The 117880-nt window shown below is 39.3% G+C and overlaps 9 protein-coding genes across 16 annotated transcripts; 5 read left to right on the top strand and 4 right to left on the bottom strand.

Annotated features, from left to right (window-relative positions):
* Positions 1-2149: 2149 nt before the first annotated feature.
* Positions 2150-16191, bottom strand: ranbp3b (RAN binding protein 3b). Of its 6 annotated transcripts, XM_069157826.1 has the most exons (17): positions 16098-16190; positions 13827-13882; positions 13476-13512; positions 13306-13383; positions 13126-13197; positions 9475-9540; positions 9200-9292; positions 8888-8997; positions 7800-7919; positions 7392-7492; positions 7219-7294; positions 7019-7115; positions 6192-6316; positions 5973-6093; positions 5055-5197; positions 4166-4361; positions 2150-3371 (listed from the first exon to the last, which is right to left on the bottom strand). In XM_069157826.1, the coding sequence occupies exons 1-17, from the start codon at positions 16117-16119 to the stop codon at positions 3328-3330; spliced, it is 1557 nt and encodes a 518-aa protein (XP_069013927.1). In that variant the 5' UTR covers positions 16120-16190; the 3' UTR covers positions 2150-3327. The 6 variants fall into 6 exon arrangements, with proteins under 6 accessions (XP_069013927.1, XP_069013929.1, XP_069013926.1 ...); XM_069157828.1 differs by lacking the exon at positions 13126-13197 and having other exon boundaries at positions 16098-16191; XM_069157825.1 differs by lacking the exon at positions 16098-16190 and having other exon boundaries at positions 13827-15246.
* Positions 16192-25022: 8831 nt separating this feature from the next.
* On the top strand, positions 25023-27079 carry ccl25a (chemokine (C-C motif) ligand 25a). The gene is made up of 5 exons (XM_069158058.1): positions 25023-25051; positions 25726-25806; positions 26078-26195; positions 26328-26448; positions 26537-27079. The coding sequence occupies exons 2-5, from the start codon at positions 25743-25745 to the stop codon at positions 26564-26566; spliced, it is 333 nt and encodes a 110-aa protein (XP_069014159.1). The 5' UTR covers positions 25023-25051; positions 25726-25742; the 3' UTR covers positions 26567-27079.
* A 4095-nt stretch (positions 27080-31174) lies between these two features.
* LOC138203254 (serine/threonine-protein kinase NIM1) lies at positions 31175-33951 on the bottom strand. Its single transcript, XM_069158007.1, has 4 exons — positions 33882-33951; positions 33507-33782; positions 32247-32515; positions 31175-31930 (listed from the first exon to the last, which is right to left on the bottom strand). The coding sequence occupies exons 1-4, from the start codon at positions 33949-33951 to the stop codon at positions 31175-31177; spliced, it is 1371 nt and encodes a 456-aa protein (XP_069014108.1).
* A 2892-nt stretch (positions 33952-36843) lies between these two features.
* On the top strand, positions 36844-41784 carry pnhd (pinhead). Its single transcript, XM_069158006.1, has 7 exons — positions 36844-36895; positions 37335-37436; positions 37686-37825; positions 38124-38400; positions 38936-39117; positions 40054-40112; positions 41634-41784. Exons 1-7 carry the CDS (start codon positions 36844-36846, stop codon positions 41782-41784), a joined length of 963 nt encoding a protein of 320 aa, XP_069014107.1.
* A 1844-nt stretch (positions 41785-43628) lies between these two features.
* On the top strand, positions 43629-45333 carry admp (anti-dorsalizing morphogenic protein). Its single transcript, XM_069158004.1, has 5 exons — positions 43629-43917; positions 44006-44142; positions 44263-44385; positions 44476-44670; positions 44920-45333. The coding sequence occupies exons 1-5, from the start codon at positions 43629-43631 to the stop codon at positions 45331-45333; spliced, it is 1158 nt and encodes a 385-aa protein (XP_069014105.1).
* Positions 45334-47361: 2028 nt separating this feature from the next.
* Positions 47362-51252, top strand: cib3 (calcium and integrin binding family member 3). The gene is made up of 6 exons (XM_069158057.1): positions 47362-47578; positions 48260-48294; positions 48780-48891; positions 49347-49494; positions 50722-50917; positions 51044-51252. Exons 1-6 carry the CDS (start codon positions 47510-47512, stop codon positions 51063-51065), a joined length of 582 nt encoding a protein of 193 aa, XP_069014158.1. The 5' UTR covers positions 47362-47509; the 3' UTR covers positions 51066-51252.
* A 401-nt stretch (positions 51253-51653) lies between these two features.
* Positions 51654-56819, bottom strand: LOC138203158 (ras-related protein Rab-8A). Its single transcript, XM_069157824.1, has 8 exons — positions 56675-56819; positions 56217-56277; positions 55637-55697; positions 55448-55525; positions 55247-55336; positions 55030-55095; positions 54724-54774; positions 51654-54569 (listed from the first exon to the last, which is right to left on the bottom strand). Exons 1-8 carry the CDS (start codon positions 56796-56798, stop codon positions 54480-54482), a joined length of 621 nt encoding a protein of 206 aa, XP_069013925.1. The 5' UTR covers positions 56799-56819; the 3' UTR covers positions 51654-54479.
* A 1386-nt stretch (positions 56820-58205) lies between these two features.
* Positions 58206-67723, bottom strand: LOC138203157 (tropomyosin alpha-1 chain). 3 transcript variants are annotated; one of them, XM_069157820.1, is made up of 9 exons: positions 67482-67723; positions 64345-64470; positions 60982-61115; positions 60184-60301; positions 60006-60076; positions 59827-59902; positions 59371-59433; positions 59216-59285; positions 58206-58558 (listed from the first exon to the last, which is right to left on the bottom strand). In XM_069157820.1, the coding sequence occupies exons 1-9, from the start codon at positions 67593-67595 to the stop codon at positions 58476-58478; spliced, it is 855 nt and encodes a 284-aa protein (XP_069013921.1). In that variant the 5' UTR covers positions 67596-67723; the 3' UTR covers positions 58206-58475. The 3 variants fall into 3 exon arrangements, with proteins under 3 accessions (XP_069013921.1, XP_069013922.1, XP_069013923.1); XM_069157822.1 differs by lacking the exon at positions 58206-58558 and adding an exon at positions 58811-59033; XM_069157821.1 differs by lacking the exons at positions 64345-64470; positions 67482-67723 and adding an exon at positions 62246-62563.
* Positions 67724-72910: 5187 nt separating this feature from the next.
* On the top strand, positions 72911-87187 carry ap1m1 (adaptor related protein complex 1 subunit mu 1). Its single transcript, XM_069157819.1, has 12 exons — positions 72911-73109; positions 73929-74085; positions 74213-74280; positions 74406-74536; positions 75629-75776; positions 75980-76106; positions 76377-76519; positions 79159-79230; positions 79532-79690; positions 79971-80096; positions 85874-85949; positions 86347-87187. Exons 1-12 carry the CDS (start codon positions 73068-73070, stop codon positions 86367-86369), a joined length of 1272 nt encoding a protein of 423 aa, XP_069013920.1. The 5' UTR covers positions 72911-73067; the 3' UTR covers positions 86370-87187.
* The last annotated feature ends 30693 nt before the right edge of the window (positions 87188-117880 follow it).

Genomic DNA, 117880 nt, shown 5'->3' with positions numbered 1-117880 from the left:
TATAGATATTAAGGGTTTATTCTAAGGTAACCAAAACATAATAATTCTTAGTATCAGGTAATTGCAAACTGATGAAAACATAATTATGAGTGTTAAATTCAACCTCTGTCAATAGATACCCCTAAATCCTACACACTAAACCTTTAATTAAGCTGATGACAAGTTGTGGACGTGCACCCTGAGTGCAAAAAAAACGGGAAAAAAAAAAAAAAAAAACGAGTTTTTAATTGAGTTTTTAATCAAGGTGTCGCAAGCTTACAGTATATCAACTCATCCACTTGACTTGTAAACATCAACAGAGTAACAGAGAAAATGAAGCTTGATGGAACATAACCCTAGTTGGTACATGTGGAGGAACAGAGTTTTCCATGAGGAACAGATGCTGGGCCAAAACAAGGTATTACGAGGTGTGCTTTTCAGGAAATATTCTATTTCTGCAATAACAGAAAACAGGAAATCAGATTTTCACGTTTTATTTATGTACTCGTGTTCCATGTATTGACTGGAGAAAATGTTCTAACCTTGTGTCATGATTTATCAATGCCAGTAAAAAAAACAAAAAACAAATCTGTTCTCCCTGCTTTACGTAGTCTCATCAGTTCCTCCATTTGTCATTCTGTCCCTGTGTTTGTGAAGATGGGCGAATCTTACCTTCCCCTAAATATGACTGATGGTCTGTCAGTCAGTTTTAACCTTGCCATAGACGGCAATGTTAAATGCACCCTGGGAAAAATTTCAGGTCTTGTTAACACTGACAGGGCATGTCAGTAGACGCAATAAAAACATTTGGGGATTATAATCTTGATTTTAAGCACCATGTGAAATCACATGCTCAGTTATGCTTTTTGGACGTAGAAGCGTTGTCAAATCTGAGCCTTTCTTCAGATTTAACGAGTCATTTCTGCTTTTTTTGGATCACAACTCAACTATCCCTAAAGCCTTGTTCATTTGTCTCGACACCGGGTCCAGACCAGTGAGGCGTTAAGGAAAAATTAATCACATGTTGCACCTGTTTTTGCTTCTCTGTTCTTGACATACAGTACTATGCATCACACAGTGAGGTGTCTGTACATGGCTCCGACAGGAGCAACAACATCCGTTTCAAAATCAAGGATGAAAACTAATTGAAAAGAACGCATTTGCCCGTGACTGTCTCTTGATTTAACACCTGGCGTTCTTTTACTTCGTTTGCTTTTTATATTTTCTCTTATCCTTTTCTTCTTCCTGTAAAGTACATTGTATCTTGAGAAAACGTACAAATGAAGCTTGCCCGCCCATTGGTTATTTTTTTTTTCTATCTCGATCAGAACTTCAAATTGAAGGTGTGTTTGTGACACCAGTTAGGTGAGGATCTTTGCTTGATGATACTGGCTGTATTTGACAGTAACAACCGTTTACAAAACTGTCGTGCTTGCAAATGTACCGTTTTGTACAATGTAAGCATATACTTTGTTGTACTGAGGTGACCCTGTCATTATAGGAAGATGTGCCTCATCAATTTTGAATCAGTATTTCATCAAAGTTAAAAGAAAGACATAATGAGGAGTCCCAGTTTGGGAGAATGAAGGAGAATTTGTTCTCCGGCAGATCTACAGTCGGTTATGCAGATGGACTTGCATTTTTTTTTTTTTTACTGTCCGAACATTTTAAGGTCAGAACGAGTTTGGTTTTGACTTTCACTACACAGCCACAATCATTTACAGGAAGCGCTGTAGAAAAAATGCTTCCTTGCCCAGTCACCGCAGAAAGGCAGATAAGGCGAAGAGTTTGCGAGCGGTGGCAGTTATGCTTCTAGTTTCGATGCGTATGACGGCGTCGGGCAGTTATGATAGGTACATGCATCAAATATTCATGACCTCGCGCCTGATAAATGCCGTTTATAAACAAGATTTAGTCCGATTCCTGCTCAGTGCAGTCAGAGCACAGCATACATCAACCTGTGGGCCAGATGCAACGCATGAATACAAAACAGATGAACCACTTTCATTCCATGTGCTCTGGTATGTCTAAGGTTGAAACCTCTCTTCAGATATGCTCATTATTATAGTGTTACCATACAGCCACTACATAACACCACTAAAGAAAATGTTAACCACTCTGCTGACGATTGTCTCATGCAGAAAATCAAGTTTCAGAAGGAAAATTTGCAGTCAGTCCAAAATGGTTTATTTTGTAAAGGGGGCAGTTGGAGGAGATGAAAAAAAACATGGTGCGCTACTAAATGATGATATATTCAAATGTACATGACATTCAAAGGGCTTTACAGTTATCACTCAATTTTTCCACACATGAAGTTAACTCTTCATTCCAACATGTTTTCCAAACGCAAATGGATAAAAAGTTTGTATATTTTCAACATAAAAATATGTATCAACACAATAAACCCTTGGGATGCTGAAAAGAAAAACAAAAAAAAAGTAAGTTACATGCAGAATGTAAACTGATGAGTTAATTTTTTTTTTTTGATTTGGATAAAATAAAATAAAATAAAAAAAAAACAAGGTGAATGACTAACACATCTTATTAATTTAGAGAAGAAAATTGGATGTGAATCCTTCTGCCCTTTGTCCTCACATCATAACTCACATTAGCAGAAGCTGCATTGTTTCAGACTTTTATTCACTATAATATAGGTCAATAGGAAATATAAGAAACTGCTATTAATGATGACAACTTGAGTGGTCTTGGCTAGCCATTACAAACAGCACATATGTGTTGAGATGCCTCATGAAAATGATGGCCCAAAATAAATTACATTTGCCAAAACCTAATGCACAAACTGGTCGGGATGGAGGGGGGGGGAGGGGGTAGGAAGGTTGGACTTGATGTAGGAACAACCGACTGGAGGACTAGTCAAATACACTGTGAGTGAAGCTCCTCTGGATGTGTGGCGTCCAGAGGTACGGCTGTAGAGTGAGTATAAAGGTCCCAAAGTAGAAACTGCAGTCTTAACATGTGCCATACTTTAAAATGTAGAGGAAAACACCCTTACACTCATCAATATGATGAGCAGAAAAGTCCCAAACCAAAGCTTTGAAGTCTTTATTTTTGCTATCGGGGAGAGGAAAAAAATACTCGAAAACAAAAATAAAACACAAAACAGGAGAGGGAGGGAAGAAACAACTCCAGATATTACGCTGAATGCAGAGAAGATGAACTGCACGAGTTGGGTGAGACACTCCGGCACAGGGGGTTATTTCCTGGAGCTAGACTTCTAATATCCAAAAGTACTGGTCTGGAGGACCCATGTTGGTCAACGGGTGTCCATGAGATGCCTACAGCAAATGCCGCAACAGCGGCATCTTTGCAGGCTGTCCAAGAATGACGCTATGTGCTTCCTGCTGCCTGGCTCTCTCCTCCCTCTGAATTACCTGCAGGAACAGAGTGGCAGCAGGTTGACAAAGGCACCGTAGGCAAGTGGTCCCAACATATCGCCGTACGAGGTGCCGATCAAAAAGTTCAGAGACTGCATCTGTCACAACCAAAAATCCTGCCCGACCTAAAGCTGGCCGAGATCTCCTAAATGGTCTTCGCACAGCGACACGGTGCTCCTGCCATGCTTGGAGCGCTTCCCTTTAGCTTGAACTTCATTTTGGGGAACGGAAAGAAGTCGCAGGGAGCCAAATCCGGCGAATTGTGGAGGAACTATTGTGTTGTTACGCACGACAAACTCACACTTTTCAATGCACTGTGAAGCGGGGGCGCTTTGTCATGTTGGAGAACCCAAAAACCACCCCATGCTCACGGACTCCTGACCTGGCGTGACTTCTTCGGTCTTGGACAGTCGCGTTCTGCCCCTTGACGGTCTTCAAATATCAATGGCACTCAAAACACGTCACCCGGCTCGTTGCTCGTTTCAGGTCCACGGTGACATCAAAAATGTGCAAGTACCACCGGTCATGAAAATGTGTGTAACTCGGGCTGACGTTGATCAAACGATGCAACTTGAAATTCTTACTTCGGAAAGTTATTTCTTCATTTGTATGCAACAGAACCAGTCTCGGAATGTTTTGATTGCACCTCGTACAAGCCAGAACTAGTAAAAAAGCAGCGAGAGCAGCGATACAACTTCAACCCCCAAATTGTGACGTTTGTTTGGTTTACAAGAAAGTCAGCCATGGAAGATGGAAACGTACATTGAAACCAAGTAATACAAATCACTGACTTGTAGCTGGAGTGGAGGCTGAAGCGGAGGCCGAGGCATTATCTTCCTCGTCGCTGTCGTCCTCGTTTGACTGTGGTACCTCGGCTTCGGGGATGGTTGTTTCTGGGGCCTCGGGCTCCTGCTCCGCCCTGCTCTTCAGGGCTAAGATACGATGATGTAACGCTGCAGCCAGCTGACCTATGTCTTTAGAGCTACCCTGAAGAAGTGAAAGAGAAAATGCAGACACAGTTCAGCCACACTGCCATCTGCAGACGTTTCATATTAAATGTCTGCCTGGAAAGAAAGAGCTTCTGCCCTTTAAACCACTGGAAGGCTTTTAAGGTGAAACATCTGGACAGAAAGTTATGACCTTTGTTAGCAGTAGCTTATCACTTACTGAAAGTAAAATGGAGATGAAAACGGTGCTTGTGTTAAAACTGTGATCACCAAAGGGTTGAATGTGTTTGGACTATATTGTTGTACTGCTTAAAAGTGGTGGGGTGGAAATGTATTGATCCTGAACTGCACCAAAAGGAAATAGATACATTAAAATAGGAGCATATCGGGAATCTGGGATGTCTCTTACTAAAATATTATAAAAAAAAATACAAACAGGAAAATCACTAACCAGCCAGTTGTCTGCAGCTGGAGGTACCCACGGTGGAAGCAAGTGAATTAAAGTAAAACCTTTCAGTTTCTCCCATTTGTCCAGAAACTGAGATATTTGAAGTGTATGTGTGCTCTACTTATTAAAACATCTGGAGGGGACATTATGTAGCTACTAAGAGTAACCCAAATTTGTATGCAAGGACTTGGTTTAGACTTTCATCAGGAAAAGAATAATAAAAAAAAAAAGAAATCTTGAATATAAATACTGCGCAGCCTCGGTATAATGTTTGGTAATACGTACTGATATTAGGAAGACTTTGACCCCCTGGTCCTCTGTGTCCATGGCAGTGATTCTTACACTCTTCTCGCTGGCCTTGTCCACCTGCATCTGGGGCCAAAGTTTAGTGTTGAGGATCAACCGGAGGCTGCCCTGGGTCCTCATCACTGGAAGGGTTAAACCACAAACGCACACGACAGCATTGAACAACGAGTCGAAGAAGTCACTCGTCATACTGTTTCTTTAGTTCATGGTATTCTACCCGACTCGGTGCTGTGATATTGTGTCATAAAAGATAAAACAAGTACAATAAATATTAGTAGTAACTGCGGAACTATACTCCTTAAAAACTGCCCTTTCCTGAGGATGTGATGAGTACCAAGATTTCATAATGCAAGTCATATGTTCATTAGCAGATATACAAGGAAAGTACGTTATTTACCATAAACCTAAAGTCAAAAATGAAGTGCAACATAAAGCATGTGCATGTATGAAATAGACATACTTCTTTTTTTGAAACTGATAAAAAGAAACATCAATCAAATTTCTTTGTTTTTTTGATAAAATCAACTTTTTATATCTTATTCCACCATCATGCATATAAACAGTGCTGTGGTGTCTAGTGGTAAGAATCATATAGTAGAGGAATGGGCTCCCCCTTGTGTTCAGTGTCAGGTATTGTAATGATAATAATAATGGTGACGAAAACAAAGACGGCAAATGTATGTTTTAGTTTTTTTTTCTTTTACCAAGATAAATGTTGTCTATTTTCATCCAATATCTATCTGGCACAACATTCAGCTCGTAACTACAACTATTGAATTTTTCCGATCACTGAACCATAAAAATTGAAGTCATGCACGTTCCTAACTGTAAGTTGTTCATTTCCTTTTTACATTTTTTTTTTTTTTTTATAAAAGAAGTGTCTGCAGGTGTGTTTACCTAGACGGGACTGTAGCGTGCCGTCGTCTGTCGATGCCATGTCGTTGAGCCTCAGCAAACCTCGACCTCTCTCTATCCACGACTGAGCGGTCTTCTCAAAAACATACAACTTGCACTGCATCTGAAGTAAAAGACCGCAAACAAACAAAGCCCGTATTACTTTCTGCCACGTCGATTCACGGCACGTCTTGAATCCAGCGAGGCTGCCTTGTCTTTTACCTGTAAAACATTGCTTTCTGATTCCTCTCCGGTTTTCACATCGACTTTCTCTAAGATGCACTTCTTGGCTGTGGCTTTGGTGTACGCTGCTGCAGACTCCTCCAAAGACTCCGACACGCTGTTCGCTGCCGAGATAAAAACACAATGGTGAGAAATCTGCTCAGAGACTCCGCTCTCGCTCCCATGACTGATCTTGTAATGGCACAAAAACAACGTTCCCTGCTAAATTTTTGGAGTAGCCAGTGCTGGAGGGTGATCAACCAAAGACCCCGGCTGACACTCCATCGCTTCACACAAATGCTGAACAGGCTGCTGCGGATCATTTGCAGGGTCACCCGAGCTCTCCGCCCACATTAGTGAATGCAGGAGCTATAAAAACGCTCAATTTCTTTTCAATGTCGTCGGACAAAGTACTCACTGAAACATGTCCACCTCCCACTCCCCTAACTGTATGGGCAGTATTCACTCGTAAAGCTTTTTTTCTGTGCTAAACAATAAAAAGGTATAACTGACCTCTATATACTGTGTTAACACAAAAACTTTGATGACAAAGTCGGAGTTTGTGATTGGCTTAAATAAGAAAACAAATAAAGTCTCTCGAAAACAATCTAACTAAAAGCAGTACAGTCATAGCCTCACGTGTCTATCGTCATCCATCATTAATCAAACATTAGTCTCACAGATACATTACAGTGCTTCTTTAACCACCACACGCTATTGTTGTTGCGTTTGTCACCAGAGTCCAGCCGAGTGTCTCGCTTACAGCTGTCGGTAGCAAAGACAAAAAGCAATCATATTTTCAATAATCAGTGGGATTGTATTCTTACCCTTCTCTGGGGTGGTTTCCTGTGATGAAGGCTCTGAAGGAGGGGCAGCTGGAACCTCTTTATTCTCCTCACTTGACAATTCGCCCTTCGGGGGACTCTGGAAACACGACAAGGCTGATCATTGGAACTTGTTCAATTCGCAAATCATTGTGAGCTTTCAGCGACGGTGATTATCTATTCAGTTAACCGCAGCAACTCACCAGAACTCTTTCAGACATATTCTGCCCAAAAACAAATTTTGCTCCACTGTCGGCACTGTTTGTGGCATTTTTTGAACTGAAAAGGGAGGAAAGAAAACATGCAGTGAGTTCCAGTTAATATCGACTTAAAATGAGCTGCTAAAAATAAATAAATCAGGACACAATTTCATTACCTTGGGGTAGAGATGTATTGTAAGAAATAATTAGTGCCCTCTGTTTGAGAGTCCAGTGGCACACCATCCTTTGAGTTGTCTTCTGTATTGTTCTCCTCCAACTAGAGGGAAAAAAAACAACAAAAAAACAGGAAAGCATCTAATTACAGGATCTGGAGTCACAAACGACAACAAACAGTTCCTTAACAATAACCAGCCCGACATTCTTAATGTAATGCAAGCAAAGAAACGCATCAAAGTGTCATAAAATGTGGGCTATATTAAGCCGACTCACTATTCTGAGTGAAATCTCAAAGCAAGTGTTCAAGTCTCTATGAATGTCACTTCTAACCGTTTATATCTCATTTTGTTTGTCACACCTTCTCTGTAATTCACAGACAGGTGTGAGACCGACAGAAAACAACCCACCTTTGCTCTGTCTTTGATATTCTGACCAAACACAAAAGATATTGCTACATCTGTCTCCTTCTTCTCTCTTCTGTCTCCATCTTTGTTACCACTTGCTCCATCTTCCTCATTTTCATGTTTCTGAAATAGGAAACAAAAAAACACCACCAGGGTAAACTCTGACTCATTTGTCTTTTACCATCTAACGCCATTCCTACAACATCACTGTTTACGCCGCTTTTCCTCAAATCAAAAAAAAAAAAGGAACCTTTACGAACAATTTCCCTGTGTAATACAGTCATTTTTAATATCTCGGTTTCACCTACATGTGGCAAACCGTAACCATCGCAGGTTACGCTGGATGTGTGGACCTCAACACACACAAACAAATACATGAACGCCCCCTGCCCAACATACGTGGTTCTCGAGTGCATCCAGCAGCCAGCCAATTCACTCAAGAAGTGGCGTACAGCGAAGGTGAACAATCAATGAACGTTTCTGAAGTTGAAATAATTGTTACAAGCCAAGCAAAACTGTTCCTATTTAGTCGTGTTCGGCTACACATTAATGCTGTTTTTCAGCCAATTCCGTGCACTTCCGTTATACCTGGACATCTCGCACGATTTACTCCACAGATTAACTGGTGAAACTTTGTCCTGTACAACCGACTTGTTCATTAAATAATATTTGCCATTTTTTAGACGGGTCTGAAAAATGGGCAAATTAAAAAATGGAGGGTGAGCTGAGGTCTCTGAAGCAAAACAGGTCCACAGTGTTAGTAGTTGTTGAATGTTTTCTATGTTGAAGAATTTCATTCTACGACATTTATTAACGTTTTTTTCTTTTTGTTTTTTTTACTATCTCTGTCCCTAAAGCTCCACTTTTGCCACTTTGAAGCTTACAATGAAATAACATGCACGACAAGGTGAACACAGATACCCGCATCCATGACAATTCTAACATCGGCTAAAGCTTTTTCTCCACTCACACTTAAACACGGGTTTAAGAGTTGTACATACGTAGACGTGCAAGCAAAAGCGCTGCTGGAAAAAACAAAACATTTGAGGCCTTGATTATTTAACAGGCTGAGATTCAGATTCATTACTCACCGATGATTTGGCCAGCGTGGCTGAGTGCTCTGTGTTGTTCAGGAAGAGGGACTGTGCCACAGAATCCCCATCTGATGACTTTTTCACACCATTTGTTCCACAACTGGAATCTAAGTGTACAAACACAAAAGGCACAAATAAAATGTACTGTTTCCGTTTCCTCTCCTTTTGGAAATGTAACCTGCAAAAAAAAAAAAAAAGCAAGAAGAAAACACAGAATGCACTGGAAAGGACTCCTAAGATTTTAGTGACGTTTGAAAATGTTCTACAGTTAATAACTAATGAGTTCAGGTGACGCTACGCTGTACTCACTGGACTCTATATGTGATTTAGAGGGCGGTGCCTGGAGAACTGCAGGGCGGAGGACACTGCGTTGCTGCTCCTTGGGTTTCTGACTTGGGACACCTGCAAGAGAGTTAACTTGTCTCATTCTTCTTTAAACTCTTCTTTAAAAAAATATCCTGCATCCAATTGTTCAAGTCTAGATGGGTCTAGGGGCTTCATGTGGGTGCAAGTTCAAATCTTTTTTTTTCTCATACGTAAACTCGGTGTGAGACAATACAACGCGAGTAATGCAAACCACTTACCTGAACTTGGTGCCTGTCCATGTATGAGAGTTGGTGGCTTTAAACGGAACCCTACAGGCTTCTCCTCTGGTGAAACAAGAGGAAGTACAGATTTTTTAGAAAATATTTTGAGACTTATGCAGCAACCTGAAATGGCTTTGTTCCTTCTGTCTTTGCACTTCTCTAACCACCGGGCCAGTTACCGCAGCAACCCTCAAGAGTTGTGTTGCAATCCAACTCTTGTGCAGTAACATGGCGGGCTCTAGGGCTTCCAATCTATTTCTACCGCTGTCTCTCCATCTCAGTAGCTTTATTAGCCTGCCATGACCTGGCCCTAATCAGTGCTACAGCAGAAAGCCAAAAGCACTTGAAAAAAAACCGCATCGTCTTTGTCATCAGCATTTAAGAGATCAATCCAGACTTTAATATTTAAACCTGGGTTCAGTCATTCAATACCAAGCGTATGTGAAGCCTGCATTGCACAAACATTGAGAATGGTCTTCCAGTGAAGTGAGAGGCATTTTGTATCCCGGTGTTAAAATTTTGGAATGAAAAAAAAATAACTGTATATTCATAGATTCTGGCTTATTCAGTAAGAGCAGAGGAGTAAATGTCGTTTCAAGAGTTTTTAAACAGGTAAAGTAATTTTTGACACTAATTATATAGTTGTTGTTTTTTTAACAAATCTTTAAACATGCCAGGAAAAGATCTTTAAACATTTTTTTTTTATTTTTTTTTAAACCTGCGTTGGGCCTCATTTTCATTTTACTACCCAGCAACTCTCTACATAAAAAGGCAGACCAGACAGTTATGTGACAGAAACAAGCACACAAGCAACAAAATGATTTAAACCACGACCGCTATGACCATCTTTCAACAGTTACTGTATCCAGTTCTGCATCAAAGTCACTTTACATCCAATCAGTGGTTTATTTCTGGTGTGTTCATCACTGATTATACTTTCAAATAAGTGCATTATGTAATATGCTTCAAGTGGTTATTAACAAAATCCTGTTTTCTTGTTAAAGTGGAAGTCCTGTCTGTGAAGCTGTTAACATCAGCCTTCACCTCATCTCAACTGAGCTTGTGATTAAAATTCAACGCATTAAATCGAAAGTGTATTGAAACACTTCAATTTTTGATGAGACATCAGATGAATAAAAATGTAATTTAAAACATGTATCAATGTTTAAATCCCACTGCAGTAATAATTTTAACAAGAATTAGACTTTATTCTGTATAATTTAATGATGATTTTAACATTTTTGCTCTACTTGGAAATTTTAAAAATGATTCAACGATTGTCAAGTTACATATTATTGACCGAATGCCTAAAATGCAAATAACTGATCAGTTTTGCATGCCCCCTCCAACAAAATACATTTAGTGAACCATAATGGGTCTAAAAATATTATCAAAATACTTTTCATATTGATCGATATCGATAATCATCACAATATTCATATAAACAAAGAAGTTGTTTGTTTACAAGAAAACTCAACAGGATGCCTTCAAATTGTAATTTCAAAGTGTAACATTATATTCAGTGTAAAACTGACTCCTAAATAAATCAAATAATGTTTATTAATGTTAGTTTCTCAAATAACTTGATACTTTCCGCATGCAACATTTCAAAACATGTCCGCCTTACCAAGGCAACCACAACAATGCCCTTACATAAACATCACAGAGAGAAAAATCAATATGCTATGGTACATGTATTGGCTGCTGCCCATTGGTTATCTTTAAGCCATATATAACAGTAACAACGAAAAATATCTATATTAGATTAGTTAGTTTTCACTTCCCCCCCCCCCACACACACACATTCTCTGAGTCTATCAAGGATGTGATACAAGCAGACACAAGCGCCTGCTGCTGAGGTTTGAAGCAAAGGTACTTGGGTGTTCTTGCTAGCAACTGGGGACTATAGACTTTCGGCAAATGCCACATTTTGACACGGTGGAAAATGTTTGTTGTGGGCGCAGGTCTTATAACAGATATCAGTCACAGCTTTAGAAATCTGGCCCACTTCCAAATCACAGATGCTATGTTACTTCGCTTCACCACAATTTCCTCATGTTGCGGGGACGATCGACTCTCCTCGAGGTTTCTAATTTTTTACTTTTCCAACATACATACATGCATGTTTTTTTTTTTTTATTTATTGCTTTAAAATCAGATAACTGACCCAAGTACAGAACAGACACATTTATTGTAAACTAGTCATCAAATCATCGATATTGAGGGAATTTTTCTTCTAATATTTATTGAGATTCTCATATTACCCAGACCTAAACAACATCATAAATCCTGTCGTACATGGGGAGCACTTTGCTGAAAAATGCGTTCAATTCTGAGTTTGATCCAAGCAGGATCTCAAAGAGCAGCATAGAGCCTGCACAAGCAAGGACATGAGACCCGGATGTATTCTGTTTATGCATGTCTAAGACCTCATTTAACTTAACCTACCAACGTGTGCTGCAGATGATTTGAGAGGCAAATTATTTCATGACTGTTTAGCGAGAAAGAAAAGCTTTTTCCACAAATGTAATACAACTAATCTGGGAACAGTCATTAGATATAGGCATAATCGCCCACCAGTACTAAACAAAGCAGCTTATAATAGAGAATAAACTACTCCTCTGAAATGGTCAGTGGCACAACACAAACTGCAGCCAACTACCAGCACATGACACAAAGACATCTAATAATAATAATAGACCCTCTGCGCCTTTACCAATGTCACACTTAACTCTGCTTTTCTCAAATACAGGCATCATAGATTTGTTTCCTGGCATTTCAAACAGTCTTAATCCAGAACAGAAACAGAAATTGGCAAGATCACAGGCCACTGGGGGTCATAATGTTCCCACAATGAAAGTGTTCTTGGAATTACTGGGACTTAAGATCCTCTTTAGCAAGTTGTTTCATTTAATACAAATAACTAACCTGGAAGGCAAATGCAACCAGAAGGCTTCACTTCCGATAGATCTATTACGTGATATCTTTGTATCAGATGACACGCACCATTGGAGCAGTGATGAAGAGAATGATAAGAAACCAAATTCTTTCAAAATGAGAAAGCCACAATACAAACATGTCCAACTCTACGTGCACTGATCTGGCACAGTGAATCTCTTCTGACTTTATAATGTTTAGTACTGTAAAGATTATTTATTTGAACACTTGCGTGTGTCTTTAGTGCCTATTCACTTACTTTTAAAATCATTCCTAAGAAAAAAAAATCCAATTGTGCCTGTGGAAATGGGGCTTTATGCTCTGAGACTGCACATATTCCTCTACCCATGAATAATGCCAGACCTCCACAGCAGATAGTTGAGGGGTAAGCTCAGAAATAAAATTACCACGAGAGTTGACTAGACCTGGTCAGAGTGGGGGATGGTATCATTTGCAGGCAGGGAACATGCAAAACATCACTGGTTTCATTGTCAATCATGACTTTAGACAAATAAACATTCTCAAAAAATTACTTCTGACATTTAATCCTCAGTCTAGCAAAAGTTATTGTTTACCAATCTCAGTCAACTTAGTTTGTTTGTTACTTTAAACTGTTGAAAAATGACATGTTCAATCCAAGAAACGAAGATTTTCACTGCAGGGGGCCTTTTAAGCGGTGAAATAAAACTAATGGTGATCTAGATGCCTCACCTGGCTCAGAGTCAGAGTTCCCAGTCGGAGACTGGCAGAAACTTGAGGGCATGAATACATTGTTCTTGGGAACTGCAAAGTAGCAGACAGGCATTGCACTCAGCATACAAATCAATCTGTACACCACAAGCAAGAACCAAGAAAGAAGAAATGCTCTGCTTAGTCACCACGTGCCCTTACCAGAATGTGGGGGTGGGAATGATGAGGTCCTTTCCCGTTTCACAGGGGGGCAATAGCTTCCCTCGTCTTTATCTGAATCTGAAAGTGGTAACGAAACATTAATAAAATTCCAGTTCAAGACAAGAGACAATATGGATAAAGAAGGTGGACAGTTTGGACATTTTATTTACCGTCTCCATCCTCTGCACTCGAGCCATCTGCAGATCGCTGCAAGAGAGCGGAACAAGTCTTACTACAGAGCGACAATGGACATCAAAATCATTCAAAATTTAGGACACATTAAAAATAACAAAACTAGTTTGCTTAACCTCAGTGGTATCCAGACTTTACCTGCTATAATGAATAAAAGTGACAATTTGTATCAAATCAAGCAAGATGTGGTTTGACTGTGATAACTTTTCTGGAATGAATACTTTTAAGAAATTCGGTTCCGACTGAACAGAGGTGTAAATAAAGTCTGAAGGATCTGAGAATATGGCTCTGGCATTGACAAACAAATAAAATAACATGCAGGAACTTACCTTCTGTGCTTTATCTTTTTGGAAAACAAACACAGGAGGCGCTATGGCAGGCTTGTCTGTTAAGAGAAGATGTAGGCTGGTCATCCACGCACTAACTTCAGGTGTACAGAAAATCTGTTTGATTCTTCTTCATCATCATCATCATCATTACAATTGAAATCAAAATAGTTGAGGCTATGGCCTTGTCATTGTATGGACCGAAAGTTCCCTTTAAAAGCAGTAGCAGCGTGACTCATGATGAGGCTTAGACAGCTTTGTAAATTAAACTTATCAGCACCCTGATCGAGCACTTAAACACCAAACTTACAATGATGCCAAAAGTCATCCAAAATATAGGGTATAATGAAAGATATCTTCTAGATATCCTTTTCCATACAGAGTGTAGGGAAGGTAAAACATTTTTATTCTCAAACTAACAGTCTGTTTTTGAAACTTTCTTCAGGTGAATCTTCCAGTGAGTCAAACAGCAGTTTACAGTCGATTTAAATGTCATATTAATTAAAAGACGAGCGTGTTAAAACAAGCCGACAAAGGTGACATAAGAAAATACATTTCTATGACGATGTCTAATTACACTCAACCAGTCGAGAGAAATTAAATTCCAAACAGACCATACCAAACCTAATTATGCAATCCTATTAAGAGTCCCTGAAAAAAAAAAAATGTGGATCCCATTATGTTGACCCTAAACTGAACAATCAAAATATACTAAAACAATACGGCCTAATGCAGGAAACATTCATGCAAATGCACATGCATCAGACATCAAACTCTCAAATTTACATGAACAAACAGCAACCACAGCCACGTCTGTAACGAAAAAGGGGATTTTTTTTTTTTTTAATTATTTTTTTTTTTTTTATACAAAGCTCACCTCCAAGATGTTGTTGCTTCTCTCAGCTATTACCATAACCAACAAGAATAGCAATCGACATGCAAAGTGATCATTTGGACGTCACCTCAGGCCACTTTAGCACCTCCACCTCCACACTGTAACCTCTTGGTTAAGATGTGTAATCCTATAACGTTAGCCAGACAAAGGTTTTCCTCCTGTCTGGGCTGGGCCTTATTACACCGAGCAGGTGTAGCATCGCTGTCGTTGCATCCAATGCATCCGATAACAGCCCAAATAGCCGGCAGCACGCAAAGCCGGGACTGTTTACAGGACCGATATGCGCACCGTCCTGACACCAAAGCCCTCGTGGCTAAATACCGGTCGTTTGTGCATGAAGCCCCGTTTATTGCCAAAGAAACCACCGTGACCTATATTTAACATCCACCTTTTTTTTTTTCTTCTTCTTCTTCTTTTTTTTTTTTCGGTATCTACACCGCGACTTGCGATCAGCTGAGCTTTGCCAAATCAATGTTAAGAATCCCGACGTGAAACTGATGTTCACTTCAGAAATGTGAGAAACCCACCACCACCACCACCCTCCTCCTCCACCCTCCTCCTCCTACCAAGATGTTCCCGGCTTATGTTAACCAGCTAGCACGTCAACTATCTGACCCTTTCCAGCAAATAGTCGGCGCCGCCGGTTGTTCCTCTAAAGCCGAACGTAGTTGGGTTTTGGTTTTTTTTTTTAGCTCCCTTGCTAACGCGCTCCATCCCGCATGAGTCATCTCGACAGACCCCGAGATTTCGTATTGTAGTCTTGTTGTAAGTAAATCGACGATGTGGGATATATAAAAAAAATAAAATAAAAAAAAATAAAAAAGGAAAACAGTGAAATAAACCAAAGCATCGTCTCTTAGCTGACGGGTTTTTTTTTTTTTTTTTTTCCAACTCTACGCGCCTAAATGAACGACGAGCGACCCCGCAGCCGAACCAAACAACACGGACCCACGTCGCCTCCCCCCCTCCCGCTCTCCCCTTTTCCAGTTTGAGCGGACTATCCAGCTTACGTTTCCTCGCCTCCGAACGGCGAGGGAACCCACCCCGCCGGTCCCCGACTATAAATAAGCCGGGTGCTGGCGTGAGGAGGCGAAGCCCGGAGACGGCGGCGGGGGCAAGGCGAAGCGTTTTACGAGGGCGTTGCGAAGCGCTCCGGGTATTAGCCGCGGCCCGGCCGTTAGCATTGCTAGCCTGTTTGCTAACGTTGTAGTTCTCCGTAAAACGCCGCGGAGCTCGCGATTCGCCGCGGCCAGCTCGCGGCCGGACAACGCCGCCGACTCGCTTTCGCTTCGCGTGTTCAAATGTGCGGACGGCGTCGCGGGTGCGGCTCACGCCGCCGCGGTCGCTGTATTGTTTTTCTTATGCTGCCACTTACTCACCTTCGTTTGCCAAGTCCGCCATTTTACTTCGACGCTCAACACACCCACAACCCACCGCGCAGATAACACAAGTCGAGGCAGAAATGTTGTCGGTGCCACAGAGCACGTTGCCGCCGTTTACTGATGCGGCCAAAGGGGGGGGGGGGGGAGAGGGGAGGGGAGGAAGGGAGGGGGACCCTCCTGCCATCCCCGGTGCCCTTCAATAGGCCACCAAAAAAAAATAAAAAATAAAGTGTCGGTCCATTGCTGTCATTGTGTTTGTGTTGTTTTAATTAAATACATTTATCCAGCCCCGAAGGACAGCTTAAAGTTTTGATTGGATAGCCTCACCTACCACTACTACTACTACTACTACTACTAACAGTAGCTGCGGGCCTCTTATGTGACAACACAGGTTTTAAGGGTATTATCTGCAGTGATGAATTACACACACACAAAAAAAACACTCTAAATGAGAACGTCGGTGAGGCAGGTGTCTTCTTGACCTTGGGGGGGGGGAAAAAAAAGAGTATTTTGTCCAAAATATATTCTCTGGGGATTGAAACCACACTTCGACCCTCTTTGGCCTATATTTGTTGCACGCTGTAATCGCAACAATTATTGGCCAAATGGACGATATTTTCATCTTACACGTGCATTTAATGAATGATATCTTTCTTGACCCACTGGTATAATTGTTTATTTACCTCTCGGGTTTCAGCTGCAGTTCTGCATCCTTCTTCAGAAGTGTTCCTACAGGTGCTGGCATTTAATATGACAACCAATAATGTGGTAAACAATCAAGGCATCTGTTTACATATTATACATTGACATTTTTGTGTATCCTTATGTGCAAAGAGATGGGCCTTTCTTATATATATATATATATATACATATATATATATATACAATGTTCACTGATTCATTGCCAGATAAGTTTTATACAGTATGTAATGACTTTGTCAAGGTGTCATTATGCATAAAAAGAAAAATACAACTAACACATCAGACAAGTGGTATGTGAATAACATTTCCTGGTAAGGAATAAGTACATAATATGTACGAGTGCAAATATGTAAGATAGTCTATGTGTCGTGTGTGTGTGTGTGTGTGTGTGTGTGTGTGTGTGTGTGTGTGTGTGTGTGTGTGACATCATACTTTAATAGGTACATTTAATGAATATTTATCTATTGATGTGTGTGTGACATCATACTTTAATAGGTACATTTAATGAATATTTATCTACCCTATGTAAATTATTTAATGGAAGTAAAATCAAAACAAAACCTCGTGCTTTTTTGCAAATGTTTTGCTCAAGAAAAGAAAGTCTTAAGAAGTCTAACATGTTGAATGCATTTGCTGGCTCATAAAACATTTGCAAAGCATTTTTGAATGTTTTAAAACTAGGGTTGTTTACACCCACTTGTAGTCTCCTCCTCTGCTTTTATTGGTGCACTGGTAGCTTTTTTTTTATGGAGGTCACATGCTGTGAGGCAAACACAAAACCATCATGGACTTTTCCTGCAGTGCTGTTTGGTTCCCAGAACTGTGAACAAAGCCCCTCTTCTCCGATCCAATCCAGGAGTGCCCCATATTTTGGGATTTGGGGACCCAAGATGGTATTATTCTGAATTTTGACCGTTTTCAGTCTGTCTTTTTGAACATTAAAACTGTTTAATTCACAGCTTTGTATCGTGCACAGAATCTGAGTCAATTGTGTCCTTTTCCAATGGTAAAGTCAATGCAATTCACAGAGCAGCCACCAGAGGGCAAACTGTCATAATAACTGAATGATGCTGAAGACGCAGACAGATATCACCTATTCTGTCCCGGCTCATTCAGACGGTCAGGAATCATCCAAAACAAAGATGCAGTGTTTTTTTTATAGTTGGATTATTTCATAAAATCTAAAATATTTTAAATGTGCTGTTACAGGGTGCCTTGGCGGTGCAGTGGTTTGTCACCTCACAGCAAGAGGGTTCTGGGTTGCAGTCTGCTAGTCGGCTGGCGACTTTCTCTGTTAAAAGTTTGTAAGATCTCCCTGGCCCTGTTTGTGTTTTCTCTGGGGGCTCCAGCTTTATGCTGGGTTGATTGATTATTCTAAATTTGCCATAGGTGTGAATGGTTGTCTGTCTGTCTGTGTTGTCCCTGTGATGGACTGCTGACATGTCCAAGGTGGACACTACCTTCACCCAAAGTCAGCTGAGACAGACTCCAACCCCCCTGTGACCCTGTTTGAAATAAAGCAAGTACAGATATTGCATGGTTGGATGTGCTGTTATATATAAATACATACAGTATTCCACAACATTTAATCCAGTATATTGTTTAAACTTGTTTTGAAACTTTATCCAGGTCTTTCCAAAATAGTTTTCATTAAATAGAGGGCAATGGTTTCATAATTAAATCAGTGATCAGATGCCTTGTAAATTAACACATTCATATTTGCTTCGTATCTAAAATCTTAAAACTGCTGTATTTCACATACCTCTTGTAAAACTCCCCAGAACACCGTTAATCATAGAGAACAACATTGTTCCCTCAGCTAATGAGACAATTATCCTGTTATCATTGAAATGTCATTGTCATCTGGATTTAGTGAGATAATTGTTTCATTATCTTCAGATAATGGGATTAAACAATAATTACAACTGTAGCTGCTCTCTGCTCAGAAATGAAACATGCTTTTATCATACTCTCTCTCCCCACTGCCTCGTCGCTTGCTCTCGCTCTCACATTTTTTGCATAAAATCTCTCTTCTTTGTAGAAAAAGGGTCAAATAAACACCTCCTATTCAAACATGTAATTAATAAGTGACCAAGTGCCAGATAAAACCAGATAAAGAAATAAGAGTTTGCCAGAAAACACTGGACAAATGCAGCATAGACATATACATATACCAGTTGTTTGCCTTCTTAGTTCAAAGTATGGTTGAAGAACGCTGAATAAAGCACATTTCATAAGAGTTCGTACAGAACAATGTTGACCAAATGTTTTCAGAAAGAATCACGCTTCAGATTTCCCTTCAGGCTCAACTCAAACAAGCCCCTGCATGTGTTTATGCTGTTTGCCACAGAGGGCTCTCATTTGTCAGACGAGCTTGGCTTGTGCTTTGGGCCATAACAGTTTCACTTCTTTTCTTATCCATCAGTGTAACCGTGTCCATTGTACATCACAGTCAACATATATTTATTGTGAGCAGGTCAGGGAACTCAAGTCTCACTAAACTCTTATTATACTACAGCTAAATGTTTGCACATTGTTGTCGGGCCTTGTCGATGGCAGGCTCCTTTACATTGTTAAACTGGTAAAAATAACTACTTAACTTCAAAAGCCATTAGAGATTTCAATAGTTGTCCTCCTGCCCTCCTGATGTGTGTTACGTCGCTGTTATAATATGTACTTCTCTGAAGAATTCCTAGACTTCAGACACACTGTTATACATAACAGGCTTCTTGATTTTCCGATTGTTGTAACTACCACCTAAAAATAAAACCCAGGGGGATTTCACTTGAATAAAAAGAAATGGGTAATTAATGATTATGTAACTTTCTCCCACAAATTTCAAAACCTTCTTAATATAACATATTTGATCTCATCTTCTGAGAGGTGTCATTTGAGAAGCACGGCTTTTGGAATGTATGAAATACAGCTGACTAAAATAAAAATGCTCGCTTGAAAACTGCATGCACCAAGGTCCAGTAAAACAGATCTAAAAACAGTCAATTTAAAAACATTTGGTGCAGAAGTTTAAAAATGTATATACCGCTAGGAATTTCATGTGAAAAAAAACATGTTAAACCATGGCAGTTTAGCAGAGGCCTTGTATTTAGTTTACTTAGACACTTGTATAGCACTTTACAGTTAAATGCAAATTAACAGTGATGCTCGACAGACAATAATTTTGTGTGAAATGAAGATATTAAGCAGTTATATTTGTTAACTTTAAGTGCATTAGATGTTTGAAGTTAGGGAAAAATCTAAGTTCAGAAAAGCTAATCAACTGCAGCACAATGGTGCAGTGATTAGCACACCTTCCTGTGTGGAGTCTGCTTGTTGTCCTTGAGCCTTTGTGAGTTTTCTCAAGACCTCCACAGTCCACTGACATGTGACAGGTGACTTTAGTTGCTTGAATGTGAATGTGAATGTTCATCTTCCTCTAAGCTTCAGGCCTGCAATTGACTGACAGTCTGTTCAGGCTGTAGCCTGCCTCACGATCAGTGTCAACTCGGAGATGCTTCGGACTCTCAACAACAAGTGGATAAACATGAAAAGAATATGGATGAATATAATTGATTGCAGCTCTATGACCATGGAGGAACTCTTGTCTGCCATGCAAAGGCCTGATGTACTGTAATATACACCTATGAAGCAGTCTTTACTTTCCACTTTACATAATATGCATCCATCATTTTGCCCTGGCTCTGAACATAAAAAGATTTGTTTAGTATCAACTTCATTTTTAGGAAGCATGCTGATATCAGGTATTTTGTCCCACAAACATATTTGTAAACAATCATACATTTGTTCCAAATGTCTCAAATCAAACTGTCTTTAACAACATCATGACTCCAGACACTTATTAACTCTTAAGATTGATCACTCAGGTGCTAAACTCGGAACTTTAACATCCCGTGACAAAAGAAAATATATCTCATTGCAGAACTAATGATACCATTTCATGGTACACATATCAAATAGATGTATCTACTGATACATTTGACTTTAACATAGATTTGTTTTGCTTTGCACATTTCTCAAAAAAAATATGAAAAAAAGAGAAAATCTTATAATCTTAACCTTTGTGCTTCTGTCATCATCACACTCCAAAATCATCTTCTTCTGATGCTTTAAAAGAAAAAAGAAAAATAAATATGACAATCGGTAGAGACAAAATTCTTTTTGATTATTTTACAGGAAATTTGCTTTCATTTTCACTTTTTCAGGTATACTTTGCACTTTATGAATGGATGGTTTCAACAGAAGTACATGTCAAATCAGTATCATTATTCAGCCAGCAGCATGTGAAGCAGTTCTGTCCTCATCTCGACTACAGCTTTTTTGTACTGTGTGCCAAAATAAATATTCTCATGCTGATAAATGGCTTCTCAGAGATGTGTTCTTTCAAATATATTCTAAATGACAGCACCAATGATGGGATAAAACGACATATCATATTGTCTAGAAGAAATGCTGACAACACAGCGTATCATTGTACAGACTGCGTCCAAGTACCCATGGCAGTGGACCATCATCCTCTGAAAAATATTCAATGTCATTAATCCATCAGAATTTTTCAAACATGCAATCACAACCAGGAATTGCAATCATCGCAGCCAACAAGCTTCTTTTTTTTTTTGCTCGTAAAGTTACAGCGAGCTTTGCCAACAAACGTTCTCTTCATTTATACTGAGATCAAACCCACACAACTAGCAGGAAACATTCACAGCAAGACCAGATTTGCACAAAAAAATTACTGAGGCAACTTGCAATAAATCACAGCTAATCAAATGTATATTAAATGCTTTTGAGCCTGGGTGGCATCTGGGAAGAAGTAGATAATACTCAAATTCTCTCTGTGTGACATTATGCACATTTGTAAACACCTAAAGTGAGCATCAGCATCCTGCAGGCAAAGGAAATGAAAAGAGCAGGCGAGTGAAACACCTCACTGGAGTTTAGCATGGTTGATGTACGCACTGATAAGAGCATAAACAGTGAGCAGTGCTATCAGATGTCCACTCGGGCATTCAAGGCTCATTAATATCTGTCACAAAACATTCAACAAAAATCCCTCTGAATAAAACACGGCTGTCTTTTTTAAGAGACTAACAGGAAAAGCTTTGGGTGGATACGCGATATGCCGACGAGTGTTTTTAATGCAAAGTTCCTCCACCGTCACAACTCAACATGACTGACAGGAGGAGATGTCTTGTCTGATTCTGTACAACTGATGTTTCACACAGCAGAGTCAAGCTTCTCTGAGAATACTGATAGAAAAAGTAAACGAGCTTTTACTTTTGAACAGGTGTATTTACACACAACAATACTGTTGACTGTGTTTTTTGGTTGTTTGTATATAATATATATAGATATATACTGTACTGTATACACTGTATATACTGTGCATTTTATATTTTATATTTATATTTTATAATTTTACTGCTGTTTTATTGCTTTCTATTTTTCTATTATGATCTTGTTGCTTCTGTATGCTGCTGTAGCGAAAAAATGTCCCCTCGGGGATTAATAAAGTAACTACCTAACCCAACCTAACCTAACAAACCTTTTGGGTGTGAGTAGACTACAGAAACATACAGCTACTCAAAGAGCCTGGAATGGCACAAAATAGTGACATTAAACTATTACACATGCTGCAGCAGAATAATTTAATTCAATGAATCAAATCCTAAAAGGAATCAGTCATCATTTCACTTTACATAACTATGCCATTAACATTATACATTTCTGACTTAAATAAACAATGACATATTTAATGTGGTATTTGCTCTTTTTCATCAGCTCCAAGGGTCAAAATGTATTTCTTATATTTTTTAGTTGTCGGGCAATGTGAATTGATCCTTAGATATAGCCTTTATGACCGGATAAACCTTTGCATATCACCTGTCGGGAACTTCCACACAATTAAAAGTAAATGAGCAACAGAAATACTTTGCCCCTGATATGCAGCGTTTATGCTTTAAACTTAAAAGGCCAACCAATGGAACGTAATTCATCTTGGCATAACAATAATGTACAGTAGCCTGTAGAATAAAATATTGTTGATTTAAGTTTGTGAAAGAAACAAACTCAAAGAATGTCTACTCACTGTGTTCCAGTAAAACAGAGGTGGGATGCCATGTGCTTGGTGGTCATGCTGCAGATTACCGAGTGAAGCGCAAAATGATTTCACAGCAGGTTTACAGACAGAAAGTGCGATGAAGTCAGATCTCTCTGCAGAAGACAAAAAAGACAAATGAGTATGTTGTTTGTATGTATAGGCTGCATTATTGCATAAAGGTTTCTCAAAGTGCAGCTTTACATCAGTTTTCTAACAGTTTTTCAAACTTAAGAGGGAGCAATAGCTAAACTTTTAGTATTTAAATAGAATTTGAACTTTGCAATTTTAAAATTCTATGATATAAAATAAATTATCATTTGACTGATTTTTTTTGGTAGATAGATAGTTACTTTATAAATCCCGCAAGGTGAATTTTTTGTTTTTTTTTGCTACAGCAGCATTTATAGATACAGGCAAAGCAATAAAAATAACAGTAAAAAATATTAAATATAACAATGCACAATATATACAATAAAATAGAATAATATTAAATTAACTAACTAAACAGTAGTGCTAAGATTTAACCAAACAAACAAACAACAGTGTAACGGTGTTATAGTTGTGAGATTGATTTGGCCAGAGGTGATTTATTGTGTAGTCTTATTGCAGTGGGCAGGAATAATCTCCTCTATCTGTCCTTAATGCAACCATTAAGGAAATATCATTCTCACTTTTCAAGCAAACCTCATAATATCAAATGGTTGCTGAAAAGTATTTGAAAATGTAAATGGGATGCATGTACATGCTTTACAATTTGTGTCTCATTCATTCACACTCTCCCACCCCAGTGGCAGTGACCGAACCAGCCATCAGCCCAGAGGAAAGGAGGACTGAAATGTGCAGTGATTTCAGATTGTGACAATAGAGACACATAGAAATGTGTTTTTAGAAATCCAAACTAATAATATCAAGTGAGTATCATATCAAATGTAATACATTTATAAAAGTAATACCTGTGGTACAAACAGTTCATTAATAATTGCCCTAATAACTATTACAGAGGCTTATGTGTGCGTGTTGATTCTGTAATTTATACATGTATGTACATTGCCTGTAATATAGATGTATAGTATGTATTATTAGATGTATTATAAGGGGAAGGAGGGTCTACTAGGAGATATTGATTATGCATTTAGATAACATCAATACTCATATACCAATAAATAGTCAATATGTTGTATTGTTATAATTGCTATATTGACATATGTAGCATAATATTTACTTTAATATCTACCCCATTTAGTAGAAACAATAAAAACATTTAAATTGAATCCTTTAAAATGACAGACTGGTACAATGTGAGCTTGCATTCAAAACGAAATACATCTTTGACACTCACAGAATGAAATACTCTGAACTCATTATGTCCATGAAACAGTTAAGCCGACTTTAGCGTTAAATGACATCTGTTCATGGATGATAGAAGTAGAATCCAGCATATCATTCATCTGAGTTTAATTGTCTTAGTCTGCTATCCCTTCCATTCAGTTAAATCCTATTCTTAAGTGCAAAGATTTTCTCAGCCAATCTTTTTGGGTAAGATTTGAAAACAAGTTACGCAAGAGTGAGCGTACTTAATACCTTCATCCAACAGCCATTGTAGAAGACAGACTATTTCTCAATATGTATCTGTCAGTGTGAAGGGGCAGTTATTATCTAATACCAGATTCCAATTTCAACAACCTCAGGCTACAAGGGCAGTAAATTCTATGGTGAAATACTGTATGTATATTTCCGATTGCTTAATTGAAATGTAGACGAATAAAGACATGTGCGATCGCCTTCGCCTACACACATGCATGCTGTTTGTATGCAACTGCCAATGCAAGTTTTTGACAACATCCAACACTCTCTCTACCTGCACATAAAGAAGGGGGGCAGATGCTGAGACTAATTTTGAACTCAGTAAAACACAATTCTTCCTAGGTTGATCAAAAACTTCATGTGGCAAGCTTAAAAACACATTAACGTTGACTGAAAATGAAATGGAAACATGAGCTGAGGTGCAAAGGTGAACTGCGTTTATGGAAATATGATCTTGGCAAAATGCCAATGAGTGCTTTATAAGAGTGCCTCGCCTTTGCAGACTGACAGACACAAGAAAAGAGAGCTACAATCATCTGCAGTCTTGGAGGTGAGTAACCTGTGATTTTAACAGAAACTGTCCACTTTGTTTTTACAAAATAAATGTGTCTACACTAATTTGTACTGATCATTAGTATTCTATCGGATTAGTTTCAATCAGTTTTATACAAATTCTTGCACTTTTTTTTTCACCAGACTTTACTTAATCAATGAAAGCACACAATAATAGACATCACTGTGATTTAATTGCGCCAGATTTAGCCAGGTTTATGTTAATAATTTGAATTTATGCCCTAAAGCAAGCACATTTTGGTGTAAAAGTAAGTCTTCAGAGTGGATGATTATCTACCCTAAAGCAATACAATTGTATTTTGCACTGACAAAAGCATAAAAACAACAAAAGTAAAATTCATTTATGGACCTTACATGTACATTTCTTAATGTTTTAAAGTCATGACTGCCTTAATCAACAAGGGCCAAAATGTCCTGTATTGTAAAAGATTAGGTTTGTTTAGTAGCCAGAGCTGTTGAGTTAAAAAAGATTAAAGTTGTGAGTTACATGTCGGCGCTCAAAGACAGCTGTATACCCTGTGTAATATATTTGTTCAAAGTTCAGGTTTTCAGATGTGAATGGTGAAGGCATGGGAGGAGCTGAGGTTATGGCAGACTGATAAGGCTAATTGCAGGTACAAAATTACAGTGATTCTTACTGGTGTTTTTCAGAGCTGAAAGACTTCGCCATGCGGTTCAACACACTGTTCTTCCTGCTGACCCTTTCTTGTCTCTGTCTGGCATTGGCACAAGGTAAGAAAAGAACAGCTGGTATTTGGAAATAGTGTCACAGACACAGCGCACAATAAAGAGCTGTGATCACAAGATAAAATGAGATTCAATGACATTGGTTTATTACCTAACAACCTGCGTGGGATGATGTGTTCTCATCATGCACTTATTGTACGATTGTAGCAGTTGTCATGATTGATTTACTTTGTGTGTGTTACACATGATTCACAAATTATATTGTGTTGTTTAGAATATAGTGGCACTGAATTGTACTGGATTTGTGATCTTCCAGTGTCCTATGATGACTGCTGTTTGAAATATGTGAGAGAACTGAACCACAAAACTCAGAGACATGCAGTGAAGTACAGACTCCAGAAGGCAGATGGAGGCTGCAACATCCCTGCTGTCATGTAAGTACACAAATACAGACAATAACAACATCCACTTTAAGAATGAACTGAATAATACACTTTAAATCTTTCTTATTTGGACAGAAGTTTTCTATTGTTGTTTCCAATGTTAATGCTTCGTTTGTCCTTTAGATTTACCATGAAGAGGGGGCGGAGGTTTTGCACAGACCCCAGGGAGCAATGGGTCGAAGAACTGATGATGAAGATTGACAGAAAGGCACCCAAAATTGACCACAGGAAGGACACCAAGAAGGTAATTATTGAAGACAGTTTTTGACATAAGGATTTGAATTTTCAAAAGTGTGAACTGAAGTTTAAATGGATTTCTTTGTTCTTCGTAGACTCATCCACAACACTGGAGAAGAGAGTGAGGGCGACTGTCTGCTACATTGGCACCCGTTCATCTTTCTGCTATCTTATTATTAAGCAACACGCAGTTCTATGGTGGTTTTATGGCATATTCTTGGAAGGGAAGCAAGAAGGCTGCCCTAAAAAGTCTTAGCATTACTTTTTGGTTTCACTCTGCACTAAGTTAAAGTTCAACAGCTGCAGCAAGATTTAGTTCTTGAGAGTTGGACTTGTGAATGCAAATAAATGCCTTTAAATACATGGCTGCTTAATGAAAACCAGTAACTTTTTTCTCACCTTTTCTGTCATCAGGTGTGCAATAAGCTGATTAATTATATAAATGGTGATGGAGTGTAAATGCTGCATGCAATATTTAGAATGTTCTCGGTTATTTGACAGTCATATGGAAATTAATTTTTGAAATGAGTGTTATAAAAGAGCCAAAGCTGTCTTAATTTCTTCTAAACTTCTTGTATGTCTTTCTTTTCATATATTTTGTGTACAGAGGTTTTATTAAAGAATATGTGTTTCAATAAAAGCATTATTATAATAAACTTTGTCATCACGTCCTTTCAGTGTTGTTTAAAAGTTTATAGTTATATTTACATAAATGTTTTGATTTTTTTTTTTAATGGCAGACTCATAGTTTTTGACTGTGTGAAAAAGGGAACACATTCTTTACCTTTCTTGTACAAATTCATGACTTTCGAGATGATAAAGAATATCATTCATTTGACGTGCACAGATTGTTTTGATAGAAAGCTATAACACTAGTAACAATCTAAATATTTACCATCCTGAAGTGTCTGCATTTGTTTTTTTGACAGGTTTCCTGAGGCTGCTTTAATGCTTCTTCATCACCTAATTCTAATTAAACATAGTTAAGTCTAGTTGCACTATCCTTGGTTTAATTGCATTAAGATAAAACATAATTCTGTGTATCAGTAGATATGTAACTAGTGTCACCTTAAAAGACCTTTGAAATATTATATATATATTATATATATATTACTACAGATCACTGCAATAAAACAATACCAACCCAGTCCTTTATAGTAAAGTGTGTTAAAGTGATACAATGTGCTTTAAAAGCTGTAATGTTTTTAATTGTTGAGACCAGAGAGTGTGCTCTATCACACTACTCAGCCTCCCGGGCAAAACTTATGCCAGAGTGCTGGAAAGGAGGCTCCGACTGTTTGTTGAACCTTGGATTCAAGAGGAGCAGTGCGGATTCAGTCCTCGTCGTGGAACAGTGGACCAGCTCTTTACCCTCGCAAGACTACTGGAGGGGGCCTGGGAGTTTGCCCATCCAATCTACATGTGCTTTGTGGACTTGGAGAAGGCTTTCGACCAGGTCCCCCAGGTGTTTTTGTGGGGGGTGCTGCGGGAGTATGGGGTGCTGGACCCGTTGCAACGGGCCATCCGGACTCTGTACAACCGCAGTAGGAGCTGTGTTCGTATTCTCTGCAATAAGTCAGACTCGTTTCCAGTGGGTGTTGGCCTCCGCCAGGGCTGTCCTTTGTCACCGATCCTGTTCATGACCTTCATGGACAGGATATCTAGGCGCAGCCGGGGGGAGGAGCACGTCGGGGTTCGGGGGTCTCCGGATCGCATCTCTGCTGTTTGCAGACGATGTGGTCCTGTTGGCTTCTTCGGACCGCGACCTCCAGCACTCACCGGGGCGGTTTGCAGCCGAGTGTGAAGCGGCGGGATGAGGGTTAGCACCTCCAAATCTGAGGCCATGGTTCTCTGCCGGAAACCGATGGATTGCTCCCTCCAGGTGGGGATGGAGTGCCTGCCTCGAGCGAAGGAGTTTAAGTATCTCAGGGTCTTGTTCACGAGTGAGGGGAGGATGGAGTGGGAGATCGACCGCCGGATCGGTGCGGCTGCAGCAGTACAACAGGCGCTGCGCCGGACCGTGTTGGTGAAAAGGGAGCTGAGCCGGACGACGAAGTTCTCAGTTTACCGGGCGATCTACGTTCCGACCCTCACCTATGGTCACGAACTCTGGGTCGTGACTGAAAGAACGAGGTCGCGGCTACAAGTGGCCGAAATGAGTTTCCTCCGTAGGGTGGCCGGGCTCAGCCTTAGGGATAGGGTAAGGAGCTCGGACATCAGGAGGGAGCTTAGAGTTGAGGCGCTACTCCTTCGCGTCGAAGGAGTTGTAATTATTGCTGTTCTTGATTTTTATGTTCTAGTCTTGCAATGCAACTTTAAATTTGACCAGCTATTTGGGCTTTGACAGCTCATTGATTGTGTAGTTTTGAACAGGAGATTTAAATATTGTAGTGGCATGCACAAAACTCTGCCAGAAGGAGAGCAGGCACAGGTAAAACTTCAATGAGTCCATTTGTAACAGTTAAGATTTACAGCAGTATCTGATCTGATAGTGTTAAATTTAGTCATTGATATATGCGTGTTACTCTCCCATCTCCATGGGCACTCACACGAACTGCTGGGGCTTGCAAACTGATAAAATCTCACTGTGACTAATGCAGCATGTTTGACTTTGCTGTCTGTGGAGATTGATGACTTACATACATTGGTGTCTTGCAGACTTTGTCCTGCAAACACCAAGACAAGATAAAACGAAATGTTTGTTAAAAATAAGCCTCAATAGAATCATGATTCACCCTCACAGGCCTGTGCACTATACTGTATATTTGTTCAGGGTGTGAACACCTCTCAGCTTCTGTCAGCTCTTCTCAGCTATACACATAAGACAGAGGTGAGAGTTTTGTTGTTAAAAAACACTTTAAAGTAGGGAAATCAAAGATTTAAAAGCAGACAATCCTCAGTGCATGCAGTTGAAGTATTTGTTTGAATAGGTTGCCAACTTAGCTCGAAGGCAAAGATGATGGATAGCCTGGCAAATACATAATAATTACCAAGACATTAATGCACATAGAGCATTGATGGGCATCTAAAATTGCCTTGAGTATAGGTATACCAACTTCAGAGGTCAAAGAATTGGGTTGCAGCTTGAAAAGGCTTTTTGCTGTTGAGATTTTGTTTCTTCTTGTTTATATCACAACAACACTGACAAATGCGCTGCGCTCTTTGTTTTTGCATGCTGGGGCAGAAAGAATCGGTGGTTAGAAAAAAACGGGCAGTAATTCCAGACTTTTTTTTTATCAAAGGGAAAAACCGTGAATGGAGAGTATGAAAACAATATGTGAAAAAAAATCTCTTTACACTGAAACAAAAGTGATAAATTACAGGAAATAAGATGTTCGGACACATAGAAGTTGAGCAGAGAAAATTAAGTAATACAATATTACAGGGGGCTTGAAAAATAGAAATAATGAAGTCACAGCAAAGACTTGGTTCTTGTTGCATCTTTCCCACCCTTAGAGCCTAATTTTCTGAATGTGCTGGTTTGAAGCCAAAGATTGACATGTAGTTTATGATGAAATTATAAATCACATATGAAAGTGGAAAAAAAAAAGGGAGATGACTAAAAAGAAAGTTGAAAGCAGCTGTAAAACACTGCATGCCACAGTTATTTGGAAATGACATTATATTTATTGCCATAATACTCTGTACCAACTTCAAAACCTGTCATAACAGCTACTTTTTCTCACCTTGAGCAGTGAATCAAACATGTTAAGCTAAAGTGTGACATAAATATATTCAGCAGGACTGTGATGAGTACCGTCAATCTTAAGTTAATTTACTTTACTGTGAGAATGTTTCAGAAATGTTCTTCATGTTAGAATTATCTGAAAGTACAAATACACATATTTCTGCTATTTTAACTCATTCGGGGCTCTACGAACCGCAAGTTGATACAAGAGTATAAAACACAGCTTTTTGCCAAAATAATGAGATAATCTGATAAATTTCAGATATAAATGCCTACAATAATTATCATGACTTTTTCTTTGTAATAAATAAGACAAACATGAAATTTCTTTTGCTGCTTCAATTTATGTTTATTGATAGATTGTTGTTACTAATAAGTAAAACAATTTCTCATGTTTGTTTTCTAACAGTGATTGCTGCTCAGCATTTACGAAAATTTATCTGAGAGTTAATGATAAAAAAAAAAAGATGAATGAAAAACCCTATCAGCCATATAAAATCTGACATTTTCTGATTGCAAATTTTTCGATAAAAAAATACTTTTTTGTGGTTTTGATATTTCCAAATTCCTGTTAACTGACTGAAGGAGGAAACTATTGTTCTTGTCAGCCCTCATCCTTCATGCACAGTTGGTTTGAATGCAGCTTATGTTTTTAAAAGCTTTGGCTGTTATCTTAGTGGACATGAGAGTGTCAAGTTTAGACACAAATTGCGCCACTGTGTACTCTTGCATCCACAGAGGTTTGCATGAGAACATCGTTTTACAGCCGGATTAAAAAATGTTTTAGTAACCTCATTTGAACACAGGACAGCTGTTAGAATTTGTTTTTGATATTACTGCTGTGTATGGATTAAATAAACAGGTTACATGTTAATTACTGAGCCTTAGAGGTGCTGGTGGATGTATAACTGTGCTGAGGGCGAGACTTGAAGTTCTTCCATACTTTAATTGCTATAGGCAAGGCTAACTGCTTCCTGTTGATCTTCTCATCTAACTCCCATAAAGAAGGTAAACAAAAACAAAACTATCTCTTTGGGAAACTTAACTACATGATGACGCAGACCACAGACTGGCGTTTGTTTAGCATGCCATCTGAGCCCGCTCTCCTTCTGAGTCTGTTCTGGGACTCTCTGGTACACTTCTGAATGTAAGTCACAGCCTCCACCGTCCTCCTCTTTTGGATTCGATGGAGCAAAATCCGATATGCCCCAGTAACAGGACTTCTCAAGTTTAGGCCGTTGTTGAGAAGGTGGACCTTGGTAATGCCAAGGTCCTCCAGCATTGCCTTCACATTCAGTTCGTCTGAGGTGAGGATGTAGTTGGGCTCAGCAAGATAGGAGGGTGTAGGTCTAGAAGCTGGGTAGGCCTGGGTGTATTCGATGCCTGTCATCCAGTTGCTGGCCATGATCTGCGGCACAATGGGGCGATCCACAGGAACTGGCATCAGGAGGCCCTTAATGATTTCCTGGCAGGACTGCGGTACGTAGGGGGGGATGGCATATGAGCCCTGCAGGATGCAACACTTAAGTCTGCCTGTGTTAGTCGCTTTGAATGGCAACGTGGCGGTCACCATAAAGTAAAGCAGAATACCCAACGCCCAAATATCTGCATATTGACCATTGTAGCCTTTCTCTTTGAAGAGCTCCGGGGCTGCGTAGGGTGGAGAGCCACAGAACGTGAGGAGTACGTCACTGGGGGAGCAATAAGTACTAAAACCAAAGTCACCCACTTTAATGCAGAAGGTGCTGGTGTAAAAGACATTCTCTGCCTTCAGGTCCCTGTGGACAATATTATTATCATGCTGGAAAAAGAGAGAGAACAAATATGTTTTAAAGTGTTATGCATTTGGTTTTATTAGAGAGGAATATAACACGTAATTAGCTTTTACCTAATTTGCTTTTTTAAGCAAACTGCAAATGCTAAATCACGTGAAAAGCTATCATTTGTTGTACCAGCTCCAAAATAAGGAGTGTTAAATAATGTTAAGTACTTTTACAAAAGTGTTTTTACTTTAAAATACATTCAGTGTAGATTGTGTGCTCTTGGTCTGTCTTCTTTCATTCTGCAACAAAGTTACATTTTCCACTATGTTCACTTGAAAGCCACTTTTGACTCACCATGTGTCTGACTGCAGACAGGATCTGTGAAAACACAAGCTTGCTCTCCAGGTCCGACAGGCGCCCTCTGGTGCTAATACGGGAGAACAGCTCGCCTCCACTGGCGTACTCCATCATCAGGTAGAGCCGCTTGAACGTCTCCACCACCTCGTACAGGCGCACTATGTTGGGGTGGGACAGCTTCTCCATGCAAGAGATCTCAGAGGCGAACAGAGCCTGCCAGTGCTTGTCCAGACGCGCCTTATCCAGGACTTTTACTGCCATTCTTTCTATCAGGTGAAGACAGATATGAGAAAAGGCGGTGAGGCAACAAAGACACACTTTAAAACATTTTTTAATCTTTCTCAAATTATGAAGCGCTGCTCGTCTTTCCTTCCTTTATGTTTTGATCTTGCCTTTTCAGCATGATGCCGACAAGCTGATGAAAACAATTTGGACCAATTCGGATCTGGCAGATGGGATTAGTCTGGGATGTCTTCAGACATCGGGAATGACTGGATTTACATGGTTTAAAATGCTTAGCTAAACTGACTGAAGTGTCTTTCCTGAGCTCAATCTGACTAATTTTAAAACAGAGTAAAATCAGTGAATCAGAGCCTCCATATCTTCTCTAGTCAGAACTACAGGGAGAACAAATAAAAAGCCTTTCTGCATAAAACAAGAACAGAATTTAGTTTCCATGTTGTAAAAAATATTTTTGATCTTAAAATATTCAAATGCAAATAAAGAGGAGCATCTAACATTACGAATCTACAATCCTGTATTCACTCTCCTCACATCCTTTTATGACTCTATTTATTTGCTTGATTAAAATGTTTTTCACATTTATTATATATTTATATAACATTATTCATTTTCATTATGTTTAAAGGCAAAATGTGATTTAATACAAATAAGTATTAGTGCTGCTTCACATGTTTTACCTGGAGGGCATATGGGAGATGTGGCCTTTTCTGACCCTTATTACGTTGACAGATTTATTTCATCAAATAAGGCTCACATGCACATTCATGTTATACTGCCTCTTTAACCAACTAAACTGATACATTACATTTATGTAAATAAATGAGGAAAACAATTTTTTTTTTTTTTTAGTTTAACTAAGAATTATTTGCCAAATTATTTTTGGCCTCAATGGAAAGCACAATAACATAACCTGGATGATTTCTGAAGTAAATAAGTTGTCCCCATGTGTCCTATCTGATCACTGAGGCTGTGTAAATGGGGGTGTAAAGAAAAGCAAAGAATCAAAAATCTCACCTTTGGTCAAGTCATGTATTCCCAATCTAACTTGGGAGAAATTGCCAGAGCCGATCTCCCCTCTCAGTTCGTAAAGCCCCACCCTTCGTCCAAATGCCAGGTCATTCATCACCTTCTCTGAGTGGGTCAGATCATACAAGGCCTTCCCAAACGCTGTGCGCTGCATCGCCTCGTCATCCTCCGTCATGCTCCTGTTTATCGCCACCTTTTTTCCCAGCTTTGGGGAAGTCAGAGGGAAGATTTGTTCCTGATGTCGACTTTTCCTTAAGTGAGCCCCTGAGATGGAGAAAAGAATCAAGTTGGTGTCATACTTTGGGATGAAACAGCAATTATTTTTAGAATAAATTAAATTAATATTAGTGTGTCTATACTCACATGTTTTCCCTTTCATGTTCTTCTTACTCGTCTCTGTGTTGATGGCGTTGTTTCTGCTGTTCAAATACATGATTCCTATCCTAGACACCAGAAGCTACTCCGTCTTTCTTTGTTTTCCGTCCTCTTGGAGATTTTAAAATATAAAACGATGGTGCATTACCGAGAAAAGGAATTCCCACAAAACAAAAACTGAAGGAAAAATGTGGTCTGAACAAATGTGAGCAGCATGGCATGAATTTAAAACCATTTGCATGTTTCCTTGATAATCAACTGTCTGTCCAGATGCCGCTGCTGTGCAACTGCTCCTGCTCTCTCTGTATGTTGCATCGTTGTCTCCTGCAGTATAATCCAGAACTACTACATAAATCCCAGTAATCCCTAAGTGCTGGACTCCTCCCATGCCAACAGAGAATAGACAGGCTTTAGAGGCATCTTTAGACATGAACATACCACCTTGAACGAGACATTAAAGAGATTACCTTATGTACATTATTGTTTGGGGTCAACGGGTGGCTGGGGCAAGGTTATGACTGCATCTAGTGGCTCAGATGAACGGCGTTTCCTGCGGTTGCGGCCTTTAATTAAGACAAATATTGATTACATTTTTACATTATAAATTAAATATTATTAACTAATTAATTTGAATAAACTGCCATAGGTACTTTGTAGTTGCACTGATTACAAATGCCAGTTAAAATTATTGTTTCTTAAAGAATAAAAAGAAAAACATTCCATTTACTTTCAGCCAAAACTTAATGGAAGTGAATGTAGAAGGTGAGTAAGTGGAGCCGCCTGGCCTCACAGCAACACACTGACCCAGACACTGACCATGACACCAGACAGACAACATACTGTTACTCTGCCAGTCTTGTCTTCCTCTGCTGCTCAGATTGGACACACGGATTGTCTAGTAATCATCATGCATAAGCTGCTTGTTCATGTCACAAGTGACTCATTATAATCCAATCACATTTCATTTCAGTAGTGCAGCATTGAAAGAAAAGTCCTCTATTAAGAAAAGGTTTACAGGAGAGGGCGGCGAGACTATGTTCAAACAGGAAGGAATATAAATGTGAAATTATTGCCAGGGGCAATGGACTCTGAGAGAGTAATGGTCGATTAGTGGCCCAAGTACAAAATACAAGCGCACTCTCACAGAGAAAAAACATTGTGGATTTATATTTCCCCTTCAATTAATATACGAATGCACAATTACAAATATAATTCCAAAAATGTCCTCCAAGTATTTTTTAATAAACCTTTATAAATTCGTAAGATTTCCAAAAAGTGTGTGAAATACACAACAGTCTGAACTATTCTTGACCTTGGAAACAGCAGCTGGCAAAACAGTCTCACCACGAGATTCATGGCAGCTGTTCTGGCACTTTCTCCCATATCAAATTGTCTTCCTCGTGGGCTCTCTTTTAGCCAACTGCTGTTTCTAAAATCAAGAATAGACTTTCAATCCCAATTTTAAAGTCTTAAACAAAATGGAAACTTCAACATCCCAGGGCGACAAATACAGCCACTTTGTCACAGCCTGCCGGTGTCTCGGACGTACGCCCAAGTTCCTTAGGTTTAACCACAAACGACCCCGTAGTTAGGGTTAAAAAAAGATCATGGACTGGGTTAAAATAAGTAATAAGTAAGGGACTATCAAGTTTCTTAAAATAAATCCATGTCAACTCCAATTTAAATGTCCTGTTTTTCTATGAGATTATATGTAATTAACATGTCATTTATTGATAAACTGTGGCACCTGAGGATAAAATGTTGGATTAATAATAATAGTTCTGTGAAGCCACTCCCCTTCCCCTTTAAGGCCCAAAATGTGTGTATAAAACAAACTGTGGTTTACCTTGATAACTTTTTATGTTTTTTTGGAGACAACATATCTTATGATCTACATAATTAAATCAGGTAATCCCTATGACTGAATGTGGGTTTTATAAGGATTACGGCAGAATTTAGTTGAGATTTGTTGTATTTTAATGAAAGGAATCAACAATTGAAACTGCAGCACGGGCATCACCTTTAATGGGGTCTGGGTGCCGAAGGCCTTCTGAACGATGATGATCTGTTGATCCGGGTGAAAATGAGGGGATCACATCAACACATCAAAGAAGGACTAACACCTTGTTAAGATATGAATGGAAAAACGGTCAAATGCCAGGATTACAATTTAGCTAAAATACTTTCCTGTGATTTAAAAAAAACATAGGTGATGTCTGAAAAGAGAACACAACTAAGGTTAACTTGTCATATAATAATATAAAACATGCCAATAAACTGTTTTCTTTGTATATATACATATATATATATATATACATATATATATATATATAACGTGAGAAAATATATACTAGCATATCTGAAAAGCTGTTTAATATCCAGTATTTTATTGTAGTTCTTAATGTTAATGTTTCTAGTGTCTCAGAAGAGAAAGTTTGAAGGGCTGCTCTGAGGAGTTTAGCCATTTGGTGTCATGTTGAATAAACACAAAGGTGCTGGAGTTTTTCTGAAGGGGAGGCTCAAAAGCCCCATGCTGATCCTTTTTATGTGTTTAGGCCAGGTTTTGTTTTAAGTCAGAGGTGCTAAACACCTTCCCCCTGAGATAAAAGATGATTAATGCCTTTGACTGAGCGACACTTTAATGACCCAAGGCCACTTAAGCCCTTCATTAGGGTGAGCTCAGGCTCAACACACTGAGCCACTGGGTCCCTTTGCAGCAGAAACAGAAAGAGTTTTCCTTTGAAGTGGCCCCTGAATGTAAGAGCTCTATCCCACAAGGCATTCAGCATGGAAATTTGATTTAGCTCTCACTTTTTTCTGAGTCTACACCACCTTGTTTTTTGGGTGACATTTGGAGCTAAAAGCTTAATCCCGTATAAATATCCGAGGCAGCAGTGAACAGAGGGACACTCAGGACCTGGCAACTGAGGAGCAGATTTGGACTGAAGCCATGGATGTACCCCGACCTTTCCTTCTCTTCCTGTGTGTCCTCCATCTGACCTGTAAGTACTGTTTGTTTATTCTGTTCTACTGATGCTGTGTCACTGCAGCAAGAGCTAATTGCTGCTGGACTGACACTACTTTGCTTAAACATATCCATTGTATAATTGGTAAACATAGTAGTATAAGACGGTGTGATGCTGAGGGATGCATCCATACTCTTTTAACCGGACAGTATGGTGGGATCAATTAACTTTCTATTTAAACAATAATTGAAATTTTACTAGCAAAAATGAATATTTCCAGATGAACATGATCATCCATTATAGAAAAAAATATAATCTGGTTAATGCTTTTTTGCACAAATGATGTAGAAAAAACGGATTCCTGCACAACTAATCCTGAACTCATTGTGGATGATTTTTGATTAAAGATTAGACCAGGATAATACAATTTTAAGTCAGTGATGGCACCGACATGTGTTTGTCTTGTGTTTTCTAGTAACGGAAGTGTTGGGAAAACCCATTGATACTGATCACAGAAACCTGTTCACACAACGAGTGTGCTGCAAGAGACAGAGCCACTTTGTGTATATTGGACAAGGTAAGGCAACACGTTTCTTTACCTGTTCAAGAATTCTGCCCTCAGTGAACGTAGGTGGTCTTATTCGCACCAACATGTTTGTCTCCAGAAAGTAAAGCAAGATGTCTGCTCCTATGTTGTTACTTGATTCTTTGATAAATTAAGAAAATGAAAAGCAAAAGAAATGAGTATAGATTTTTAAAATGATTAATCAGCGCCTGCCTTGCTCTTTGAAATCAAACGTATGCTTCTGTCTCTCTCTCCTCTCAGACATTTCTGGGAGTTCTGTCAGCATAGATGTGGGCATGTGCAGGACACACTGTGGGGGGACATCAAGACCATCACAAGAAGCAGGGCAGCAGGAATATTCAAAACATTCCTCAATGCTGGAATTTCTCAGGAGCAAAAAAGTAAGCGAAAGTCTATGACAGTTCCCTACACTGCCACAAGGGCGCGCTGTAACTTAGTGATTGTTTATCAAGGCTGCTCCTACTTAAAAGTTGTCACTGAAGTTTGAGATAAACACACATTGTTTCATTTTACTGTTTGTAGATTGATAATTTATGAGAAAAATAAAGAAAAACGTTATTTAGTAAGATTAGTTACATTTGATGGATCACTTTGCATAACTTGTGCACTAATAAACGCACATAAACATGTTCTGACTTGTCTGACCAAAAAAATATGTAATGTCTTGTCTTATAAAAGATGAAGACCCACGGACCTGCTGCACCAGAGACCTTTGAGGCGCTCAACCAGCTACGTTCATGCGGGATGAACCAGGTGTGTGAGCCCACCGCGATGCGTGTGTACCAGGTGCTTCTGTTCGAAGGACCCCGAGAGGTGGAGGTCATCGAGGAGTGCCACTGTGAGATCAAGCTAAACCAGTGCATCCGGGTCCCCGCGCTGAAGACGTACTACTCCGAGACACCATACGAGACAGTCATCGACGTGGGGGGATGCTCCAGGTCCAAAGGCTTCCCAGGTGTGTGTGCGGGAGATCTACCTGCCCAAAACAACCATTATAAAAACGAGGAGGGGGGTTAACTGAGCATGAAGCCAATCATATGCAAAATTATTTATTTGGAAATGTGAAGTTAGGTTACATTTGGCCTGGACCAATGACTATGACCCAAGAACATGCAAGTTTTATTGAAAAGTTGTGGTCTGGTTTAAAGTTCAAAACTGGAAGTACCTACTTCCATTGTATTTGTATGTATGTGAATTGTCTTTGCGTTATGTTCATTACCATTTATAAATTTAAGATAAATCTAAACATAATTAAAGGGGTTGACTAAATTATGAAGCTTTTGGGTGTTTTGTGTTGTGTCCAAATAAACAAACCTAATCAGATCAATAGGAAAGTTAGTGTTTGGGGGTGATTGAATTAATTTTTTTTTTTTGATTTTATACACTTTATTAGTCCCCGAGGGGAAATTTCTTAACCCCTCTTTTAAACATTGCTTGTTGGTCTTTTCACAGATTATAATTGAGCTGCTGTTCCTATTAATGATTCACAGAGGGATTCTCCTGTGTCCCCACTAAGTTTGACTCGGCCTTGGTGGAAACCCCCAACAAAGTGGCTCTCATCCAGACTGTGGCGACCTGTGAGCTGAAGGAAAGCTGCTACAGGGTCCCATACATGGAGTATTATTACGAAACAGTCCAACATGAAGATGGAGTCAAAGAGGAGAGGCTCAAAGTAAGTATAAAACTAGTACTAAAACAGCCTTCTACTTATTTCACCTCTTCAATTTTATTTTGAAATCCAGCCCTTCACAATAAGCATCACTTCTCCTGCGATTAGCATAGCATGAATGACTCACTTGTGATGCAAGTTTCACACTCTTTTTGATAATCAAATTGGGAGGAAATGGGGGCTCGAGCTGGGTGTCAGACAACAATGAAGAATCTTCATTTATCAGACACATGTGGAAGACAGCACTTAATCATGCTTATTCGGTGCCGCACATCCTGTGTGAAGGTACTCTGGCTATGTTGCACGCATATTAATCCACAAGCAGGGTTTATTTTGATAGATGCAGAGTAAGGATTTTTGCCTCAACTTCCTTTACTTTCAAGTTGCATAAAGAAGGGAAAAAGTCTACAGAGGTCAAAAGTCCTGCAACACAAAACATCTTAACTGTGAGAACCATGTGTTTCTTTTGATTCAAAGGTTCTGTTCATTTTACAAATATTTGATTCCGCAGTTGCACTTTTTTTGCAGGAAAATTAAAATTGTACTTAAATTGGTTTGTGGGCCATATCTGAAGCAAATAGAGATTTAAACACGTTTTTCTTTCCTCAGCATTTTAGACCACTCAACAATCTCCCACTTGAAAGGAACATCCTTCAGACTGCAAAACCAAGTTTCTCAAACCACAAAAGCATTATTTATGACTTTTACATAAAACTTCATCTTAAAAATCAATGGGTTGATGGAGAAAATTTAAGTTGAATTGAATGGCACAGTCGTGTTTTTCTGCTGTGTTTCAGCATGAAAGGTGCGAGTTGAGCGCAAACACAAATGGCCCCTGCAGGTGTTGAATCAGAGCAGTAAACATGCTGGCCCCTGACTCAATATTTGTGACCAGCTGTGCGCTGATCTCCCTCTCTCTGTGTTGCTAATTTTCCACAGGAAATAGATGCGGGCAGATGTTTGGGAGGCTGCACTGCAGGAAACCGATGCTTTCTCAGGTAAGTAAGAACACAGCTGCTACACACACCTCCTATGGCCGTCTCATAACAATTGTCTGCGAACTCTGACACCATCTGCACTCAGCATGTTGGCCTTCTCGGTTACACCAAATGTCCCTCTGCTTTATTTTGAGATTGTTGAGACACACCATGTTATTTTCTGTTTATTCTAAGCATATTAAAAGAATGAAAGGTCCACACACCAAAATTGACCTTATAGTTTCTCCATTATATCATCAGACTTAAAAAGGAAGGAAAAATGCTGCACATAAAAATACAGAATAGTATTTTTTTGATTAATTTCATTAGTGCATGTCTCATTGGGATTTATTTGAATTGTCTTACTTGTTCATCAGTCATAACTTCTTCATACAAAGTTTACACAGGAGTTATTTAGGTTGAAATTGACATTAGGCCTAAAACTAAACATAATGTCACCAGACTAACTTAACATGGTTCAAGGACCAAAATACCTCAAGCACATAATTCAGTACAGTCAAATTGACAATCATGATAAGTTATATAACTGTAGTTCAACTGCTTATCTAATATTTTACAACGAAAAGTAATGTTTTGGGAGATGCACGGCACATAAAAAGGTTGCCTGTTGTTGTAACAAAGCTGTGGTTGACAAAGTATTTAGATTCTGTACTTAAGCAAATGTGCCGATTCAGGAAAATAAAACTACTCCATTACAAGTAAAAGTAAGGCATGACAAATTTGACTTAAGTAAAAGCATTGACAGAAATATATAGACAAAGCATTAAATCAAAAGTACTGTTTTTTATCCTTTGACAGATATATTATTATATATGAGATCATTAGATGATTAATCCTGAAGCATCAGTGTGCAAGCAGCATGTTACTGTTATAGCTGCAGCAGGGAGCTGGTTTGAGCTACTTTATATTAATTTGTATTATTTATGTACAGGGACAACAGATCAATTTGAAGGGTCTTGATCAGTTTACAGAGAGAGGAAAGAAGAAAAAGGAAGTTCTGATACACAGATCTGTTTTCAGTTTTTTGACTTTTTCTCTCATCTTTGATTTTTGCTGAGATATTGAATCATTTGAAGATTTATGGAAATTAAACCATGAGAAGTTTAGAGGGAAGAATCACTATTTGGTGTAGCTGTTAACAGGTCCATCTGAAATGGGCCTCTGAATACACGCTGATATTTGTAAGATGTCAGAAGACAAAAAGTTTGGAAACCACTAGTTTAATCTTCAACAATGGGTTGTATGCTAAAAGCTTGTTTTATTACCCATTGTTTCAAATCTTTATCTAAAAAGGAACTAATGCTGTCAAATACTATGTAGAATAAATGTCCAGATAACACACTATTTTCCTCTGAAATATAGTGGAGAGGAAGAATAAAGCTGCATCAAATGGAAATACTCAAAGTAAAAGTACCTCAAAACTGTGCTTAAGTACAGTATTTGTGTAAATGTACTTTTACTTTCCACCACTGTGACAAAGGGATTTTACTTTTGTATAATTACATTTTTTTGTTGTTGCAGGAGTTCAACAGATCCAAAAATATGCCACTTGTGGTCTGAAAGACCCTCCAGCTCCTGTGTTCCTCAGAACCATGAGAGTCACAGCTTCCTCAACCAGCACGGTCAGATTCACACAGTCCTGGCCATCACTTCCTGCCTCTGCCAAACCTAAACACAGCGCCCTCCACTGGACTCCAAGGGTCACCAAAAGTGTGGCCAACTGACTGCAGCTGACGACCACCAAATACACATTTTAAAGAATTTGCTACCCGAAAGTATTATTGTATTATATGTAATATATGTAAAAAGGATAATTTTGTAAATAAATGCAATACATCAACCGGGCTAAGTTTGCCCGGTCTGCGAATGAGTTTGGAAAACAATTTAAAGTACAAACAATGTAGCCTATTGGAAGATTGTGTTTTAAGCTTTAAGACAATATGAGAATCATTGAAATATCATTCAATATCAGGGTCATCATAAAACACATGACATGAATACGTTTTACCCACTTCAGACGTTTCCCCTTCTCCATGAACCATTCAGTAACTAAAAAAAAAATAAAAAAATGCTAAAAATCCCTCATGAAGTTTCAAAGGACCAGAATAAAGCTTTGAATAGCACTATAAAGGACCAAAGCCAAACAACTTAAATTACCGCTTTGAAAAAAACACACGTGGAAGTAGTTTATAGCTCCTTATTTTGATATTGACGTGTGAAAAAACACTTTTCTGTTTCTTCTAAAGTGAAAAAGGTTTATGACTTACGTGCAAGGTGTCATGTAGAAAAAAACTTTGATCCCCTAAATGTTTATGACAGTGAGGGAAACCAACTTTTTTCAGTGTCAGTGTATCTTTTGCTTGTGCGTAATTGTGCATAAAGATTAAAGGCAGCAAATGGCACAGTGCGCCATTTCTGAATTTCAAGAAATAAGGTGGCTTTGAAAAATAGATACAAAAAAAAAAAAAGCGAGTTTAAAGCTGGATTTACTCTTCTAAATTCAGGGTTCGTATTAGAGGGATACAATCATTAATATTTCTGTTTGTAGCCTAGATAGATGGTGGAGGGTAAACTTCATCTAAATTCACCAGTACCAGATAAGTACTGTTCCTCAATCTAAATTAGGAAGTTTACTGTATTCCAATAACTAAACTGTGTAGAGATCCTGATATGCATATATATTTTAAGTAGCCTACATCAATGCCATTCTAAAATAAAACTGCAAATTTGGTGATTATCTAACGGTTATGTGTAGCCAATGACACACACTTCTTTATCCAAGTACCCGATAAGTACTGTTCCTCAATGACTATCCTCTGTAGAGATCCTGATATGCATATATATTTTAAGTAGCCTACATCAATGCCATGGAAGCGGTAAGCCAGATGGTCTTTGGGACTTTTTTTTCTAAAATAAAACTGCAAATTTGGTGATTATCCAACGGTTATGTAAATCTCAGGAAGTGTAGCCGGTGACACCCATCTCTTTATCCAAGTAATTGTTTTCCACCTGAGACACTGTGCCCATTATTCTAAATTAATGGATTCATTTAGGCGCAGTTATTTCCCACTGGGAATACGCTTCCTCAGGAGATTAGCTCCTCACTCTGTCCGCAGCTTTCCTTCATTTTTGTCGCTTATAAATTATATTGTAAAGACAGAAATATTCCACAACAACATATTCGTTAATAAGAAGCCAGGTTTTCAGCGGCTCAAGGCAGTTTATTCGAGCCCTCAGGGCCAGACGTGAAGACAATGGGCTTGAATAAAATCAGCAGTCGGGTTCACACCTTGTTAACAGCGACATTAGTCTCCCTTTACATTCGCTGATTGGTGATTTACATTTGCGACCAAATAGCATCTTTATTGCTGTTTAACAAGTGTTAGGGGGCTCCGAAGACGAAACACTAGCGTTTCGTATAAAAAGTCGAGCTTCCAGAATTCCTCAGTCACTCCAACTCCAAATTGCTGTGGTTCGAGGACACTGACGCACGAGTAATCTACCCACACTGACGAGATGTTGACGTTTGTGATCAGCTTTGCCACGTTAGTGTGCACCGCCGCTGCACGGCCGTCGCTCAACAACCTGGCTCTCCCCGTCGAGAACAAGCCAGAGGAAGTCCGTTCAGCTGCTATCAAGAGACTTTTGGGAGTTTTCGGGATGGAGGACACCCCTGCCGTCCATGGACACAAGGAGCCACCTCAGTACATGCTCGATCTGTACAACACAGTGGCTGATGTGAACGGACTCACCAGGGACCCGGATCTTCTGGAAGGGAATACTGTGCGCAGTTTCTTTGACAAATGTAAGATCTAATTTACTGCGTGCATGCGTTTGAAACGGGCTGCTGTAGACGTCTGCTGTGGTCTCTAATGATGTAATTTACATTGCAGTGCGCAGCGAACAGGTGGAGTTCAGGTTCAATTTGTCCACGGTCGCAAGAACGGAGAAGATTCTCACTGCAGAGCTCCATCTCTTCAAGCTGTGGCCTCAAGCCACTATGGCATTCAACAGACTTCACTTCTGCCAGGTATATAAATCAAGGAGATCAATCATCTTGAGGGTTGAATGTTAAAATGAAATGCACTCAAATGCATCTCACTGTTGGAAGTTTCTGTCGTATTGATTACATTTATTCTGTTTCATTCAGGTCAGTGTTTATCAGGTGCTTAGCAGTAGCAAACACAACCATACACAAGAGAAGAAGCTGCTGTCTTCTCGACTCACGCCAATCCACTCTACTGGTTGGGAAGTGTTCACCATCACACACGCAGTAAGTATCATTCTCTCTTTCAAGCCTGCATGAACTGCTGTAAGCAAACAGAGGACAGCGTAGAAGAACTGACCGATGATCTTCTTGAAGGTCCGTTCCTGGATGGTAAATGAAAGCAGTAACCTGGGGCTCCATGTGGTGGTTCGGTCACTCGGCGGGAGTCGGGTTAATATGAAGGTCATCCACTTTGCTTCAGGACGAAACCACCATCTGAGCAAACAGCCCATGTTGGTCCTCTTCACCGACGACGGCCGCCAATCGACTTCTCTTCAGGATTCAGGTGAGATTTAAGTCAACTTTGATATCATTTGATTAATCAGGTTATGGCCAATGGTAGTGAAAGTTTTTTGTGGCCTTACTGCAGGGGTGTAGATAAGAATTTTAGAGACTAGAGGAAACACAGGGTGTTAAACTCTTTAAAGGATCCCTACTCCATCCCCTTGTATTTAGAGAACATACTGCATCTCTTAGAACATATTAACCATTGTGTTTCCTAATGAAAAGTTTTACTTTCTTTCACCAGATTCAAATGACACCACTGTGACTTCTAGCCATCCTGAGGCCCCCCTGTCAGATCCACCTTCCCGCAGGACTCGGTCTCTGGACCACAGCGAGGAGGACCGTGCGTCCATGACCTGCCAGCACCTGCCCCTCTATGTGGACTTCGAGGAGATCGGGTGGTCGGGCTGGATTGTCTCTCCCAGGGGTTACAATGCTTACCACTGCAAAGGCTCCTGCCCGTTCCCTCTGGGTCAGAACATGAAACCAACCAACCACGCCACCGTCCAGTCCATCATCAACGCACTGAGGCTGATCAAAAGCATCGAGACCCCGTGCTGCGTGCCCGACAAACTCTTCTCCATCAACCTGCTCTACTTTGACGACGATGAGAACGTGGTGTTGAAACAGTATAATGACATGGTGGCTGGAAGCTGTGGCTGCCACTGACCTCAAGCTACTCACCGCTGTCGGGCTGCACAGATACTTGTTCAAAATTAATGTAAATAGGGTTTTGATAAATTGACGACAAACTGCCCTTTGGCTGTTATTTGCAACTCATAAGTAATGTGCCGAGTCCAAAATGTGATCTTGTAATATTTGTAAATATTTATAAATTATAATATATGACAGTGATGGAAGTAATTTCCCATAAAATATGTTCATTTGTATATTTTTTGTATGTGTTTGTTTTTTGTGAATGTTTATTTTTTTCAGAATAAATATTGTAATCAAAAGATGTCACTGAATTTATTTGAAAAGAAATTGCACAGCCGTAATTTCTGCCAATTTTGCTAAAAATCAACATAGAAAACTAAACATGTAAAAATTAGTGACTGAATACAGTTAACCATTATCACAACAGGCCTGTTCATACAGATCCTTCAGTCCAACGTTGTTTGCAACATTTATTTACACAAAGCTTAAAATTTTACGGAAATTGAGAGGATATCAATTTGATTTAAGGAATGCCGATTTAAGGTGGGAAAGCATTGCAAGGTTTTATGTCCACACACATACAATAGTCAGTAATGGTTCATAAATGTGCTTAAATAAAAAACTCCTGCTGTTGTGGGAAGAACATAAAGGGGATGTTTTACCTTGGTCAGATAGGCCCTGTCTTCTTCATACAAGCAGGCTTCGGCAGGACTTTGCAGCTTCCATTTGGAGAGATTTTGCACTTCCCCCACGCCAGAGCAGTGACCCAGTATGTTGGTGGTGGTTCCCAAACAATCCCTGTCAATAGAAAGATAGAATGTTTTGAGGTTAAGGACACATGAGCATTGATTTACTATAATCACACTTTCTACACAGACAAGTTTAGAAGGTTTAATGTGTTTCAGAATACCTCTAACTTTATGTAACAATATATAGTCTACTAGAAAACAATATGTAAATATATCTGTAATATGTTGCACAGTATTGACTGATGCATCTTCACATGCTGCCACTAATGTACACAGAGTAGATTTATACTCTCTGAAATACAACTGATCAGATACAGAAAAGCAGCCACTGCCGACTCAGTCTCCACCGTGCCACCAGAGGACCCTGTTGTGCTCCTGGGTGAAGAACAGCTACTGAGTGGAGGAAACAGAGCCGTGAGGGGGTTCATTGTGTGATAGCAAAAAGACTTGAGGACCATTTACTTGGGAGCCTTCCTCCCCGCAGATGACATGCCTGAAATAATAAAACATCGTCATGTTTAAATGTACCTAGAAATTCTAACGCGCTCGTGAGTATACTGGTAAAAAATATAAATGCTGATTTACAAACCTTGTGAAGCTTATGTTTATTTTTTTTTTAGCTGTTGTTGTTTCTGTTTTAGACTGCATCCTATTGAGGATTGTGTCCAATGGTTTTGATTGTCCCAACAAGTCTTACAAGTAATATTCCGCTTCCAAAGTGAGACAGGATTTTAAATGTAAATTTGTAATTTTGTAAACACGTTGTACCAAATGTACGTCTACAATAAAAGAAAAAAAAAAAAAACCTCATTATGACCTACAGGAAGATGTAAAAACAAAGAAGCAAGTCTACAGAAATTTGTTTTAAATGGTAACATTTAAACATCAAAACCACTGAGCAAATATTCATTCTCGTGGTGCGAAAGTTCTTTTCTGCAACAGAGTAAAGTAAAGGCACTTCTTTTGCAATGTAAAAACATTCGCTACTTCAGTTTTAGGTCAGGTATGTAAACCCTGACCTAATCCTGAACATGAAAATGTACTTGAACATTATATAGATTTACAATAATCAAGCTCTCAGCTGAAACAAAACTTGTCTCCCATCATAAACTCTATTTGCCCACGACAAAGCCCTCTCTCTAAAGAGTGTAACCCGAGCAGCGAACGAGGCGTTGGCCATACAGTGGCACTAAAGGGGGTTGATACCACTTGGCATGATGCTGGACAACAGCCCTTATTCATTGTCAAAGGGGCTGCTATTCACAATGGAGAAAACGATGAAATGCTGCCATTATAGTGGGGACCAAAGGGCCCGGTGGCAGCCCGACACCTGATCTCCTCTTTGGCTCTGGCTTTCCTTTGTCCCAGTATTTCATATCTGACATACCCACCCTAAAAAAAAGCACTTGATATTGGAGCAACGATGGACCTGAGACTTGATGTTTGGGTGCTCAGACATGGGGAATAAACAAACCATCTTTTCAGCACAGCAGCTAGACGCCTATCAGGTTGGTGTTTCTTTGCAAATGAGCCGCACCCGGGTTAAATGGGACTTTTCCTGAGTACCAGGCATCTGTAAACAAAACAAATCAGACTCCTTTACATTTGCTTAGGAACAGCCTGAGTCATATGGCACAACCCTTAATAGGAAGTAGTGTACTCGGTTGATGCTTTCTTGATAGCGTTTGCAGATTTTATTTCAAAATGACTGTTTATAAAAGTCGTACAGTGAAGTAATTCTCAATCAGGCTATTTGAGGTCCAAAGTTAGAGAGAATATTTTAACATGAAGTGTTTTTAAATCAACTTCTTAAGATTTTGAATTATGCTATATAAAACCTGATATATGTAATTAATTTAATTTACTCTGATGATTGATATTAGTTACTTGATGCTTCTTTTACTAGGAAATATTGTGTCTGTCAGATTAATATTTTAGACAAAAACACAGGTATGTCATAGAAAATGTTAGTTTACATGGGCAGAAACTTCCTTCGAGTATATAAAATAATTAAACACATCTGTGCACAGTGTTTATATAATGTTGCATTGCTATCATTACTTGAGAACATTTTCTGGGTTGTTTTTCCATCGCTGTATCACATAATTAGGCACTATGCTCCATGAAAACAACAGATTCTTTATGTGTAATAACTACACTTTACTGGCATAATCTGACTATATTTGCAGGACTGTACATATTTTACAAGAAAAGAAATTCTCAGGTGAGCAACGTTTATTTTATTTGTCTCCTCCTTTCGTAGATCTACCCACCAGTGAAGAAAATAAAAACAAAAATATGTATTTTGTTTGTGCTTGTATTGAAGTGGCACCAAACCTTGTTACTTCTGAGTCATTGCTAATGTAACACAGCGGATTCAGCTTAATTTTATTCTGTTCTGCACAATACTGTACCGTAACTCTAAACTACACTATCCGGAGACCTGTCCTTCCGTGGGGCAGGCTACCACCGAGATCACACGGGGGATAAAATCATGCTTTTCAGAACGTTACTGTACTGAAAAAAAAAAATCATAAAATTCTTTACAAGTTTTCAGTATTTCAGTGAAAATAGTGGCTGTAGCTGAACAGTTTTTTTTTAACTTAACTTTTCTTTCCTACCAGCTGCCCCTTCAAAATGCAAAACTAAATAACATAAAAGATATCTTGTCATTCGATACTGAAAGTAAATTTTTTAAACCTCCCATAGACTGTTCTACCGTTATCGGGATTTGGCACCGCAGCTCGTTCCTCTTGACTACACCAACCACCCAGATGTGAAGTTACCATATGAGCTGATTGGCAGCATGCCAGAGCTGAAGGTAGACCCGCTGGTCCACACACACCCTCCAGACCCGCTCTCTCCCTGTGTTCCCAATCCATAATTAATGGCCAACTAATCGACAGAATTCTTTGAAAGGTTATACGTTACCCGACTCCTTTAAACTTGAAGAATGCTGGTGGGTCCCAGAGGGCACACTTGTTGGAAATGGGTCAATTATATGCCTCTTTAAGCAATGACAGTGAGGTAAACAGATGTTCACACGCTGCTCACAGACATGCCCTGAGAAAGGGAGAGTGAGCCGGTCAAATTAATGCTTTCCTTTGAAGTCATTCATTATTCTAAATAAAGTCCACACAAAATACACATCTTGTAATAGCCCGATTCTACGTTTTCTACGTGATTCTACAAGCACAAGCTTGTAATTATGAGTGTTTACATTGTAATATATTCATTTAGACTGTTCTAAAGAGTTCTGGTGTCCCCTCCGTTCAGGACAACCCGTTTCGTCAGAGGATCGCTGAGGTTTTCTCTGAGGACGGAGAAGGAAACATGACCCTGGATGACTTCTTGGACATGTTTTCAGTCCTCAGTGAGATGGCTCCGCGGGACCTCAAGGCCTACTACGCTTTCAAAATTTATGGTAAAATATTGAAGGAAGAGGTAGTTTTGTTTTAAATCATATGAGGAAAGGAGTTCCAGTTTTAAGTGTGTTTTGTGAAGAGTGACTTCAATGTTTTTGCTGTAGGTGTAAAAATAATTATTGAAATAAGTTTAATTTCTTTAAATACTTCTGGGGCAGCACAGTGGTGCAGTGGTTAGCATTGTCACCTCACAGTGAAAAGGATCTGGGTTCAAATACAGGCCTGGGCCTTTCTGTGTGGAATTTGCATGTTCCCTCTGTGCCTCTCTGGTTCTACAAATTGCTCTTAGGTGTGAATGAGAGCGTGAATGGTCTTTGTTTCCATCTGTCACTATGTGGCCCTGTGATGGACTGGTGACCTCTCCAGGGTGGACCCTGCCTTCGCCCAATGTGAGCTCCCCCCCCCATGACCCTGTTCAGGTTAAAGCGGGTATAGATAATGGATGGATAAATACTTCTGAAATTATGCTAAACTGAGTTTGAACATTTAAGGTAAGAAAATGGAGAAATGAACATAAAACATTGATATTAAGCAAAATAAGGAAATATGTCATGTTTTATAAGTAAAATGTGCTACGCATGAACAAATATAACTTATTCCATTTGTTTGCCAAAAAAACATCAACAGAAAAAAGAAGTACAGTCAAAACCAGTCAGCAGTGCAGTGTGTGAATTTGACCAGGTTTTTAAAGACGAGGTTTCTGGGACTTTAAACATTACTAATGCGTAATTATTCCAGGCAACAAGCTTGTCAAAGCCCACTTTGTGCTTTCCACCAGTGTCCCTGACGAACGAAGAGCTTACATACACATGACTGTGGGGGGGGTCAAAGAAACTTTTCATTCAATATTCAGACCGATAAAGAAGAAAAAGAAAGGCAGGTGACACAGAGATATAGCATCGAGGCTCTATCACGAATAGGACGGGCTCTGACAAAGCACTGGGTGTTTTGTGTGAATGTTTTTTTTTCTTTTCACCGAGTCAATATAACATACACAAAACTTACAATAAGCTGCAAAAATGATACAGAAAAATATTTTATCCAAGTTATTGTTATAAAGCAAAGTTGAAATATGTAAACTGCTTCTTCTGTTCGATCAATTAAGTGACAAACAGAAATATATTTAGGTCACCATCATAGAAGACAAAGAAAACTAGCAGTCCTATTTGAGAGAATTGAAAAATGTCTTAAATCATTGACTAATTCACTGATATTTTTTTTTCCAGATTTTAACAATGATGACTTTATCTGCAAGTCGGACCTGGAAAAGACACTGAACAAGCTGACTCGTAACGAGCTGACGGAGGACGAGGTGAGGATGGTGAGTGAGAAGGTGATCGATGAGGCTGACCTGGACAACGATGGCCGACTGTCGCTTGAGGACTTCCAGCACATGATTGTCAGAGCTCCAGACTTCCTCAGGTAAGCCGGTGGTAGGGTTATCTACCATGAAAAATAATACATAAAACATGTTAATTTATCATCTGTCAATGATTACAACATGGTGTGCATTTACTGACCTTATTTGCCGCATTTAATCATTCACAGCACCTTCCACATAAGGATATAGAAAGGTAATGAAGCGATGACGAAGCCCCAAAGGATGGACTGATATTGCAGAATGTCTACAAAGTTAACAAATTATTACATGTGCACCAAAAAAAAACAACACACACTATTGCATCTTGTGAATATGCGAGAATTGTGACCACTGTTGATCGTTTAATTTTTTTCTAAACTGTAAATAAAGTCCTAATTTTCAGAGATTATAGTCTTTATTACTGTAGAGTTTTGATTTGTTTTTAGTCCGAGTCTAAATACATGTATTTTGTTGGTAATTGCAGCTACAGAAATAACAGCTGTCATCGGTACGACTGCAGCTCTATCATCAGGTGGAGGCATCAGCCAGTCCATCACGATAAGGCTCATTAATTATGACCATCAACAGTAGATTTGTGTTTTGTATCTGAAAGGGGTTCAGTTACAGCCGACTATAAAAGAAACACATGCCAGAAAATTTCCAGTGGGTCATAGCTGTCCAACAAAGGAAGAGCCATTTGTTATGAAGGTAGTCGAGCTCCATTGTTGCTGAATGGGGTCAACTGACAGAATTTTCCTCCAATATTGAGCCAATAAAAACAAAAGCAAAAATTTAAAAAAAAACCAAACACAGAAGCTGAATTTTATAATCTTATTTTATTAAATCAAAAGTACACATATCTACAAACTGTAGATATATTTTATATGGGTTTAGAAAGTACAGTACAATTTAAGTAGATCTCTTTTTTTTTTTTTTCAATGTGATATTTACAATGGTTTTTTTCTACTTTTTTCCAAAATGTATTTTTCTCCCCGTGTACTTCACAATCGATGGAATGAAAATATGGCTGTAAAAAGGGATGTTCAGTATATTGTAACATGTGGTAGGAATCTTAAGAAAAAGATATGTTTTAAAAACAAAAATCAAGGAGGAAATACCATTTCAGCGAAAAATGATACAGATCGACTCCCACTAAAGTCTGCTCCCTAAACATTTCTGTTCATGACTTAAAGCTACGGTAATCACTCCAACGAGACAACAGCACTATCTCCGCATCCCGACTCCTTCCTGCTCAACAACCCTCCATCGTGCTAAATTTTCTATAAACGCAGCATGTGCTCGTTTTGGCTCAGTGAATGACAAAAAACAAAAGTAACAAAAAGCCCATACATTCAACTGTACAGGTCTACGAGTATGTCTGAAAACACAGGTCCAAGATTCACAATGCATAGCTCACCTATGACAGAACTAACGGTTAAGACAAATGGTCATGGTCGTCATGAGGTCCCAAATTAAAAAGGTGCATGCATGCAAAAAACAGATTCCCCCTCGATAATTGTGCATATAGGAACTTGATTTTCAGACTGGCAACAAATGTAAGAAGGGACCACGAGGTACAGTAGAGACATTGAGATTCAACATCAGAGTTAAATACGAGCAGAGGGTACATATTTGCATCACACGTTTCAAATTAGATGTGGCTTGTGTTCGTACTAAAAAAAAAAAAATACTGATAATAGTTTTAAGTTTTGGTGGCCATCTGAGATGCATATCGTGCCTCTGCCGCCACCTAGCTGTCAAACTAAAGGACCACAATTAACCACCAACACGAGAAAATGTAGAACACTACAAATTAAACCACCTTTAAGCTTCGGCGAAGCCAGCTTTCATGTAAGCCAAGAAAACATCACTGTTAAACTACAATTTTGGCAGGGCAGTAGCATAGAAACAGAGGCTTATTTCTATTTTATACATACATACTGTTAAAATAAATTACACTGGAATTAGGGAAATGTTTTTAAGTGAACTAATATCAGGACAGTGGATCGCTAGCAGTGAAATAGAAGAGGAGATCAAGGTTTTTGTAAGTAGGTGTTGTAAAATTTTTGAATTATATGCCCATTATTTTACCGAGACTCAAACGGTTTTCTTTTAAATAAGCAATCGTATTGTTTCATCGCAAAACTATCACTTGGCACAGACTACACACACGACACGATTTACTGGTAAAGTGCAAGGAGAGCTGTATGGACAGCAGGGGGAGAGGGAGGAGGGGCCTTTCAGTGTGAGACCTCAAGTGATTTTTAATTGCTCAGCAAATAACCAGAGACATCATTTAGCTCGACTGTGAATCAGAGCTGACACAATAACTTCCCAAATCAAATTAACAGCTTAAACTTTTCAAAAATCAATCTTACTTGGAGCCGAAACGATCCCTTGAGTAAGAGAATATAAACTACTATTTTAGTAGACTATTTTAAATAAATTTTCAAGCAGTAAAAACACGTGCTAGTTTAAGCTTCTCCAATGCGAGACTTTGCTGCTTTTCTTTGTCTGAAGTGTGACAGTAAAGTGAAAGTTTTGGACTTGAGGACAATTATTTCGGTTTGAGGGAATTTTTTTGAAGTTTAAATGAATCTTTTACAGTGTACTTAATTGAAAGGTAGAATTTACATTACACAGCCAGTTAAGAGCAGACAAGTAATTATATGGGAAGTACTTCCAGATATTCTCCTAAATAGTGTACGTGCAAAAGGCTAACAACGAACGCAGTGCAAGCACATTGTCACTTTTACAGTGTACTAAAAAGTTTTGCATATCCAATACTTGCTAAACGGTTACCAAATCAGAGATGGCATTTACAGAAGCATGCCACCCTGTTGGAAAATGTTCAGCTGATCTTTTGACACATTACCAAACTACTTTCCAGCACTTAAAGGCAAGAGCTGAGGCTGAAAAGACTCGCAGGCAGTGATCGGGGCATCATGAAACACAATTTTTTTAGTCACGTTAAACGATTGTCGAGGACTGCATGAAAACCAAAGAGCAGAACTCAAGTGAAAAACCTTCCAATCCAATTTTTCTCTGATCCCTGACTGTTGTTGATAAGATTCTCAGCAGCTGAAATGAAAAAGAAAGCATGTGCAACTCTGTTTCAGTGGAGTTCAAGCCTATCAGCCTCTGGTTGACATTTGTCACATCTAAAAGGGAAAGAGCACTATTAAAAATAGATCTAAATATCACATTTGTATTCCAATCCCAAAACTATCACATTAATCAAATGATTTCTCACCCTTGGTTGTGCTACTGGCTGTGTGAAATATGAGTGCGTGGAACAAAGACACAGAAGTAAGAGCCTGTCTTTTGTGTGAAATGGAACATCTGGATAATGCTCCTGGCCCGAGTCCTTCTACCAACCAAGTACTCTGACCCATGAAGACAACAGATCTCCTTAAAAAAAGGAAGAGACGCACCCCTGGAAGCTTTCAGAAGAGGAAGAGAGGAGGGGAAGTCCTCCGCTTACTGACAATATAATGGTTTATGTAGAGCGGGAGGACAGGCCGTGGCCGGGGGGGAAAGAGGAAAAGAGGGAGGAAGTGCTCAGAGCGAGCACAGTCCATTTATGTCCAGCCAGCGGGCCGCCAGTGTGGAAGGTCTCGGTCCTCAGAGAAGGCTGCAGCGGAAGAAGCTGGTCTTTTTCTGAGGCTCTGAGATCTTGACTCCGTGACTGCTTCCCTGCGGCGTGTTGCCCTCCTGCAGTAAGACAAAAAAAAAAAATAAAACAGTTACTGATTAATCATTTGCGAAGTGGCTACTTCCACATGGTTCAGCAACTTTCTGTACATAAACCCCCATGTGCTTTTCCACAAGTTGGGAACATTTTAAAATTCTTCAGAGTTTTTCTTACCAATTTTGTGTCCATTTTTGACTTGATGTCTCTGGCGAGTGTCAAAAATGCCTGTGAAACAAAACGAATACAAATGTCAGGGTCTGACACAACCACTGGCCCAATGGCTCAGGGTCGGTAAAAGTTTAGGCAGAGCGAGTTGGTAGGTTGTTACTGGCCTGTTGGCACCAAAAGGCCAGTAAGAGCCAATCAAAGTTTGCAACGCGAGTGCGTTTTAGATAATGTTATCCTTTGCAAGATATGCAACTCATAAAATGCATCATGATGTTCATGATATTGCTCCCTGAAGGAAGAGTGGCTGCTTACATTTTCCACATTGATGTTGGCCTTTGCACTGGTCTCCATGAACTTGATTCCAAATTCTAGCGCAAGCTGAAAGAAAATGGGAGGAAAATACAGTTAAGACTTTGACAACATGTTTTTTTTTTTCATGTTATACCAGTATGATGCAACAACTACATTATTTATTACAAAATGTAGCCCTATGACTATGCGGTATTTTAACTTCAGTCAAACTTCTCACCTTCTCCCCCCTGTCTTTGGACACCTGCCGCTTGTCATTGATGTCGCATTTGTTGCCGAGGACCATCTTCTCCACATCAAATGATGCATGCTGGATTAGTTGAAGAGGAATTTAATTCTAAATAATGCCCCACAGTGCCATTGAGACTTTTAAAGAAGGTAACAAGCACGTAAATGAGATTATATTTTGACGAGTATGTACCTCTTCTATGTTCCTGATCCAGTTTTTGATATTATCAAAAGACTTCTCGTTGGTGATGTCGTAGACAAGCATGATGCCCTGTAAAAAAAAAAAAAAAAAACAGTAAATCACGCGTGTTGCGATAAATACAGATGAAGAGCTGTGGGGATTTTAAACACATTTGCCTGTCAGTGTTTTGAAGACACCCACCATTGCCCCTCTGTAGTAGGCTGTTGTGATTGTTCGGAAGCGCTCCTGACCAGCTGTATCCCTGAAAGAGGGAGAAATGTCAGAGTTTGAGAACAAATAACAAAACACAGCGTATGCGCAAATTACTGGAAAAGTTTCCATCAATTTGCCACCGGAGTTAAGTCTGACACGGACACATTGAAAGGTTGAGGTTGGTTAATCTTCAATAGACTTGTCTGAATAGGCCGATATGGCAGGGAGGTACGAGATTCTTCTAAACAGAAGAAAAGTGGAAGTAAGTTGAGGAATTTTATTGGCTGCGATTTTTGCCACTAAAGACAGAAAGCAGAGCCAAAAACTGAAACCGATTGTTAAAACTACAAATTAGGAACTTTTCCCTAAATTTTATTCTGAACAATTAAATGACGTATAGCCGATAATTCCTTTTATAAAACACGAGTAGGAACTGCAGACACCCCCAAAAAACCTGCAGGGAGCCGTATCCTGTTTCAAGTGTGTGCCACCCATATTTTATTAGACAAATATTGACCAACCGCTGTCATCATGTCAAATGTGCCACATTAAAAGGATGTAAACTTACCATATCTGTAACTTTATCTTCTTGCCGTCGAGCTCTATCGTCCTAATCTTGAAATCGATGCCTGCAGGGATAAAAGAGGGATTATATATCGGGTCTTTCCGGTGTGTTGCGTGAATGTAGTCGGAGAGGTGGTGGTGGTGGTGGTGGGGGGGGGGGGTCTAATGGCTAACGTTAGCTGACAGGAGAGCCACCCGGCATGAGTCTACAAGACAACGCAAACATTTCTAGAGAGGAGTGGAAACGCTACCAAAACCTTACCAACGGTTTGATTTCACTGGTGCCATTTGAATTAATTGCGCACTTTGTTCAAACAAACGACAAAAAGGAAACTTATTTACCTCCAATTTTCCTGGCCAGCATCCCAGCAAATAGACGGGACCGCTGGCGTAGTGTAAACACACAGCGGCACCGTTTCCATCGCAAAAAAAAATAAAATAATCAAATAAAATAAAACTCACCAATTGTGGAGATAAACGTTGAGTTGAAGGCGTCCTCTGAAAACCTGAACAGGACGCAGGTCTTCCCGACACCAGAGTCGCCGATTAGGAGTAATTTAAACAAATAGTCGTATGTTTTCGCCATACTTGATATTATTGCGGAAATCCCGCCCGGCGAAGCAGCGATGTGACTGCGCGGAGATGACGCCCCCTGCTGGCCCGGAATTCAACAGCAGTTTATCTCTGACTTGGACCAGTGGGCGTTTCCTGGTCAGCAAGGGTGGAAAGTAGGAAGTCCTCAAATGCCTTAGTCTGCAATTTTCTTTCATGCAATGCAGGTTAAGATTTTACTTATAAATTCAATGCACAAAATATGAGGGATTAGTATAGATTCACTATTTGTCACTGAAAGTGCTACAACAACCGTAAAGTGGTGTGTACATATGTGTATGTGTAAATGTAGGTTTGTTTACATATAAGGGCATTAGGCATTGTTTTCCTTGACTTTGTGGAAGACTTAGGTGCCTGTATTTGGTAGGGGTCCTCCCCAAAGAAGATTGTACATCAGTTTTTACCATCATTTATTACAACATATGTATAAGAGTTATAGCAAGTAATAAATAAACAACAACCAAACAGCTTAAAGATAAAAGTTTAATTAGTTATTTATGAAAATGTTATACTAATTTGGTATATTTTGTACTGTACATGAACCTGTATGCGTGTGCAGGTTGCATGTAGCAATATGTCCATATATGGTGAAATCATAATCTTGTAACCAGGGGAGGGAATAGCATTGTATGTTGTCTGTGTATTCAGTGTATTTATGTCTTGCAGACATTGATGTTGTCGATGCATATATTAACACCATTCCTATTACTTCTTTAGTGAGTCCATTGGCTTTTGATGCTTTGAATATTTTTTGCGAATGATATTTATTTTTCTTTAACTGAAGTAAAAAATGTATGGCAAGACTAATACATGTTATGGTTTAACCGTGGTTTTCGAGTTTGCTAATTTTTGACAAGAAAAGAAAAATCTCAACCAAATTGTAGTTTTCAAAACTTTTTGTCATATCACACGGCCTTTGTTGGTGCATGGGGTTTCTTATCAATCATCGGTGGTTTAGTAGAAATCACTGTTTTCAGTGTGAAACTTAATTGATAAATGTGGTCATCATACTAATTTATTTCTTGGATAACTAATACCAATATATGGCAGGAAGTTTGCAAGGTTGGCTGAGTTCAATACTGAAATTGAAATGTCCATAACATGCCGTATAGCTCATGAAAATAAAACCAGTGTTCAGTGACGTTACTGTTGTTGGAGGAAAGAGATTACAGCAAGTTCACGGTCTTAGTGGAACACAAAAAACCCTGTGCATGTTAACACACGCAAGCTGAGGGATAAGCTCTAACTCCCCTTTACTGTTTATGACTGTGTTGAAATCACCTCGACAACACACACAAACACATATGCGGAACTGCTCATACTTAAAGAGAACACACAATCAATAAAACAGATAAAACTCACTTCCTCATCAGCATCAGTGTCACCATTATCATCGTCATCAGTTTTATTTGTGCTCAGAGTTTGTTCTACAATGCAATTTCCAGTACTGAAACTGAAATAATATGGACCCAAAATATTTTTTTTTAAAAGGGAAATGAAACAAAAGAAACATAAATATCAAAAAAGGGGGATGACATTGAGTTTAACAACCACGAAGAAGAGTGAAATTACAGAGAATGGATGGCATGTAGAAAATATCTTTTATAAAACAAAGCTTTCTTTTTTATTGCTTGATTTTTGTCTTGGCGTTTTACAAGCTATTGAGCTCTTGCAGTGTTTGGTCCAGGACTTGGTGCATTCCTACGTTTTCCTCTTTTGCGTGTGATAGGCTCTCTGCAATAAAAAAAAAATAGCAGCAGATATAAAATACAATGGCTTAATCACAAAAGTGCAATAACATATGCAAATAAAATATGGTTAATTTTAGAGCAGATCAAGTTTTAAGAAACATAATTGTGTGCAACATATAGACCTTAAAATCTGTCCTTCTCATAGAGGGCAGAATACAGAAACTGTTACAGCGGCAGAGTGGTGAAAAGCAGATTTAAGTGAATGACAGAAGACAAAAGGGTAAAAGAGAAAAATATCTTTATTGAGCTTCAGTTCAATGCAAAAGGAGAAAGGAGCGGTGAAAGCAAAGGGGGAGAAAAGAAGACACAAAGTGCTTCCCATAAGGCAGAGAGATACAAAGGGAAAGTGAAAACATCATCAGCTAAATGCAATGTCTACAAGGTGTTCATATCAGTGAGGGCATTATCCAGCTCCTCGCTGATAGCCTTGTACTTCAGCTTCTGAGTGTACAGTTCGTCTGCAGGTCGAAGGGCAGAGAGAGAGAGCAGGTGGAGGAGGTTCAGAGGAAAATGCAGATTTATGAGGGCCGTGGAGGGAAATCAGGAAAAGAAAGAGAGAAATCACAGAGGTCAGATTAAAGATGAAGAATAAAAAAAGATTCAATAAAGGCGTGAAAAGGAGGAATGAAATAAAGCGTACCTTCTAAGTCATCTATGGTCTTTTCCAGCTTAGCAACCGTCCTTTCTGCAAACTCTGCACGGGTTTCCGCCTTTGAAAAAACAAAGAAACATATTCATCATCTGGACACAGATTACCGTAGAGAGCGCAGGTAGCTGAAGCAGACATGAATTTACCTCCTTAAGTCTGTCGTTCAGGACTTTAATCTCCTCCTCGTATTTGTCTTCTTTCTCAGAGTACTACACACAGAGAAAAATGGGTCATCAATTTACTGCCAAAACACTACATTTTACAATGTGTTTGTTTGTGAAACGTTGTTCTTCCACCTTTTCATGCCCAAAACCATGGTTGTAAATTATATCAATATTTAATACTACATGACATTTATCCATTTTCAAGAATGTTCTATGACATTTTTACAGTCTTAAACTCATTCACGACATGTACAGGCGGGTGAATTAAATAGGCAAAACTTCAAAACACAGCAAATAAAACATGAAATTGCCCTTTAGCAAGGCACTGTGCACTCTGTGACTCCAGGGGAACAGCTGAGTGGTATTACGGGGCTACAACTATGAGTATGAACTTGTGGAGTTAATTTGAGGTCAAGCAGCGAGCTGTCAGAAACTGACCTTATCAGACTGAGCCTCGAGAGACTTGAGGTTGTTGGTGACGTTCTTCAGCTCTTCTTCCAGGTCACCACACTTACTGAAGGAAAAGGGAAGTATGTTTTATTTAATATTGTTGGTATCAATTGAATCATGCCTCCAAGTCTTAATGGAACTTTTTTTTTCTCCATATTTGTGCTTACAGTTCTGCAATTTCTGCCCTCTCTTCTGCCCTCTCCAGTTCACCCTCGAGGATCACCAGTTTACGGGCAACCTGTCATTAAAAAGACGTGAAATCACAGTTGAGCCAAAGGAAAGATGACATCAGATTTGTTATTGGAAACGGAAAATCATCTGGAACGCGATCCCTTGTGTCCGTACCTCCTCGTACTTGCGGTCGGCCTCCTCTGCAATGTGTTTGGCTTCTTTGAGTTGCATCTCCTGGATCTCCATCTTCTCCTCGTCTTTCATGGCTCTGTTCTCAATCACCTTCATGCCTCTAAAGACGAGAAAGACGCACAACCTTAGTTAAAACTCTGACTGTATCTCAAATTTAGGGGGTAAATTGCCCTGCGTAAGCCCTAATATTTTCAAAATACTTGGGAAACTGCCAATGAGCAATTTTAAAAGCCTAAATGACATCTGCAATCTTGAATATAACCGCTTAACAAAAAAAAAAAAAAAATTGGAAGCTATTACATAATCATGCGGTATTGTTCAAGCTGCAGGTAATTTGTGGGCTGTTTGTGGTTGCTTTTCAGCATAAGCTTTACATGTCTACATTTCTATGGAAAAGTAAATGTTTCCACAACCAGCAGCTTTGCAGACTTCACCACTGCACACAGCAAAAATATGTCTCGCCAGTTTATCAGTGGCACAGGGTTAGGAAGAAGTACTCCTGAAATGAAAGTTATTTTCCTAAAAAAAAAAAAAGAAAAAGTACTCTGAGGGATGATCAACACATTCCATTAGGCTTTCCTCACAGTTTTCAACCAATGGAAATGAGGGTTATTTTTGCCAGTTCAATTATGTGTGTTTGCGCTGGTTCTGATGCCATTTGAACATTCAGGCTGCCTACAGGGTAACAGCAAATTCCTCTGATAAGTGGAGCCGAATGGCCTCACAGCACTATGGCCACAATAAATAAATCAGGGTCTACACATCTGTGCTGATTGTGACCTTTCGCTCTCGTCCGCAGCCTTCTCGGCCTCCTCCAGTTTCTGCAGAGCTGTGGCCAGTCTCTCCTGAGCACGGTCCAGCTCCTCCTCCACCAGCTGGATCCTGCGGTTCAAAGATGCCACATCGCCCTCAGCCTTAAGCAACACACAGAGAGAGGGGTCAGAGGTCAGCTAGGATACATGCTGCTGCCACAACAGAAAGGATATTATTTAGGCTAAATGTTAAAAAAAACCAAAAAACAGCTATATATATATAGAAAGTCGCTCATTTAAAAGATATTATTTTTTTAAGGTTGTTAATAGATTGTGCAGGTCTCATGTAAACTGAAGCTAAGGTAGGACTAGTTACAGTTACAAATGGTCTGAATATGATGACCTTTTTAATGAAAGCTATTTATGAATTTGTCTGGAAATGCAGCTCTTCCTGTTTTCTTTTTCTCAAGCAGTCAGTTTCACTCTTAGCAACCATGATCAGCTTGACTTTACAGTTTGACCCCATACCTTGAAAAAGATGCTGACACAGAGTCACAGTTTAAACCCTGACTTATCTGATGCGACACAGCTGGCTGAACTCCTTTTTCTTTCTTTAAAAAAAAAAAAAAAAAGAAGTAAACCCATGCATGTTTGGAGGAACAACAGATTACTTCTTCTCAGCCTGTTTCCTGCAGGACTGATATCACAGAGAACCATGTCTTCTTTTTCCTGTGTAGAGGAAGAAGAGGAGGAGGAGGAGGAGGAAGGAGTGTGGGCTCCTGGTTTTCAATCAAAAAGCTCACAGGGCGAGAGGAATGAAGACGTTTGGATGTTTGACAAACCATATATGCGTCTTAAACTTTTTAAAACGTTAGAAACCCACAATCACTTAACATGTAAACACCCAAGCTGACAGTTTATAAGAAACCGAGGAGGCTCGTTGCATTTCTAGGTGTTTCAGCAGATATGGGGCGGGTTAACGTTAGATAATAGCAGCCGAACAAAAAGTCTGCGGAATGCGAATGCGGCTATGATGCCTCAACTTGTCCATGAAACGATTAGGCTGAATCTAATAAGATAAGAAAATCACAAATCTTCAATTTGGATACGCGGGAACATTTTAAAAGTTCTTAGACAAGCGCTATGTGCGTATTTTGATCCCTGAATGTCGTCCAACGCTGACAGCGTTGTAAAGTCTTTAGTTCTCGGCAAAGATGCTCGACAGGTATGTGGGCATTACATATAAACAAATAAATGTGTCTAAAGTTGGTTTTAATGATAAATTATCTCACTTTTTCGCGTAGTTCCCGTTCAGTGTCCAACTCCCTTTGTACTGCCAGTGCACGATCTTCTGCCTCATCAACTTGTTGCTGGAGGGTTTGGATTTTCTTCTTCACCACCTCCATTATTTCGATTACTTGGTTTTTATAAAAAGCGAACAAAAAAAGGGGGAGCCCAAAATGTAAGTTATCTGGATCCTGCAAGTTATTGATTTGCGTCAAAGTTGCGGGCTCCGTGGAGAACTTTTTTTCTCGAGCAGGAAATCAGGGACGTGCAGGGCAGGGATGGGGAAAAAAGGGCTGGGAGTTTTCAGGAAATTTATGGCGAGATCCTCCAATCCTGTGAAGAAGCCTGTCTCGGATGACATCACAGGATTTAGGAGGGGAAGGGACTGCTCTTTTCCTCCACAAAAGAGGTGCGTAATGTCACTTTTTGTGTGAGTGCAAGTCTGGATCTTCTATTGTGGACTTATATGGCAAACGCAAGGTGTTGCTCGGACTGCCTTTTCCTGCCCTGATTAAAGGGAGAGGAGATCGAGGGAGAAAGGGTACTGTATGAGTCAATAGTCTGTTTCAGATCTAGTATGACTCAAAGTGAATCATATATGATTGGATGTGGCTGTGTCTAAGAGAAAAAGGAGAAACATGTCTGAATGAAAGCGAGAGAGGAAAGTTGTAAACTGTATAGAAACCGAAGGTCCAAATATCTACTTCTAGAAGGAGAGGAGGGAGGGTCAAGGGCGGGGTGGTTATGATCCTCTTCAATAGGGGTTGTTGACCTGCAGTTGTTTGGAATGTAAATTGTTTTGGTTGCAGACATGACCCACAGCCATCGGGTGGCACATTTCTTCAGCCCCCCTTTCTGCCGCTGCCTCCTCCTCCTCCTCCTCCTCCTCCTCCTCTTTCCTCCCCACTTTTCAGAGCAAAGCCTGGATTTATTTTCTCTTTCTGTCCCTGTATCACATTTACATGGATCAGCATCCCCCATCAGCAGTGTGAAACACATTAGAAGAAGTGGTGCAAAATACAGATCCGGAGGCAACTGATCTGAGGTCATCTGAGACAGAAATCTTCTGTTGTCACCTTTAACCTCTGTGGCCTTATCTCACCTGCTTCACTTAGAGCTGCAGTGTGGAGTCCTATTATTTGATGCTATATATTAGATTTCATTCTATCGTTATTATCAAAGTTGAAACCATCAGTCATTTATCAAATCTAGGTAGGCTACCTACAAAAGACTAAAAATAAAAGGATAAGAGATGAGAATTCACATGTGCCATTACCTGAGATTTTACTGGTAAAGATATGTTTGAGCAGTGAATACATGACATAAATGTAGATGGTTTTTATCTACTTATTCCACTGTTGATGGACTTGGTATATGTACTGTAAGGCTAGCCAGAGCAGAGTATAATATCTCCACCCTAAAAAAAGGCCAGAGCATTGATTTCATTAGACACTGCAGTATGGGGTTCTCTGTTTGCTTAAGCTGCATTCCTGGGATTCCTGGTCAGCTATGGGCTGGCCAAGTTTCATTTGTGCTTGAGAAATAGCTCAGTTACAGACCCCAGTAAGCCACCAATAACTTGGTGATTCTCAACACTATGTGGGTGAGAAGATACAAGTTAGTCATTACAGGATTTATTTTAGGGTTGTCAGTGTTTGGTGCTGAGTCGCAGTGGGAAAGTTGGGAGTTTTCAGCCTGTTTTCAGTCTCAATTTGATGGCAGTTCTTTGGCATAAAGGTCCTCTTGACTTCATTCCTATTTCATTATATCATGTATATATTTTCTGAATGTCAGTGTTTAATCACATAACTGTTATGTTTTGTCATGTTAGAAACAAAACTATTTAGACGAGTTCAGACATTCGCCTTTTGGGGTTGCGTAAGAAGCAACACTCAAACTGAGTGCTCTTCATTCAGTGACTTTGTTTAAACTAATTTAGACAGATAGGAGCTTGTGTCTCTGGAATTTTTTTTTCAGTCATGGAGGGATATTTTGTTCAGTCCATCCAAATGAATGGATATTGATACTATACAGGGCAGAAGATGCAGTGTTCCACTGTGATGTGAATAATGTGTTTCAGATGGCGTCTTTGTGGTAAACTCACATCCGTGGCCTTTTTCTCCGACAATTCCAGTTTCTCCTGAGCGTCCTTCAGGGCCTCCGAGTACTTGTCCAGCTCATCCTCCGTTCCCTTCAGCTTCTTCTGCAGAGCGAGCAGCTCATCCTCCAGCTGAAAGAGGGCAGATGTCACAGAAAGTCAGAGACCAAAACAAGTTTTTGCTCAGTATAAGTAAGTATGAATTAAACTTTCTATGACCAAATCTAGCGTTTTTTTGACTGGATGATATGTGTTCTGTTTTACAGAACACTTGAATGTTGATGTGTGGAACCTTTTTTAATTATATTTCAGACAGGTGAACAGCAATCAGGGTGCTGATTAGTTAACATTTTTATGTGATAACAAGTTAATATGAAAAAACAACACAGTTTCTGACCACAGTTTTGTTTTTGTTTACCTGATTGAATAGAATTTGGTCTATAATGCTCACAATTGGAAAAAGACATTTAAACAAGATCTTTGGAACTGTTTTTAGGCACAATACTGCTTTAAGGAAAATACATGGAACACAGTTGTCTGTAGGTTTCATCCTCTGGGTACCATGAATCAACCTGGTATCAGGTTAAAGTGTGTAATACACCCATCAGTCCATGAGAGGCTACCGTGTCAGTGTCATGTTTTTACTCACAGTGGGCATGAAAGGTAAAGGGCCTTAGGTTTTGGTACCAAAAAACAAATAGGTTGAGGAAAAGATCATAATTTGGGTCAAAATAAGTAATTTTACGGGTTACATACGCTACTTCATGTAAATTACTTAACATATTAAATATGTTACGTTATGTAACATTCTTAAGTTACTTAAAATAAATCCACATTGACTTTTCCTTTCTCACAGACTTAAACACTAGTCTTGGGTGAAAGTCCTGTGATTGTTCCATCTAATTGACCCTCACCTGCTCTCTCTGCAAACTTGATCACTTTTTATTACTTTTGTTTACCTGACCTCCGTCACATCACCTCCTTCTTTGACTCTGGTCACACATGCGTGTACTTTCCACGATTAGGGGAGGCAAAATGTGACACATAGTATCCTCTAATGGACTGACATGCTGAATATAGACACCCAAGATACTGGGCTGGGTTGTCTGTAGAAAAATGTTGTGCTGATCCATTTAGAACATGTTTAGACTCTTTAATCTGTTGGTGAAGCAAGATAAACATCTGGACATCAGTCATTCTGGGAATCATGAATGTCTGTCCACAATTTCATGCAATCTATCTAATAGTTGTTGAGATTTCAGACTGGACAAAACTGAGGCACCCACATTGGCATCCTGCCAGCCACACTGCCAGAAAATTTCAAAGAAATACCACTACTGCTGATAATTAATCATAGCTTCAATGTAAACCATTCACCATGAGGTCTGCGGATTATCAAGACTAAGACACACAGCAGCTGAATTTTTAAGATTCTTTGTAATTTGGGTGACCCAATCCTTTAATTTCTGCTGGAGCCTGCGCCTGATGTTCTGTGTAATAGATGTTGATGTTGTCCATTAGTTTTGTGTATTTTCAGTGCCCTCCGTCAGCCTAACTGCACTCAGATGTTTGCCTCATCTTGCTAACAATAGCAAAGAAAGCATCTCTTAGCACTGCCTGTACCCCTGCTCTCCTAACAAACTAAAGAGCTCTGTATAATCTTCTAGGATTTCATGCTAACTGTTCTTTCATGCCGAAGACATGCTGTGAGTCCATATGTGCAGTGCCAGTGACAACTGTCACTTCTTCTGGTCTCTGAGGGTACGATTAGGGCATTATCCACCAGAGAGGATTCTTTCCACTTGCTTTAATGGAGATCGTGGCTTTGCCCAAGCCCCCGCCCCCCGCCCCCCTGACTCCCTGCTCCATAGCATTCCTTTCGTACCACCATAATGACGACACCACCTCCCACTGTGCAATAATTTCCTCTATTTAGAAACCTCAAATATCCCATTACATCTCCAGATACTACTTTGCTTGTATCAAGTTGTGCAAACACTCTATCATTAAGTTAGCCTGAAAATATCAAGCTGTCTGAGGGTGGAGAACTGCAGCACCAAATATGGATGTTTGGAATTTGTGAGGTTTTCTTTTATATTGTACAGGCCTTGGTTTTTGATAAGGATGCAGGACAAACCAGCCTACAAGAGTCAAAGCAACAGCTGCTGTACATGGTGTGTTTTAACTCCTGCAGAAATATCCCTGAGGGCTTCACTAATCCTTTTGATTCACAGTAGATAAGATGTCAAGCAGTCGTCACTCTGCAATTCGGTTTGTGCTTCTCTGTGGACATCTTCCACCTTCTCCTGCCCAGTACAGAGCACTGAGCTCATTATCAGCTGCTCTCTGCAATTCAGCATTTGGTGTTGCAGGGAAATACTTCACAGTTTATGTCGAGGTCCTCAGCAGTCTTGCTTTGATGAGGGATGATTAGATTGTTTTAGACCAGATGATAATTGAAATATGTTTTATCAACAATAATATGATAATAGCCCTTACTCATATTGGGCTGTTTTCATTAAACAATACATTTTGATTAAAAAAAAAAAAAAAAAAGCAAAAAATATAAATAACCAAACTATCCACGGATTATAAAGACTCCAAAATAAAATAAAATAATACCAAAATACACAACAATGATGCTGCAGTGTTGCAATATGGTCGGCATTAATATCAATACGAATACTTTTTCATATATGCCATGATATTTAAAATGTACTCCACAAACATATGAAATAATTCAGTAGATGTAAAATTGTCATGCATTATTTCACACAAAATTTTCGACAACTAAGCCTGCTCATATCAACAACATTTTGTGAAATTATAAAACAATTATTGCAGTAGCTTTGAATTGTAACTTGTAATACGTTATTTTTTTGTGTCAACAGCATTTACTTCATTTTATTTTTGTATTTCAGTTCTTGATTTTGTAAATAGTAAATGCTCATAAAGTTTAAAGTAATCTAGAGTTATTTAATTTTTTTTTTTTTTTTTTTTTTTTTTTTTTTTTTTTTTTTAACAATGTGTCTGATCTTGTTCTTAAGCTGTGGCACTTGAATATGTCCATGTTGGATCAGTAAAGATCAATAAAATTCATCTATCCTGTGGTTTCCTATTGAAACCAATCAGCCACGTCTCACCTGCTTGCATTTATCTTCCGCTGCCTTCTGGTCGGACTCAGCCTGCTCTGCCCTGTCGATGGCATTCTCCTTGTCCAACTTCAGCATCTGCATCTTCTTCTTGATGGCCTCCATGGTGACTGCTGTGTCTCAGTGTCTCAAAGGCTTCAGAAAAAAAACTTTTTTTATTTCTTTTGGGTGAAAAGCTTTTGCAGATGTTCAGAGGAAGACGCCTCACAGGAGGAGAAAGGTTGACGGGGAGAGCGTCTGGCAGATGGAGAGAAGAGGAGGAGAGAGACAGAGGGCAGCTCAGAGCGAACGAGCACAGGAGAGGAGAGGAGGATGCAAACTGAAAGTCGGTGGAGCTCTGTGTGATTTAAACTTGACTGGAGGTTTGGAGACAGCCCCAATCCCCAGTGACAGCCCTTTCCCACCAGTTACCCCTTCCGCCACTCCCCACTTTGGCTACTCTACAACTTACTGTGCCCCCCTCCCTGATCTAAACTTCACCTCTCAAAGGCTCTTCGGAGGAACAACACGGTGAAGATGTTTTGGTTATGGCCAGCCTATGTCCTTGTTCGGATTTCTTGTTTTGGACTGAACAGGAGAAGGAATAGCAGATAAAGAAGCAGGATAATGATCCAGAACTCAGACATCAAAAAGGACATTGTTCACATTCGTTGTAGGAGTTACTTTTTCCCCCTTTGGCTTATCTATTTGCCTGTGTTCTTACTTAGGAATGTTCAAATTGATGTTAATACCAGAGTTGGTTACAAAGGACATAGTTTTCATTTTACCGCTGAATGGAAAAGGGCTGTATGGAAAATGATCCAGCCGAAGAAAATTAGGGGGAAAGAGCTGTCTGCATGATCCACACCAGGCAGTCACAGTGTTACAATCAAGCTGCACAGACATAAATCACAGGTCCACTGCAATTAAGATCCTCTTAATTACTATTGGATTGACAAACCCTTCTTTAGATCTGTTTTTTTGGTCATTTGTATGCCACACAATATGAAAAGTAGTGCTACAACTTGCTGGGGCGATTTCTAGGAATATGGTTTGATGCATCTATTATATATTTGGAAAATGGATCCTGTATTTTATGGTCTTTGTTTGCAGATTATTAGATCAGAAAGTTAGATCAGAAATCAAATGACGGGAAAAGCAAACTTTAAAAATGAAACCAGAATAAATACTTAAATATATGTTGTTTTTTTTATAAGATTCATCTTTATAGGATTAATCTTGATGCAAAGAGTAGTACATTTGAAATTGGTTTAGTGAGGGGGAGGTGCATATTTCTTTGTGTGTGCTGATGACATCTGCTTGTTTTTAGCTCTTCAGTGCCAGCTGCCCCAGCTAAAAATAAAGATTACAAGGAACCTCAAAGAACACCATTCATCTGAAGATGAACTTGGATAAATCCATTTCCTTTTTTTCATGTTGCATTGCCACTGGCAGTATTTATCCACTTGATTGATTTTAATTATTATTATTATTATTATTAGGATACTATCCTGGCCATGCTTTGGCACAGGACACTGAAGAGCAAACTAAGACCAAACCTATAAATCTGTGTTTTCTTCTTGAGTTTGAGGAGCATGTTGTTGTTTTCCAGTAAAAAACATGTACCACAAAATCTGGAGATTTTAAAAGAGATTTTGTATAGTTACTGCTAAACGAAAGGAGTAAGTGTTCATTTCTGAGTTCTTAATGAACCATTAAAAAATATTTTGATTATCTGGTAGTACATTGTCACAAAGCCAAAAATATGGCAATTATTCTGAGTTTATTGTTAGTTCAGGAAAGACAAATTGGCTGAGATCCTTTGTTGTGAGGTTCGGGACAGTTTGACCTCAAATCACATCAACAAAAGTAAAGAAGTTCATGATACACAGTCACATAAATATAGACAACTCCTGGCGTTCAGACTTTTCAGAAGTTCAGAAGGAGTTTAATATCAAGGAATAAATTGATCTACAAATTTCTTCTTCCCTTTAAAAGTAAGAGACCGACATTACTGTAGGTGAAATATGAGAGTTCTATCCAACAGGAGAAGGACACTGTAGCCTTTTTTGGCAGAAGTTTATGAAAGTAGTGGCAGTTTGATAGCTTTAAATTCACAGGGTCAACACAAGCCTACATCATGACACTCAGTGATAGGAGAGGTGACCTTATTTGGTCTGTCAGGATGCTGGCTGTACACACTGGTATGCTTACAAATTGCATGTACTGTCGCAAATATTGATTTTTGAAAGCGTTTTTTCACTCGGTGAATCTCTTTGACTTGTTCAGGTTTTATGAGAAATGGGGATTGGAGCAGAACCAGGAGAGGAGAGCAGAGGGAGAGTGAAGGAGGAGGTGAGGGAGAGAGAAATAGAGACAGTGAATCAGAAGACGAGTGAGAGAAATCAGAACCCTCCCACAGGAAACCAGGCTAAACTCCTCTTCTCCTTGTATGGTAAAAACTCCCCCAAAAGCCACAGTATCGTCTTGGGAGTAGAGTCAAAGTCCTGCTAAGTATAAATCACAAAGCTATGGGCATGGTGGAACAGATTAGAGTTTACATGAGCGCTACCATGAAGAATACAAAGTGGTACAGTTTTAGTAGTTCTAAGTGCTTAATGTCAGGGAAGCATAAATGCGTACTCTGAGTTGGCTCTGAAATGTTTTCAAACTAGAGCAATAACATGGATTTTAGTCGCACAAATGCTCCATCTCACGAGACAATAATGATAATCTAATAATCTAAGGGTATGCTGTGGTAATAGCTTCATGTCTGACAAATCAAATACAACACCTGTGTGATGCTCTGACTCATACTGCACTGAGACAAGACTATTCGTCAACTAAAGTGTAAACATGTCCAACCTGTTCAGCTCTGAGACTTCTGTAAACATGTCTATGAACTGCACAAAGACACAAACACTGTGTGTAGAGTGTGGAAGTGGTCAAGGGAAAGGAGCGATCTGTTATATTTGGTTCTGTAACTCAGTCCGGTAGGATCTATGACTTCTGACAATCTCTAGACTCCATTATACCAGCCAAGGGATCAGAGATCTGCCACTTTGAGAGGGTATAGTTGTCTTGTGCAAACCCAGTGCTGAAAGGCTTTTAATGCCTAAAGGAGTTGGTGCACTTTAAGAACACATAAACTGATATCGTGGTCATTTTTCCCTCATAAAACTATTTTTTTTATTTTTTTTTATTGCCCTTACTTCAGTTATATATCTACATGTAATTTTATTCAATGGAAATGCAGATTTTGTCCCATGTGTTTGTAGCAATACACAGAGGTGAAAGGTACCAGCTGCTTGGGCCTTTAAAGTTATCTTAATGCTAAGCCAATAATTACCCCAGTAGCTTTGTGTATTATAATACACTGACATATTAATAATAATTATATTTTTAGATACATGAAGCAGCACTACTCTTCTACTTATGTTCCAGGAGTCTTTTTGCCAATGATGAAGTCGGTATTTGTTGCCTGGCTGCTATTTAAGCTTTTCACATCAGCGGTTATAGTCAGCATGATGAGCCACTGCTTTAGGTTTCAGTCTCGATTGACTGGAGTTAAGGCTGGGTCACGTCAACATTTTAAATCAGTTTAATGAAAAATTCAATTTCAGTGAACCAACTGTCGACCAACACAGTGGGAATACATATGAAAATTGCTGTTTTTTTGTTAAATTCACCACCCAAGGCAGATGAGAAAGGCTATCAAAGAGAGCCTATGACCAAAACGAAAATTGTGGTTTGAGCACTTTTAGCTTAGGACTGTTTTTGGTAACAATTGAGGGGAACTTTTTAACACAAAACCATACAGTCATTTTTCATTAATATTTTAAACAGTTTGGGGAAGGCTTGTTACTTTATCAACATGACAATATACCTGTGTACAAGGTCGGGTTCATAAACAAATGTTTTTCACAGTTTGGTGTAGAAGAGCTCCATTGGCCTGCACCCACAGCCCTGATCTCAACACCATCAAACCTTTGGGATGAACTGGATCACCAACTGCAAGTCCAGTGTTATCACTTAACATCAGTGCCTGAAATTACAAAGTTTAGATGAAAATGTTAGGAGATCACAAGAAACTCTCATCGATGAAAGATAATGATGATGTCATTTTACAACTTATGTATATTTTATGATTGAATGTCTGTATAAACAGACATGTTTATTTATTGCATGATTTCATTAGGACCCACTATTTTAGTTTGAGCTCGAAAAATCCAAACAGTTGAAAATGGTGCTATCTTGTGGTGATCATCGTTTGGTAAGAGCAGTGATACTTAAAAAAACAAATGTCTAGTGCAGAGCATCCTTGTCTCCAGTAGGGGAAGCTACAAGACAAAAATAAATCTCAAAAACCATGAGAGGAGACAGATTATTTACACTTTTAAGTGTGTGCATTGACTGTAAAATCAATATTTCTAAACTTATCCTTGTCAATTTATGCCTAGTTTAGAATTACCATTAATTTTAACCATACTCAACAATTTTGTAGTTTTTTTTTTCCGCTATGTGAAACTGAGTATAGATATTTCGATTAGTCTATCAACAATGTCATTCCATGCCAGCAGAAATTAAATGAATATTGGCATGACAATAATAACAACAGGTGATGTGTTCAGTCATTGGCATGCACTCGGCCAGAAAGCCCTGTTGAAAGCTCTGTGAGGCTGCCATGTGCAGTGCTTCAGAGTCTTTACAGACAATGTAAGCAGAAAAACTATGACAAAAAAATGCACTATACTTATATACACCAATGAGCCATAACCAATTTTACTGCCATTTTACTGCTATTTTATTGCTTTCTATTATTCTATTATTATCTATTGCTTCCTGTATGCTGCTGTAGCGAAAACATTTCCCCTCGGGGATTAATAAAGTAACTACCTGACCCTAACCTAACCACTTAAACCACTGAGAGGTGAAGCATTAAGTATAATACGACAGCCCAGCAATAAATCCTCTCTTAACATGATAATGTTCGTTTGTCTTTTGTTCTGACTGCGAAATGTGTTGGTTATGGTCATTTTGGAAACTACACTGACAGGTTTTCCTCGTATTTTGTCAACGTATTAATTTAAATGGGAGGGAGCATTTAGATAAACCAACACCTCTCTCAATCAGACTGAATAACAACCAAACATTATAATCCTTGCGAACGCAGTATTTATTGTAGGACTGTTGTATTATACTAAATGCTTCATCTTTCAGTGGTTTTAATGTTATGGCTGATCAGTGTAGCTATGTAGTTATTAATTGTTTTTTTTTTTTTTTTTTTATCAAGTTCTGGTCTTACCGACCTGACACTTAAACGCGAAAAATGTCACCAACTTGCCACCAGTATTTCCAGAGAAATAAATATTCATCCAAATACATCTGCCGGTCACGTGCAGTACTTCCTCCGAAGCCACAGGGGGCGCCCGTTAGGCGCGCGGACGGTGTCACCAAAAGGGAAGGGTCGTTTCTCTTCTTTTCAGTATTATGAATGAAAGTCTGTGCTTTGATTTTAGCCCTGAACTTGTGATCATCAAAGATTATCAACCCGTTGCCGATAACGAGCTGAACTAAGCTCGTCCTGATTAGTTCAAGATGTCTGCGAGCGCTGTGTACGTGTTGGATTTGAAAGGAAAGGTAAGATAACAGGGCGACGTTGCTAAGCTAACGTTAGCCCAGCGAGCAGCGTAGCTGACACATTCCTCGTTGACAGATTATGATGTGGCTCAATCTGCAGCGAGTATCCGAGATCGTATCCGTTTGAAGGCTTTGCCTCGTAGCCAAAAAAAATAAGCACTGTACGCCCGAACAAGGAGATCGAAATCACATGACGGACAACAGCTGTCAACTTTCGGTGATGCCGATGAGAATAATCACCTTAAAACTAGCTGGCTAACAATCAGGTGACCAGCTGTTAGGTTTCCAAAGCTGCACACAAAATGTGCAGTCACAAGTCTTCTTGTTTATAGACAGATTAAACGCCCGGTATTATATGCATAAAGCCTATTTTGGACTATAAGCAAAGTTACCTATAGACATTAATGAAATGCAAGTACAACATTTTTGTTTCCTCCTCTGCCCACATCCGTATCTTAGTCAAGTAAACATTTAAGTAGCAGGTGCGTCATATATATATATATATATATATATATATATATATATATATATATATATATATTGCAAGTTGACGCTTTCCTAGTCATAAAATGTTTAAGGTTTTGTTGTAAAAGTGCAGGGTTAAATGTGTTTTAGTTTCAATGTGTTTTATTTGTTCACATTTGTTCAGATGAAAACATTGAAATACACCAGGTTTGGTTCTGTTGGTAACTTTGAGTCATTTTAATAGTGTTTCCATTACCATACATCCGTGATAGTCCCCAGGTTTTCGTTAGTATTGCAGCTACAGCTGTTTGATAGTACAAGCCACACTGCAGCATGCCCGTCTGTTCCTCTCAGGTCCTGGTGTGCCGAAATTATCGAGGAGATGTGGACATGTCAGAGATCGAGCACTTCATGACCCTCCTGATGGACAAAGAGGAGGAGGGGACGCTCTCTCCGATCCTCGCCCATGGAGGGGTCCGTTTCATGTGGATCAAACACAATAACCTCTACTGTATCCATGTTTTTCACTTCACGCTGTTTGTACTCAGACATCTTGTCAACACTTGGCGCTGTATCGTTTTGCGTTGAATGAATTTCCCGCTCTTGCAGCTTAAATTCTTAACACACAATCACATCAGTGGTTGCGACATCCAAGAAAAATGCCAGCGTCTCACTGGTTTTCTCCTTCTTGTACAAAATTGTTCAGGTAGGACCGAAGGCTTTATCTGTTTTCATTTGTAGCAGTTTTACTTCAAAACACTATCAGAGCCATATTCGGTATATTGACAGTGGAGATGAACAGATTCATGAGGCTACAGTTGTGTTCCTCAGGTTTTTTCAGAGTATTTCAAAGAATTGGAGGAAGAGAGCATCAGAGATAACTTTGTCATCATATACGAGCTGATGGATGAGCTGATGGACTTCGGCTATCCTCAGACCACTGACAGCAAGATTCTGCAAGAGTGAGTATCTTCTTAGCTGCAGTCTCACTGCAGTTAACTTGATTTACATTTATTCGTAGTGCAACTAATGAACAATGTCACTGTTGATTATTCCTTTGACTATTTTTTGATTCATAATAAGTCTATAAAATGAAACAAAAAAAGACAAATTGCAAGTGGTCTGCACCTATATTGCACCTTTTCACTTTAGCGGTCTCAAAGTACTTTTACAATTTGCCTCACATTCACACACCAATGGTGGCAGAGTTGCAAGGTGTTCGCTTGTCATCAGGAACAACTTGGTGTTCAGTGTCTGTCAGGACCTGAGGATTGAAGCACCAACCTTTTGATTAGTGGGAAATCAAAGGATAAGAACATATTCTTTTAACAATCACAGAGTGTAATGTTACACTGAATTCAGTTTGGAATGAACCCGGGGGTTTGGGGTCACAGTTTTTAGGTCAGCAGAAAAAAAGGAAATATACAAAATCAAATGTTTGTCATTTATTTGGAAAAATGTCTCCCTTCAAGAGTGTCACATTGTCTATCATTCTTAATGTTATAGTTAAAGCACTGAAATGCTGTCACATCATCAGGAAGAAGAAATGAATAATGTAAATGTTAGCAGTAATTGTTTGGGGTATTGAACAGACATGTCAAAGTGAACCGAATGACAGATGAGATGCTTAAATCAAACATGCGTTCCACATTTTTACCCGATAATGAACTTTTGGTGTCGTTAATTATCTTGACTACTTTTCCTTTCGTTATCGCCGACCACAGCAGCACACGGGTTTATTTTGACTGGTGTCTCTGGTATTACCCTGTCATTCCTGTATGTCAGCAAGTCAAAAGGAGCTTACTGTCTTCACCGTAATAAACTGTAAATGATCGTTTAATCTTACAGGACTGTGGTTGAGGCAGATGTGTAACTCTGGATCCCCCCCCCCCTTCGTGCTCTCAGACAGAGTTCAGAAATAAATCAGATAATCCTCCTTTGTTACCAGGAGATTCTCTGTTCTCCTTTGATGCTTTCCCGGAACTCGCCACCGCAGACAGTTAATTTCCCCTTTTTCTCAGTTTTGCCGCCGTGTTTATATTTTTCTCTCTCAGATACATAACCCAGGAGGGCCACAAGCTGGACACTGGCGCCCCGCGACCCCCAGCCACAGTCACCAACGCTGTCTCCTGGAGGTCAGAGGGCATTAAGTACAGGAAGAACGAGGTCTTCCTGGACGTCATTGAGTCAGTCAACCTCCTGGTAGGAACTCCTTGTTTTTTGAAGGCCTGTGTTGCTTAAGGAATGGCAGTCACAGTGATTGTAAACTTCCTCCCTGTGTGCGTCACAACACACTTGAGTGTCCAGCTTGTTGATCTTGCTTTTTTCTGTTCTGTGAAGAGGCTATCGCTTTCTTTGATGAGTTTCTCTGACCCACTAAAACATTTAATCCCCCCGTCTCTCAGGTCAGTGCCAATGGAAATGTTCTCCGCAGTGAGATTGTTGGCTCCATTAAGATGCGTGTCTTCCTGTCTGGGATGCCTGAGTTGCGGCTCGGTCTCAACGACAAGGTTCTGTTTGAAAACACCGGACGTGAGTTCTCTCTTTGCTGCAGATGTACCAATGAATGATTTTTGAATTCAGTGAATAGCTGCCTCATGAAAGTTTGAATTGATTAGTTACTTTTTCAAATTTAACAAACCAGACATTGTCTCAGCGGCCATAATTTTGATAAATGTCATCCATTCAAGGCTCCAGGCTGTTTGGGAAAATCATCAAGTTCTTTGCGAGGACTTTTTATACAAGGTCTGATTTATGCCCATGTCGGCCATCCGTCTCAAGAGTCTCTGTTCTTTTATGCAGGAGGGAAGAGTAAATCAGTAGAGCTGGAAGATGTCAAGTTTCACCAGTGTGTCCGTCTGTCTCGCTTTGAGAACGACCGCACCATCTCCTTCATCCCTCCCGACGGAGAGTTCGAGCTCATGTCCTACCGCCTCAACACTCACGTGAGTCATATGTTTCTGAACCACCCGAGTAGAACCTGAGGAAGGGTCTGACATGGTCTCGCACACCTGACAAGCAGAAAGGTTTTTGCCTTTTTGACTTTAGAGACATTGTGCATAGAAGACACTGTGACAGCTGAAGAATCTGGTGAAAACTAAGGAAATACAGACAGACTTGCTAATCCAGTTAAAATGAAAATTGTGGTATGTTTCCCGAGTGGAACAAGCACCGTGAAATGAGTCATTAATTTGATTTGAACAAGGTTCTTCCCAGAATTCACAACAGGAGACTGACCTCCAGTTAGAACAGAGTTTCCAAGCCACTTATAAGAATTAAATAATTGTAACTTATCTGCCTCAGTGGGTGTCTTTATTTCTTTTGAAGGAGTCACTGTTTTACAGCTTATGAAGGATCCACATAACTGAATAATGACCTGGTAGTTACAGAGCTGCTTTGAAAAATAATTTGATTTCATTCAATTTTATTTGCATAGCGCCAAATCACAACACGAGTTATTTCAAGGCCCTTATCACAGCAAAGTCTTTACAACAGAACTTTATAACATTTATAGAGGGGAATCCAACAATTCAATTATTTCCACATGAGCAACAGCTTGGAGGGAAAAAAAAAAACTCTTAACAGGAAGAAACCTCAGACAGAACCAGATGGGCGGCCATCTAACTTGACCAGTTTATATGGGGAGAGCAGAGAAAGAAAAGAAAAGAATAGCATAGAGATCCAAGACGATAAACTGTTAGTGGAGCCAGTAATCGAGAGAGGAGCATATACTCTCTCGATAAGTAGAACTTCATAAAAAAAATTTCCAAAAATGCTGACTGTAAAGAACTGGACTCTTCATTGAGAGCAACAGTTAACAGCAATACTGTTGCATCATTGGGCAAAACAGAAAACTACTTGAATAATCTTTAAGTTTAGTTCTGCAGAATGTGTCAGTCGTTTCCAAAACTACTCATCTGATGAAAAGTCTGCATTTTTAATTACTCCATCATTTCAGCAGCATTTTAAATAATTGTGGTGAAAGCAGGTGAATCGTGACCATTCACTTCAGTTCTGCGTCTGTGATTATGACTTGCAGCCATATGTTGTTCTATGTTTCTTCTTTTTTAATTCATAGCAGCTCCTCAAATAAACACCTGGAGCGTAACTGTAAATCCCAGAGACTATCCTTTTCAAAGGCTTATGTTGTGCAAAGATGTTTACAGCTACTTTTTGAAAAGCATAGTCAGCACGTATAGTAAATATTTATGCGCAAAACTCCTTGCCTGGGAAAAAAAGAAAAAAAAGAAATGGGATCTCAGCCAAACAAGCCTTTGTTTAAATGAAGTGAAACTGGTTGGACACTAACTGTCACAGTTAATAAAAGTAAATAAATAGGTTTGCCATTAAGAGTGCTGAAAAGGAAGTCGTACAGTGGTCACAAAACATAGTTACATATTTCTTAATTTAATGGTTTTAAAAGAAGCTTTTTTTTGATTAATATAAAATCTTCTTGGCCGGTAATTTCTTAAATACCGTACCAACATAGCAGCTGAGGCATTTTAGACATTGATAGTCACCGGGTTGATCTGCACACCAGCTGACAAACTCACTGACGGGTTTTTGAATCTGTATCTGCTTCAAAAGTTTTAGTTCCCGACCTGAGCGCTCTCTATCTCTCTCTGTATACCTTAAATTTGACCAATAAATAATCCAGGTCAATATATTGACCTGTATAAGCTTATTGCATATTGTATGTGTCTTCATGTCAGCCAGTAAACCATATGGATTAGGTCTTTTCCTGGTGAAAATAGCTGCTTTACAGTACAGAGATGACATTTTCTGATCTTACCAAACTCTTCTAGCATTATATCCACATTACTGATGATTACTTATCATAAATCTCATTGTAGAAATATTTTAAAAGAGCACAAATATTGTGAAGTTATCTCTACAATTTGTCACAGTATCAACATTGAGGTGTTTGGTCAAAAATATTGTGATATTTGATGGTGTCCATCTCGCCAGCGCTACTTTGAGATAATGTAGAAAACACATCACCTTCAACTCATCTTTTTTTCTTTTCTTTTTTTGTTTTGCTTGGAGAACTAACAAACTTAATCTTTAGCTGTAAAACGTCCTTCTTTCCATGTAAAGTATCTTTGTCAACATTATAACTGGCAGATTTAACGGATCAAGATTTAGTTTCGTTTTATTGGCTGATTATATTCGTATTGGATCCTCATATGGATATCTTAATAATTTAGTTGTGGACGGGCTACATACACTGGATACACTAAGAAACATGTTACAAAATACACAGTTTGTAAACCTCCCAGGTTTTGTGCAATCTGTGTTTTCCCCCTAGATTTCCTGCACAACACAGAGTTCAAACAATTCAAACATGAGCACAGGACTTTCTTCTTGTTTATGATAGCCTGTGTTTAAACAAAGCAAGTTTATGTCTTATTCTTCTTAAAATGTTTTTGTTTTGTTTTTTTTCGGGTTTTTTCGTTGTAGTAATACCTGCTGCCCACTAGGTGGTGATTGCGTCATGTGTTATTCAAACTGCTCGTCACAAGTGAGAAACATGAACTGTAAATCAAAGTGCTTACAGGTGAACTGTGTGTCGTTCATGTCTCAGGTGAAGCCCTTGATCTGGATTGAGTCCGTCATTGAGAAGCACTCTCACAGTCGGATCGAGTACATGATCAAGGTATGTCCCTTTTTAACTTGGTACGTTAGCTGCCATCCTATTTGCACCCGAGTGCCGTGGTGGAGTTGCACATGACTGGGTTGTTGGATGCAGTTCAGACTGATGTACGGTATGTTCACACTCATAGCATCGTGCACTGTAATGATTATGACACTGTTTGATATTGTTTATCTTGTTGTCATGCGTGAGAACCCTAACAGTGTCATACTTTGTTTACAAAAAACGGAAATTAAGTCACGGTTAATTAGCGCGATTGACAGTTACATGACATCAAACTTAACCTGCTTGTTTGGATTTTTAGGCGAAGAGTCAGTTCAAGAGGCGTTCCACAGCCAACAACGTGGAGATTCACATTCCTGTGCCAACGGACGCTGACTCACCCAAATTCAAGACCACAGTGGGCAGTGTGAAGTGGGTGCCTGAGAACAGTGAGATCGTCTGGTCAATCAAGTCTTTCCCTGTGAGCACAAATAATGACTCATGAGTTTCATACAGATGGTTACAATCTGACGTTTGGGCTGTGGTTTGCTTATGTTGGTTACGTAACTCTTCTCATGCAAAAACATAGGTTCCACTTTAGTCCTTTGATTACTGTTAATAAAAACTTAATGGCATTGTAAATATTCCTATTTGAAACAATGGGGAACAGCCGGGGGCCTTCCAGTGTCTCCTTTAACGCACTTTTTTTTAAAGTTAGTTTTGGGGTTATATTAAAGAGCTTGTGTTGCAACTTGTCACAGGGTGGAAAGGAGTATTTGATGCGAGCCCACTTTGGTCTGCCGAGTGTCGAGGCTGAGGACAAGGAGGGGAAACCGCCAATCAGCGTCAAGTTTGAGATCCCGTACTTCACCACTTCAGGCATCCAGGTATGTTACACACACACACACACACACACACACACACACACACACACACACACACACACACAGACAGCTTGTACCAAACAGCAAATCCACAAAGAATGTGTTCAATCTAAACAGTAAGGTGTTTATTGCAAGAAAATTTACTAAATCTGGTCAGTAAATCGAGATGTATTTATCATTCCTTTACAATAAACCATCTGGGAGTCGATTCAAGCAAATACTGCTTATTTGCACCTGCTGTTTGATTACTATTCTAGCGTTAGGGCCTTTGGTATGTAGCAATGTCGCACATCTGCCCTGTCTCTCCAGAGCAGGAATTTAAACAATTCACATCTCTGGGCCGTTTTTTGGCCAGAGGGGGCAGTAAGGGAGCACTGTTAAACTAGCAGACTCCATTTGTGGTAAAGAAAATTTCAACTGTTAAACCAACCATAGAGAAACTGCTCATCAACCTGAACTTGGCCCTCTGCCGTTCTGTTAATCACAGTCATATAAAATGTCATTGTTAGTAACAGGTAAGTATATTTATTGGATTTTGATTGTGATTCATGTGAAACTGAGAGAGAAGCGAATGTTTATGCTGCATGTTTCCCTCATGTTTAAATGAAATCTCTTACTGACCACAGACTTGCACAGATGTGCTGCACTTACTGTATAATCACAGTTGTCCTGTGATTATATGTGTAGCACCACAACACAAAATTAAGTTTTTCCCCATGTCTTGATGTGAGGAAACAATGGCAGTTGTGCAAACTCAGTTTGAAAACATCCTATTGTTGCATCAAAGGAAAATCTATTTTCAACAGGTACATTTACAGAAATACACTTCAGTCTCACAATCATCAGAGGTCATTTACTGTTGTACTTTTTATCTAAAGCGAGAGCTCATCAAATATTCTTTCAAATATTTAAATAATTAGAGGTCAGGTGACATTTGAAGCTGACATTGTAAAATACTGGTTCATTTATTTTAAAACTATCAGTGCCACCACTTAATCAACAAGAAGACTGTTTCTTTAAGTAAATAGTTTAAAGTAAAGGATTACATATCTTAATGCGTAGATTATTAATTAAAATAAGGGGGAAAATATTAAAACAATATTTTGTACAATTTCTGTGGATTTTTTTAAAATACATTTTGGACTTATTTTATTTTGAAAGCATTTTAAATTGTCATTGGGCACGTGTGTAGGCAACGACCACCTCTCAACAACTCCCTCAGAATTTCAATATTGTCATTGCAAAAAGTCAGTTCTTAAGTGTGCGTAAGAAGCAGCTCCATGCATGTGTTATGAATACCTGTAAATAATCAATGATTCCAACAATCAAACATTCAATATGGATAATGAAACAATATTGGAACTACTGGTATTTAATTATTCCAGTTTGTGTGTCAAAGAAGTGCAGCATTAGATCTCTAGAGTCGGCCAAGCTTGGTTACTGGGCATCAATGACTTCTTAAGACTGTGGACGTTTTGGCGTTGTACGTAAACCTCCTGTTTTCCAACTCACTTGAAGAACAACCAGCGTATTTTTGACAATAATATGTGGGATCGACTTATGGTTCATTCTTCAAAACTGTTGGGAGATTTCACTCACCTGCTGACACGCTCAGTCACATCTGAAGCTGTAATACTGTTTTCTGTATGACTCTCATTGAAAGAGCTCAGAGGTCATATTTTCCATTTTCTCCGCATTTCCGATGATAGTCAATAAAACGTTATTAAGTTCTACGGCCATTATGCAGCCCACTCGGAAACAACAGACTCAAACTCAAGTTAATTGAGCTGCATGATACTTGTAATTGGGGTGGTTTTGGCAGTATAAGAATGCTTGCCATTTTCCAAGGTAATTTAGCAGCAGACAGAATTAATCCACTTTTCTTTGCCAATTTATAAATGAACAAGATGCTCGAATGAGAGCAGCGAAAAAAGCGGGTTCGTACCGGCTTTGCATGTTGAGGGGATAAAAAAGCCGGCATCATTTTTAAGAATGGACATACATTTCAAAAGACACAAAATAGACATATTACAAACGTTATTTGCAGTATTTCACATGTACTGCCATGTCTGTGTGATTTTTGTAGTTCGAACGAGCTCATCTGTGTTTCGGTGCAGCAGTACATTTAGTTTTAGTGATGGATCCTCTTTTTAGTGGTTTGTCTGTAAACCTTGATGACTTCTATTCAAACACAAGCAAACTCCGTTTCCTGTTCACTTCAAATTGGACACACCCTGCAGAAGTGTCAGTCATGAAGTGATATGGTCTGTTTACAACCTTCATTTTGCTTAAATTTATTTGCAAAAACTTTGAATAAAAGGAAGGAGGAAGTTCTAAAAAAAATACATCTGTAGGTTATATATAACTAAACAACATCTTAAAAACATTACTACCTTGGAAACTCCTCTGAACTGGCCAAATGTCAAGAAGGTATTTATTTGGTAACTTCCTGGATGCCACCTGAAAAGGTCTGATTCTGAAAGCCACCGTGCACCCTAGGGAGGTTTTGGGCCTAACGTACTGCTGGAGAGGGCTCAGTCAGTTTGAACTAATTCACTAAATGAATTTTTTTCAACAAGATATTACTTGTAATCTAACAAACTTCCAAAGACCATTTACTTTTTAATTTTTAAACTCGATTTATAGTTTTGATCTGTAATATTTTAAGGAAAAAGGATGTTGTAGTTGAGTTTGAGAGGATAAGAGACTTGTTATAATGTTTTTCATAGCTCTGTCCTGGAGTTTACATGCAATAGGCCTTTACAGACATAATGTATCAGAAGAAATGCTTGAATTGCAGCTGTTCCCAGGTTGTTCAAGGCTCTCACAGTACGACTGTCAAAAAAACGTTCCACTTTATTGACCAAAAACGTCCCACGTGTTTGTATTGACATTATGCTGCACCCACCCATCTGAGAGGAAACCTATTCAGAGCCATATTCCCATCAAACGCTTGTGTCGAGCCCTGTGACCTTTCCTTTATTATAGGGCAACAGCAGATTGGGTCTCAGACCCGAATGCACCCTATAACGCCACTCTCTACGTGTGAAAAGAGGCTGTGGAGTTTAATTAGACACATGTAAATATCAAAGCATGAGAAAGTTCCTCTTAACTCTACCACTAAGTGTAGTGGAGCGCACATGTGAAGTATGTATGATGCACGTAACTCCAACCTTATAAACTTAACTAGAAAATGGTGAAACCCCATACTGTGGCTGAGTGGCAGCAAGAGCAGAGCTGCTGTTACACTTTCGAACTTTCTTCCTTCTTGAGGTGATGTAGAGGGAAGAAGTTGGTAGATGTTTTTTGGGGCAGAGCGTCTCCCGAGAGCCTGATAAATCCAGACCACACATGTAGTCTGTACTTACCGAACGAGATACAACAAACATCCTGCCTTCCCCATCTCATCTTACAAGCCATAATGATATTTTGCGGAGGACGGCTTTTGATGCCGTTTTGCTGACTGCGTACCCACGGTCAAGCCGACTGCATGTTTGGCTGCGAGGTTCCAGGAGAAGTGCTGCGCCGGCAGACTCGGTGATCCCGCATCTATGTGTTTGTCGTCACGTCTCCGGTGACCACGGCGCTCTCTCACTCTGACCTCACTGTGTAGTGGACGGTAATAACAAGGCGGCCGGTGCCGAGGCCTTTACCAGAGCCTTGCCACCGCTCGACCCACAAAATTCCTGCACTGTTTGTCCTGCTTTCAGCTGGGAACTGGCACGACGGAGGCCGGGTATGGCGACATCTCCCAGACAGAGGTCATGTCAGATTTGAAACGGCCATTCTCTCATCCCGGCAAATTGTGACAGGACGTATGTTTTTTTGGGGGTTTTTTCTACTGAAAAGTTTGTGAGAAAGTTTTTACTGCACACGCGCACTGAAGCATGAAAGATATGTCTGTAATTAGGGCACAGTTACACATACATATTGTTACCACAAGATGAAATGACATACCATAGAGAGGTAGGTTGTCAATGTAATTGTGGTCGACCCATGATACAAGTTATTATTCAGATAAATGAAGTGATATTTCTACATTTATAAATGCTAAAAACACCGAAATGTTAAAGGGACATACGTTTCTCAAGCAGTTTTATTTCCCCCACCTGAAAAACAGGAAAAACAATGCAATCGTGTTCAGGGATGTTCAAGCTGGCAGAGTATTTTTAGAGTCTCTTCTCGAAATTCAGCTCTGTGGTAACACTCGGTTGGTGAAATGTCAGTTAATGGCTTGTGAAAGTTGTATCTTGATTATGCTGATGTGCGTTTTTTTTTTTTTTCTTCCCAGGGCTTAAAAAAACATACAGTTTTGCAAATTATCTTTGTGTTTCCCTTGAAAGCTGTTTTCTGTAGCTGCTTCCCTGTTCTCAGTATGACTCATACTACTGCTTCCTCATCAACAACACCACACTTACTACAACTTGCAACTCTCTACAGACTTAAAGGTGTATTCCACTGAAAATCTACCTTAAGTCAAAAAAATACAGATGACAAATTTGCACGAACATGTTCTGCTGGGTTCAGGCACTTGTCACTTTTCCATTCAACTATTAAATACAGAGTATTGAAACTCTGTTCACATGAAGGTTTGCTCAGCCTCTCTGAAAGGTGGCGAAGTGCAAAGATGTTGATGTCAAGTGTAAAATATAGTTCCAACCATGGCGGCGGCAGTAGAGCCAGATAATGTGATACGAACGATACGAGCAAACATGGAGGAATTGAAGCCGAAATCTTCAAAGTCTGCTGTGGTCATTTACCAACATGGCGTTGCACTTGGCTCACATTGGGTGAGGCTCTCGTTGTTTACAGCTCGAGTGAGTTTCAGCGCACAATATACGTTACGTTGCGGTCGATACCGATTGATTAAAGGCTGCTCCATTATTTTTAAAATCAACCCAAGGTCTACGCCCGTTAAGATGCAACGACTAAAAACAATCTTCAATAGAGCATCATCAGACCTATATTCACAAAGTGAATTTGAGTATGGCAGCAAAAGTAGTGCAACAGTGTACACAGTGTACAGTTTTTGCAGTTAATATCCAATAAATCAAGCAAGCAATCAATGAAATAATAAGTACATCTATTAGAATTGCCACATTAGAATTATACTCTTCACAAACAAAAGCAAAATGTTATTTTTTTTCCCAACTATTGAGCATTTAATTTTTTGATTGATGAGATTTTGCTGGAACTCAACCCCTATCTTCAGTTCATTTTTTGCAGCTGTGAGTATCCCTTTCATGTCCTTTGGGCCTTGCTTTCTGGGAGCACTCGTTGCACCAACAGCACACCAAGAAATCAAGCAGACAATTCAATGAAAATCGTTTTCATACTTCGTTTTGTCGCTATGTCATTTTGCATTTTCTGCTGAATGTGATTCCACTGGGTGCTCTGGTTCGTCCTTTAGTTTAAAGACACGCTGGTTCGGTGAATTGTTGGTGCTAAATTTCCTGTAGGTATGATTGCATCTATATTTTTCTTAGACCCGTGACAGATTGCACATCACAGATTCATGTTAAGCAGTTCAGACTGTGAATGAAAATGTTTATAATGGTGTATTTTTACCATTTAAAAGGACTTGTCAGCAAATATCTCATGGATTAAAGAGATGCTTAGTTCCCTTGCTGCATTAATACAAATATAAAAATGTTAACCAATCTAGTTTCAGAGATGATTTATTGATGTGTAGCAAAATGTCCTCTTTTTTTTTTTTTCTTTTTTCTGTTTATTACAAACGTGTACATGAAAGCTTTGTTTTCTCTCGATTTCCCCGACAGGTGCGTTACCTGAAGATCATTGAGAAGAGTGGATACCAGGCGCTGCCATGGGTGCGCTACATCACCCAAAATGGAGGTGGGTTAAGAGTTCATGGGCACTTGTGCAGAGTGCCCATATGTGCAGGTATTAGGCAACAGTTGGGCAATGTGGTGCAATGTGGTGGGAACTGGCCGTGCACTGATGCAGTTCTATGAAAAGGGGATACACTGTAGAACATGAGGCAATGTGGCAATGTCCTGTGAAATGTGAGAAAGTGAACTTTCAGCTTCCCTGATCTTCACTCAGAGATTACCGAGGTTGCACATGTTGGTCTTTTCGCTAATGTTGCCACTAATTGCCAAACATCCTCATCTCATTTCCTTTGTATTCCATTCATTCTGGGTGGAAAGCATCAGCTGCCTCCACTTGATTTCTCTTCGATTCGCTCTTTTTCTTTGTCCATTTGATTAAGTCTTGTCCATTTCCTCCTTAGATTACCAGCTCCGGACCCAGTAGGCGGCGCCTCAGCCGGCAGCAGGCAGGTGCTGATCAGATGGGGTGGAGTCAAGCCGCTAATGTGCTATCAATGGCAGGTGGCAGTCATGAGACCGGAGGACTGTCAGTATCTCTTTTTTTTTTTTTTTTTTTTTTTTGGGTTCGTTTAGTTTTGTATCTGTTGGAAGTTATATTCATTTATGATCAATGCAAATATTAGAGCCTTAAATTCGGCGAGGTTCGAAAACAAGATCATGTTTTCCTGCTGTGTGGCTCCTTGTGTGAGGGAGGCGAAGGAGAGCAGGAGTAATGTTTACATCAACTGATACAGTGCAGAGTTGTACACAATCTATTGCAGAGGGTTTAAAAGAGTACGTTACAATTCTCATTTCGAGTTACTGTAATCACCTGCACACAGGTCAATAACACACTCGGTTGACAGACTCAGTCTACTTTTTGTATGAAGCTGCTTTGTTCTGCCACAATTCCTGTTTGTTGATTATCTGTATATATTTGTTACATGTTAATGAAGATCAGTTCAGTGTTATTAGTTAAAAATACTGTAAATTAAAAGTTTGCTCTTTTTGTATTATCACCTCTTTTCGATGCCATTGATACATGCCAGAGCAATGCCCTCCTGCTTGGCTGTTGTGCTTTTTATTTTTTGACTCCCAGGACATTCAGCTTTGCAGCATAGTATTAAACGCGACGAGTTTAAGTTGCACGCTGAGCCGAATACCAGTTACAAATCTCCCTTTTCCACCCCAACACCTGTTTTCTTTCTTTTTGTCTGTAACCACGCTATTGCAAATCAATAAATGTCTATTTAGAGAAAACTGTTCCATCATCTGCTTGCGTCATTTTGTGTGTGATGTCACCGCGATCATCACGGTGAGCTGTCACGGTGTCGTATTGAGGCACCTGTCCTGCAGACCAATGAGGATTGCTGAACGCTGGGGAAACTGTGGACGGTTTCACGTATCTGGCTTGTGGTTGATTCTAACCATGGATGGTTCTTTCCACCCCATCCTGGAGGTCTTCTCAAACAGTGCGACTCTTTAATATACCCCGGGCCCCGTGATATCATAGGCAACTGAGTGCAAGCACTCTGTAAACACACAGGCGAGCTTGGGAAGGATGTGACTCAAGCTGTGGTCAACGTTCGCAGACGTGCTAGAGAAAAATGTAGGATGGTCCAGCACAGACTGGTTATTGTTCATGTCAAGCCAGACTGCAGTGGTCCTGCATGAGGTCATTCCTTAAGTTTGGCTCATAAGGGGACTGTGATACTCCTCATTCATGTGAGTCACCGTAAGCAGGTGCTGAAGGTTGTGAGTCCATGCCACAATGATCTGAAATGCCAGATTTATTCCTAAAACTTGTCACATGTTGAATTTGATTCAGTCACTTACCTTCCAGGTTTTTTTTTTGTTTTTTTTGTTTTTCCTTTAGAGGCACCTGTTTTTGTAGGAAAACAACCTACACAGCAGGTGTGCCTCGTCTGGGAACAAACCGTGATTCACTTTTTAAAGAGGGAACACCATGTTTTTGAGCTTTCTCGTTCAAAATAGTCATCACAATTAAGTTTAGTGTTCACCCGCCTCTAACTAAAATATGCAAGTTTCTAAAGTTATGCTCTTATCTTTACCTGCACCTTTTTTTTTTTCTTCCGGACATTTTTTTTTTGGATTCAGACGAAGATAATATCAAATGTTTAATTTTACAAAAATACATGATTTAAAATAGTTGTTTCCTCGCAAGGTTGAGGACGACTGAGAAAACGTGTAAATTAAATCTAGGAAAAGTGACCTGCACATAACACCATACTGAAGTTGGCCATTTTTTATCTGTTTTTGTGCTGATTTTTCAGACTTAATCTGTGAGTAAGCATCTGTATGCTTGTTGTTTTGCATGTGAATTTTGTGCCCTATCTAGCGGTGATCTGAATGACAGGAATGACACTGCAATAACACCCAACTCAGACCAGATTAGGTTTATCTTGTCTGCATCGAGCTTTTAAACTATCTAGAGTTAAGATCACGGCCTACAAAACATTTTTACAGGATCGTCTATTCATCCAGGCACTATAACGATAACGTTAACGTTAATGATTTATGCATCTCTGACTCCAGGTCGTAACATCTTTGCAGCAGAGCCATTGGTCGAATACACTTCACTGGTCGACGCATGTTCTCCCTCACTGGGGATAAGTTTCTGCGATACTTGGCAGAGCATGTGACTATAGTGTTTGGCACACGATGAGAAGGGCTCATTCATGAAGCAACTTCAACCTCTGAGGAGTCGGAGGGGAGCCCTGACATACCTCATGTTGCCAGATTGCTTACGGAAGGCCTGCTTGTAGCAAAACACGAGTATCGTCTGTTATGTTCGCAAATATTTACTACAAACACGTACTCTCTTCTCTTAAATTAACCGCAGGATTATCGTAACATGTTTCCCAAAGACACGGCTCCCTCATTTATGTTAAAAATGTGTCATTTCAAAGAATGATGAAAAAACTAATTCCTATTTAAAGAAGAGCAATATTTTTTTTTTTTAACTTCTTTGTATATAGCGGTTGAAGCTACAGATGCATCACACTGTAGTCATGAGGAATCTTAATTTATAGAGTACTAATATTTACAGCTGTGAGGATAAAAAGAAAATTTGTATTTGTAGCAGTAAACAGAAAGATAAAGAAAAGTATACTGTTGAGTAGATGTATTTTGTTACTTCTCACTACTGTTGAACTCCTGTATACTTTAGAAATTTTGGTTAAAAACTTGAGACTGTAGTCCTGTTTATCATAACTTAAAATAATACCCATCCCGCCAAAAAATAAATTAAAAATAATGATGTGACAATGACAATTCGTGATCTAAACCATTTTTAAATTCACTAACATCGCTTAAAAGATTTGTCACAAGATTTCCTTGATGCACTTTTTAAAGTCCTACTTTCACATTTTGACACTGACACTTAAACTACAAAAAGGTTTTTAGCTCAATTACTCCTGGCAGTCATATTTTGCACACTAAATGTAACTGTAGCTTTAAATAAATGCATCATTTTAGGTTAATGATAAACAAAATAATTGAACCCTCTTATGACCACAGCATAACTAGACCAGAGGTAAATTCAATAAAAACTTCACCTTTCCCCTTCCGTATTATTTGATTGCCATGCCAACGTTACTCTGTTGACATGGATTTTTATAGTGGATACTGTGGTTACCGTCAATGGAAAATAACTATGGTTACTCAACAGTGATGAGGCAACAGGTAGAGGTCTGACAGCGTGGCAGTGTCAACTTGAAACAGGTGTGCCACAAGGAACCCCGTGTTTGTCCACGCGGATAACCCGCTGCCTGGCAACCGAAGGGAATCCTCGCGTGTCACATCGGGACTCTGATCTATGCGTGACGTCAAGACCAGGTCGTTCCTCCAGCATTCAAAGTGTCCCTGTAATATTCTGTGAAGTGTTTCACCCTCAGTTGTGAAATACAAATAGTTGGTGAGTCACTTTGAGACAGTAACTGGAGAAAAGGTATTTCTCTGTAGGTGAAGTGTGAGGGACTTCCTCCTACAGAAACCTGAAATAGTTGTTACGCTGGTTGAAAAACACCAGGAGCTCAGTGTGTGGTCCGTGTTGGCTCTGCAACAGGGTATTCCTCCAGCAGAGGGAAATTTCCATCCTCCTGTGTAGACTTTACAACAATATTAGTTTAAAGAGCATATAGCTGAGTGTTCAACTGTAGGGGCCTTGAGACGCTGCTGCAATCTCCAGCCCACACATCGCTGAGAGATAGTTCGCTGAGACAGCTCAGTACAGTACGTGACAACAAGTCATATAACCTCATCAGAGCTGCAGGTCAGTTACTTACAGCGTCATTGGGTCAAAGTGTTCTTCAGGGTAAACATTTGGCACCGTTGCTATATTTACTTCCCACTGAAGATCACATGTAACAAGTTTCTTGCTGTGTCTTTGCCTTGGAAAACTGCCTCATCAACACTGCAGTCCAAAGTCTGTAAGATCAGCAAGTACAGTGGAGTCATACAGCCCCTATTCATTTAATAATGCACAGACCTCATTATAATGGACTACTAAAGCATGGTTCCCAACCTGTGGGTCAGACCCCCCAAGTGGTCCCAAAATATAGGCTCAGCAGAAGAATAAAGATACAAAGGAAAAAGCTTTTACAGAAAACCTTTTTTTTTTGTGAACTACTAGATACCCTAAACTGTGTATAAAAGTGGATGTAGCTTACATGTATGGAAAATGAGGCCAATGCAGAAGTGCTTTAAACTACAATACCACCAAGGGCCACTAGGAGCTGACTCCATAAAGGCTCGAGCTCCATGTACTCATTAAACTTCTGTCATTAAATACAATGTAGATAGAATTTTTACCACGAGTGATTGTCGTGTCGTTTGCTAAAGTCTCTCCTTTTAATTCGTTTTCTGGAGGTCAATCTTAAGAGATCAATAATTATTGATCTATCAATAATTAGATATTAGGCCTCAAAAAGCAACTTGTTTGGGGGCGTGTCTGTTTGATTGACAGGCCTGCGGTGCAGTAAGGTCTAATCTATCAGCGGGCGGGTTAAGCATCCTCGGGTTCCCAATCAGATTGAGTCAGATTCATCGCTCACTCCTCCCTAACTCGTCCAAATATGGTCACTTCTGGCTCCAAAATCCGAACTTGAAGTTTCAGAAAGGCAGTTCACAAACCAATGGGGGAAATCACAGTTAGTTTGCCGCTTGCTAGATTCTATTTTCTCTTCAGGTCTAATAAGACGAAGAGCACCAACAGGTCCGTGGTCCAATTCCCAATGTCATCTTGTTAACATGCAAATGTGTAGCAGGTATAACTCATCAAGGCCATAACCTCAGAAAAGAAGTCAAAAGTAGACATTACTTTATCTTAAGGTGTCATAAGATGGAGATTTTGGGTGCTACTGTCCACAGAGGGACTGTCCCATACTGTGCATATTTCATCCTGTCTACCTTCGCTACTTTTATTAACCACCGCTCCAACTTTTTCATGAATCACTCACAAATATATTTAGAAAAAGAGACTGTAACTTGGGACATTGCTAATATAGAGGGTTGTCGGTTCAGTGACAATAACTGGAAGTCTGACTTCATTAGTCAGTCTTTTTTTTTTTTTTTTTTTCCAACATTTACAGCTGCTTACTGTATATCCCTGGAAAAATACTGTCATGGCATCCAAAGGAAAGCAGACACTATTCTCTTACTGTCAGTGGAACTCTGTTAGTTTTGTCAGTTTGTAAACGTGTCCTCCTCATACTCCTGTCCCAACTGAAAGTCAAGACAAGAGGCATGGCTTTCTTAATAGGCCCCCCAGTTGTACTTTAGCTCTCTTTATTCATTGGTTTGTCTTTCCTCTGTTCTGAGGGCTGACAGTGCCACGACACACTGATGAAGGATTATGTGAAAATTACATACCCTTAATGACACGTCGGTACAACCTGGAGCAAAAAGAGTAGATTGAATAATGTTGAACAAATATAGACGTGTTCAGCTTGTATGAGAAGGAAGTCGTGTTGTATAAAAAAAGATGTTTTCCACATAAAAAGAGTAGAAACATTTGGTGTGTTCACACAGCGCTGGCACAATTTATGTTTTTATTCCAAAGAGAGAAGTCTTTCGTTCTTTTCTGTAACTGAACAAAACCATCAAAATAAATGTTCCTCGAGGCAGCGCAGTAATTGAGAAGTCTTTTCTTGGAGCACAATAGAGGGTAAAATCCTTGTCTGTCCTCTGAGAAAACGCAGGACACCTGGCTGTTAGATGTAAGTTCAAAGGCTTGCAGGAGCTTTTAGTAACCGTCTGTTACTTCTTGTTTCATACATAAAGAAGGACAAGTGCACAGGGAGAGCAAAGACACCTTGCACTCTGGGTAATGACAAAAGCAGATCTTCAGCAGTGCCACAGTGTACAAACCTCGACTCGCCGTCTGCCAAATAGCTATTTTAACCGGCTACATGTCTACCAGATCAACATCTGGATATTCTCTGGACAGGAACAGCTGTAATAAACAGTGACGCACTCATCAGAAACCCCTTAATTCACTTTGATTGTCCACCGTTTTTTGCCTTTTGGTTTCACTCCCCACTAGTGAAAATATTTGTGTTTTCCCTTCTTTCGCTCCTCTGGACATTTGATAGGCCTTGGATGGCGTCCGACATACTTTCTGCTGTCTTAATGCCGGCCCGTTGCTCCAAATGATATTTTAGCACAAGTGCATGGCAACAGCAAAACAAAGAGGCACAAGATGAATTCTTTTGCCGACCACTTTTTGAATTACTGATCATGTAAAAACCCGCTGTGGCTCCCAGATTGCAAACATCAGTCCTTGGAGCCTGCATGCAAACCAGCCCTCTAAATAGGCTTGTCTATTTCTGTTGGGCTGCGGGGGGAAACATGTGTTTGACATCAGTGTCACTCGCTAGACGTTTCGCAGCGGGGCTTCATTGTCCCCTTGCAGCAACTTCGCTTAGATTATCGGTTGACAATAGTTGAATTCAAAGAGTGCCGCTAATTACAGTACAATCAATGAGCTCACGTTTGAGGACAGCCCTGCATGGTGAGGTTAAATGTTTTTTTTTGGATCCAGCATTGTGTCTCGTCTTGAATTTGTTTGTGCTGCTGTTTATTCTAGCTCTTTGAAAGGGACTCTGGATAGACAGTAGCAAAGTAAACACATGCACAAAGTACAGCATGTCCCGCACCACAACAAATTCTTCAAGACTATCAAGGCATGTACAACATGCACAGCATCAAAGGGAACTGTCGTAGGCATGTTTAAATGACTGTGTTGCGCAGAAAACCTGATGTGCAGTGACAGTTTGGGGCAGGAGAGAGCAAAAGAGCAGCTCCATCATTTCATAACAACTACTGTTGAAGAGCTCATAATCAAAACATCCAAACACAAATTTTCCAGCTGTGCTGATGATGATCTAGTGTAAAAAAAAAAGAAAAAACCTGAGCAGGTCACAGGTGTGAAAATATAACAACTACAATGAATGTTTCATCTTATAAGTGAAATTAGGTCATGAAATGTTTTGAAATAACATTAAAATTTAGCCCATGTAGGGGAAGTCAAAGAGACACGTTTCTCCAACACAAAAGGATTACATGAAGAAGACATAAAAAGACATCAATATAGTGGAGTTCAGGAGGATTTGCCTTCAAATCTGTCAGATTTGAGGTTTTACTGCAACTCAAGTTTTCAGTCCTTATGTTCTTCAAACCCTAAACTGAACCTCAAAAGCCCGTTCATATTCTTCTTATATTTAGTTACCTCAAAACACTTGTTTGATTTTGAAAATAAACTTTTTCACAGGACATGTACACATGGTGCCGCCTGTCACACAGTTCTCTTGTGGTAAAGAAGGCTGATTTTGACATTATTCATGTATTATTCATTATGAAATAATAAAATAAAATTCAGCGGTAAGCTTACTTACTCAATTAGAAGTAGCTAAGCAATGATGTAAAAAAACTACACTTGAAGTTCTGTGTTTTAAATGCTACTTAAAAAAGAACAGAAGTATTTATTAGCAAACTGTGCCTCAAGTATAAAAAGCAAAAGTACATGGTTCATATAAAAATGGCCCTGGAAGAGAGGTATTATGTTAATAATACTGTTAATAACAAATGTAAAAGTAGTTGAAGAAGTAAAAAGCAAAACATTTCCCTCTGAAATATCGTAGAAGTTTTAAGTAAAGTGCATCAAGTACTGTACTTTAGTATTTGTACTTTATCATCTTTTACTGACTGAATTTTAGGTAAAGCGCTGCAGAAAACGACCCACAAAACAAAACGTTCAAATAAAACATTCCCCTCTTTGTAAAGGCAGGTGATGCTTGTGACCAGTATCCTCATGAACCCAACCAGTCACTGTTTCCCAGTCCCAAAGAAACACTGTGTATTCACCCAATCATCTGTGGAGAAGAGGAGCAATGAGAGGCCTGTGTGACACCAACTCTCTCCCTCTATAATTTCCGTCCCCATTTTCCACCAAGACCACTCAATCTTACAGCCATATGGCGGTTTGCTCCCATAACCATTCACAGCTGGGTAAAAATAAACCTTTGGGATACATCCTTGGGACAGGGGTTTGAAGACACACTCAGTACGACTTGTGTTTGACTTTGTGCTGGTTATGATAACCTACTGTGATTCATCCTATCTGCACATGATTCGTCCTCATATAATTTGCGAGGGGGAATACGGTCAGGGTATACAATATCACTCAGTTAAAACTCAAGGGTGAGGCAAAAATAGAAATCCAACCACATGAAGAAGCTCAGACCAGAAATAGCTTGTTTGATGGGTATATATTTCAGTGGCGCAATGATGGGGTCTCTCCAGAGAGCTTTAAAAACTCCCCCCCCCTTTATGATTTGGGGTAGGGTGGTTGCACACGTGGTTGGTCTGTGTGTGCTTCAGCATAAGACACTGAAAGTTTAAGAATTCAAACATCCCACAATTTACGTCTTGAAATGTAAATTGCACACATCTGCGCTCCCAAAATAAACACATACGTTGCGAACGCCACTTATTGTTAATCTTAGACTTGATTAATGAGATTAACTGATGCTCTTTCTTCAGTATTTCAGCAAACACCACGTCTGCACACACAGTCTGATGTAGTAATATCGCACCTTAGAAGGTGTGCCTGACGTCTGCCGCCTCCCACAGATTAACCTGTAAGTGTGGTATGTGAAGACAGAGACAAAATCTTTGCCCAACTCAGAGCAATTAAAGCGATTGCGTCTATGTAATTACTGTGACTTATATATGGTCTTTTATGTACTGTATTGTAACACTATTTCACAATGAACAAAATGATTGGTACACACGTCAACTTCAGCAAGTTTTATTTGCTTAACTTTTGTGCTCTAATTTTTACATTTCTTTATTGAATTGATTTCTTTTTTTAATTAAAGCGGTGATTTATGAGTAAGTGTAATAAATCCCTGTATACATTTTTAGCCATGTTAGTTCCATTATGACCACATAACTTCAAAATTACTGACGCTTCCTTTGTAACACTGTTTTTAGTGCTTATTAGCCACGTATAAGCTAACACATCATACAAACACATCAACTAATCTAAACATCAGCATGTTGGCATTGTCAGCGTTAACATATTAGCCTGCTTAAAGCCCAGTTTGCCTAATGATAGCTTCACAGAGTGGCTAGCATTGCCAGCAATTCATAGTTTTGGTTAATCACCAATAAGGTCAGCTGTAATTTTATTTTTTTATTGTTTATTAATTGCCATTATACTGTCTACCTGAGCTTACATCATAGGCTCCGCTGTGGTCTACTCTGCTCTTATCACTATAAAACAATACATACATTGTTTTGAGCATCACAACCCTAGAATAATAACTCATATCACAGTCAAAAGTTGATCTATTCTGTCCAATAAAATTTAGAAAGTGTAGAGGAGCCCACAGTTGAATTATTTTATCCCCCATTCAAGTTATCTTAGGGCCTGGAGTCAGTAAGCTCGGCTGTTAGGCTACGCATGCAATAGGCAAACGTTATGCAAATCCCATAGGTGCTACTTCTCTACCTTACAGGACACGGGGTTGAGTCACAGCTCAGGACAGCATGCCAATGTCTTCTGTCAACTACACAGGAAATCCTATTTTGCTTTCAGCATACTGCAAGAGTTCTGGCTTGTGTGCTGTTCAATGTGGAGCAAAAGGGAGTTCTGAATATGATAAACGGCCATGACAGGGGCCAACAAATCACACATGCTTTACACTAGTAGCAAAAAAAAGCACGCCATAAATTTTGAGGTGGATTTTCTAGCTTTCGGCCTTTCACAAACTCAAAAAACAAAAAAATGTACATAGGTCATTTATCATCATTAAAATTTCATTAACCCCTGTTTTTTTTTTCCTCATTGAATGGGATTATACTCGTGAGAATTACCATTTACCACTTATTGGTGCACTGAAGAAAACAACCACAGGCAAACACGGATATTGTGAAAATGTCGTGTTTTCTTGCATCAAAAAAGTTTCCAAATAGTTCTTGCTCACACCTGCATTACAGTGTAAAGTATTTTTGAACAGTTATGACCTTTACTGTATGGACAGAGGGAAGTTTAAAAGGAATTCTCTCGTGGTTGGAGACCAAATCTTAACATATTGGAGCATAACAGGAGTTTTCTAAATAGTTCCTGTGTTCCATATTGCATTGCACTGCAATAATATCGTAACATTATTTATTTATTTTCAAGTATCTTTGGACACTTTTGCCTTTATCAGATAGTAGACGGGGACAGATGGGACAGGAAACAAGGCGAGCAGCAATATGGATGTCAAAGTAAAAATGTTTTCATATGGAGATTCAATTGCAAACAGACAGGATGTTTAAAATGTCACTTGCTTGTGAATTTTATAAAGAGAACAAGAGACAAATAGGGAGGTTTTGAAAAAAAGAAGAATGAATTTGATTTTTGCCTTACAAAAGGATTGTTATTTGGCTGCTGAATCAAATATCTCAGGCATTAAATCAACTATTAACATATCAAAAAGTGCTTCCAGAGCAACCCCTGCTTATAGTTACATGCCCTGCTATGATAATGTAGCTTTTACCATAAAAAGACATAGTACCCTGGAAGGTAAGAAAGCAGTTTAAAGATGTATGTAGTCCTGTGGAATAGCCGTCTCCAAGTATATAGGATTGTATTCAATGGTTGTAACCTAAACCACAGGTATGTCTTTTTAGGTTTGTATTTGTAGGTGGGAGCGGGGAATCAGAGTCTATAAATGGCAGGTAAAATTCACGGTATTCCCAGAAATACCACAGAGGAAATAGAGTTGTTTGAGCAACATCTCACTTAATTTAGGTGATGGATCCGGATCTGCCTGCAGGACGCCTTTCATTAGCTCAACACTGTGTAAAATGTTTGAAGATCGAAGGGAACTCTGCCTGCCGCCTGCTTCCTTTCTGCCTTCATCTCTTGTATAATAGCTCCAATATCTGTACTTCTCTCTTTTACTTTTCTCTCTTCCGCACACACCTGACAGGACAGGTGAGGTGAGGTGAGGTTATGGGAGGTGAGGTGAGGCAGCATCCCTCAGGGCTGAGGCTCCTCTCCTTTGATCCTACACAGCAGATACAATCACTGACGGTACCTCAATACCCCACCAAAAGACCTTTAGAGTCATCCCTCTGAATTCAAGCTGCACTAATCTCAGTGATCTTTATCTCAACACTTCAAAAAAAGGACCAAAGGACAAAAAAAAAAATCAGTTTGTGTCTCAAAGTTCAACAAAATCTCTTGACCTAAATCCTAATGAGGAGTTTCACTACGCAGGGATGAAACAGCTCAGCTCTGCCACCTGTTTGTAGGCTACTTGGACTCTGCTTTCCAAAAGAAGGAGGGTGAGCCAAAGTTCTCCATTTGTGTCAAGCTCATATCTTTTAAACAGATGCTAGATCGGCTGTAGCCAAACCAGCCTCACTTTTAGTGTTGACCCATGTGGTAATTCTATTTAGCTTCTTGCAGACCCCATTAAATTTACCCAAATGACTCGAGCCAAATATATCAAGCGATTTTAGTTTATATGGAGTCAACTTTAGTGAGTTACTTTTAGTTTTACCAGCGTGTGCACAGGTTGGTTTGAAGGAATCCTCCAGGAGATATATTTTGAGAATGATTTAAAACTCAGGGGAGTTTAACTTGCTCTACTCCCACAGGAGATGTGTTAAAGTGTTTGAGTTATATTGTTAGAAGCTCGTGTGGGAAAGTTTTCAAACATGTGTTCCCTCAGAATGAAAACTGCTTTTTTGACTCGCACTGCCATACAATGTGCAGCATTCACTCCATCTGCATCTGACAGAAAACTGAGTGACAGATACATTTCAGCCATGGTGGAGAATTAGTGGAGTAGTAGGCGGGTTCCAGAGGAAGAAATTAGTCAAATGTGTTGATTGTTCTTTGTCTAATTTAGCAGAACATCTCCATAAACTCATCTGCACTCCCTCCTAATCATCTATTACCCTCCTACATGGACAAAAACAACAGAAAATCCATTTCCCTCTCCGGATGGTTAGCTGCAATGGTTTTGTAATTGCTTACACGTTGAAATGTCCTCTTCAATTTTATAGGAAGAGGGGAAAATAATAACAGCAACATTCCTGAGGGGCTGTAATTTTCTTCCGGCGGGTAAAAGTTGTCCATTATGGTCAGGGTCAAGGAACACATGCAACCCCGTCATCAGGGCCGCGTGGTCGGCCACATCAGAACCGCCCGTCAAGACCAGTGGAAAGGCCCTGTCTGTTAGCACAACACCCAGCCAATCAGCAGCCAGAGGCCCCAGCGCCTCGGTACATTTGCCCCCGTAACCACGCCGTGCTCTAATTTAAGCACACATATTCCATTGAAATTACAGAATACATACCCACCCTTCCCTGCAATTTACATGATGGAGTGAATCTAGACAATGCTGATACAGACTATACTGAGGACGTTTGTTTTTCTTTGTTTAAGCAGGTTAGTGGAACAATCGAAAGCTCTCAGACAATCTTTAAAGAAGACAAATAGTGTGGATGTTTAAAGCGTAGTTTCATCCGGGATGACCGTTTGATTTGATCAGCAATAAAACAGCAGCACTGCCACACAGTAATGCGTCACTGAACATTAAAAGTCACTCTTTCACTGAATTCATTCGCTCATAACGGATGGTACGCAAGATTACCTGCCAAACCGCTTTCTGAAATACCAACAACAATTGTTTGAATATATGTACACCAATCATTTCATTCACATGTGCAACAAAAACAAAAAGTTGGCACTTGCAGTGGGAAACTGACTGTTTTTATTACACAGTTTTTTCTTTTTTTCATTTAGATGTCACACTAGTCTATGATGAGTCATTCTAAAACAAATATTATTCCTGGTTTAAGGGTTAACTTTGCATGATGAAGTACTTTGTGAAAAAAGCCAAATATAAAACATTACATCTTAGAATTACCAATTGCAATATGATTTTCAGGCTAATGTGGCAAATAATGAAGTTAAACATGATGTTGCCATTTTTTTAAATAAGGTTAAAAGGTTTTCTTCTGCCACGAAAAAAAAAAAAAATCACCTTTTTTGTCTACTAAATTCACTTTAGAGTAAACAGCATCCTAATGACTCTTTTCAATGGAACATTATATAGTCCATATCGAATGACTGAGTTATTATATTTTACATCTTCACCGACCAATATTTTTTATATTATCAAAGTATTTCAGAAATAGTGTTTGGACTATTAACACATTAAGGAATACAACACTCAATCAGTGTTTTACTTATGGAGGAACTCCTTTCTTAAATAAAAACACCACGCACCCAGACACCATTTCTAAATACCTGCTAGAGGAACAAACTATCAATCATAAGGTAAAAATGTTGCTCATTGTGGGTTTCAGCCATGCATGAGTACACCTATTTAATCTAAAGTATGAATGTTTTGGCTTGCGTGGGATGTCACTTGGCTTCATCAACTATACAATCCACAGTGGAATTTTACAGGTGTTGTGGGAACGTGAGAGTCTTCTCTAAAAAAAAAACATCCAGTCTCCATACATACATGTTCTTAAACTGTTGTTGTTGAACCTTAAGTTATTCTTCATATCTCACTGTGAGGTGTTGACAGTGAGCACCACCAGGATCTCACAGGGGCTGCGTGTGCAATAGGTGCAGAAAGACATAATAGACAAGCTAACACACACACCTTACCTGGGAATGCCTTGAAAAACACAAACTGCTACAGCATGTGGTGCAATCTGGGATAGACAGTGACTGTGATGAGTCAGTGTGACAGGATGGGAACCTGCAAGGCGAAATATGTTGTACTGTCTTTGTATCAGATTATCAGCTCCAGACATAGTTAAAGGTATTTCACTTTATTTTTAGAAGGTTTGTCTGATGTGCTTTGTACTTTGAAGCAGAGTCCATGACTGCATAGCCATACTTTTTTTTTATTTTGCCTTTTGATGCCAACAAAGACACCATTGTGTGAAAGATGTTGTCAGGTCTCTGATGCAGGGGTTGTATTTATCTTGTGGTCACAGAAAGATATTTAAGAGAATAACACTGACCAGCGATTCCCAAGCAGGCGTCTTGTACTTCTGCAGGGAGCTCAAAATCAACTCAATTAAACCTAATTAACTCTACTAAAAAGGAAAATTCTGATTTAAAAAAAAAAAATAAAAAAAAAAATGCATCCATACATCTGTATCAAAGAGGAAAATAAAAATATTTTCTAGCCTACCCCAGCTCACTTTGGACAAAGGCAGGGTACACCCCTGGACAGGTTAGGGTTAACCCTGATTAAATAGCTGACTTAATGGATACATTTTCGAAATGGCTATTGTTAGAAGTTATCGATAAGCAATTGTGGTTTCTGGCTGAAATAACTGGCTAAAAGTACCGTATTTGAAATAGCTAGCTCATTAATTAAAACACCTGGCTGAAAGATAAATATTTGAAATAGCTAGGTAGAAAGTTTGGGATAATCAATTTTATCGTCTAGCTGAAAGTAACAGATTAATATAGGCCCAGCTAAAAGTTAGAATTAGTTAAAATATCTTGCCGAAACTAACGTATGAATATTTGAAGTAGCTAACTTAAAATTCAAGATCATCAATTGAAATAGAGGGATGAAAATAACAGAAACATATTTGAAATAATGAGCTCTAAGTCATAGATAACCAATTGGAATATTTACAGGAAATTAATTAATAAATATCTGAAATAGCTAGGAAACTTCCATCTGCCACCACTCCAGCCTTTCTGCAAAACACTGACAATCCAATTATATGAAAAAAAAAATATTGTAATAATTTCAGCTGTTACTTTATTATCAGGATCCAGTAGAGTAGAGTAAACATTTAGTTTATAATCATCCATGTACTTGGGGGGTCGTGGTGATGAAGGGTGCCATATTAGCTCTGATCTGCCCTGAGGGAGAAAGACAGACAAAAACCGTTGGGAACCACCAACCCAAACAATACCGCACAACAATCATTTTAATCCTTGATAATGTACCTTCATTTTGGACTGATTTCAATATGTCAAACAGGTTTTTGTGTAATGCCTCATGGCATTTATCCAGCATAAGTGCATCGCACACATTTACAGTTCAAGGGCAGCTGTGTTCAACAGTGGTGTGGTTCTGTCATTTGCTCAGGTGTGTTAAGGCACCACAATAGTACGCTATCGCACAGTAAGTGCTTTTGAATAGGAATTTGTTCATTGTCACATAAGATGGAGAGCCGAGGGGTTTTGGCATTTGAAAAGGCCATATTTGTGGGCCTCCTCTGTGAGTGTTTACCTTCAAGGACAAATGAAGCCATTGAGTCCCTGCGAGCTGTGAATGAGCTCCTTCTACACACACAGGCTTTTTGAATGCACATCAAAACAACCTCAGCAAACCCAGGGACACATTCCTCAGGCGTTTAATGTGAGGGCAAATAGGCAACCACTTCAATAAAATACCTCTCGGATGGAATTGCATAAGTCAAAAAAGCAAGTTTTCAACAGACCGGGGTGAAACTCGGGGAACGGGGCTGGTTGAAGTTTTACCTGAAGTTTATAAATCCTTCTTTACAGAAAGAAGGATTTATTGTGTTGACAGGTTTATAGCGGACATATGTGCAACTGGTATGTACAGGTACAAAAACTTAATTGAGAGAATGCAGAGGCCGGTTGTTTCACAAGACGTTTGATCAGTGTCACCACCTCAAAGCAGAATTCAAATCTGTGTAAAATATATAGAGGAAGAAAAAGAAAACATGTCTATTTTTACGGCCGTCTTTTTGAGGTTGAAAAGACAATAACAAGTTGAGCCCTGTGAAGGCCATCCTATTTTAATTATATTGTACCAAAGCTCCCCCGCCCCAACTCCCTCCCCTTTCCGCAACCCCTTCCCTTCACAAACACAAAAAGGCATCACATTACACGCGAACATCGCCGCTCCCCGTGCCATGTAATTATACAATCGGCAGAAAACATTTATTTTTAGGGTCAGTAAATGTTTGACTTCTGCTGGTGTGTACGAGGTTGAGGGAACAGGCAGGGGTATTTCACTATAAAATATTTAACAACTCAAGCTTCATTGTCCGGTTTGGGAATTTTATGATCCAGAGTTGAGTTTAAAACATTTCCAGTTCCAGCATCATCCAAGAAAAGACCCAGAGCAACGTGTTCCCAGTATAGCAGGTGTAACTAGTTAAAGCTGCTTCGGTTACTGTACAATGCGGGGATTTTAAGCTTACAGTGCTGGGATTCTGTGTGTTAATTATGGGTTATAGAGATAAAATACCATATTTACTCCAAGCTATATGGATTTGATGAGGAATTTGAACTACATGCAGTATGGCAGATCTTATATTACAGTGGCCTGAACAAACAAAGTGAAGCAATAATATATCTTGAAGCCAAGTCAGATTTCTTTAGCTCGTACTTTTTCTTTAATGTGTTGCACCATCGACTGTTTGCTCACAATTGTCTTCCATAGCTGGACAAAAGTAAATGCAAATAGTCAAAAGGTTGATTGTGTCATGAAATAATAAAACAATGACCCAGAGTGGTTTTAACTATTATTTTTTATAAAAAATTTTACATTGAAGTTACTTAAAATGTTTTTTGCTGAGGAGCAGTTTTCGTCCATTTTAATGGTGGACTGGACAGAAAGTGAGTTTTGAAAGCCAGAACTCTCCAAGGCTGGCAAATGAATCTGTTAGTCATTGGGATCGGTTGACATATCTCCCAAACCTTAAATATATAATTTACGAGGGCCATATCGTGTATTGGGGAAAGTATAATCTTAGTCATAGGATCTTTAACCTCTGTATGAGTAACTCACATATTTTGGAAATGAGTGTGGAGAGTATAATAAGAATATTTTGGGTTGTACGTCCTGTGACAGATCTCAAACCAAAAGGTCATTGTTCTGTTTGAGAAAACCGAACATACACAAGTCACATTTTCTCTTGGTTTTTTTTTGTGAAGTAAAGCTACAATTAGCAAACTCGTTCTCTTCTAGTGCACAAAAAAGTATACTTGATAATGGGTTGCGTAATTTATCATGAAAAAAATGGAAGAGAATTTCGTAATATAGTAAACCTTTGGTGCAAGACTTCAACATTCAAGCACTTGCCAAATGAGATCATAACATGCTAGTTAAACAATGTCAGATGCATTTTTGTATGTGCCATAGTATGCAAAGTTTTTAAATGTGTTGTCTAGTGAGACATTCCTGCAGTGGCCAGGTGAATGCATACTGGGCATCCTGTATGGGCAGAGCATGCACACCAGAGACTTCTACAAGCTAACTTTAGTTTTATCCCATGCTGACCTTACCAGGACTAAAATAATTCAATCATGCAGCTCTTATAGACTTTCTAAATGTTATCAGACCAAATTTTGTGAGTCTTGTGGTGCTCTAAACGTGCCCATAATGTAGCTACAGATCAACAATGTTTTTGTAATTACTCTCACCGACAGAAGGGGGAGAAACAAGTTCTGCACTGCGAGTTTAAATCAAATTCAAGTTTCCCGTCCATGCATGCTGCAGAAATTTCTGTCCTGTATGAACAGTGCATCGTGATTAACTGAGACTCAGAGTCACCCTTCTCATCAGTATCGCTGGTAGCAAAAAGGACAAGACTGCACATGGTTCATCCTATTATTCATTACTCATCATAAGTTCATCAAAGAGGCAATTTAATGTGAAACAGGACAAAGCATAAGAAAGGATAATTGCTGCTGCTGCTGCTATAAGCTGTAACTTGCCTTTCTAACATCTTAAGATCACATCTTCTGATGGCAGACTCTTCACAACTCATTGTTCGTGGTATGATCAGGGAAGGTCACTGCAGCATGTTTCATCCGTGAAGTTCATGTGACTTGCAGTCAGTCTACACTTTGCTTTTGTTTTCTAAGCCACATAATGTCTTAAAGCAACAGTTTGCAAAAGCCGAGGCTTTATTTAGCTTTTAGAATAAATAAAACATTAGCAGTGGAAGTTGTTGAATCTCACGATGTGCCAGTTATTCATTTAATCTAGTAAAGATTGCGTGCCAGGTAGTTTTACAACACAGAAATGATCTGTTGGCCTCCTTGCGTGGTTTATCTCATCTAACGTTGTCTATACTAAATTATCAGAGAAATTAGCTGGAACTGATTAAAGGAATGAGCTCATCCAAGTTTCTGTTGAATTTAAGTATGCACAGTATAAATTTTATATTTGAAGGAACACTAGCAAATACAAATATTGGGACTTTATTTTACTGGTTAAATGTCATCGTTTCTCTTTACATATTATATATATTCAACTTGGACTGAGGACAAAGAGGTTTGTTGGTTTAATGCTCTTTACGAGATATAAAGTCGAGGGTATTTACTATATTATTGTGTCAGCCAGGAGTGTAAATGTGTTAAAGAAAACCTCAAAATGAAAGGGAAAGAAAGAAACTTGCTTTCTCCTTTACATAGCTCAAAATCCCATATTGGCAAAATTATGTTATCTCTCTTGAATATAGTTTTATGGTGGACCAAAAAAATGACACACCCATGGTAGCGGTTATGGTGACTCATTATGACACATTTCTTCTGACATGGCTAATTACAGGCAATAATCCATAATATTCCAGTCAAACAAAGGAGTGTCCGAGTGATTTGCTGCCAAGTAGTCTATCTTCACCTCTAATGCCCAAATTAAGCGTTATTAAAGTGGCAATGCGTTTGCAGCAGATTTTTATAAAACAACATGTACTGCTGATTACTTTGAAGAGTCAGTTTAAATACCATTCACTTTAACCACAAATAGATTTAGCAAGAAATATAATGCTTCCCATACCAAGCAAGTTTTGTTAATCATTGTATTTACCAAGTTACAAAATATTAATATTGGCAAAATTGAACTTAGTTTGTTTTCTCTGCAGTTTACAATGCAATATCCACTTATAGAAATGAATGCATGATAAAATGTTCAATGTTGGCACTCATGACAAACATTTTTGCTGCCCAGACTTAATCATACGTCGGGCTCTGGCTGTGAACTCTGGTGTCACAGTCTTGTTCGTTGTAACTGCAAAAAATAAATACCAAAAAGGTATGAGAAGAAAAATCTGTGAGAAATGATCCTCCAGCATTTTCAACTTGTTTTAAGTTTGAATCGTAGGTTTTAATAATTACGATTGTGTGCTGCTACACCAGTTTTCTATCACTGCTGTTGATCCTGCGAACAACCTGCGATTTTCAGGCAGTAGCGTCCCCGACCAAAGGTGACCTGCCTTTTAGTTCTGAAAAGACCTGCCCAAGCAGCCCCACCTGGATCAGTTAACTCACCAGTCTTATACTCACACAGTATCATAAACCTTTTTCTGATAAACTTTGCATTTAACTCTCTTTATCTTTGCCGGTTTTATAGTTTGAGTATTTTTTTTTTTATACACAGACAGTGCAGTATGTACAGTAAAGCAGCTTGAATTGTTAAATTTAATCACAACCAATCAAAGGAAGCTGCTGCTACATGGGTGAAGTGTGTGCTCTTCCTTATTTTTAGTTGGCAGGATGTTAATCAGCCGCAGACAAGAAATCGCTTGCATGTGCCAAGAAGTTTTTCTTGGAAGTCTTTTGCCAGAAGAAAGTCACACATTGTTTTATTCCAGATGAGGAGTTTACGTACAATAAACATGAGTTTATTTAGAGGTCACAGGACTTTTCAGAATAAAAGCCTGTGGTTAAAACAGGTGCATTCTGATCGCCGGCCCATCTGAAAAACAAGTCTGTTTCATATTGCCTTAATGTTTTTCTAACAACATATGTAAGATTTACAGCTATTGTCATTCTTAATTAGTTTGGAGACCTCAGGCACTTCAGCTTCATTACTGGCACTTAGTGTTTGGTGTTGATGGGAGGAGGAGAGGGGTAGTTTTACCCAAGATGCTATCAAATGACAGAGTATTTACCTCCATTGGTGTTTTCTGTAATTAAAGAGTGCACCTTTACTAAAAGCTGTGGTCACTAATCACTTCAACAACTGTTGTCCTCTTGTGGCCTTTCATGCTCTCGTGGATGTGTGTCTCTAATAGCTTCGAAAACCTACAAACAATACGCATGAACTCATAATCAGGAATGAAACTGTCATTTGAATATGAAACTGTCATTTGAATATGAAACTTTTCTTACACATCATTTCTCCACTGCTAATTACAAGACGGATCAGTCGTCACTCTAATGTGTTTCGACTAACATCTTTGAAATATGACACTGCCGCAGAAAATCTGCAGCCTGCGGGAGCGCCATACCTAAAAGAAACCACGGAGAAGCCTTGATTGTGTTAAGCTGGACATTTTATCTACAACACATCTCCAGGGCTGCTTAAAAAGTCTGCAATTGTAGGCTGTCACAAAGAAAAGGATGATTTTGATATTTCTCTGAGGTTTGAAAGACACTTTAGACCAACAGGGATGCAGTCACATATCAATTTTCTTTGTCTTAGCTTACAGAGAATAAAACATAGTCTACACATAACATGAAAAACAAAACAAAAATACAAGTAGTAAATATCAAAACTTGATTTCATCCAGTAATTTAATAATACTATACCCTTGCATTTGCACTTAGGGAGTTAAATGCCTACAAATAGCATATTTATCTTTACAGATTATAGTTCAAGTTAAATCAACTACTGTACATTTATTTTAATATTACTTTGCAAAGCTCAAACCAAGCTCTACTTTATCCCTAAAGGTTAGGTTAGGTTAGGTAGTTACTTTATTAATCCCCGAGGGGAATTTTTTTTTTAAAGCAAAAGGTATAATGTTATTATAGAAATATAATTCAATATTATTACTGCTACTACTACTACTTTTCCCATTGTCAATTTGGATTAGCAACATAATACCCAAAGAAGCTGCTCATTGAGAGGCTTAGAATATGATGAAACATAACCTCCGTCATGCTGGGGACAATAATATCTGGGACGGTGGTGAATTTTCTGTTTTGCAACGCGATATGGCCACAGCACGGCGTGTGATGTCATATCCTCTGGGTGTTCAGTTTGGCAGGGTTGTGGGAGATTAAAGGTTCTTCCGATGTGCTTCCTCTCCCTCTGAAGAAGCACCCATGTTCCCCTTCTAATTTGCCTCCTTATGCTATTTGCTTTGTGCCCAGATTTGAAACCTTTGAAGTGGCGACGCTCTCTTGCAGATGATGTAGATTGTAGATGTGTGTGTGTGTGTGTGTGTGTGTGTGTGTGTGTGTGTGTGTGTGTGTGTGTGTGTGTGTGCGTGCGTGCTCTGGTTTTGCGAATGTACCAGCTCTGGTGTGATAAAACAAAATATAAGAGTTCAACAAAAGGTAGGCTTTCTGCCGTCCTCATTCCCATGTAACACAATGCAGGCGGACAATAGAGCCGGGCTCAGTCGCCGTCATTATCCACCAACATTCACTGTGAGCTTCAGAAACATGAGTCCGGCACTCATCTCTCCAGTGAATCCACTGAAGAGGTAACCTCGGGTTTATCTGTGTGACCGTCAGTGTAAGGTTGCGTATGAAGTGTTGTGTTTCTAAATGCTACTGTATATATGTTTGTTTTATTTTTTTTACATTTGGGAACACAATTGTTAACCTCAACCTGTTAAACTCAAGATACAGTCAGTATTTTTAGACACTTGCGAACATGACACGTCATCACTTTTACGCATTTTTTTCGTTAGTTGAGTTGGATTTTTATACGTCCAAGTTTTTATTTCTCATCAGACCTCGGAGATGGTGGACCTCTTTACCAAAAAAGATGCCTTTGATAAAACTGAAACGGAGTGACCTTCATCTACTAACACAGTCCTAGTGCTAAAATCAGTACCTTTGATAGCCTTGGATATTAGTTTGTTCAGTATTTTAAGACTTTGCCATGAAAAGAAACAAACAGATTTCCAGATTTAGCACCACCGTTGTTTCTCTTCTGCCTCTGAGTTGTTCTTTCAGCTCCATATTGCGTGCTGAGAGTGAGGCCGTTAGTCGGAGCTTGGCAGATTTGCAAGTTTGCTGACAGACGTTAAAACGTTCCCTGATCTGATAGCAGTCCCAGTCTTTGATTAGTTAAGTGAAACAATGGCTTTGAGACGAGCGCGAGAAAAGAATTCAAAACAGAGACGCACGGAGAGAAAGAGAGCACTGAGTCAGATATTGATAGGGAGATTTAATTACGGCATCCTGGAGGGACAACGTGGAGTCCAAACACAAATGCAAGACGTTTGTGGATTTGTACGCATTTCAGAATAGCGTGTCAGTTTACAGGCAACAGACTGATGCATTTCACATATAGTCGTAGATATTTTATGCTGTCAGTGATAGCAGTCTCAACAGGCTTTATAGTTTTGGTAAAAAAAAAAAAATCACCCGACAAAAAGTTTGTTTTTATCTCTAATTTTGACCCTTATGTCGAAATAAAATAGGTTGAAGCATTTTCCATTACAACTAGAAATGTGACCTTTTGCAGTGTTTTCTTTCATTGTTGCTGCAGCAGAAGAACAGCCATATTTTTGTGACACAAATACCCTTTTTATGAATTCCCTTTTTGTTTTTTGATCGTGTGCGATGTTGAAATTTTCCCACCATATTCCCATTGCACTGTGCCACTTTTTGAGACTGTTGTTAACCCAGACAGCAGCAGTTCCTCCACATTCCTCTGTCCTGTTGGTGTTTTCTGGTGCCCTGATGGATTCTCAGGTGGCCCCATTCAGCAGGTCAACAAGACCTCACAGGAGCTGATGGCCGCCCAGTGCCCACACAGCCAAGTCTCAGCACTCAGCAAGACAAGAGTCCCCTCACAATGCAAGTGCCCCCCCTCACAATGCAGGGCTCCCATTAACAAAGAGAGGGGACTAAAGCAGCAATCAGGGCAGGACTCCTGATGAGGCAGACCAGGGCCTTGCAGACGTCTGGGCTGGGGATTTAACTGGAGGCCTCGGGCCATCATACCTGACTGCAGGCAACCTGAGACACAGGTTGATCTTCTGAGACACAGAAGATCTGGGGGGTGGGGGACCTGGAGACATTTGGAGGCCTCAATAAATTGTAGTGAAATCTTAAAAAAAAAAAAAAAAAAATTCACCCAAAAAACATTTAAAGCAGCTTTTGGTGATTTACCTTCTTTTTCTGAGGACATGTTGTTGTTTGTTGGCGTGTTTTTCTTTTCTTTTCTTTTTTTTTTTACAAATTTCTGGTCAACTATTCAAAGTATTTCATCGCATTCAGATTGTAGCCAGCAGATAAAAGGAGCTGCAGAATATTTTTTGCATTTATAATTGCATGGACCTTGGTGGCATCAGGATACTAATCAATCCCACAGCATACATGCAAAGAAGAGACCAACATAAATCATTGATAGATAACTGAATGGGTCGACTTGGTACAGGCCAAGGTGCCCGAGGACTCAGGGGCCCCTAAGCCTTTTAAAAATTACTGCTATTAACATTCCTTGTTGGAAAGTCAGTGGATTTCAATAAAAACTGGAAGTTTCATTCATGTTTGGTCTCTGTCCTGTTCCAAGTTCTTGTGTACAATCCCGTTTTTATTTTTACAATTTTAATTCTTTGTAGTGAGCTTTCATAGAAATGCATAGGGGTGAAGTTGAGGTCTGTTACATCTGTGCCCAGAGTCCCATACTTTCAAATTGAATGTATTACTTGCCTCTTTGATTGATTTTACTCCCCTCAGCAAATCAGCCCTGACTCTTATTTTTAAATTTGGTTGTAAGCTCTGACACGTACACGTATCCACGGAGAATATGTGTCATTAGCCAATTTTGACTCACTTTGCATGTGAAAACCAAGAACTAAAGAACAAGAAGAAACCATCAGGCAAAGCAATACAGTGTTTTTTTCCAACCTTAAATTATCCAAGACTATTTCATGGATCCAGCCAAATGGACCGACTGAAAGTTTTCCAGTTCAAATTGAAAGGATGAAAAAGGAAATCTGAACAAATGGAGTTGTAGACGTGTGCTCGCATATGTGTGTGTGCGCGTGCGAGTGAGTTTTTGTGACATGCCGCATAAATATTTACCATCTCTAACCAAATGAGTGTGCTGATGTGGATTTAAAAGCTAACATTATGGAGGATGAAATAATGAGCTTGTGGTTTCAGGGAGCTGAAGGAAAACACGCTTGGACAAATAAGGACGGTGAGTAAATGGGGCCTTTGTTGAGCTCTGTGATACTTCTCGCTCTGCACAAACAGAACGGAGGTGTCACAGGTGATTAGGAAAACAAATGTCAAGTTCTTTCACTCTGCTATCAGCTCTTTTCAGCGCAATCCTGCACAGGTGCATGGTGTGTGTGTGTGTGCATAAGCATGCCCAACCCAAGCTGAATTTTGCTGCTGAACAATAGTTTGGCTTGATATAACCTCCTTCCATTAAATAGTACTCTCCTGGAAAGATGGAATTTGGCTGAATTAACATTGTGGTTTCTCAGCAATCTTTGGTTTCCAGTTTGAGGTTTATTATGGCCAATGTGGAAGATAAGTTGAACAAACTGTGTCTCTTTGAAAAGCCAACAACCAACTGAGGGTTCCCAAGCTTCCCTGTACAAACAGGTTGAGTGAGGAGTTGAATAAAACCGACCCATGCACTCTAAGAGTAAGTGGACTGTAAGGAACTTTATGTGGTTGCCTGTAGGAAAATCAAACCCAGTAACTTGCCTTACCTGCATGACCTGATGCTCCACATGAAAGGTAAATAATTACAAAGTAATAGACAGCAAAGAGCGCTTTGTGAAAAGACAGACAAATTAAAGCCAGCGCTCTTTTTTATTTTTCTATCACTGTCAATCACTGTCAACAGAAGTGCATATTTAGTTTATGATGTGCTCATTAAAGTACTTGCAACATTTCAGGTAACTTTTAACTGGGAGGTTGCAGTGGAGGAGCTCCTCTGTAGATCGTTTTATTGCTTTAACATGAAAACAAAGCAGGAAAAAACACTCTCTCAAACAGTTTGCAGGAGTTTTCTCACTTACTTGAACATTTTTCTGTGTTGTGTGCATTTAAATTTTTATTCATGGCGAAAATAACAGCACAAGAGACTTTTTTTCAGTTTATTGCTACCATGACTCAATGTGTTGATCGATTCAGGTTTGCAGATGTACTAGCAGTGATCAGTACAAACACGTTTTCATATCTCAAATATTAAAACAGAAACAAATTAAAAGTTAAAGTTTGCAAAAGGTTTCACAGCGTATATTTAAATAATTTATTATGAAAAAAAAGGTATTGGGAGAAAGTACAGAAACAAATTGTTGACTTTTATATGTCTACTTCAAAGGAGTATTTTGGTGACATGAATCTATTGCTGTTACTATTAAAACACTTTAAGGGTGTGGTTAAAGATGAGACCTGAACAGACAAGTAAACACACACATGGAATGTAGTAATAGTTTTATAAGGCTGTTCCACACAAAGCATACCTACACTGTGTGTTACACGCAATAAAAACATGTCCAAAGTTGATTTATAGGTATTTCCCAAACACAAATTCCTGATAGAAACCTTGCTATCATCCAGCAGCTTTATATACAACTTATAGTTGTTCCATTAATCACTCTGAAAAATTAAAACTGAGGTGATCAAGCTCCTAACAAAAAAAACCTGACAATGATGAATCAGCTTCACCTTATCAATAGAAATAAAGATAAAGTCCAAAATGAAAAAAAAAAAAAAATTGCTGCAAAGCTAATGTCAACGCCCAATGCTTTGCAAACAGTTCTGACATCCTTTGAACTTTGCATTTACCTTGAACGATAGCAGGGACATTATCAGCTGCAAGAGTGAAGAAAAGCTCGCAGATTTCTCTGAAATGTCCAAGGCAGAAGAAAAGGGGGTTAATAAATGATAGGGTGAAATTCTGTCTGTTTTTGCAAATGTCTTACTCTCCATCTTACTCCCTCTTACTGCGACTATTTGTAAATGTTTCTCCTCCCTTCTTATTTTCTCCTCACTCTTGTACATGCCACTTGGAATTTTTCAGCATTTTTATAACCAAAATGTTTCTTCCAAGAATTTGGCATCATTTTACAATGCTGAGCCACCGTTAGCATGAAGCAATGTGACATCCAATATTCCACATTTCAGTCAAAAATCAACGAGATCAAGTGTAGATGCAATAGGTTTGAAATTATCAAAAGCAAGGTATATATGTAACAAAAGAATCCCTTTCATGCTGGCTCATATAGAGTGCACATTGCTTTTAAAATCTTTTGGATTCTCTGACATCGTGAGAAAGTATTCACTCATAAATCCAAAACGTTGTCATTACGAAATGACAAAATAGCTCATTGACAAAGCAACATACCCGACTGTTGGAGAGTAGCAGCAATCGGCGTAATATCATATTAAATATGTGATTAATGAAGGTTCGGTTTAGGCACTTGAGGAGCTTGGTTAAGGTTTAGGAAAAGATCACAGTTTGGCCTGAAATAAGTTTGTTTGTTACGCAAATTACATAACTGATGTAAGTTACAAATATATACGTGAGGTTAGTTAAATATTTCACATAAATTGGCCACGTAAGTTAGCTTACTCATGTAGAGTTAAAATAACTCAACGTTGACTTTTATTTTCACGCAGGGCAGGAATGGTTGTCCATTGGGTGAAAGTTTTATATTTGAATCATCCACAAACCCAATCTCCTCCCTACACAGATTTTGTCACTATATACTACGTCACCTGGCTTCCTCCTTTGCTCCCCTCATAATTACTACGTCCACTATAGGTCTCCTTCGTAAATATTAGTCATTTTATCTCATGTAAACAATCAACCAGTGGTTTTGTTTTCTCGTGAGGTCGGGCCGAATATATTGGAGATTGAAGCTGATGCTTGACGTTATTTTATTTCATCATGAAGATCATTTGGAAGAAACTGATTTGATGATGAAGAGACTTTTCTGCAACACACCATAGCTACTTCTGTACATAACTGTTATATAACTGTATGAAAAAACAATGGCTCAATTTGTGTAACTTCCTGTGTTGGTTTGTGTTACATGTTAGATATCATTTATCACACAAACTGGAACTTTCCCATGATAAAAAGTTATTATTTTACCATATAAGCAAAAGTTTTCCATGGAAGGAACTTATCTTTATGGCGTCTACTGCATCTTTACTATCTCTTCCTCAAGTCTTTACATCCCTGCCTCTCTTTCTGTGTCTGCCTCATTCTCCCAGAGTAGAGTGTCATGTCACGCCTGTCGTCACCTCTGGGGTCAGGCTCAGGGCGCTGTGTTGTGTCCAGGTGAGAAGAGAATCCTCCTCTCACTCATGTTTATCACTGCAGCGCTGAGGAGCTGCTGAGTGAGGTCAGTGTAATCCGGGATTAACCCTTCCCACTTTCTGGTTGACCAGAGGGTCAGGGGGAGCCGTCCCGCATCTCACTCAACTCCCTTGTTTTTACTTCTTTTGTCTGGAAGAGCATCTAAAATATTTCAATCATTTAAAGAGCTTTTCTTTGCTCAGAGGTTGCCTCCTGTTGTCAGGGGTGAGAGCTCATTGGTTCGCTCCTCCAGGAGCAGGTGAAACAGGAGAAGTTGGGGGTCTCCAGGGATTCATTCCTGAGATGCCATGGTTTGAATTGCTTTTCTTTAATTATTACGTTTTAGGAAGAAAAAAATCAAAAGTGTCCCCATCTGGTCAGTCATGACTTTTTCAGTGCATTGCTCAAAGACAATTTCTTACATGGACAGGAGCCACCAAATGCTGACAATTAATGCAACAGGCCAAGCAGCTAAAAACCAACTCTTAAAGCAGCATTCTCAGGTGGCTAAAGACACTGTGTGTGATTCTGCAGGTCTCTAAATAACATTTTTGCATTGTAACAAATTATTTTCCATGTCCATGTCCAAGTCTCCTTTTATTTATTTTTATTGAGGGAACGAAGGTCGTGAATGATTGTTGTCCATCCGTTATACCTAACGAAATTAACTCTGCAAGTTAAAAGTCATTTCTCGATTATTACGGTCTTATCTTTTGGAAAAGTGACAACTATATACAGAATATATCAGCTGCTAAACTGTTCTGATGAGTGTGGAAAGCACATCTTGTGATTTCTAGGCAGTTCCCCATTGAAAAAAAAATAATCACATTCCTCACTTTGTTATTAACGGTGCAATTAGCCACTAAGATATGAGTGCCAAAGGTCTGCGAGGAGACTCTATGAGTTGCCCTGAACTTGGTCTGAGGACACTCTGCAGCTTTCTGCAGCCAACGTGACCTCCCAGGCAGTGTTTGCTCTCCAACACAGCACGAACATGTTTTCACTGTGGATCCTGGGCTCATAAAACATGCTAATTAGAGGGCATCCTTCAGTTGAGAGCAGCTATCAGTCAGTCATTTCATGTTTATGGCCATTTTTTTCTGCTGCCATAAAACCCCGCTGAAGTGGTGTATAACTGACTTAAGGAGCCTGGGGAAGAGATAAGACACCTATAATGTCTCCGTATCAGCACTGAGGTTGGCCCTGTCTCCATTGGGCTGTAACCCTTGGTCAGGAACCGATACATGGCTCCAACAGTCGCCCACGCATGTTTCCAAAGCCAAGTACTGCGTATGCACTTTATGTAGAAGCATGTTATTTTGAAAATGCCCTACTCAAAAAACATTGGGCCTCATCTCCATGCACATACTTTGAACAGCAGATTATTTCTTAAAGATTCACAGCAGTTGTGATTGACAAGCAAGATGAAGATTTGATGAGAAGAAAAAGACGGATTCAATTAGCATGCAGATACAAATACCTCACTCAAGTTCAAGTCAAACAGATTAAGGCATGAGAAAAGATCGACAGTCCAAGTCCCATCCAGCAAGCATGCGATGAGTCACAGTGGCTTGGCCAAACAACGTTGTCTGGCGTGACTCATAACCACTGACACATGGGTATCCAGAACACGTGGATGGGCACACAACAGGCAAGTCCAGGCAAAATTCTGCAGTCATTTACACCTGGATAAATCATCCGATCTGACTCGCACCAGAACATCATCTACACGCAACCCTGACAGTGTAAACACGTGAATATGCACAGGTTTTGGTTTCAAGAACTCTTTCATTATTTTGCCGTCTTGCATCAGAGTGTGTGTTTAGATTGGTCCATCTAAGCCTACCTGCAGGAAGATCCTGCTCGTCAACCCGCTCACATGGCCATATACACTTGTGACTAACAGCCCAGCGCAAACAGCAACAACCCTGCAGAGTCACTGCATCAACACGCAAGTTGTCTTCCATCTTTGGCTCTCAACAGTTTCCATCAAATTGTTCAAGTGTGTCTTCCACGCAGTTCGAAAAATTCCTCTCCACACATTTTTAATAGTTAAAAAATGTGTAACTTTCTTCTGTTGTTTTTTTAACCACAGTTTCAAGTCGAGTTCACAAAAGCAAACACACACACACACACCTGCTAACCGGGCCGTTATGGTAGCTTTGCATATCCTGTCCTTCTTTTAGAACAGGATTTAGAGATTAATCTTTCACAGTCAACCAAGCCAACATCTTCTACAAGTTGATATAAACCCGTCTGACTCACTGTACCCTGTTATGTATTCATGGTTGTTTCCCAGGAGCTGTGATGTTTGTTTTTTAACAGCTGAAGTATTTTTTAAGGTTACTGTAAGGCTGAGTTGTTTAGTTCAAGGTGCTCCCACCGAGTGAAACAGAGCACGCTTACCTGAACATGACATTCAACGAAACTCCATGCCAAATTATGAATGACTGTAGAACATTCAATCCTCCTGGTTGAAGCTCTTTGTTGTATTAATGCGTGCTTGTAAAGCTGGTAATTAATTTGGTAGAATGTGGTAATTCCTGTTGATGTCTTCAGGGTGATAAAAAGAAAAACCTGACAGACAGTTCAGATCTCTCAGGACTATGCGTATGACTTTGACTACAGAGGGAAGAGTTGAGTCAAAAGTAGAACTTTTCAAATAAACATCATTGTAAAAGATAATGTAAAATCTCACATCTTTTTTCACAGCTGTGTAGATCAGCTCTTATTGAGGGATTTACAGTTATATATAATTTATTTGATGCTTACCAATCACTGTTAGTCTCATCACCTTTCATCTCATAGACTTTAAGGTCAGCCAGACCTCTCTTTGTTGTTCTCACACTGGTTCTTGGCATATTCTGTTGGCACAATATGACATATATTTGTGTTAATAAATGCTGTAAAACACCCTGAGAGCAATTAATGTTGGGGCCAATGAAACAATTGTTGTTACAGTGTACCAAGACAAAAGGAACACCTGTTACTACTGTCCCAACAAAAACTCCTGACAGTTACACCTGACTTGTTTCTATACTGAAACACTTCGACATGGTAAACTTCAGACGTGTTAAAGTTCTAATTAATCCATCAAATGATCGGGACTTTGACACGAGACAATATACACAACTTGTCAATCCAAGATGATCAAAATCCACTTTTAAACTCTGGTTCTGGTAAGCGTTGCATTCTGTGTGTTTACGCAGTTTGGCATTTGAGCTCAGAGAAAATCAGTTTCCGTTTTACTTTAGTCCCAGCTGTCCCCTACATACTTTTGATTTATAAAAATCTGATTTGTCAGTTTTAGACAATTTCTGGTTAATCTGAAGGTATTTTATCGTCTTTTAGTGTAAAATGTCAATCTGCATCCAGACTGTTTCTGAAAAAATACTTTATCTGTATTTAGGAACTTCTCTATATTCCTCACTATTAAAAGTGACTTAAACCAAAGAGTTACCCGTAAACTGCACAAAAAAAAAGGTACTTACTATAACTCGTCTTGATCTTTGCTTGATCTGCCTCAGTGTGTCAGGTACGTTGGACTTAACACGAAACTAATTGAATTGAGGATGTTGTTTATTTTACTTTTCAACACCTTAGATTTGTGCAGATAAACAAACAAGATATAAGATGTTAATTTGTGAGCTGTAGAGGTGCTGCTGGTAAACAAATATTATGACCCTCAGACAGAGTAAGGCTGGTCTGTTTCCTCTCATTTGAAGGTTTTAGGCTGAGTTACAACATCCATCAGCTTTAGACAATGTTTGGCTGCAAGGCGCGAGTCAGTGAAATAGAATATGGTCTGATAATCAGTTCTGCAGAAATGAAAACTTGAATCTTCATCAGATTAAGCTAAAAACATAAAGTGTTATTTGAGAAAAAATGTTATCAATTAAATTAAATATCATGTGAATGTCCACCTCTCAAAGCTCCACTGCAGATTTTTCTTTCTACTTTGGAAAAATCACATTTTGAAACTCAATAAATAACAAAATATTTTGAAGTGTAATGTTTCAGAGGGAAATAGAGGAAAATAACTTGTCAAGATATGGATTTTAAGTTACAGTGAAAGTATGCAGATGCAGCAATTTAGGAAGAACTTGAGCCTCTGTGCTCACAGCACAGCTGCTACATGTCAAAACCATGCTGGAAATAAAATATC

The sequence above is a fragment of the Embiotoca jacksoni genome, unplaced genomic scaffold, assembly GCF_022577435.1.
Source record: "Embiotoca jacksoni isolate LCO1_2020_lvr unplaced genomic scaffold, fEmbJac1.0.p SCAF_22, whole genome shotgun sequence".
Taxonomy (NCBI): Eukaryota; Metazoa; Chordata; class Actinopteri; family Embiotocidae; genus Embiotoca; species Embiotoca jacksoni.
Note: the sequence above shows the minus strand (reverse complement) of the source record. Positions and strands in the feature narration are given on the sequence as shown.

Bases quoted from the DNA above. Each gene is read 5' to 3' on its own strand.
- ranbp3b (XM_069157825.1), bottom strand. From the start codon at position 13,910: ATGACCAGCCTACATCTTCTCTTAACAGACAAGCCTGCCATAGCGCCT. The intron at 7,920-8,887 runs GTGAGTAATGAA...TTCCTATTTCAG, and splicing joins CCACGCTGGCCAAATCATCG to AAACATGAAAATGAGGAAGA. The intron at 5,198-5,972 runs GTAAACACACCT...TAACCCTTCCAG, and splicing joins CACGCTACAGTCCCGTCTAG to TGATGAGGACCCAGGGCAGC.
- ccl25a (XM_069158058.1), top strand. From the start codon at position 25,743: ATGCGGTTCAACACACTGTTCTTCCTGCTGACCCTTTCTTGTCTCTGT. The intron at 25,807-26,077 runs GTAAGAAAAGAA...GTGATCTTCCAG, and splicing joins CTGTCTGGCATTGGCACAAG to TGTCCTATGATGACTGCTGT. The intron at 26,449-26,536 runs GTAATTATTGAA...TGTTCTTCGTAG, and splicing joins ACAGGAAGGACACCAAGAAG to ACTCATCCACAACACTGGAG.
- LOC138203254 (XM_069158007.1), bottom strand. From the start codon at position 33,951: ATGTATTTGAACAGCAGAAACAACGCCATCAACACAGAGACGAGTAAG. The intron at 33,783-33,881 runs GTGAGTATAGAC...TCTCCATCTCAG, and splicing joins GAACATGAAAGGGAAAACAT to GGGCTCACTTAAGGAAAAGT. The intron at 31,931-32,246 runs GTGAGTCAAAAG...CTCTTTTTCCAG, and splicing joins TGTCTGCAGTCAGACACATG to CATGATAATAATATTGTCCA.
- pnhd (XM_069158006.1), top strand. From the start codon at position 36,844: ATGGATGTACCCCGACCTTTCCTTCTCTTCCTGTGTGTCCTCCATCTG. The intron at 37,826-38,123 runs GTAAGCGAAAGT...GTCTTATAAAAG, and splicing joins AATTTCTCAGGAGCAAAAAA to ATGAAGACCCACGGACCTGC. The intron at 38,401-38,935 runs GTGTGTGTGCGG...AATGATTCACAG, and splicing joins CAGGTCCAAAGGCTTCCCAG to AGGGATTCTCCTGTGTCCCC.
- admp (XM_069158004.1), top strand. From the start codon at position 43,629: ATGTTGACGTTTGTGATCAGCTTTGCCACGTTAGTGTGCACCGCCGCT. The intron at 44,386-44,475 runs GTAAGTATCATT...ATCTTCTTGAAG, and splicing joins TGTTCACCATCACACACGCA to GTCCGTTCCTGGATGGTAAA. The intron at 44,671-44,919 runs ATTTAAGTCAAC...GATTCAAATGAC, and splicing joins CTCTTCAGGATTCAGGTGAG to ACCACTGTGACTTCTAGCCA.
- cib3 (XM_069158057.1), top strand. From the start codon at position 47,510: ATGTTTGGGTGCTCAGACATGGGGAATAAACAAACCATCTTTTCAGCA. The intron at 47,579-48,259 runs GTTGGTGTTTCT...CTATATTTGCAG, and splicing joins AGCAGCTAGACGCCTATCAG to GACTGTACATATTTTACAAG. The intron at 50,918-51,043 runs GTAAGCCGGTGG...AATCATTCACAG, and splicing joins AGAGCTCCAGACTTCCTCAG to CACCTTCCACATAAGGATAT.
- LOC138203158 (XM_069157824.1), bottom strand. From the start codon at position 56,798: ATGGCGAAAACATACGACTATTTGTTTAAATTACTCCTAATCGGCGAC. The intron at 56,278-56,674 runs GTGAGTTTTATT...TTATCCCTGCAG, and splicing joins AACGTTTATCTCCACAATTG to GCATCGATTTCAAGATTAGG. The intron at 55,526-55,636 runs GTGGGTGTCTTC...TTTTTTTTACAG, and splicing joins CCTACTACAGAGGGGCAATG to GGCATCATGCTTGTCTACGA.
- LOC138203157 (XM_069157820.1), bottom strand. From the start codon at position 67,595: ATGGAGGCCATCAAGAAGAAGATGCAGATGCTGAAGTTGGACAAGGAG. The intron at 59,903-60,005 runs GTAAGCACAAAT...CTTTTCCTTCAG, and splicing joins AGGGCAGAAATTGCAGAACT to TAAGTGTGGTGACCTGGAAG. The intron at 59,286-59,370 runs GTAAATTCATGT...GTTTTTTCAAAG, and splicing joins TGAACGACAGACTTAAGGAG to GCGGAAACCCGTGCAGAGTT.
- ap1m1 (XM_069157819.1), top strand. From the start codon at position 73,068: ATGTCTGCGAGCGCTGTGTACGTGTTGGATTTGAAAGGAAAG. The intron at 75,777-75,979 runs GTAGGAACTCCT...CCCGTCTCTCAG, and splicing joins TTGAGTCAGTCAACCTCCTG to GTCAGTGCCAATGGAAATGT. The intron at 76,520-79,158 runs GTGAGTCATATG...TTCATGTCTCAG, and splicing joins CCTACCGCCTCAACACTCAC to GTGAAGCCCTTGATCTGGAT.